Source organism: Gouania willdenowi, chromosome 12, assembly GCF_900634775.1.
Source record: "Gouania willdenowi chromosome 12, fGouWil2.1, whole genome shotgun sequence".
In the NCBI taxonomy this organism is placed as follows: Eukaryota; Metazoa; Chordata; class Actinopteri; order Blenniiformes; family Gobiesocidae; genus Gouania; species Gouania willdenowi.
Window position 1 is genome coordinate 21,333,082 of NC_041055.1, and position 144,179 is coordinate 21,477,260.

General features: G+C 38.2%; 7 protein-coding genes across 7 annotated transcripts; 5 read left to right on the top strand and 2 right to left on the bottom strand.

The window, feature by feature from the left end:
* The first annotated feature begins 682 nt into the window (after window positions 1-682).
* On the top strand, window positions 683-36,181 carry myo1hb (myosin IHb). The gene is made up of 33 exons (XM_028462070.1): window positions 683-767; window positions 25,479-25,526; window positions 27,736-27,897; window positions 28,043-28,158; window positions 28,963-29,161; window positions 29,249-29,329; window positions 29,417-29,596; window positions 29,682-29,780; window positions 30,258-30,371; window positions 30,462-30,533; window positions 30,619-30,738; window positions 30,812-30,879; window positions 30,982-31,087; window positions 31,194-31,274; window positions 31,360-31,451; window positions 31,559-31,653; window positions 31,744-31,790; window positions 31,970-32,050; window positions 32,145-32,250; window positions 32,341-32,458; window positions 32,545-32,658; window positions 32,747-32,823; window positions 33,708-33,776; window positions 33,849-33,933; window positions 34,005-34,167; window positions 34,269-34,352; window positions 34,440-34,533; window positions 34,631-34,686; window positions 34,758-34,893; window positions 34,975-35,045; window positions 35,662-35,759; window positions 35,852-35,951; window positions 36,023-36,181. The coding sequence occupies exons 2-33, from the start codon at window positions 25,497-25,499 to the stop codon at window positions 36,047-36,049; spliced, it is 3,141 nt and encodes a 1,046-aa protein (XP_028317871.1). The 5' UTR covers window positions 683-767; window positions 25,479-25,496; the 3' UTR covers window positions 36,050-36,181.
* On the bottom strand, window positions 9,086-19,846 carry LOC114473731 (synaptic vesicle 2-related protein-like). The gene is made up of 16 exons (XM_028463503.1): window positions 19,785-19,846; window positions 19,512-19,624; window positions 18,598-18,683; window positions 18,428-18,526; window positions 18,261-18,332; window positions 18,046-18,170; window positions 17,884-17,947; window positions 17,663-17,788; window positions 17,460-17,588; window positions 15,639-15,712; window positions 15,404-15,480; window positions 15,212-15,316; window positions 12,567-12,678; window positions 12,395-12,476; window positions 12,208-12,297; window positions 9,086-9,319 (listed from the first exon to the last, which is right to left on the bottom strand). Exons 1-16 carry the CDS (start codon window positions 19,844-19,846, stop codon window positions 9,086-9,088), a joined length of 1,650 nt encoding a protein of 549 aa, XP_028319304.1.
* A 1,697-nt stretch (window positions 36,182-37,878) lies between the features above and the next one.
* On the top strand, window positions 37,879-54,938 carry susd2 (sushi domain containing 2). The gene is made up of 16 exons (XM_028463545.1): window positions 37,879-38,009; window positions 38,128-38,326; window positions 39,181-39,332; window positions 40,260-40,427; window positions 40,519-40,693; window positions 40,782-40,983; window positions 44,934-45,019; window positions 45,097-45,365; window positions 46,421-46,555; window positions 46,636-46,791; window positions 50,186-50,434; window positions 50,557-50,740; window positions 51,981-52,075; window positions 52,146-52,325; window positions 54,138-54,234; window positions 54,376-54,938. Coding segments are annotated over exons 1-16 (2,409 nt in total). The 5' UTR covers window positions 37,879-37,948; the 3' UTR covers window positions 54,377-54,938.
* A 2,214-nt stretch (window positions 54,939-57,152) lies between these two features.
* Window positions 57,153-60,678, top strand: LOC114473304 (heat shock protein beta-1-like). Its single transcript, XM_028462846.1, has 3 exons — window positions 57,153-58,049; window positions 58,752-58,815; window positions 58,909-60,678. Exons 1-3 carry the CDS (start codon window positions 57,662-57,664, stop codon window positions 59,066-59,068), a joined length of 612 nt encoding a protein of 203 aa, XP_028318647.1. The 5' UTR covers window positions 57,153-57,661; the 3' UTR covers window positions 59,069-60,678.
* Window positions 60,679-62,164: 1,486 nt separating this feature from the next.
* Window positions 62,165-74,008, top strand: taok3b (TAO kinase 3b). Its single transcript, XM_028463094.1, has 8 exons — window positions 62,165-62,558; window positions 65,870-66,106; window positions 67,059-67,187; window positions 67,263-67,466; window positions 68,959-69,198; window positions 70,895-71,107; window positions 71,236-71,418; window positions 73,647-74,008. Exons 2-8 carry the CDS (start codon window positions 65,921-65,923, stop codon window positions 73,806-73,808), a joined length of 1,317 nt encoding a protein of 438 aa, XP_028318895.1. The 5' UTR covers window positions 62,165-62,558; window positions 65,870-65,920; the 3' UTR covers window positions 73,809-74,008.
* Window positions 74,009-80,780: 6,772 nt separating this feature from the next.
* Window positions 80,781-83,088, top strand: m17 (IL-6 subfamily cytokine M17). Its single transcript, XM_028463251.1, has 3 exons — window positions 80,781-80,848; window positions 81,136-81,284; window positions 82,397-83,088. Exons 1-3 carry the CDS (start codon window positions 80,794-80,796, stop codon window positions 82,874-82,876), a joined length of 684 nt encoding a protein of 227 aa, XP_028319052.1. The 5' UTR covers window positions 80,781-80,793; the 3' UTR covers window positions 82,877-83,088.
* A 5,641-nt stretch (window positions 83,089-88,729) lies between these two features.
* On the bottom strand, window positions 88,730-95,007 carry tescb (tescalcin b). The gene is made up of 8 exons (XM_028463012.1): window positions 94,784-95,007; window positions 91,613-91,682; window positions 91,353-91,433; window positions 90,718-90,869; window positions 90,559-90,620; window positions 89,427-89,534; window positions 89,023-89,070; window positions 88,730-88,935 (listed from the first exon to the last, which is right to left on the bottom strand). The coding sequence occupies exons 1-8, from the start codon at window positions 94,845-94,847 to the stop codon at window positions 88,861-88,863; spliced, it is 660 nt and encodes a 219-aa protein (XP_028318813.1). The 5' UTR covers window positions 94,848-95,007; the 3' UTR covers window positions 88,730-88,860.
* Window positions 95,008-144,179: the final 49,172 nt, after the last annotated feature.

The following is a 144,179-nucleotide window of genomic DNA, read 5'->3' on the forward strand; positions in this document are numbered from 1 at the left end:
ACACCAAAAACGCACACACTGAGAGAATTCTGTAATATAATACCAGCAATACGAAAAAATGACAACAAAAACAAAAAAGAAAAGATACACTGAATAATAAGAAGAACAGACAAACAACAAAATACACAAAAAACACACAAAATGATGTGTTGGTCCCACATCAGGAGGGAGATGACTGTGAATGAAAGAAAATTTAGAAATAAATATATTCAGGAGCCACTAAATGTTGTTTCATTCACTTATTTACAAAATGAGTTTTTAAAAAAGTGTTATCACTCATTCATTTTTCATCATTATGCTCTAAAGTTGTTTTTTCACAGAATTCTGAGCAAAATGTGGTAGTCCGTTACAAGGGGCTACTTTAGCTAAAACAGTGTGAGAAACACTGCTCTACGTCACTGAGCTAATTAGCATACAAAGGTGTCACCTGTAGCTTGACTAATTGACTAAGCCAGTCACCTGTGTTCAAGACAGCTGCTGTTTGTTCAAAGCTCAGGTTTTACAACCGCACAGAGTTCACCGTGTCACACTAAACAATGCTCGGCATGTGTTTCTCCACATCGCTCCGCATTAAATGCAACACCTACCGCCTACCAAACAGAGCAGAGATGAAGACGAACCTTGACGAGAGACTGGCAGACGTGCTATGAAAGTACCGACACCTTTAAAATACGTCGAAGAAGGAGTACAAGGACTACAGAGAAGCGCTAAGGATTGTGGGAAATGTAGGATTTTACTAGAAACTACAATGCAGTGGTGTGCTCCAGGTAAGCTCGATTATGTAATTTAAAGGCACATTTAAAACAGCTGTCAAAAATTCAGGTATGAGCACAAAAATATAAAGCACAAATTGCATCTAGACAGCATGGAGATGTTGGTAATTATTGGCACGCTTAGTGAAAAACTGATGTTTAAAGATGCTGTTTTTTCATGGCCGCGGCTATTCATACGGAAACGTATACCCCTCATTGGCCAGTGTAGGTGACGCGATAGGTGCACCATGTGACTTACAGTACTGTCAGTTTTATTTTAGCTCATATTTATTTTTAGCTTCCCTGCTAACCCTTTTATTTTAGCCCTAAACCAGGAAATACCCTAAAAAGTTTATTTTTTGTGTATGTATTTTTTAACCCTATTCCTAATCCTATCCCTAAACCAGGAAATAGCCTAAAATGTTAATATTTTTCATATATGTAGGTGGAATTTGCTGTGTTGAATATGTTAAAATGAAAATAATATTTATGACAAAGGTGAGATTCTAACCTGCAGAAGGGAGAATTCTTGAGTCAGACGCTTAGACCACTCAGCCACCCTGGCACAGTGAAAACACACTGTTATTAGTCCCTGGGTCTATTGATACGTACGTTTCCTTATGAATAGACAATTCATTCAAACATTGACTCCAATTGTTAGCATCAAATTGATGTAGATCAATAAATTCATAGATAAATTGCTGATATTTTCCAAACTACAATGACTTCCATTTTTTTATGTTTTTTAATGAACAATGGAAATGTATTTAGCAAGAATTTGCAATATGTTTACAAAACTTTCAAACATTTTGATGCACTGTCGCAAGTTTTGAGTCAATTGAGCAAAATTTATGGGAGAAATATTTACTGAATTTCCCCTCGGGGATTAATAAAGTATAATCAATTAATTCGTTTTACAGTTTTTAATGGTAAGTATGATTTCCTCAGAAGAAGAAATAAGAACACACAGGATAACAATAGGTTCCTGGGCCAGGCAGCTTATGCTGCCTGGCTAATGATTTACAACTTCTTTCTTCAGCATAACGTGGATGGCTGTTCATCATAGGAATGGGATCCACACAAGGTTCCTGCTGCTTAACAGAAGGTTTTCCTTGCCGCCATGATGAATTCATGTTGGGTGTGGGATACATATGTATGTGTATATACGTATATATGCATATGTGTGTATCCATAAAATGAAGAGTCCGTCCTTAAGACTGCTCTACTGTAAAGTGCCTTGAGATGCCATTGGTTATGATTTGGCGCTATACAAATAAAGATTGATTGATTGATTGATTGATTGATCTTCAGCTTTTGTAATACTTTTACATACATTTTACACTGTTTACATAATCATCATTCAAATATTTTGGAAATATAATCACATTCTTTTCCATCCATCCATTCATTTTCTTCTGCTTTGATCCGGGGCCGGGTCACGGAGGCAGCAGTCTCAGCAGAGATGCCCAGACCTCCCGATCCACGCACACCTCTTCCAGCCGATCAGGGGGGACCCCGAGGCGACACCAGGCCAGCTCAGAGGCATGGTCCCTCTATCTCGAAGGGTGCGCCCAGCCACCCTGCAAAGGAAACTCATTTCGACCGCCTATATCCGCGATCTTGTCCTTTCGGTCATTACCCAAATCTCATGACCATAGGTGAGGGTAGGAACGTAGATCGATCGGCAAATTGAGAGGTTTGCCCCCCGACTCAGCTCCCTCTTCACCACAACAGTCCGATACAGCGACCGCATCACTGCTGACGCCGCACCGATCAGTCTATCGATCTCAGGCTCCATCCGACCCTCACTCGTGAACAAGACGCCCGACAACCCAAGTTTTTGCCTCTGCAACCGCGCTTGGCCTGCCGGTACCTCTCGGCTGCCTCCAGAGTCCTAACAGCCAAAAAGGCCAGGTAGGTCTCCTTCTTCAGCTTGACGGCATCCCTTACTTCCGGGCGCCACCACCGGGTTCGGGGATTGCCGCCTCGACAGGCACCAGAGACTTCTACGGCCACAGCTGCGAACGGCCGCATCGACAATGGAGGTGGAGAACATGGTCCACTCGGACTTCATGTCTCCCACCTCCCTCGGGATCTGGGAGAAGATTCTTTTCCAATATAGCTTTTTTTTTTTCTTGATTGGTCAAAATAAATAAATATAAAGCATACCTAACTAGATGCATCATTCAAAGAAAATGTCTAGATTCCACTGAATGACTATTCATTTTGATAATAACCGTGCAATGATCAGTAAATGCAAAGGTTAAAATTTAAAGTCAAAATACATAATTATTATTGGATTGATATAGTGCTTTTTTTCAAGGAGACTCAAAGCGTTTCACAGAAATCATGATGCATTCATACCGGTGGCGGTAAGCTACGTTGTGTTGGCCACGGTTGCCATGGGGGGTTTTTTATGTTCAATGTTGAAAAGTAGACAACAGGTGAGATACAGCACATTAATGCCAAACTCTTTTTCTTCTCATGGCCCACATTTTACAGAAATATTAAACTATCCAAAACAAGAACTATAGTCCGTCTGTAGAAAAGGCTGTCTAAAGACTGGCATGCTGGCCCTTTAAGGGGCGGAGCCTAGCCCACCAGTGTGTAGGATGCAGGAAGAGAGAGAAAAGAAGGAGAAACGAGGAAGGAGACACATCAGAGTTTACAGTGCTTAGTTCTTAAGTACTTTAAGTTTAGTTCATTGTTTGTTTGTCAGTCACCTTACTGTGATGGTGTTCGTGCGTGAACTACAAGTAAGTTGTGTTTATTGCTATAAACCGAGTTTGTAGTGAAATGTAGCGTTTCCACTGTTAGTTGGTGCTATTCTCAGTTCACATGAACATTTAATGAGGAGCTACTTCTGCTGTTTTTATTTAAAGTGTGAATATTGCTGTACCAGTAAGTTTATTGCAGTAGTATCTGTATTCATTAGAGATTGACACATTATTATTTCTGTTTTAGAACCACACATTAGCATCGAAGTGTAAAGGACAAACTACAAATTCAAGTCTGCATTAAAACCCATCTAAATCAATTACGGACTGCCTTTTGAGTTCTGACCGGACTCACCACAGTGGTTTGACCTTATCCACCAGCATTATACATTCACTAGTTTTACAATGGTCCTTCGAGCTGGATAAGCAAATTGTTGTTTCAAGATGGAGCAGTCAGCAGTAACAGACACTATACCCAAAGGATTAACGTCAGTCCCTTCCTACCTGTCACATTATGACCTGAGTGGGCCAGGAGCTCAGAGGTAATTCCGAATACCAGTTGCAGATGAAAGGGTGGCACCAGTATATTTATCAATGTTGCAGCGTCCAACCACCACAAGAACTCCGTCACCACCTGTTAGTCAGAGCTTTGACACAGTAAACTTGAGGGATTTTGAGGAGCAAACACAGGAGTTTAGCCAGTCGATGGGGCAAGCCACCGGGGGGCAACAGACCAACCAGCTCTCTGAGTTTAGTGCTGCCCTAAAAGAGATACGCCAAGAGAATGCCGAGCTCCGCCAACAGTTCCAGAGTCTGATGGTTGCTTTACAGCCCCAGCTACCAGCACACCAGCCTCCACTCATGTCTCCTCTACCTCAAGGTGTGTACAGTGGTGGTTATGGACCCTACCACCCGCCACTCAATACTCCAACCCAACAACTGCAACAATATCCGACTCTCAGCTCGCAAGGATACCTGGTTCAGGATTTTTCTCAGTTTCCCAGCCATCAGGAGGCCTACCCTATAAGCCATACTATGCAGCCACGCCCCAGCAGAGTGCGCCTTCATATGCAGGTAGAGATCCTTCATTCTTCCAAGCGCTCAACTCTAACGTGCAGCAGAGAGAGACCACATATAGGGGACAAAAGGTGACATGGATCAAAGCAAACAATAAGTGCTGGCGTTGCGGACGTAATCACCAAGCTGCTAAATGCACACTTAAAGCTCCCTGCAAGACCTGTGGTAGGAGACATCTGCTCGTGCTGCACGAGGTGAATGAGAGAGGAGTGGACAAACAGGCTCTAACTCCTACAGAGAGCTGCCTGGTAAACACTGCCAACAAAGTGATGTACGTCGACCGCCCAGTCTACAACTGCAAGGTGTTGCTGAAGATCAGTAAAGTAATTCTGAGGAATGGTGAGAAGTCCTTGGAGACGTATGCTCTCTTAGATGATGGATCTGAATGGATGATACTGCTCCAGTCTGCCGCCAAACAGTTGGGTCTCAAAAGGAGTAAAGAGGTGTTGGCTCTTCGTACGGTACGACAAGAAGTGGAGAAGCTTCACGGGGCGGCTGTGTCTTTCACAATTTCTCCAGCAGCCAGTCCTGACAAGATGTACAGCATCCAGAATGCCTTCACTGCTGAGCAACTGAGTTTAGCAGAGCATTTCCATCCAGTTGCCTTGCTCCAACAGAAGTATAAACATTTGTCAGGTTTGCCCCTCCCACCTCTAGACACAGTTTGTCCCATGCTGCTGATTGGTGCAGACTATACGCACCTCATAACTCCTATAGAGCTAGTCCGACTAGGACCACCAGGTGGGCCCGCAGCTGTGAAGACGCTACTCGGATGGACGCTACAGGGACCAGCTCACGAACTCAAATCCAGCCCTCATGTAAGTCACTGCCTCTTCACATCTGCACCATCACCCACAGAGCTGTTCTCGTGTAGAAAAGTAATGGCAGATGGATGTGCTCCCTTACCGCAATGAGAAGTTGGCAGTTAGGTCACGACAAGACCAAGAGGCAGTCAAGCTCCTCCAAGACCAGACAGTGAGAGTTAATTTTAATGGCACTGACCGTTACGCTACACCTCTTCTGCAAGTTAAGAGCATGCCTACCCTCAAAGCCACTCCCGAAGCAGTGTTGCCACTCCTCAGAGGCACCGAGAAGCGCTTAGCCAAATCGCCGGAACAAGCTGCTGCCTATCAGAGCGAGATTCAGAAGCTTGTAGAAGGTGGTTATGCAGTGAAGTTGACAGAACAACAAGTGGAGAGCAGTGAAGAAGCTTGGTACATACCCCACCATATGGTCCAACATAATGAGAAGAACCGGGTGGTGTACAACTGCTCATTCCAGTACCAAAGTCACACCCTCAACCAGCTTCTCCTACCCGGTCCAACTCTCGGTCCTGCTTTGCTGGCGGTGCTATTACGCTTCAGAGAGCATGCTGTTGCCTTTAGCAGTGATATCCGTAGTATGTTTCACTAGGTGAGGCTCCTGCCTGTATATCGACCACTGCTGCGGTTTCTATGGCGGGACATGAAGCGAGACAGTTCCCCTGATGTGTATGAGTGGCAGGCACTTCCTTTTGGGACTACTTGCAGCCCTTGTTGTGTAACGTTTGCATTGCAGAAACATGTCACTGACCACAGTCATCCAGAAGAAGACGTGCGTGTTGAAATTAACAAGTCTTTCTATGTGGACAACTGTTTACAGAGCCTCACTTGTCCAGCAGCTGCCAAGATTCTTGTGGATAAACTGCGCCACCTTTTAGCTGATGGGGGATTCGAGCTGAGGCAGTGGGCAATCAACAACCCAAATGTCATCAACCATCTCCCTCCAGACCTCAGATCATCCAGCTGTGAGTTGTGGCTCATTCAAGGTCAGCCCGACATCCAGGAGCCAGCCCTCGGACTTCACTGGAACTGTAAGTCTGACACCCTCAACTACAAACACAGACATATTGACTGCTCAGTGGCTACAATGAGGAACATCTATAGAGTTTTAGCTAGCCAGTATGATCCTCTAGGCTACATAGTGCCTTATACCACCTGAGCCAAAGTCATTGTTCGCCATCTGTGGGAGAAGAAGAGGGATTGGGATGATCCCCAACTTCCAGAGGAGTTGTTAGAGACGTGGCAAGCATGGGAAGCGGAGCTGACACACATTTCCGAGATAACACTGCCCAGGTGCTACAGTCCCAGTCTTGACCAATCCACCTGCATGAGAGACATCCATGTGTTCTGTGATGCCTCTGAACAGGCATACGGATCAGTGGCTTATCTGAGGACAGAGAGTCCAGAGGGAGAAGTCGAGGTTGCCTTCCTTGCAGCACGCTCTTGTGTTGCCCCCAAGAAGCAGCAATCTGTCCCTCGGTTGGAGTTGTGCGCTGCTCTAAGCGGTGCCCAGCTCTACAAGGTTATCAGCACCAAGTTAACCCTTCCCATTCGCTGCAGCACCTTATGGTCTGACTCAGCCACTGTCTTGGCCTGGTTGGGCTCAAATTCATGCCGATATAAGGTCTTCGTGGGCACCCGTGTGGCGGAAATACAAGAGCTGACTGAAGCTGCCGCATGGAGGTATGTGCCCTCATGAGACAACCCAGCAGACGACATAACTCGTGGTCTGACCCTCCAAGACATTAGTCGGGGCAGTAGATGGACAGACGGGCCAGTGTTCCTGAAACAAGCTCCGAGTGACTGGCCTGGCCTGCCACCTCCACTTCAGAGCGATCCTGACGGTGAGCTGAAACGACTCGTTGTGCTAACCATGTCCAGTTCTAGTGTTCCAGATCCACTCCAGTACCAGAACTGGAACAGATTCCTAGAGGCCACAACATGTCAGCTTCACGGGGCGGCTGACTCCAACAACCCTCTCACCGCATGCTCATATGCTGCTGCTGAGCTAGAAGCCCTGCAACAAGCTCAACGAGAGTCATTCCCCGAGGAAGTCACCCAGTTGAAGACCGGCAAACCGATTGCTAAATCTAGTCGCCTTCTTCTACTTACACCTGAGTTTGATGAGAAGACTGGGCTCATCAGAGTAAGAGACCGTCTTCGCCGTAATCTTGACCTGACAGTAGATGAAGTGCACCCTATTGTTCTCGAGTCCAGACACGCTATTACACGACTCATCATACAGGACTGTGATGATAAGCTTCAACATCCCGGGCCAGAAAGGGTGTTTACAGAGATCAGAAGGAGATACTGGGTGCTACGTGGACGTGAAGCAGTACGCTGCCATCAAAGTTCCTGTGCTGAGTGTAAGAAGTGGAAGGGTCACCCCAACCCACCCAGGATGGCGGACCTACCTCCAGCCAGACTGCGCCTCTTCAAGCCGTCTTTTTATTCCACAGGCGTGGATTGTTTTGGCCCATACACCATCAAGATTGGGCGCAGGAATGAGAAGAGGTGGGGAATATTGTTTAAATGCTTAACCACAAGACCAGTCCACCTTTACCTGATCCCCAGTATGGACACTGATGCATTCCTAATGGCCTTGAGACGCTTTATAGCCAGGCGGGGGAAACCCAAAGAGATCCTCTGTGATCAGGGGACAAATTTCCGAGGACAACGCGAGCTGCAAGAAGCATTTCAAGCGCTTAATCCTGACCTCAAAGAGCAGCTTGCCAGCCAGTTCGCCAGAAGTGGAAGACTGAATCAGTCAATCTTCAAGTAGGAGACGTAGTCGTGGTTGTAAACAGCCAGCTGCCACGGGCCCTGTGGCCTGTGGGCAAAGTCTCTCAAGTTTTTCCTGGACCAGACACCCGGATCAGATCGGCTGAAGTGACTGTGAAAGGAAGTACTTACCTCCGACCAGTGGCAAGACTGGTCAGCCTACCTGCCCTACTTAAGGACGATTAATTACCTATTCTTTCAGCCTTTTTAGTTGTTTGTATTCACAGGTGAATACAGGGGCGGCTGTAGAAAAGGCTGTCTAAAGACTGGCATGCTGGCCCTTTAAGGGGCGGAGCCTAGCCCACCAGTGTGTAGGATGCAGGAAGAGAGAGAAAAGAAGGCGAAACGAGGAAGGAGACACATCAGAGTTTACAGTGCTTAGTTCTTAAGTACTTTAAGTTTAGTTCATAGTTTGTTTGTTTGTCATTCACCCTACTTTGATGGTGTTTGTGCGTGAACTACAAGTAAGTTGTGTTTATTGCTATAAACCGAGTTTGTAGTGAAATGTAGCGTTTTCACTGTTAGTTGGTGCTATTCTCAGTTCACATGAACATTTAATGAGGAGCTACTTCTGCTGTTGTTTATTTAAAGTGTGAATATTGCTGTACCAGTAAGTTTATTGCAGTAGTATCTGTATTCATTACAGATTGACACATTATTATTTCTGTTTTAGAACCACACATTAGCATCGAAGTGTAAAGGACAAACTACAAATTCAAGTCTGCATTAAAACCCATCTAAATCAACTACGGACTGCCTTTTGAGTTCTGACCGGACTCACCACAGTGGATTGACCTTATCCACCAGCATTATACATTCACTAGTTTTACACCGTCTGTGATGGTTTGATCCTTGTTGTAGTTCTTCACTGAGATAACTCAGTGTGACATACACAAATGGAAGAGTCCAAGAAGCAGTAAAACCCTTACAGTGCTTTTCACTTGTTCATTCTTCCTTGTTGATCTACAGGTATTTCTTGTTCATAGAGTGTTGTACCATTTGAATGAATGGCTGTCTTGATTGTCTGTCCTTCATCTTCCTGGTCCAGGTGTGATTCCCGCAGATTCTTTCCCAAAGTCTCAAATGGAAGATTCAAACAAGCAATGCCAGCCAGCAGAGAACAGCCACAGTAGAGGGAGATAGTTGGATACACTGAGGTCCTGAGCAACACCTGAACAGTCAGTGTGTGGAGTGAGGAATCTTTATTGTTCCAACTTTGGGCCTTACAACATTGACTGATATTTATTTGTTCTTGGCTGTCTTCCAACATATACAATATAAAGAATAAACATGAATTTAAACAACCAAAAATGTAATGGGCTGAAGCAGTAACTGCTTATCAGAGCCCATCCCTAAACACCGTTATGAAAAACAATAGAAACAAATCAATAACAGTGGTACAGTATTTATCAACTTAAGTTTCAATAGGTGCAAAACGTTTTGTTTCTTAAAGAATTTTTGAACATAGACATTAATTTAAAGTGGTCCTTAATATCATTCCAAACTTTAACACCTTAAACAGAAATGCGACTTTTTTGTTCAAAAAATATAAACATCTCTTAAATTACACTTCTTTGTTTAAAAAGTGATAGAATACCCAATGGAAGGCTTTTAATAATACATCCATTTTATGTCGCGCTTTTTTGGACACTCAATCGCTTTACAGAATTAAGGGATTATTCTTTCACTCCACACTTATTAGTGTTAAACTACTATTGTAGCCACAGCTGCCCTGGGGCAGACTGACAGAGGCGAGGCTGCCATAGTGCGCCATCGGGCCTTCCGACCACCACCAACACTCACTCACACTACATTCATACTATGCAATGCGGGTGAAGTGTCTTGCCCAAGGACACAATGACCGATACCACTAAAGTGACTTCCTCCACTGTGGCACTTAGAATTCTCAATGGTCTCCCATCCAACTACTAACCAGGCCCAGACCTGCTTAGCTTCCGAGATCTAATGAGATCGGGCAATGAAGGCTGGTATGGCAAAATTTGATTTCTTACTCAGAAAAACATTGCTAACACTTTTAACCTTACTATATCCATAATATTTATTTGATGTAAACATCACAGTTTACATCAGTCTTCTGTTAAAATCAGCAGCTTTAGTTACAGAGTAGCCCTTGTACAGTATGTACAATTTTCCCAAAATTCTGCGTCTTTTAATGTATTCCTAAAGAAGAAATTTTAGATTACATAAGACATTGGCCTTGATTTCCGTCACCTAGAGCGCTTTACTTTCAGCGGCTGCTTTCTCAGGCCACGTCCACACAGAGACGGGTTGTCGTTTACGCCTTGCGTCTACATGGCAATGTGGATTTGGAAGCCGAATACCATAACTTCTGAAAACAGGTCCCAGAGTGGGAAAGTTTATAAACAGTACTACGGGTAACTCCAGTCCTCGAGGACAAGATTCCTGAGACTTTTAGAGGTGTCCCTGCCCAAACACACCTGATGTGTTGTCATCAAGCTCTGAAGAAGCATGATAATGAGTCATTCATTTGATTCAAGTGTGTTGGAGCAGGGACGCATCCAAAAGTCCCAGGAATCCAGCACTCAAGGACTGGAGTTACCTACCCCTGGCGTATACGCTACTCTGCAAACAATGAACTCCCACAGCAACAACAGTAATAATGGCAACAAAGCAGAAGCTCTACCTTGTCATCGGTCCACAAGCAAATCTCCTGTTATGTCTTTGTTTCCATCTCTTTTCTCTTTTCATTTGTATGTCCTGTTTTTTTATGTAATACAAGTTTGAAAGTGTCTATTTGTATGGTTGCCGTACGGACAACCCCCAGTGCTATTGGTATGGTTATCGAAGTGTGTAAGTGTTAGGTTATAACCCATTATCACAACAATTTTTAGGGTTAGACTTAGGTTTAGTCCTAGTCACAGGACCTAAACTGACCAATGACTGACCTATCACGTGATCCTCGCATCCTCAGGTCTCTTCTTCTTCTTCCTCTGTATTTACGGCAGTGTGGACACCACAAGAAATATTACTGCCATTCACTGGTCTTTACTGTAACTACTAGATCCAGTGTCATACAGGAACTGCAGTACAACCTTAAAAATCATTTGATGGTTCTCTTTATGACCAAGTAAAGAAAAACATTTCAAAAAAAAAAAAAAACTCTACTCCCTAAAAATCAGCCAGGGTGTCACTTCACAGTCCAGTTGGACAACTGATGGTGAACCATGGCTGTCATCTGACTCAACAGCAGGTGTTGGCTTCAGCCTGCGGTGTCCAAGCAAAGCCTCACCTTTTAGCTGATCTTTTCAAATTCAAAATCTTACTTTGCAGAACACGCTCTTAGGTTTGACAGGCAGATGTGAACTGTAAACTTTTATGCACAATGGCATCAGGCGAGAATGTGGGATCTTCCCTGCTCGAGTCAGTATTCTTGAATGAATAAATTCAAAGTACAACCATTCCCCGACCGCCACCGCTCAATAAATCACCTGGCACTAGGCAGCGCACCTGAGCTACGCCCAGTCAGAAGGCTTCAGAAGCACAACCTGCACTCAGTGCAAACACAGAACCATAAAGCTGCCCTCCTTAACAAGGAAAACATCTCAGCAGCATAATTCCCATGCCACAGAGTCACAAATTGTGGTTTCAACAGCTTCCCTCAATCAAACGGATGACTGGAATAACTACATTCCAGTGGCTCAGGTGGTAGTGGGTTGTCTTCTGATCGAGAGGTTGCGGGTTTGATCCCAGTGCCTGACTATGTGTCGAAGTGTCCTTGGGCAAGACACTGAACCCTAAGTTGCTCCCAGAGGTCGACTAGCGCTTTGCATGGCAGTCCTGTCCCACTGGTGTGTGAATGTGAGTGTGATTGGGTGAATGAGCTGATATGTAAAGCGCTTTGAGACTGCTTCAGTGTGATGATAAGTGCTATATAAATCAAGTCCATTTACCATTTACATTTTTGTCTGCAAATATGAACTTTTTCATTTTATTTAGTTGGTAACCCTAGCACTCACTGTAAGATATTCAAAGATTTTAATAAGCACCCATCACTAAGATTAAAAGTCACTATCTTACCTGTGCAACAAAAGGCGAAACTAGGGCACCCACCCTGGACATTGCACTGCATATCCCCATTGCCGAGGCTCGGTTTTCCGTCGGGAAAACCTTAACAACAACAAAAAAAAAAAAAAGTCATTGGGCTTTGTCTAGTTTAAAGTACCTGGATATTTAGTGTAGTTATGGATTTAAAAATAATACATACTTCTGGTGTATAAACAAAAACCATTTGGAACCCTGCAGCTATAAAAGCTCTGGCAATGGAGATGAAAATTGTCAGAGCGATCCTTCAAAGCAGAAAGAGATGTGCTCAGATCTTTACAATGATTTATGACTCTATTGCTTTGAGATAATATAATATTACACAACAGTCTTACCTCCCAATACAGGCATATAAAGGCAGAAGGCTCAAGGAATACATGAAGAAACACAGTGCCATGGTTTTTTTTCTTCCAATCCTATCAACTGCCAGCACAACAATGAAAAGTCCTGAAAAAATTAGTTGGACAAAGTGCTGGTAAGTAAAGCTTGCAATGTAGAACTTAAGATTGAGAAATTATAGCTTTAAAATCTAGTATGTACTGTATGTGGAACATGTCCACGCACTCCTCCATGAACTGCCACCTTAATATGGTGGAGGTATTTGAGTACGTGAATGATCCTTGGGGCTTAATGCTCTTAGTCGGGTCAACCAAGACAAACAGGTCCCAGGTGACCACTAAGAGAGGTTCGAAAGCCACATGTGACATTACAAAAAGTGTACATTGTCTGGTAAGGCAAGCACCTGGTGGTCACAACCTCATGTACAAAAGGTACGTACAAATCCATGGCGGGAGCCTTAGTGATCTGATCCCTGGCTACAGAATCTAGTTCTAGGGACGTGGAATGTCACTTCACTGGGAGGGAAGGAGCCTGAGCTGGTGTGCAAGGTTGAAAAGTTTGCCATGAGTGAGGGGCGCCGGGCAGGGGTTGCCCCCAGTTCGGGGCTTGCATGTTGGAGTTTACCCCAGTGGACGAGAAGGTAGCCTCCCTCCACCTTTTGGAGAGGGATGGATTCTGACAGTCGTTTGTGCCTATTCGCCGAACATCAGCAGAGTATCTATCTTTCTTGGACTCTTCAGAGGGAGTATTGGAGAGTGCTCCTACTGGGGATTTATTCTTGTGCGGAACTTCAAGGCTCACATTGCCAATGACATTGAGACCTAGAGGGATGTACATATCAGGAATGCTCTCCCTCAAACTAAACCCAAGTGGCACATTTTTTATTTTCTTGAGATTGTCCATTGTAGATAACAAAAATCATGTTAAGCATAAGGGTATCCAGTATGTGCACTTGGTACCAGGACACCCTAGGCCACATTTCAATGTTCGACTTTGCGGTTGTGGTGTTGGACATGCGGCATCATGTCTTGGACACTTGGGTGAAGAGAAAGGCAGAGCTGTCAACTGATCACCAGCTGGTGGAAAGTTGGCTCTGATGTTGGGGGAGGGTGCCTGTCAGAGCTGGGAGACCCAAACATATTGTGAGACTCTGCTGGGAACCTCTAACAGAGTCTTCTGTCAGAGGGATTTTAAATTCCAACTTCCGGTAGAGCTTCAACCATATCTCAAGGGTGGCAAGGGTCATTGAGGACGAGTGGGTCATGTTCCCTGCTTTTATTGAGGCGGCCGATCGGGGCTGGGGCCGTAAGATGATTGGTGCCTGTCATAGCAGCAAAACCGGAACCCACTAATGGACATGAGCGGTGAGGGATCTCGTCAACTTAAAGGAGTCCTATCGGGCTTTTTTGGCTTATGGGATCCCCAGAAGCTGCAGACAGGCTAAATGGAGTGCAGCCACAATGGTCGCTGAGGCAAAAACCTGGGCAAGATTGGAGTTCAATGAGACCATGAAAAATGACTTCTGGTTGGCTTCAAAGATGTTCTGGACCATAATCTGGTATCTCAGGAGAGGCAATTAATGCACTGTCAACATTGTTTGATGTGGATGGTACACTACTGACCTCTACTCAGGACATTGTGGATTGGTGGAAGGCTTACTTAAAGACTTCCTCAATCCCACTGATAAGCCTTTCAGTAAGGAAGTAGGACCTGGGGACCCAGGAGTGAGCTTTCTTTTTTCTGGGGTTGAGGTAGATGAGGTGGATGAAGAGTTCCTCAGTGACAGGGCCCTGAGCGTGGATGAGATCCACCCCGGAGTTCCTTGGGGTCTAGAATGTTGTGGGGCTAACATGGTTGACATGACTGCAATATTGCATGGGCATTGGGGGCTGTGCCTCTGGACTGGCAGACCATGGTGGTGGTTTGTCTTTTTAAGGATGAAGGTAGGGTGTTACCTGAGAATCAATATCAGTTCTCAACTGTACCAATTTTAGGTACTTTTGTGACTTGTTTCCAGTGAGGGTTGAACCCCTCCAGGGCTGCCCTTTGTCACTAATTCTGTTCATAAATTTTATGGACAGTATTTCAAAGTGCAGCCTAGACTCTAGGAGTTCCAGTTTGGTGACCTCAGGGTTGAATCACTGCTTTTCGCAAATGATGTGGTCCTGATGGCTCCATCAGGCCATGACCTTCAGCTCTGGATCGATTTGCAGCTGAGTGTGAAGCAACCAGATGGTGTGCCTCTGAAATGCCTCCATGGTGAGGTACTCAGTACCCACCGGCAGGGACTATCCATTTCGTCTGGCCTTTTTTGTTATGTTGAAATGTGTGCTGTGCTTTATGGATTATAACTTGACACTTTCGAACTGGAAGTAATGATTACAAAACTATAACAATGGAAGGAAAGTTCTAGTTCATTGTTTAGTTACATTTTCCATTTTTGATTCATACATATTTACTGTTTGCAATTTCAGGAAGTTTATCAGTGGCTAGTGGTTTTTTGAGACTACTAAAAATTCCATAAAGGTCAGGCTCTAGTTGTATTTATCGCAGACCATCTATGGTGTACATATACTATCGCTTGATGCTCAGTCACAAGGATTAACAATACCAAACCTAATTTGCCAATAGAATCATTTACCTGGAAGTTCTGCTAATGATGTATATAAAATATCTTTGTAGTCAGCAGCTGTGGAATATTTACATTCGAGGCTACAGCGTGGTTCAATCTTGTCAGTTGTGGTTACTGTAAAGAATGAAAACAATTATTCACATTGTGAAAATTCACATTTCACTACCTTAACCTGCTTTCACAAAGAGGATGGTAACATACCCCAACAGGAATCTCCAGCCCGAAACAGCTCAGTTGTCAATAAGACAATGCCAAAATAAGAGAAGGTATTCGACAACCTACAATGATATCAGAGTGACTAATGATGTACAAGACTTAAAAAAACAAACATTAACACATTAATTCTACCGATGAGATGTCCATTTTGAGATGCATTAGGTATGAGTGCACAGACAAGTCAAGTGATCCCAAAATGAAAATCTTGTCTTGGACTTACCATATGAACCACAGCAGAATAGTTGTCTTCCAGTATTGTGAATTGAAAAGATTTTTTATCTTTCCATGCTCTATCTATGGAAAAAGACATCAAGCAATATCTAAGAGCCATCATAGAGACTCAACAGCCAATCACTTTTTAAAGAGTAACTAAACCCCAAACCCACTTTTTTCTGTTGAATACATACGTATTTGGGTATTAAGTATTTCTGTTTATTAATCCAAGTCCGACTCTTCACATTTTAGTAAAAGTATTTTAATTTTACGTATTTAGTAGTAAAATGTCAGATATACTGTACTTGCCTCTAAGGGTTGAATGCCGGCTATTGCAATTAAATTTTGCATTTGGCTGAAACGTATTCTTTAGATTCTCCAGCGTCATCAACTTTCACTGTTGGCCCGGCTCCTCCTATAACACCTGAGAGGAAGGAGGAGGGTTTCCTCCAATCACAGCCCTCAGTGAGCTTTGATTGACAGCCAATGAGGAAGTCCACTGTTAAGTGTGCGGTAAGGGTTGAACGACTTCATAATTTTAAAAGTTGACTTTATGTGCATACTAGTTTCGATATAGATTCGACATCAACTAGTCCAGAGCCAAAGCCGAGCCGAGTGGCAGCCGAGTGCCGGTGTTATGCCAAAATCCGTGACCCGAAAAAATCTTTGGCAACAGTTCCAACCCCTGCGGCTTCTCGGCGGACATTTACTCCCCCATAAACACGTTCGTAATTCTTCTCCAGTCTGCATTTACTTTTAAATAGTTCCTTAATAGCTACAAAGATGTTTATGCAGTTGACATAGCACTCTACTTCTCTACCGCATTGAAGCTGAACAATTACCGTAGACTCATGGTAGGCGAAGCAGTAGTGTTCCTGGGTTTACTTAGCTGCTATAGCATGTCCAGTGTCCCAGGGACTGGCGGTCTAACACCGCTAATGGAGCCTCCATCTTGCGCTGCTTATGTTTTCCAGATCTGCTTAATACAGACATGTTATCACGACAGCTAACGTTAGCATGTATATTTGCTGTTGTATCTGCCTACCAGCTGCAGTTTAAGCACAAACCACAAAGGAGCGAGAAATGCTCAACGTTGTGCTGCCTTGCCGTGCAGGGGTACGAGGACTCTCGTTTGCTGTTGTGCCGCCAAAGTCAGGTACTGCAACTAATCAAAGCCACGTGGACAGAGTCGCGAGACAACACTAAAGTCGAGTAGTCTGTTCAACCCCTAGTGTTGATTCTGTGCTTCTATAAATAGCAGATTCTGCGCTAATCAGAGAGTTCATCAAGCTATGTGTGTATTTACAGACACATGCTATGCTATGAGTGTACTCCCGTCTGTCTCTACGTGTGCATGGATATGTGTCAGTCTTATCGGTATGTGCGTGAGGTGATGGGAGAGCAGGGTTGTTTGCCCCTGAGTGGTGTCTGTAAGGCTGTATGTGAGCTTCACGTTGTGATTGTGTGCCTGTGGTTGCAGTGACACACTTCAGCTTATGAACTTGCTAAGTGTGTGTGTACAGACACATCATTGTGTGTATTATGTCTTTCTGCGCACAGCGGTGTGGGCTGACAGTGGGCGTGTCTTACTGCTACAGCAGTAACTCCCATAATCAAGGCATTTTTTTTCCTAGTGACAGATCAGAAAAAAACAGGGTTTTAGTTACTCTTTAAATATTTTAAGCTCAAGTTATGCAAGGACAACTTTTATACCACAACAACCGACATTACACAATTAGCAACTAAAGAAAAGCCGTCATTCCTGATAACAATGTAACAATCCATCAGTTGTTAATCGATCAATTGTTTTTACCACAAACTTTCTCACCTGCTCATATTCAACCATCCTTCCCTGAGGTAAAGACTTGTTGTTCTCCTTAGCAATGCGGGTTAGAGTCACAATTGCTTTTTCTCTCCTCCCTGACAGCACATCAAAACGAGGGCTTTCAGGCAGCCACTGTGGAAGACAGTTTGTCATGCAGTTAACCTTTGGTTTTCCAAACTTAAAAATATACATTTAGATATACTTACAGAGAAAAAGCAAAGAAAGAGTCCCATTGGTATTGTAGATAAGCCGATCAGCCATCTCCAACCCAAAGTGGGCATTACCAACAAAGCCAGGAGAACCTCGAACACACCACCAGCTGCCCAGAAGGCCTGATGCACACAAGGACATTACTGAGCAGGTCATGAGCAGCACATTTATATTATTACATTAGACACGTCACTCTCAGAAACACTAGTTACAGTACCAACAACATCATGATGGCGGTGCTTCTCCCCTTAACTGGAAGGAATTCCGAGTAAAGAGTTACCCTAAAAAAAAATTTAAGGTTAAAATATGAAGAAAAAAAAATTCTAAGCTGCCACTTTAAACAGCTCTTTGTAAGGCACGAAAGAAATATGTAACCTACGATTGACCAATTCCTCCAATGCCAACACCTACAAGGCCACGCAAAGCCAAGAGCCAGCCGTACACAGGACTAAAGGCACTCAAGATTCCGTAGAACAAAGTCCAAGACAAGCACATGGCAAGGCCCTAAGTCACAGAGAAATGTACAGGAAATCAAGTTCAGTACAATCAACTAAACATTTTAAGTTTTAATTTTTGAATGTGACTCTCACTTACTACTTTTCTGCCGTACTTGTCCGACACTTTTCCCCAAACAGGCGAACCAATCCCCATCCCAATGAAGACCACCTGATGAAGAGAAAAGAGGTTTTTTACTGCACGCACTTCCTAACCTACTCCAATCAAGCAGTTGAGAAAATGAGCAAAAAAAAAATGCTTTTTACCGATGTTATGAGTGCAACTTGATAAGCAGGAATCCTCCACTCACAGTGCAGGGCAGGGCCCACTATGACAGGAGTCATCATCACCATAGCATCTGATATCTGAGACAGGACAGATGATTAGTGTCCAAGCATCACATATAGGTTGTTTCTGTTTAAATTTGAGTTACTACCCATGCCAATCCAGTGAGAAGATACATTTTCCACTGAAACTTTCCAAAACCGATAACCTCCATAGCCTCGTTGATAGTGAAGGTTTCTATAGAAGATGGAAGTCGGTCAACAAATGGTAAGGTTAATGTGCACTCTCCACACATTTACCTGTAAAGAAAACATCTTGTTTTCATGTGTAAACTTTTGAAAATTTGCTTCAACCAACCTTCATTTGTCTAAATATACACAGTTAAGGAAGTAGGAACATGGCTGGAGTTGCATCAGCCAACTGTAAAAACCTAATTACAGTAGATACCTCATGGTCAATGACAAAGATTGACTTAACCGTGGGCTAAAAGATGTGCAATCAAAGTAAACAATGAATAAGTTTTAATAAGAAATACTTCATTATAAACATTTGTTCTAAAGTCAGTTTCAGGAGGGTTTTACAATGAGTTTTAAACCAACAACAATATAACTACACATCTAGAAAAGAGTTTGTCTCTGAAAAATTCACCGTTATGAAAGGCTACAATCAAATGTTAGCCTTTAGCTTCTATATCAGAGTTCTAACAGCTTAATAAAGGTGATAAAACATCAGTTTAAAATGTACATTTTGCAAATGTGTTTTTCTAGCATTCATCCATAGTCATGTTTTAATAATTTAACCTGTGCTATGATGACTTGGATGACCAACATCCTGTTGTTCACATTTTATTGTTGAATTTACACCACACTGATTATTTTCCAAATCACTTATTTATTCAACTACCAAACATATGATCGCGTACCATCCATTAAAAGCACTAAAAATGTGCGTCTATAAAACATTGTGATGTACATTCACTCTTTACACAGTCTTTCTCTTTACTGAGAATTAAAACGTTGGAAAGCAGAAGTTTGACTACTTTTTAAAACAGTTTGGAGCACAAACCTTCGGTCGTATTAGTGTCTGAGCTGGTTGCATATTGATCACCACCTGCTGCTATGGTGCAGATCTCATTGTCTGTGGCTTCATCAGCATGAGCAGCAGAATCTGCATCAGTCCTGAATTATTATAAGACAAAAACAAAAATGCTTTGTGAGACATGACATGAACAAAAACAAAGCTCATTAGTTTTTTTGTTTTTTCATCCTTTAGAAGTGAAATGTGAATGGTGTCTAAAATAAAAAAAACTAAAAAAAACATGTCAACAGTATTTGTTACCACTGCGCAGGATTCCTCCACCGCTTGTAGGTGCTTTGGGTTGAGTTTCTCCGCCCGTTCATTGCTGTTTGAGGTTGAAGTTGTGAGGCTCAACTGTTCTCAGCGACTCTAAAGTAACTCAAACCTGTTCATACACAAGTTGCTGGCCCCCAGGCCATGAGTTTAAGACTCATAGTATTTTTTACCTATTTTAGCTTTAGGGGAATGACGTGTGTATGTCCAGTGATGTGATTGGCTGCTGCCTGAACAGTTTACCTGGTGTTACAGATCACCCATGTGATGTTTAAAGGTTCTACTGCAGTGGTTCTCAACCTTTTTTAATATCAAGAATTTCTGGTGACTCCAAAGATATTTTTTTTCTAGAATTAGTTTTTGATGATGTTTGAGCTCAGAAAATTTTTTTTTTTTACTGCATTTTACTCACAAAGTGAAATGATAGAAATGCAGTTGTTTAAGATTGAGTTTTTTTAATAATAATAATAATAATAATAATAATAATAATAATAATAAAAAAAAATCCAAAATCATTGTTAATTTTTCAGGAATTTCAAGCGACCTCATTTAAACTCCAGGTGACGCCACATGGGGTCCCAACCTCAAGGTTGAAAAACACTGATTAAGTTGCTCCCGAATAGATTTATTTCTATAGTTTTTGTCACATCACACCTGGGGTGGGACCATGACTGGCACTTTGTTAATTTTTCCACTTTCTCTCTCAAGTACCCCCTGCATTGCCATCATGTACCCCCATCTGAGAAACACTGTTCTACTGGACACCAGATTATTAAACAACCTGGTATTTAACTTAGTTAATAGATTCATAGCTTTAAAGAATTGACTGTAGATTTAGGTTTTTCTGACAAATTTGAAAACCTGTTTAAACAATGAAACGTTGCAGTATTATTACAATACATAAGTGCACATATATGGTGCATTGGGTACCAAATAATGTTCTTTTGTCATAACCTTTAGCTCACAGCAGGTTGTGCTCTCACCTTGCTTCTGGATGCTTCTGCTGTCATCTGCACCAAAAGTTACCTTTACTTACCACAAAAACAATAATAGGACGTGATTAATTCCTTTTTTTTTTTTTTTTTTTTTTTGCCCCCTGCCGAGGTCTGGCCCGGGGGCTCGCCCTTGGGGGTTCCCTGTCCTGCGGTGGTGCCCTTTGGGTCCGGCGGGTCTGGCCGGCTGGCTGGGCCGGTCCTGGCAGGGGTCTTCCGGGGCGGGTGGTACGGGCCGTGCCCTGCCATACCTGCGGCTGTGAGCCGGGCTCTGCGGTGTGGCTGGGCCCATTGGTGGGTGGGGGGGAGGTGTTGTCTGGGGCGCATCGCGCGGGCGGCATTAAGGAAAGGCGATCTGGCGCGCTCTGGGGTGCTTGGTCGGTGTGCCTGGGGGCCGGCGGGGCGGCTTGCAGCATCCCTTTGGTGCCCTCGGCGACTATGGGCGTGGTTGTCGTCCCTGGGGGCGCTGCTCTCGGTGCTGCTGCCGTTCCGGGTCCTTCTGGCCTGGGGTCCGGACCCTGCTGGCTCTGGGCCCACCGGCGGGCCCCCGCCGGCTCCCCTGTCCGCGAGCCTCTGGCCGTCTGCTGGGCGGGGGCCTTGGCTAATCTGCTGGGGTCTCGGGCGGGGGGCTCTCTGGGCCCTTCCCTTGGTGGGTTGGGTTCTTGGGTGTGGGGGGGTGGGGGGGCTGGATGCTGGCGGGGGGCCTTGGGGTTTGGGATTGGGGGCGGTGGGGGGATGCGCTGGGTGCTCGGCTGCTTGGGGCTTCCTCGGATGTGTGTGTGGCGGGCGGTGGCTGCCTCTCGGCCTGGGATCTTGTGGGCATCTGGGGGGTTGCTCGGCCGCGGGGTGGTTGCCTGGGGCTCCCTGGCCCCCGCTCTTTCTGCTGGCCTGGCTGCATCTGCGGGCCAAGGGCAGTTCCTGGGTTTGCAGTAGCGGTTTTTTTGCACATGTACTGGTATACGATGCACTGGCACGCCTTGGGATGTGGGATTAAACTCATACTGGGCTTAACCTTAGACACGTTAATCCCAAATACCTGCTTTAAGTACTACCATTCACTCATTCCCTCTGTTCACAGCCACCACCATTATAGCTAAGCTTCACACTTGTCACCATACTGGCTGGATTACACAACATAATAAGCACAATATATTCTACAACCTCACATCTCACCCTCACTGCAAAACAATCTATTCTTCCCCACCTTTTCTATTTCCTACCTTGAGTCTCTCCTCCCTGCTCCCTTTCCCCTCCCCTTGCCCCTCCCCCTCCACTTAGGTGTAACACTGCTCTCCCTTTTTATATCCTCCCTATAATAAAAGATTTCTTACCCTTCCTTACGGAGGGCTGGTGATGGTCACAATTAAGCAATAAAATAAATCAATGTATTTTATTGCAATAACAAAATATGCATTGCTGTCTCATAATGATTGCACTTCCTGTGGTGTTGACCTTTGACAGCATGTGCAGACGAGTAAAAAAAAAAAGACGTGATTAATTCCTCATCGAGCTCTGTCATAATTTCATCTTAAACAATGACTCTGTATTATTTGCTGCTGTTGGAAACCTTTAGATGATCTTGGCCAACCTTTAACTGAAAGATAGAAATAATGTAGGACATTGTGAGGATATGCTGAGGGTGCTAAATGTTGAGACAGCCATAAATACAATCCAGCTGGAATATAAATGGAGAGAAACATTGAGTCCTCTCATCTGTAAGTGGTTCAGATCTGCACTGGACCTCAGCAGAAGACAAACACATGGATGTACAGGAGAGACTCAGAGGTAATTGGAAAAGTGGCTGAAGGTGATGTAACTGTAATATATCCTTTGTTTATTCTTTCTTGATGGAGAAACGTAATGATGATGATGAGTGTACAATTTATAACTTTTTTAGGGTTTCTTTTGATGCTTTTTTAAGATAACTAGTACAGTGTCCGTTAGAAGTATGTATTCATATAGTGGGAGCTTAAGTAGAGTTGTCAGTTATGACCAAATGAGTATGTGTTTGAAGGTTCAATGTACAAAGAGGTGTACATACTCTGTACTCTGTGGTGTTATAAAGGGGTTTATTTTCTGGTGCAAAGTAAAATAGCGTGTGCAATTTCCCTGGTTTAATTCTATGGGACATGCGCATGATAAATTATATTTTTTTTCTTCATTAATTTTAATATTTTTGTTGTTTGGTGTATTTTTCTGTAATGTATGTTTATTGGAGTCATTATGTGTATTTTTGTATATGTCTGTTGTTTTTTTGTGCTTTTTTGTAAAATAGTTTTTTGTTGCCATTGTAGTGTGATTCTGGAGTCATTTTGTGTATTTTTGTTGTTTTTTTTGGTGTAGTTTTGTTCATTTCTGTTGCTATTTTTTGTATAAATATTTAGTTTTTAGTTATTTTACTCATTTTCTGTTGTCGTTTGGTGATTTTTTTTTTGTAACATATACATTTTTTTGAGTCACTGTGTGTTTTTTGGAGCCTTTTTCCTGTATATTTACAGTTATTTTATCGGTTTTTGTTGTCATTTTTTGTGTTTCTGGAGTTATTTTGTATTTCCGGCAAAGGATGATTTTTTTATTATATGAAATTATTCATTAAATGGACTTTCAGTCCAAACAAATCCCATGTCGCACAGCTTTGAATCAATGAGCTCTGTCCCTTAGCACCAGAGATATTCGAGGCACACACACACACAGAGAGATTCCTTGTTTTAATAGATGGATTAGTATTTGTTTCAAAATAATTTAATCATTTGTTTTATATAAAAACATTTTTATGTCCATTTCATCCCATCCATTGATTGCCATCAATGACAAACAGAATAGTTTATAGAAATTAGGTATTGACAATTGGTTCCGCAGATAACTTTATGCTTATGTTCAATTGACAAAAACGTGCTGTAATCTGTCTTGTATCAGTAAGATTCTGCTTGACTGGAGAACAGACATTGCACAATAACCATTTTCTGTGTTAAACTATAAAACAAGCACTTGAATCCATCGTTTGATATCAAACCGAAAAAAAAAGCAACAAGAAGTCAGTGTTTGTGTCTGCTGGGTGCTTATTTTTAAATTAGTGGCTCTTATTAAGACTGTTATAAATCCTTCAGTACCTGCATAATGGATTACATTAGGTTAATGACTATTTATCTGGATGCTCTTCTGTCATGTCGTGTTTGGCTGATCTCGATGCAGTAATGTAAGATGCCTGTGTTGATGAGGACAGGAAGCAAAATTAAAGTTTAAACAGACGGAATAGGAGAGCAAAGTTACATTTCCTTTCAGCGTGTCACAACTGAACTCACAAGAAAAAAACGAAAGTGAAGTGATGACCATTTATTAATTGAATTTTGAACAACAACACATTTAGATATTTTTTTTTTTGTTCCCTATCTTAACTTTGATTGCATGTGCTTGGCAAGTTTTCTGTTGCAACAAATGTCCAGATAACATAATAAATAAGGTTTTATTTGGTTTTTTTTAATTGCAGAAACTTGCAAAAATAATTTGAAACAGCCATACATTTAAGAAAGTGTATTTGTCCGGTTGCCGTACAGACAACCCCTGGTGCTACTGGTATACGGTTCCTGAAGGTTTAGGTTATAACCCAATATCGAAACTTTTTTTACGGGTAGGGGTTAGGGTAAGGTTTAGTCTTAGTCACGTGACCTAAACTGGCGCTGCGTACGGATAGAATGTCGGTATATTGATATGAAAAGCCGCTGCCTCCATTTAAAGCTGCTAGCCAATTTTTTTGTTCAATAAAGTAATAGTGTATGCTTCATAGATCAATGAATCAAACATAATTTAATCCTAAAAGTGTTTTTACTTCATTGTGGTTTCTTGTGTTTTATAGGAGAAAAGGATGACACTGATTCACTTGACACTTGTTTTGTTCTAGTTTGTTCTTGATATCAGAACAAACTTCCGATGCACCTGCCTCCGTGACTCCACATCCCACAATGCAATGTGCAAAAAATGTCAACAAACGAGTGTGTAAAAGTGTCTTTTACATTTTCATTTTTTGAGCAAATGATCTTCAATTTATCAAACAATAAGGCTTTAACTGTGAATTTATCTGATAAATTGATGATTTTTTTTGTGTCTCGCAATTTTATACTAGATTTTCAGCTTTTGACAGTTCTCTTGTTTTCAAATCTGAAATCTGGTGTCACTATAGCAGAAACGGCTCAATTGCACTGATAAGCCACAGGAAATTACTTTGAGATGCATCTGTCTAATCAAAGATCAGTAATTTAACGCCTGTACTGTAATTTTGTGAAGAGGCGGAGAGGGTAAGAACCAGGTCTCTGTGTGGTTTATGTTACCACACACACACACACTTCCTTAAGCCCATGCTGTTGCTGCTCACACACAGGTGAAGGGCGTCCCATGAATGTTTAAGCAGTTTTCAGTGCATGGCCAGGTAGCTGCTTCATTAGGCAACAGTGCAGAGATGCATGCCCAGTACAGAGCTGCCATTCTCTCATTCGTCCAGGGTGCCATCACTGCTCCAAACCTACGGTATATTTAAAGTGAGGACCAGTGGACAACTAAACCAGAGACTGTAACATGGCTGAACTCTTTGACCTCTAAAGTTTTTGTCCCAGTCTGTGTCCTTGTGAGTTTTCCATCAGTGAAGCTACGAAGTGTGTGTGGTTTTTTTTTTTTGTGTGTGTTTGTGATTCATCAGGTTTACCCTGATCCAGTCATGGCACACATGGCTTTGGAAGAAAAGGAGGTAAGACACACACACACACACACACACACACACACACACACACACACACACACACACACACACACACACACACACAGCTGCGGCTTCCAAACTCATTTGCACCTTGGGTTCAATTCATATGATTCAATACTTATTTGTTTTTCTTTTTCTTACTTTAATTTCATTGTTTTAATTGAAAAAATATCATAAAATACATAAAACTCACTTAAGGCTATTTAATTTATTGCACAGACTTTCTCTGCTGCTTGTGTTTCATTTGAATATAATGATAGTAATTAAACATGAAACAGTAGATCTAATGCATTGGTTCCCAAACAGGGGTACGTGTTCCCCTTGGGGTACAGGAGCACATTGCAGGGGGTACTCTGCAATGTGGAATTTAACAATTAATTTGAAAATAATCAGGAAATGTTCCTAGTTTCTTTTTAGGCAGTTTTTTTGGACAAATTCACCATAAACTAATGGTACTGTCGCTTCATAAAATTTATTTTTATTTATTTATTCAGTTTATTTCCGACATGGTTGCATTCACAGAAATTTTGTTCTTTTTTTTTTTTTTTTTTTTGTACATGCCGAAAAATGCTATGTTTTCTTGTCATTTATTGAAACAGGTTTATTTAATACTGTAGAGGCCATTTCTGACAGTAAGAGACAACAATTACTATTGAAATAATCACAAAAGTTGTAGTTTAACTGAATTCCACTTTAAATACCACAGGACAAAAAAAAAGATTAGGAACCACTGATCTAATGTACATTTTATACAGATTCTCTGTAACAGTAATTTTTCCCAATGTGATGAATTTGGTAGTAATAAGGCATTTAAATTTTTTAAATTTTTTTTTTTAAATGGGCTGATTTTGAGTTTCAGGCCAAACAAGAATGTTAATGTTCAAAAAAAGTTATTATGAGCAAAATTCACTGCGTGCGTCACATGCTTTTTTGCGACTCTTTAGTCCCTTGTAGTCGGTGATCCGTTACTGAGGCTTGTGTGAAACAGAACCAGCAGAGGAGGCACAATACAATTGGCGGTCAGGTTTCTGTGAACACCTGGAGGCCCCTAAAAGTGTGTTGCCCCGGGCGATCCATAGTGTCAGTGAATAGCCCATGATAAGTGCTATCTCGTTCAGAGGCCTCACTGCCACTTTGTGGCTGCGTAACAGGATCCTGTTTGCTACTGGACGGACAGGGACAATGGAGCGTCCTCTCGGGTGCTCGTCTCTGTGTTAGATTGTCTCCTGAGCAAATAAAGTTAGCAGTTGTAAAGAAGTACTTGCTTTTTTAAAATTCACCTGTAACCTGAAATGACTTAATGATATTTCAAAGAAAGCTTACCAAAGTAAGTTATACATGTCCATAAAGGAACAATATTATTCAGTAAACTTATCCTTTAATGGCAATTAAGTCTAATACCAACTTCGTACGTGCGACTTTGTGTGTTTGCTGTGGCATTTGTCAAATTTCCTGAAGTTTGCATCCATGGTTCAATATATGTCATGTTAAGTAGTTGTTTGGAATGTTTAGTTTGTTTTAGTAGATCAATGGTTTGTTACACTGGAGAATGAGCTGTCAGTGTCAGTTACTGACATGGTGACAGGTCGTCTTGGCAGTGATGAGGGCCAAACTACTGAAGCGCATTGATGGAGCCTCTTGCACCATAATTAAAGTGCATGGCATTGCTGATTATTTTACTCAACAAAGTCAGACATGTATTTGGTTACAGATCATTAAGCTGTGATTATACATGGTTTGTGTGTGTAAATATATATATATATATATATATATATATATATATATACTGCTGCCAAGGTGATAAAGTGGGTGTTTTTGTCATTATCATTAGCTATAAATAGTACTTTGGCTTAAATTTGTTTTTTTTCTTCCATGAACAAGATTGATGACTTTTTAGAAAACAACAGCACAGATTAGATATTAGAGGCCTAAATTAGACCCATCATCAGGATGTGACCAAGGTCAGAAACATACCAAGCTGGATGTCACAGATTAAAGTAGGAAATGTACAAGGAAACATTCAGAATAAATCATCAGTTGCCAAAGATTATGACGTCTTCAGAAGTCATAACTTTGACAAAAAGAGATAACTGTGCCATTGAAAGGATATAGGTGGGACTTGGACTAAGACCTGAACCAGTGACTATTAGACCTGTTTTCTGTGTACTGTCACTATTGTGTTCCTGCCCGACCTCAGAGCTTGGAGGTGAGGTGTAACCAGATCCTGAGGAACATGGAGGCCTCCCTGACAGCTCGGGACCGTGTGGGCATCCAGGATTTTGTACTGCTGGACGCCTACACCAGCGAGAGCGCCGTCCTGGACAACCTGAGGAAACGCTTCCATGAAAACCTCATTTATGTGAGTATTTCCAATGTGGAAGAAAAGCGCTTTGGGTCCACCTATTTGTAGATTGAGCAGGCTGATCGTTGCCGTTTGATGTCATGATACAATGACTCCCTCATGCTGCAGAATGTTGCTTTACTTTTCTTTGCTTTCTCTGCAGACGTACATTGGGACTCTACTGGTGTCGGTCAACCCATACAAAGACCTGGACATTTTCAGCAGCAAGCAAATGGATACTTACATGGGAGTCAACTTTTTTGAACTGCCACCGCACATGTAAGATTTATTTATTTGGCCATTGTACACATTTGGTGGACTTGGACCAATTCTTAGTTGAATAATGGGACATTTAATACACATACAATTACACATCACTGGCCATCTGGCATACCGAGAATTGTCCTGGTGGGCCGGTCCGGTCTTTTTTTGAAGAGCGAGCGGAGGCAGACATGGTAACAGGTGGCTAAAAATTGGCAAAAACGTGACAATAAAGAAGTGAAAAGTGACTAAAGCAGTCAGCAGTGGGCACAAAATGGCCAAATAAAGAGGAACCAGGTGATATGTAATGGCAAAAGGGTAGCTTAAATGGACAAAATGTGAATTGTGAAAAGGGGCACAAATGTGGAACAAAAAGAGGCAAAATGTAAGGAAAAGGGAAACCATTGGTATATAATGGGCAAAAGTTAGCCTATTTGGATCAAGAAAGGACAAAAATTGAATACAAGTGTCCAAAAGAACTAGCAAAAATGGACCAAAAATAGAAAAAAAATTATATTTATCGGCAAAAGGAAGCTAAAGTTTGAAAAAAGTGTCTGAGCTTTTTGAAAAGGGAAGAAAATGGGAAGGAAGTTGCAAAATAATAACTACAATTAAGACCAAGAGCCACACGTTGAGCATTACTGATTTAATAACAACTTCTACATGGTGATACTGCTTATGTAGTGGGCTGGTCTGGACAGAAAATACCAGATACCATCCTTCTACACATTTTTTTCAAATCAATTTTGGACCCTGTATAAGTTGCAGTAATGTAACTATAATTATATTTTGCTCGTCATTGACAGAATCTTCTGTTTTCAGTTATGCGTTAGCAGACAACGTCTTCCGGACCATGCAGTCAGAGTTCAACAATCACTTCATCCTGATCTCAGGGGAGAGCGGGGCTGGAAAGACTGAGGCCTCCAAGAAAATCCTCCAGTTCTACGCAGTCAGTTGTCCCAGCACCAGACTCCTAAATAACATCCGGGACAGACTGCTTCTTTCTAATCCAGTGCTTGAGGTTAGTGACCCTTAGACTAAACATCATGTGTAAGACATCATAAATATTGGCTCAAACCATTAATAGGGCACAACTTTCCTGTTTTAGGCTTTTGGAAATGCCAAAACTTTGAAAAATGACAACTCAAGCCGCTTTGGGAAATACATGGACATCCAATTTGACCACCAGGTTTTGTTAAAATATCTTAAACATCACCAAAGTTGGAGTCAAAGATATATATCTTTACTATAGTCATTTCTGTGGTGTTATTTTCAGGGTGGTGCTGTTGGTGGACACATCCTCAGTTACCTGCTAGAGAAGTCTCGCGTGGTCCACCAAAATCACGGAGAGAGAAACTTCCACATCTTCTACCAGCTGGTTGAAGGAGGAGAGGAAGAACTTCTCCGTTGGCTCGGCCTGGAGAGAAACTGCAAGAACTACCGTTACCTGGTGCAGGTTCGATAACTTTACGACCTCTAGTTGCAAAACAAAACCAAAGCAAAGCAACAGTTTGCTCAGGCTGTATTTGTTTTGTTCTCAGGGTGATTGTGCCAAAGTGAGTTCTATCAATGATAAAAGTGAATGGAGGACTGTGAAGAAAGCTCTTTCAGTCATAGAGTTCAGTAAAAGTGATATTGAGGTGAGGTAGTAATGCGTTTCTATTGAAATGAAGCTTGTATATGTGACACAAAATGAGAAAAGCAGGAACTGGTCACTCTTATCTGAAAATGAAGGTTTTTGTCCTTTTTCTTAATTTCTCTCATGCCGACTTGTTCCTGGTTTTCTCATGTTGCATCACATATTCAATATCCTATTGTTTTTTACTGTATTATTCTATTTCTTCTATTTGGACTGATCAGCTGGTTGTTTATCTTCTCTGTCGCAGGCAGGACATATGGTTCTTTTAGTTTTTACAGTATAATTATATTTCTCTTTATAGCCTGACTTTGTTTTATTTTACATTTTTATCTTTATCATATGTTCTGTTTTCCTCACATTTCCTATTTTAATTTCTCACTTTATTTCCATATTTGTTTGTAAAGGACTTTCTAACCCTGTTTTTGAAAAGTGCAATAAACAGTAAATGATGATGATTATTATTATATTATTTTCACAGCACCTGTTTGGAATTATTGCAAGTGTTCTCCACTTGGGGAATATTGAGTTTGAAGCTGATGCCCAAGGATACGCCTTCCTTAACAGCAACCAGGAAATGCACTGGGTGTCAAAGGTGAAATATAAACTCACTACAGATTTGTTTTGGTTTTTTTGCTTTTGTCATTTACTGTCATACTCTATGAATCCTGCTTTTGCTGTGCAGTTGTTGGGAATTCCTAATCAAGTGCTACAACAGGGTTTAACCCACAGGAAGATTGAAGCCAAAGCAGAGGAGGTGATGTATCCCAATCGGACAATTTGAATTTGATATGTATGTAAAGATGATATGTTATGACTGATTAACAATTCAAATGTTGAAGGTTTTCAGCCCCTTCTCAGTGGAACACGCTGTTTATGCCAGAGATGCCCTTGCCAAAGCCATTTACGGCCGTACCTTTACCTGGCTGGTCAACAAAATCAATGAGTCTCTAGCAAACCAGGTGAGCAACAAATGTATCACTTCCTCACGTGATGTTTACGCTTTAATTGAATCTATTTATGTTATGTGTATAGGATACGTCTAGAAATACAGTGATTGGTCTCCTGGACATCTACGGGTTTGAGGTCTTCAACGTGAACAGGTGACGTGATTCAGAGTGAACTTTTAACAGAAATGTTATGAAATAAAAGAACTAAAACAAACTGTATCACTTGTGTTTTCTTTTTGTTTTGTTTTTTAACAGTTTTGAACAGTTTTGCATCAACTACTGTAATGAGAAGCTGCAGCAGCTTTTCATTCAGCTGACCCTGAAATCAGAGCAGGAGGAGTATGAGATGGAAGGAATCGAGGTAAGAACAGTTATTTTATTCACGTGTTTGAGATCTGACACACTAAGTATTATTAATTAATGACATATGTCATGAATTTGACCTTTTATTTGCATTGCGTTCGCAGTGGGAACCAGTGCCATACTTCAACAACAAGATTATTTGTGATCTTGTGGAAGAGAAATTCAGAGGAATCATTTCTTTGTTGGTAAAAAGAGAGATTTTTTTTTTTAATTAAAATATAAACAAGAATAATTACGAGATCTATTTTTGACACTCCCTTTCTTTTTTAGGATGAGGAATGTTTGCGTCCTGGAGAGGCCACAGATCTTACTTTCCTTGAAAAGATAGAGGAAAAGATTGGTGGCCACCCTCATTTTGTCACGTAAGTTCTAAATTTCCTCAGTGCATAAAACAAACATGTGATCGGTCAAATTGAGAAACAAAGCCTAGGGATCAAACCGACTCAACTCAACTCACAACTTCCCGCAGACACAAACTTGCCGACCAAAAGACGAGGAAAACTCTGGAACGTGGAGATTTCCGCCTCTTGCATTATGCTGGAGAGGTGACCTACTGTGTTGTTGGTAAGACATGTTATTAGTTTGTAGGCTAAGGGGTATTTAGAAAAAAGTCTGTTTTCCTTATTAAAAAACTCTCTTTTTTTCAACTTTTAGGATTCTTGGATAAAAACAATGATCTCCTGTATAGAAATGGAAAAGAGGTACTTTATTTACTCATGACTTGTATTTGTGCATTTTAAGGATTATTTGAAGTTCTGCCAGTCCACACATAATAAAAAAGAAATGCTCATTCCTACATTTTCAATGGTTTCTCAGATACTATTTTTTTTAATTAAAACATACATTATTAATTGCATTAATTTTTTCCTCTATTTTTTAGGTAATGCGGCAGTCTAAGAACGCCATCATAAAGCACTGTTTCCCTTCCAGTGAACCGGACAGCAAAAAGAGACCCGAGACTGTAAGAAATAATGCATATGACCACTTATTTTCTAATCTTTTCTCTATTTTCTAATTTTCCACATTCATATGTTTGTAATACTTGTTTTTTTTAGGTGATTACTCAGTTTAAGAGCAGTTTGGTGGGTCTGACTGATATCCTGATGTCTAAAGAGCCTTGGTATGTTCGCTGCATTAAACCCAACGAAAGCAAACAGCCAGGTCAATCTATGCTCTGTGAAATCTTCTCTTTACACGCCGTAGCCATGAGTTTGTTAAATTTTACTCTCAGTCTTGACTTTTCATCTGCAGGGAATTTTGACGATGTTCTGGTGAGACATCAGGTGAAATACTTAGGGCTGATGGAGCATCTTAGAGTCAGACGTGCTGGGTTTGCTTATCGACGTAAATATGAAATCTTTCTCCAAAGGTATGCTGTCAGGGTTCGTGTGATACATTGAAAGCGGATTACTTAGACCATCATTCTGGTCATGACATGTGGTGGACTCTCCTTAGGTATAAGCCTCTGTGTCCGGACACTTGGCCTAACTGGAGGGGCACAGCAGCAGAGGGTGTGCAGCGCCTCATCAAGCATCTTGGTTATAAGTCGGATGAGTACAAGATGGGAAGGTAAGCACATATATCATCTATAATCAGGTTTTTAATTGTTTTTTTGTATTGTTTTGTTTAAATCTTACTATATTGTGCTTATCTCAAGGACAAAAATTTTCATCCGCCATCCGAGAACTCTGTTCACTACTGAAGATGCCTTTCAGGTCTGCAAACACAAGCTCGGTGAGGAATGGTGCTATAACCCCAAAAGAATTTGTCTTAGTAAAATAATATTCTTTAGCAATGGATGACAATGTTTGTTTATAAGAAAGAGTATTGAAAAAATTTAAAAACCTACTGCATAAAGGGAACCTCCAGCGAAGTGTGTTTGACTGTAATGATTAGTAGTGATGCTAATATCAATGCTAATGGTAATGTATAAATATCTGAATGGGTTTGGCCTGGAATACATCTGTGAGAGGTTATAGTCAGGTATGAACTAGCGATGAACCTAGTGGAGCAGTTTTTAGTTGTTATGCTGCAAATCAGCCTCCAATATGAACATGTTAAAATATTTTCTTTTCTCTTATGACTAAGAGGGTCATTTTTTAAATCACGTTATTGTTAATTTATTGTTTTTATCGATGATTATAATCCTTGTTTAAAGTTTTCAGTTGAACTTTTTCATCCAGTGAAGCACATTGGAGTTGCTTTATGTGTGAAATGAGCTATACAAATACATTTTATTGCCTGATTCTAATGCTAATCTCATGCTAATGCCAATTCTAATACTACCACTAACATTACCAATCAACAGTCATCGTAATCATCATTATAATTGCTGCAGAGCCTATGCATCTGAATAGTCTGAATATTAGCAAGAAACATATCCACACAATAAATCAAGCATATAATCACATTAGCACCAACACTTGGCGAGTTTTTGGTGAATGGAATAAAAAGTGCTTGACTGATCTTTCCTCTTCTCGTGTTGGTCCTAAATCATCAAACGCTACCAAAGGGAAGCGTAGATTCAAGCCAAGTAAAGGACTTTACAAACTGCATTAATCTCAGGTTTTGTGTAATCATCAATGACCTTTTGAACATAATGTTTGTGTCTTTTGTAGCAACAAGGATTCAGGCTAAGTACAAAGGATACAGAGTAAAGGGTGACTTCCTGAAACAGAAGGAAGCTGGTGAGTGTTGCTATGACGAAGCTTCTGACTTATAAACCTTATCGATTTTAAAGTTTTGGCTTTATCAAATAGCCACTAGGATTGAGACATGCTGGAGAGGTTTGATGGCAAGAAAGGAGCGAGAGAAGAGGGCGTGGGCTGTCAAGGTCATCAAGAAGTGAGTCAAAGCAAAGGGAGGGATGTGTTGATGGCTGGACATTGATGCAACGCCCATTTATTTCACACCAGGTTCATTAAAGGTTTCATGACTCGATATCAGCCTGCCTGCATTGACAACAGCGAGTACTTGGCCTACGTGAGGCAGAACTACCTGACGCGGCTCAGCGACAACCTTCCCAAAACGGTCCTCGACAAAGACTCTTGGCTTACCCCACCTCCCATAATGCAGGAGGTCTGTGATTCACATGTTCAACAAGCTGCACAATTCTGCAAACATGGCTAAACTTAAATCATTATGAGTCATACATGTATTTTCTGTTGAATTTCTTTTAGGCTTCACAGATTCTGAAGAAAGTTTACATTCGTCACATGGTCCGGAAGTACATCAGAGGACTAACTCCACAAAGAAAAACACAAGTAACTGCCATACAACATTTTGTGTAGTTTGAAAAAGTATATGTCTCATGACATTGTGTTATATTTCAATCTTTACAATGATTTTAGCTTCTACTGAAAGTACAGACCAGCTCCTTGTTCAGAGGAAAGAAGGAAAACTACCCCTCCAGTGTTGGTAGACCTTTTGCAGACACCAGGATTTGTAAGACAAATGCAGCGTTGTTTCTGAATAATTTCTGAACAGTTGGAGAACTTGGAGCATTTCATATTCTTCATTTTCCTAATTGTTCTAAATGAAGGTTCCGAAGATATAAATATCAAAGTCCTCCAGATGATTCAACCAGAACAAATTAAGGTACCAAGTGAATATATGTTTTTGGAGCTAAAAATGTGTGAAAATCTGACATGAGAATACTTCCATCACAGTACAGCGTGCCAGTGGTAAAGTACGACAGGAACGGGTTCAGACCTCGTCCTCGCCAGCTGATCTTCACCCACAAAGCTGCGTACCTGGTTAAAGAAGCCAAGATTAGGCAGAGAATAGATTACAGCTTTTTCAAAGGTAAGAGGAAGATATTTAAATGAAGTACTGTATACACATTTTGCTGCACAGTTACAATTTGCTTTGCATCATTTCCTTAAGGCGTGTCAGTCAGCAACCTGAGTGACAACTTTTTCATCCTTCACGTTCGGTGTGAAGACCTCAAGCAAAAGGTAGAGCTGACAGAAAAGACACAATATTGACACACGTTTACAATTCAAAGGTCAATTTAAAGTTTAAGAACCTCAAATAAGACCCCTATCTTAACTTTTTATCAAATGTGGAGTAGACCTCCTCAGAGGGTGATTTCCCAACTTTAGGCCAATAACGCCTTACCTGGAAGAAATATTTACAATCTCATGCAGGCTACTCACTGTTGACCTGTATGTTATTCTAAATGGAGATTTTAAATATTACCTGCAAGCTCTATTTTAAGATCATATATAATTCTAGAGTTTTTAGAGGTACGGTGGCCATCATGTTTGCTCACCTTTGGAATAATTAAGTTGATGTTTAAATATATATACATTCCTGTAAAGCAAATATAGGAACTATTTGTTGAAAGCCTCTTTTTTAAATAAATAAGATAAACAATTAACTGCGAGCGATACAGTCAGTTGTGTGATCAAAGATCTCCCCAGGAGCAGCTGATGGACTGTATAATTTGGTCAGTGCGCGTGCTATGGTGTCTGGCCTTTACTGTGGCTTTTGTAAAGGGTGTAGATGGACCACACCCTAACAAGATGATACAACTTTAAAACTCTGAAAACACCTGCTCTGCTGTTCCAGGGTGATCTAGTTCTGCAGTGTGACTTCCTGTTTGAAGCCTTGACCAAGCTGAGCGTTATTACCAACAAGCAGAATTACATCAACGTGGTCCAGGGCAGGTATAGTCAAGTCTAATAAAGTGATATTTTCCATCATAAATGTAGTGATTAGAGTGAACAGTTTAACACAGTCATTGCTGTTTGTGGTGCAGCGTGCGTTTTGACATACAGCCCGGCAGAGAGGGCTTTGTCGACTTCAAAAGTGGCCAGGAGTCAGCAGTGTATAGAGCGAAAAACGGCCACCTGATGGTGGTATGTAGATCTCACACAATATGAAATAATGTACATTTGCATGATTAACTGACAAAAGTTGTGTTTTAAAGGAATCCACAAGAACAAAGTCAAGATGAAGATTCCAGGATTGTGGAATAAACGTGTTCCTCTGAGTCCTCAGAGCTGAAAAAATAGATTTTATAGTTTTTGCTGATTTATACTGTAATCTGCTGTAAACTTGTGCTTTATTAGAGCTGGGTATTTGTTCTATCTGTATTACAGCTAGATCGGTCGCTGGTACAGAGGCTGAGTCTGGAATTGTTCCAAGCTAGGATTTCTGCATTGTTGTAGTTTTTACTTTTCCACATTTGTGAGAATGATTTGTATATTCATGTTATCTGATAATATTTCAAAAGTATTGCCAAATCCTTTATTGATAGCGTAAGATATAAACCTCGCTATGAACTTCCCTCATGAGTCATGTGTATATTGTAAACATTATACCAAATCTTACAGAAAGCTTATATTACCACTGAAGGACATTAAAAGAAAAACTACCTTTTTAGGGACAATCATCCTGTAGGTCCGTGAGGGTTCTCAGTCAACCAGGTCATCTTTCATCTTTCATCACATTCAGCCTTGACACACACATGAAATCAGGGTTTTCTACCAATAATAATGTCATATACAAATTAGCAAATTTCCTCTTTAAGTGATCCTTTCATAACACATAAGGGCTGCGTCCAAATTGTCCCTCCTATCTCCTTTACTATCCGCTGTTCCTTCACCCCCGGAAGTGTTTAAGTGGTGGCCATGATAAAGAGCGTCCGAGTTCTCTTTAAGCTCAGGAAAAGAGGCTCAATGCTTTCTTTTTTTTCATCTCCTTTAGCCTAGGAAACACTGATGCTTGCTTCATCAAAGGAGACTAGCTAATGCTGACCCACAATTCCTTGCGGCAACAACATATAAAGGGACATGCACACCTGAGCGCTGACAAGTAACGGAGATCATGCAAGTTACCAATGCAATAGTATGTCTTGAACAACTTTAAATAAGCTAAAACCCATATCTTAGTATATGTAAGACATATTATCAGATTATAAGTGACATAAAACAGACACACTGTGGTTCAAGAACAAGAAATCAGAGACATTTTTAGCCACATTATGTTTGATTCATCATAATTCATATTTGTGAGTGGAGTTACATTCTCAATGTAACAATCTTTTTCTTTTTCTTTGATTTACATTCGAACCATGTGCTTTTTGAGATGATATCAGCGGAAAGTGTTATAAATGTGCTTTTAGTCCATTTTCGGAAATTTGTAGTTTTTTCACTACGGCTGACGTCACTTACTTTCGCGGCCATCAGATTATTACGTCTGACTGTCAAAGCAAACGTGATGGCTGATCCTAACACCTTTCCTCAATCCCGTTACGTCATACACGAGGTTAAGGAAAAGTGGATAGGAAAGGAGATAGGAGGGAATATTCGGATGCAGCCTAGGATTCATTAACACTCTGTAAAACAAAAGTTCAAAAAATAATTTGGTGGTTAAATAATAGCCTTTAGTATGACTGTTATTAGTGATGTGATGATGCCTCTGTTTTATGATCTGCAGGAATAGTTTGACAAAAAGTTGTCTGTCACCAAAGTGCGGGTAAAAAAAACCAATTGGAATCAAGCACAAATATTGCTAATCATCAATATCATTCATCATGACAATGATGAGCAAAATAAACCTTGTTTGCTATACTTTCATTTGGATAAGCTGCTTTTTTATTCTGAAATAAAGAAATAACTAATCACGATGAGTTAATTCATGTCCGATGTACAATCCAAAACATAATGAGGATTTCTAAAACCACTTCACGGAAAACACTCCTTTCATTAGGATCCTTATCTTGTAGTCCTGGCTGATGATTAAACAGATGTTGGAAACCTCATGCAATCAAGGTTCAAGGTTTGAAAAGCACATTTATCTAGTGAGCCAAGAAATTGTCACAACAGCCTTGGCTCCCAGGGACGCTGCAGCAATGCAAACGCTGTCTACTGCCATACTTGTCCTTCTAATTTCATGTATCTGCAGGACTTGGGGTGAGTAATAACAATATTATCTAAATAATACTAAATATTTAAAATGTGTATACTGGACAAAAAGCTCTTTGAAGGACTTTAGGAACAATTTTGTTTGTTTTTGGGGTTTTTTTCACAGGTCGGTCCTGTGAGGGACAGTGTGGGGTGAAACTGGATTTGTGTTCATGTCACACTACGTGTGTTTCCCTGGAGAACTGTTGCACGGACTATAAACAGTACTGTGTGGATTTCCTCCCTTTCTCTGGGTCCATGTTTGGAGGGACTGATTTTGTTGTCCTCAATACAACTTTTAATACCAATTCTTCTATTGTGTGCAGGTAAGATTTACTCTTCCATATTTATATTTATTGACCGGTTGTTTGGTTAGCCGATGGAGAAAAAACACCTTCATCTATCAAATCTAACCACCCAATCTTTCAAGTAATTAATAGTTTTGTCAATATTCAAAGATAAGCCTATTACTATTGATCAGGGTTGGGGTCAATTACATTTTTCAGTTACAATTATGTTTTCAATTTCCCATATTTAATTAAGAAGTGACCAACATTTTTTCAATTTATAATTATTTTTTTTTATCCTCAGAAAGTAAAGTACAATTATGTTCTTAATTACTAAAGTTAAATTACAATTAATCACAATTATTGAGCCTGAAATAAAAGTTACTTTTCCTCTTGAGTTAGCTTTCTGTTAGCATCTCTAATGATAAAATCAGCTGTAAAATGCACTAAAAACAGATATTTATCATCTGTTGTCTTTCCTATCTATTGGTTACCTTGTTAAGTTTCCTAATCAATGAAAATATAGCTTTTAATGTTTTTGGTGTGGGTCAGTATACCCCTTGATTTCAAGTTTTTTTTTTTTTTTTAAATGGTAAAATGTGGGAAAGCTTGATATGAAACATATTTTAATAATTGTTAACTACATAGATAATGTACATAGAACTGGTTTCGCATTTTTGCGTTAAAACATAATTGTAATTGTCATACAAATTCTATAAAAATCGTCAAAGTCAATGATCTAAACTCAGTTACAACAAAAAAATATTTTTGAAATTACAATTACGTCATAATTGTAACTGATTATCAATGACAATAATAATCAACCCCAACCCTGCTATTGATGATGCTGTGCAGTTTGGGTGCAATCATGGCAGTTGTACTTTCTACGGCAGGTTTATCGACAAAACGGATACTTTTGGCTATGTTGATGACAACAGCAGAGGCCATTGCATCTCTCCACTGCTTTACCAAACAGGATGGGTTCCTGTGATCATCTCTTCAGACAATGGCACAACATTTAACCAAGTCGGCTCTTGGCTTTCAGGTACTGAATCAACAAAGTGAGCGCTGTATTTGAACTTTTGAGAAAAAGCCAAACGTGGCAAAAAAACAAAGCACCATGTCTGACTTACAGTAGTTTCTGAATGATGACTTACAAGTAATAGCAAAACAAGCCCCCAGAGTCTAGAATTGGACAGAGCAGGTTAATGGCAATGTTTTACTAAGCTTTGATTGAATGTAGGCATCACACTGGACATATATAAGTTTATGCATTAGAGAAAACACAGCTGAGTAGAGATGGATGAGGATCCCTAGGACAGGGATGGGCAACACTATCACATCGGGGCCACAAAAATGTGATTGCATCTGATCTGAGGGCCAAATTAATAGTTAGAATTAGACTTTGACTATCTTTATTGTCATTCAAACTTGAACTTTACAGTACAAAGAGTTTAAAAATTGATGTCAGCATTCAGAATAATGATTTATCGGAGCATTATTCATATGTTTTGTCAGTTTTTAGTCATTTTGTGTGTTTTTGTGTGTTCTCTTTTGTTGTTGATTTGTGCGTTTTTGGGGTCACGTTCTTTTTTTTCTGTATTTTGCTGTCAGTTTGTGTAATTTTGTGAACAGTTTGTGTGTCTTTGGAGCTGTCCTGTAATGCGTTGTTTTTTGGGGCATTTTTTATAGTCATTTTGTTTGCTTAAGTGGATGTTGCTTCTGTCTTTGTTGTCATTTTGTGTTTACTGAGTCATGTTGTGTATTTTAGGAATATTTTGTGTGTTTTTGTGTATGTTGGTCATATTTTTTAAACTTCTTGAAATATAATTTTGGGGGATTTGTTTTGAGGGGGGACCTGGTTGCCTATGTCTGCCCTAGGAAGTCTGGCCACACCTTGAGGAAATGGCTTTAATTTGTGTTTTTTCATTTATTTATTTAATTTCCACTCTTCTGTTTTATGACGCCATAGTTCATACAGGAAAGTTGGACTTGAAGTTTAAGGCACTTCTGGTTAACTCCACCAAATGGCAATACTATGGCACTCCAAATGTTAGTGGGACTCTCAACATGGTGTGGACAACGTCTTTCGTCCAAGCAGAGAAGGTCAACATTGAGCTCTGGGGTTACAGGGAGACAGGTTGGTATAATAAATGTTGAAATATTGTATAGCTTGAAGGTGTAATGAATATAAAAAGAAAAAGGGCTCATATAAAAGAGTTTATCTGCAGGTGAGCCCTATTCAGGAAACTGGCAGGGTGAATTCACCTATCTGTACTCACTGGCAAGGGATTATCCCAACAATGGCACGTTCAGTTTTTTGCCCAAACCAGCAGAGAACGGCTTCTCGTTGTGGGAGCTCGGCGCACTGCGTGTCAGCCCAAGTTTGTACCCCGATGGCACGTGGTATGCACAAAGTTTTTTTTTCCTGGTGTCAGTTAAAAAGGGAATGCAGATTGATCTTTCAGTTGTAAAGCATACGTTTCCTCTTTAGGAACGTCCAAGCCACTTGGACTGAGGACCACGCGCTGGCTTGGCATTTAGAGGAGAAGTTCAGGAAGAACTCAGCAACTTGGGCCCTGGACAAATGTCTAGCATGGGATAAACTGGAGGACAGGCTCCCAAACTTTCTTGATGAAATCATAGACTGTCCCTGCACGTTGGCTCAAGCGAGAGCAGACACTGGAAGATTTCATGTAAGATTTTCAGGTTGGCTGCATCACCCGTAAGCAAACAAAAGAAGTCTGATTTAACGTATCTAGTCATGCAACAATGGAAATACAATCAAAATATCCAACCAAACAAAGAAACCAATAAACGCTGCTAATAATAGCATACCTCAATATAGTATTTCTCAGGGGTACTTGAGAGAGAGAGAGAGTTAAATTAACAAATGAAAGCATTAAGAATATGAGCTTTTATGTTCATTTTTTTAGTTAAAAATGATAATTATACTAAATATTAACAGCAACTCCCAAATAAGAGAAAAATCTACTGAATAATAAACAAAAAAACTCACGCACTAAAAGAGAAAGATACCGACTATAACCAGCAAAACAAAGACACACTAAATGAGACAAAAATACATAAGATCACTACAAAATACACAAAAATAACAGAGAAACAACCAAACGCCACCAAAAACACACAAAGAAAGAATAATTGAAATAGATAATACCAACAACACACAAAAATGACAACAAAAACATACAAAATAAGAGAAAAATATACAACATACAACAATATACAACAACAAAACACACAAAATGATGATATAAATGATCTTGATTAGAACATGAACAGGAAATACAAAAGTCAGGCTTGGTTCCACATCAGGAGGGAGATGAACGGAAATGATTAAAAACTATAGGAATAAATATGGATTCAAAAGTAAGAGAAAGGGAGTATTAGAGCCAAAAAATGTTTGAGAACCATGTCTTAATACATTAATCTGGAGCTACAGTGTGTCTGACTGAAGACCATAAAGCCCTCTTTAAATCCTTAGTTACTAGAGGTGGGACGATGCACTGAGTTCAGGATATGATTTAATAGACAATAATGGGCTCGCCTTAACAATACAACATAACCATGCTTTTATTTGACTTCAAGTCTTGGTTTCCTTGCATATTTACTTGAAGTATGACCTTTTCAACTCAACAGGCATGTGAAAAAAAATAAAAAACAAACCATAGCGATGTCTTGTTGCATGATATATCATCCCACCTTTTTTTTTATTTACCCGTATTTTTCGGACTATAAGGCCCACCGGTTTGTTATTATTAATATTATTATTATTAAGACGCATTAAGCGAAATAAAATAGTCAGATAAGTCAAACTTTATTCAACTCATTAACAATAACTCTCAACATTGTTCAGGTTTAACACATAAAATACAGAACAATACACTCACTTTTTCAGTTCAGTATGTTGAAGCACAGTAGTTAATTTCATTTATAAGGCGCACCCGATTATAAGGCGCACTGTCGATTTTTGAGAAAATGAAAGGATTTTAAGTGCGCCTTATAGTCCGAAAAATACGGTAATTTTTTTTTTGTCGTTTCTCTTATTTTTTTATTTTCAAAAAAATGTTTCCCTCATTTATTAACATCCAGATTTGAAATCAGATTAGACTTATAATAAAGCTGATGAAAATAATTAAAAGTACAGCGACTGTAGTTGTTTTTAATGTTCAATAATAAAGGTGGGGCGATGTATTGTGAGACAAGATAATGCAACATTAAAATGCCACAAGAAGTACTGACAAGGATACGAGTGGTATCTCAAAGGTGGGGGTTATGAACTACACACATCTTGTCATGGCTTATATCATGATACCATTATCGTGAACTCAATGCGTCATCCCACCCCTACTCATTAGTGATCAGTTCAAGGTCAAGACATTATCCTCCTGTACGATTTATAATCCCACAACCTGCAACCTTCTTATTTTTAGTTAGATTTGACCAGTTGTCTTTTTTTCTTTTTCAATTTTACAATATGGGTTGAGCAAAATCATTAACGCTCTTTAGTGCCTGCTTTGTAATACGTGTAGAGTCTATTAATCTGTCCACAGACCATCTGTGTTTATCTTCAGATTAAGATGAATGATCCTCATTAGAACATTAATTGAAAATACAAAGGTCAGTCTTGGTTCCACACCATGCAGGAAATGACAGTATAAGTGATAGAAATAAATCTAAATACTGCTTCATTCCACTTATTTACAAAATAAGATCATTTAAAATGTGTGTTTTCACCCATTCATTCCATCATTATGCTCTGAAGATGTTTTTTTACAGACTCAAGAAGAAGTACAAGTAAAAAGTAGCTATAATAATAATGCTCAAAGTAAAAGCTACTTGTTACTTTCACCCCCCCCATGTTTATTTTTTGGTAATAAATCATGCCGTAATTCCCTTGCATACAGTAAATAAATAAATAAAATAAACTTCATTGGAACGTCATTTATTTTCCACAAAGGCATCGCTATAAAATAAAAGGTTTGTCAAAATGTACAATTAATTATTTTTTTTTAAATAAAAATAACACCAATGAATTCAATTCAAAATAATAACAAAAAATGATCAGGCTCTAAGTATAGCTACAGTAAATGTATGAACTCTGAAACTGAGAAAAGAACTGCCATTTAATGCTCTTTTGGCGTTTTGCATTACATTTAATCTGGTTGGTCGACTAATAATAATAATTTACTCAGTAACGGTTGGGTGTAGAAATGTAATGAATTACTTGACTTCTTTTAAAACATACTTAAGTACAAGAAAAATTACTGATTTAAAAATATGCTGCACAAGTACCCATAAAATAACTCAATTACAGTAACGTGAGTACTTCCATTACTTTCACCTCTGCAAAGGGGGTGTTTGGATTCAAAGGTTAGAGAAAGGAGGAACTGCTATAAGGAATAAACAAATGTGATTCATTCAAGGTAACGCTTCTATTTTGGGACAGTGGTTCCCAAATGTGGGTACGTGATGATGGCACTATCGGGGGTCCTTGAGAGAGACGGAGAGAAACAACTCTATTCAGGAGGCACTAAATCAGTGTTTTTCAACCTTGGTGTCAGGACCCCATGTGAGGTCACCAGAAATTTCTTTATTAAAACACCACACATTCTTAAACAACTATTTCTATACTTTCACTTTGTTAAATATAGATCTAGATCAACTAAAATGCAGTAAAAAAAAAAAAAAAAAACATTTCCAGAAATTCTTGTTATCAAAATGGGGTCATGATTTAAAAAAGGTTGGGAACCACTGTATTAAATACTATTTCTTTCCACTTATTTACCAAATGACAGTCTTTTAAATGTGTTATCACTCATTCATGCCATCATTATGCTGTATAGTTGTTTTTAAATAATAGTTTTCTAAGGGGGGTACTTGGATTCAGAAATAAGAAAAAGGGGTATTTGAGTCAAAGAAGTTTGAGAAACACTGCTATAGGGCAGTGGTTCCCAAACGGGGTACGTGTACCCCTAGGGCACAGGAGCACATTGCCGGCGGTATTCGGAAAGATTTAACAATTAATCTAAAAATAATTGGTCAATGTTCCAAGTTATTTTTTTGACAAATTCACCCAAAACTATCAGTATTATTGCTCAATAAAAAGGTGTTTTATTATAATTTATTTACACAGAAATATTTTACTGTAAAGGCCTTTTTTTTTTTAATCAAACTTCTGACAATAGGAGACAATAATTAGCTACAATTTACAGAGGAAACTATATTTATTTACTGTTGAAGCAATCACATAAAAGTGCATGGCATTTTTTTTTACATTTTTTAAAAAATAAATTCTTCTTTAAATTTCACTCATTGTTTTTATTTGTAGATGAAGTCTTAGGAAACCAATGTTGGAGACACAGTTAGGTGTTTAGGAGAGCCTGCTTTTCCATGAATTAGAAAGCATATGAAATTATGGAGAGGGTACTTAAGAGGGGTTCTAAACATGATTTGACAAAAATGCAATTGTGGTACGTGGGATAAAAGAAGATTGGGAACCACTGCATTAAAAGGCCTGAAAGAAGCATGAGCTGCTTTTGTTGGAGATTCTAAAGCTGATTACTTTTATGATACCAGGATTCCGGCACTAAGCATATTTGACAGGTTGTAACTCTGTCCTCAGACGGACTATGGCTGTGACATAGAGAAAGGGAGTGTGTGCACATACCATCCTGGGAGTGTTCACTGTGTGAGGGCCATCCAAGCCAGGTGAATTACACCATTTCCTGTCGCTTTTCATGTTTTTGCACCTCGTGGTTTTCACTCACCTGTTGTGTTCTAAACAGTCCTCAGTACGGAGCAGGACAGCAGTGTTGTTATGACAGCAGGGGGGCTCAGGTCCTGACGGGAGACTCCATTGGAGGCAGCACTCCAGACCGAGCTCATGACTGGGGTTCTCCTCCCTATAAGAACCCACCTCGAGTCCCCGGACAGTCCCACTGGGTTTATGACGTGCTGAGCTTCTATTACTGCTGTCTCTGGTCTGATAACTGCCACTACTACTTCAAACATCGCCCTTCCAGTGACTGCAGGCTCTATCAGTCTCCTGGCTCAGGTTGGAAAAACATCAACATTGGATTGTGTGTTTAATGCAGAGGTGGCAAAAGTACTAGTCTTCAGTACTCAGTAAAAATAACTGAAGTTGCTCCCTAACTTGAGTACAAGCTACTGAATGTACTTAAATAAAAAAGTTAAAATTAATGAATAAAACAGGGTTTTTAAACCAGCAATTACATATCTCATGTACATAAAAATGTACATGATACATGTTACCCTTTATCAATACCTGGAGAATTTAGCACTCATCGTAGATGAAATTTGTCGATAAAATGTTTCAAGCTTCTTCTCCAGCTTCACGTTTGTTGTGACGTCATCTTTGAAGGTCTTAAAATAACGAGCTAATTTTTCAAATGTAAGGAGTAAAAGTACAGATATTTGTAAAAAAAAAAAAAGTATGGAGTAAATGTAAAAAGTCGCCAAAAAATAAACACTAAAGTAAAAGAACAGATACCAAAAAAAAACCCCTCACTTAAAGCTGATATCCGGAGTTTCTGAAAAACATCTCAATGTCCCGCCCTAAACAGCCTCACTTCCTCCCACGGCCTCCGCCAATCTACCAGAAGCCATGCCTCTACTTTTCTGCACGCGCATCACGGAACATACAGTAACAAGGTTCCATCAGGTCACATTGATGTAGGTCTATGGGTCAGGTAAGAGCCAAAATCATATTTACATGTTTGCTGTTGTGACGCGTGGCCGTGTTTCCGTGCACACTTTGATTGACAGTCTCAAAAACAGGAAATTGAAGCCTATTGGCTGGGTGATCACTGCGACTGTTTCCATTTGTCTAGGGGTCTATAGGAAGAAGGAGGGTCTTGTATACATTAATGTATATAAATGACCACCAGCAGCAGTAGACCATAGTAAAAGACTAGATTGGTATTTTTTCGCATTTCAAAAGAATCATACATAAACATAGATTTCTCAGAAACTCCTGATATCAGCTTTAAGTGCAGTAACAAAGTATTTGTACTTTGTTACTTGTCACCTCTGGTTTAATGTGAATGTCGATGATTGAATCACACATTTTTGTTTTAATGTTTTGATCAGCTGTTGTGTTTGGAGATCCTCACTTCATTACATTTGATGGCGTCGCCTATTCTTTCAACGGCAAGGGGGAATACGATTTAGTGCACACTGATTCTCGAGAGCTCACAATCCAAGGACGGACAGAGCCAGTAAATGGTGAATAACAAGGAACTACTAAACTCCATTTCAACTATAAAATGCAGAATGTAAAGCTTTTCACCCATTATTTGATTTAGGTACAATAAAAGCAACACAGCTAACAGCTGTTGCCATGAGAGAGGCGTCCTCGGATGTTATCGAGGTGCGTCTGGACAGAAGCCGCGGTGGCCTCGAGGTGCTGCAAAATCAAAAAGTGCTTCCTTTCTCTGAGCAGAGCTGGATGGATTTAAATGGTGAGACAGTGACTTTCCTAAATTCCTTCAAAGCAATAAAATGTCATACTGCTTTGGAAACACATGCCGTGTGTAGAATAAGTGTTCTTATCGTGTCTTATAGCAGTGGTTCTCAACTGGTCTCACCCTGCGACCCAATTTTTACTACCGTCATTAAATCGTGACCCACTTATTAATTCATAGAATCTCTTTTTTTAAAAAACATAAATCTATATATTTGCCTGTGCAACAAGCATTAAACAACAGGCCTGTCAAAATAAAAGTTTATTTAAAATAAAAGACAAGTCCAACCCACCCTGAGAGACTTTAAGTATTTATTTATTTTTGACCAGCTGTCCACGACCCACCCAATACAGGTCCGCGACCCACTTTTGAGTCCCAACCCACCAGTTGAGAATCTCTGTTTTATGGTATTCCTATAATAAAAATAGATGGTACTATGTATTAATTTGAAAAAGAAGGCCTCATTAGTTTTTACCTTCACTATGTTGCAAAGCCTATAAAATGATGTTAAAAAACAATTTATTTTTTTTGGCATGATCCCAGAATGCATCACTCTATTTAAAAACACTGTTATGTAGTTATTTGTGCAAATATTCTGTTATTACTGTTTTCTTTTTTGTTATTAAAATATTGTTAATTTTTGAGTTACTTCAATATATTTTTTTAAACTGTTATTTCACGTGATTTGTCTTCAGGTAACTATTTAATTTGGGTTTAAAAAAAATGATAAAAGGAGAGACACCAAAAAACCTGCCTTCAGATTTAATTTTTAATTGTCACAGATCATTATTAATTATCAGACTACTTAAAATTATTTTTGGGAGTCTTTTGCTATTTGCTGCACTTAACATGTCTGTAACTTTTAAATCATTCATGCGTTTTTTTTTTTTTTTTTTTTTGAAGCAGGTCTTTTGAAATGAGAATATGAATTCAATTTTATGTATTCAATAAATAAATAAAAATACCTATCAATTCAGAAAAACCTAAAAATATTTCCTCTAAAAAAAAAAAAAAGTTATTTAATCAATTCAGAAAAACCTAAAAATGTCAAAAAAAAAAAAAAAAAAGCAGAAAAACAAAGCTTTTATTATTGTTTTGATCTCATCACTTCAGAAAAACCAAAACTTTTTTCTTCAGTGAATGCAATAAGCTTCTGTCATGGGAGAACTTACATACCTGTGTGTGCGTATATATATATATATATATATATATATATATATATATATATATATATCAATCTGATATCAGCATGAATCATACATACTTTTATGACTTATTTTGTAGTGTGGAATGTTAGAAAAGGCTTGATCAAGTGATGTTACTCAGAGAACAATAGTCAACAGTTATTTGTACTGTCAGTATATGGTGGGAACAACTGAGGGCCGGGACAAAAACAACAAAAAATTATATATTATACTTATATCAAAGATTTTAAATGCAGTCCAATAAAATCCGAATTCGTTTTCTGGCTGCTATCAGACCAATATCAGATATCAATATTGGATCATGACACTATATAAGTCCCAGCGACCCTGAAAAAAGGAACAAGTGGGTCAGAAGTGTTTTTTTACGATTTCTAGTGTCAGGTTAAAACCAATACCCTGAAGCACATGTGTGTGTGAGAGAGTGCATGTACAATGTGCTCAGACTTTGAGACACAAATTGCACTTGCATGTATGTGAGAGAACATGCAAATGTATACAGGTAAAAGCCAGTGAATTAGAATATTTAAAAAAACTTGATTTATTTCAGTAATTGCATTCAAAAGGTGTAACTTGTACATTATATTTATTCATTGCACACAGACTGATGCATTCAAATGTTTATTTCATTTAATTTTGATGATTTGAAGTGGCAACAAATGAAAATCCAAAATTCCGTGTGTCACAAAATTAGAATATTACTTAAGGCTGATACAAAAAAGGGATTTTTAGAAATGTTGGCCAACTGAAAAGTATGAAAATGAAAAATATGAGCATGTACAATACTCAGCTGTCCAAAAGGCGACCATCGACACATTGCACAAGGAGGGAAAGACACAAAAGGTTATTGCTGAAGAGGCTGGCTGTTCTCAGAGCTCTGTGTCCAAACACATTAATGGAGAGGCAAAGGGAAGGAACAACTGTGGTCAGAAAAAGTGTACAAGCAATAGGGATCACCGCGCCCTGGTCAGGATTGTGAAAAAAAACCCATTCAAGAATGTGGGGGAGATTCACAAGGAGTGGACAGCTGCTGGAGTCAGTGCTTCAAGATCCACCACCAAGAGACGCTTGAAAGACATGGGTTTCAACTGCCGCATACCTCGTGTCAAGCCACTGTTGACCAAGAAACAGCGCGAAAAGCGTCTCACCTGGGCTAAGGAAAAAAAGAGCTGGACTGCTGCTGAGTGGTCCAAAGTCATGTTTTCTGACGAAAGCAAATTTTGCATTTCCTTTGGAAATTGAGGTCCCAGAGTCTGGAGGAGGACAGGAGAGGCACAGGATCCACGTTGCCTGAAGTCTAGTGTAAAGTTTCCACCATCAGTGATGGTTTGGGGTGCCATGTCATCTGCTGGTGTCGGCCCACTCTGTTTCCTGAGATCCAGGGTCAACGCAGCCGTATACCAGCAAGTTTTAGAGCACTTCATGCTTCCTGCTGCTGACCTGCTCTATGGAGATGGAGATTTCAAGTTCCAACAGGACTTGGCGCCTGCACACAGCGCAAAATCTACCCGTGCCTGGTTTACGGACCATGGTATTTCTGTTCTAAATTGGCCAGCCAACTCCCCTGACCTTAGCCCCATAGAAAATCTGTGGGGTATTGTGAAAAGGAAGATGCAGAATGCCAGACCCAAAAACGCAGAGGAGTTGAAGGCCACTATCAGGGCAACCTGGGCTCTCATAACACCCGAGCAGTGCCAGAAACTCATGGACTCCATGCCACGCCACATTAACGCAGTAATTGAGGCAAAAGGCGCTCCAACCAAGTATTGAGTATTGTACATGCTCATATTTTTCATTTTCATACTTTTCAGTTGGCCAACATTTCTAAAAATCCCTTTTTTGTATCAGCCTTAAGTAATATTCTAATTTTGTGACACACGGAATTTTGGATTTTCATTTGTTGCCACTTCAAATCATCAAAATTAAATGAAATAAACATTTGAATGCATCAGTCTGTGTGCAATGAATAAATATAATGTACAAGTTACACCTTTTGAATGCAATTACTGAAATAAATCAAGTTTTTCTAAATATTCTAATTCACTGGCTTTTACCTGTATGTGTCCATGTGACACACGCGCTAACAAGTTTAGCTTAGCACGGAGCTGAAAAAGTGACATCATTATTTGTCCTGTTTGTTGTTCAATGTGTTTCCTTTGACATTTTCTGCTTCTCTAACTCTTCTGTAGGCGTGTTTGTGTTTTCTCCTACATCTACAAACGTGACCGTCATGTTCCCCAGCGGTGCTGGGGTGGAAGTACGACAGACAGAACAAACCATGACAGCTACAGTTCTCCTGTCTGAGGAGTTTAAGGGCAACACAATGGGCCTTTTGGGAGTTTTTAATGGGAACCCCGATGATGATCTCCTTCTAAGAAATGGTGAAGTTGTTCGAAACAACAGCAATCCAGAGGAAGTGTTTAGCTTTGGTGCAAATTGTAAGAAACCGTTAAATTCTCAGTTTTCATTTGCTGGTTTTGTCATTTTACTAAAATAATGCATTTTAATCTGGAAACTTTAGTTAACAGACATAATGTTATGTTTTTTCTCTGTGTTACAGGGGCTATTCGCAATGCTTCCACCTTGTTCACGTATGATACAGAGTACTTACTGGAAAACTATTATCACTCCCCTAAGCACGACCACATGTTTATTCCAGTGTTCTTCACTCCTGAGAGTGCAGATGATCCTTTGGCTACTGAAGCAGCAAATATCTGCTCTGGAGAAGGCTCTCAGTTTTGTAGGTATGGGAAATAATTTAAATGAAGCGAATGTGTAAGAAAAAACATAGTAAGAGAGTGGACCAACAACTTATATAACATATAAACTTCAGTTGATAAAGTATTGGAAAAATGATGTATAACATTATGAGCCACACTAAAGGAAACTAACAGTATAACACTGGTTGTCTGGTGAATAAGACCTGAAAAGTTGTAAAATATTACCAATAAATACAAAATATGTGACATTTTTCATGGATTTTCAACAGTTTTCATTAAAAAAAATAACAATTTATCTGCTTTACGTCATATATTATGATATTATGAACAGCACTACTTCTTTACTTCTTTAACTGTTATGTTCCTGGGTATTTTGTAATTTGGGAAAAAATAATTAACAATAAAATAAACAAAACTAAGCTGTATTTTGTTTGGCTTTTGAGAACAATTTCTGATATTTTTGTGTTTGGCCTCACTATTAGTGCTGTATTGTCATTATTCTCTAGTTCAGACATAGTCAACTGGTGGCCTGGGGGCCACATGTGGCCCTTGGTTTAATTTTGCTTGGCCCCAAAAAACAAAACTGTATGTCATGTAGTTGGAAGTTATTTGAAGCCTCACATAGCACACAAAACTCCAGAAACAAAAAGTACAAAAAAATCACTGATAAAACACACAAAATGACAGCAAAGACACTAAACAAGCACCTAAACACACAAATGACTATAATAATAACATATAAAAAAGGACTTCAACGACACATAATTGCACAAAATGACAACAATAACACAATATTAATTAAAAAAAATACACAATTACTGGAAAACATTCAAACAAAAATTCACAATATTGAAAAGAAAATTGACAAAATGAATTCAAAAACACACAAAATGTCTAAAAACAAACAAAAAAAACGACCAAGGACGTCACACAAAAAGACTGTATTAATGCTCAGATTAGTCATTATTTTAAATGCTGACATGAATATTGATAATGTGGCCCTTGGACCAAACAATCACATTTTTTGTGGCCCCGCTGTGATAGAAGTTGCCCACTTCTGCTCTAGTTAATTCCTCTAAAGTTTTCAGGACAAAACAAAAGACCCTCTGGTGGGATAGATTTGGCCCACGAGCCATATATTTGACATTGTCAGAAAAATGTCAGGCAGTAACTCACAAACAATGACTGTAAGGCTGTAATAGACTCTATGTCCAGTATCTTCATCTCTATTGATGAGTTTGATGTTGTTTATTTTCTCCTGTAGGTATGACATCTTGGTAGGTCGTAGTCCAACACTGGGAAATGTCACTAAAAGGTCATTCCAGCATCATATTTCTCTCGTAAAAGACTTGAAGCCAGGTAAGAATTTAATAGAAATAACTATTTACAACTGGGTTGTCGCAGTGCTTTACTCTGAAATGTTTTGCAGTAACGTCCTGTGGGTTTCTTCCTCCACCAATCAACGGAGAGAAAAATGGAACCGTCTACCTTGAAGGAGCCCAGCTGCGGTTTTCTTGTGAGAGCGGTTACTCTCTAGAAGGATCAGCCGAGCGGATCTGCCTGAGCAGCGGCCAGTGGTCTGGACAAAACACGAAATGCTCCACTCCCAGTACGATTAATACTATTTTTAACTCATCTTCATTTGTTCTAAAAACCCCAACAACAGTATTTGAGGTTTATTTTCCATAAGTCGCCTGTTTTCCAGAGTTTTAGCCCTGTGAAAAGTGACTTTCTGAGCAGTTCTAAATGCGGTCTGTTTTGGAGCCCATTATGGATATGCATGAGTAGAAAATGTCTGTAGACATTGACTCCAAACAACAGCTGATCACTAGCGATTGTCTTTTGCTATCCACACACTCTTGTTATTGTTTTGAGCCAAAAAACTGCACATTACAGTAGAACACATGGATATTTAAGCAGCTATTGTGATTGTGAGTCAGACAAACACTGTTTCAGGGTGTGTTGGCAGCAGCAGCAGCAGAGTCAATCAGCTGTTTCAGCTGCTTCACTAACCGACGCTGCTACATCGCTTTCTTGTCATCCTCTCCACATCTTATTACAGCAATAGTTCATTCAAGGTGATAGTCCACTGTTTGGTCCGACCGCTGCGTCGCATTGGGTCACAAACACGTCAGATCATCTCAAAGGTGAAACGTGGCAGTATAACGGTTACTAAAAATGGAACTGATTGTAACTGCTCCCTGAGTCCTATGACCATTGCTCCCCAGGAAGGGGTTAAATGCAGAGAACACATTTTGTGTATGTAGCTTTACATATACGACAATGAAGTACAACGTATATTCTATATTAAACTGCAGTGTTTGTTTTAGCTGTGAGGTACTGTAGTTTGAGAGGGAGGAGCTCACATTCTAATAGGGTAGGAGGAGCCTGGCTTGTCAGGAGGAGGAGTTTCCGCTAGGTGACGTCACCTACCGAGAAAAATCCAACTCGCCCGTTTGAAGCTGACTTTTTACAAAATGTAGAATAACAAGGGGGGGAGGAAACGGAGCTTTTTCAACTTTGGCCCTCTGAATGAGGCTAAATGGATGTATATCACTGTAGCAAAACTATTATAAAGTGATTTTTTCATAACACTACCCCGTTAAATGAAATGATCAAACAAATCAGCGTCAGCCAGTGCATTCGTGTTTGACTTTGCATGAGCGTGATAGAGGTATGTACAGTAAAACAACTTTACACTGGGTCTGTGTTCTGAATGAAAACTTGGTTTTCCACATTTTTCAGAAAACACTTTGTGCATTAATGTGCTTTGGACTAAACTCCTTTGTTGATTGATGAACAAACACCTTTTCCTTTTCTTGCCAAGAAAAAAACTTTATCATGTCCAGCAAAAATCACTCCTTTATCTGCTCATCCTTTCTTTCTTTGGCTACTTGACTTTTCTTCCTCATGCATGTAATATTGTCACACCAACCAGAGGTAAGTACTGTAGGTGTGCAGGCTAACGTAGATTGCTGATGGAGAGTGATAAGGTAAAATGTTTTGAGGCTGTGTTTTTGACATTTTTATCTCGTTGAAGTCATAGTTTTTTGACTAAAATGTAAATGTAGTCATCGGCACTATTTCAGCTATAGTCTAGTTTTAGTCGACGATATCTTTTCACGTGCATTTCAAAAAGAAAATGTCATCTAATTTTTGCTACGTGAAAAAAAAAATTGTCTATGAAAAATAATGATTGGACATTTCTGCGCAAAGGTTTTTTTTTTTTTTTTAAAAAAAAAAAAAAAACCTTATTTATTTCATGTGTTTTTCCTTGGTGTTTTCAATTATGATTTGTGAATGCCAAAAAAAAAAAAAAGGAAAAGAACGGCACACATTTCTACAATGAATTAAACTTAATAAATCAATTTAAAATACACAGGCTTAATTCATCTGCTTAAACCTGCTTGTTTTATTTCAGGTAATATAGCAGGAATTGTTGCCGGCTCAGTCATTGGAGCTCTGGTGCTGATTGTCATCATAACAGTGATTGTGCTCCAGGTCAAAAAGAAGAAATGGTGCAGTACTTTTCGCCCTGATAATTAATACATTGCATAGAAATGTATTGTATTGTTTTGATGTTATTGTGTTTTTTTTGTTGTGTGAGAGATACACAGGGTACAAATCTGCTTTCTCACTTTCTCACTTTGTAATTTTAGATGGTGAGAAGTGAAGCCCTTTTACCAGGATACTGGGTGTGATGCATTCAACATGATCTCATCACCGTGAATGATTGCCGATTGGTCACATTTTCCGACACAAGTATCCAACAAGATGTGGTGGTAACATTAATTCAAGTTTTGATAAAAAATAATTTCACATTTTCAACAAAGGTCCTGTATTTAAGTCAGATTACATGCAGAGTAATGTACTTAAAGTGCTTTAAATTCTTTGTAAATTGTTCCTATTGGTCAGTGTAAGTTTCCAATATTAAATTTCCTTTGCTAAAGTAGCAGTTGTGCGAATAAGTGGGAGAAATTCTGTGCTTACCTGTTCTTTTCAAGCTTTTATAGTATTTTATATTGTATCCTTCACCAGTCAACCATTGTAGACTCCCCAAGTAGTGAATAATATAATAATAGATAGTAGTAAATGTAGTTCCAATGAAGCGATACATGCATTCAGTTTACACTCTGTTCAGAAAGTAAGCATATGATCTCTTGACATGTTGCATAAGCTAACTTTTGATGACTTGAATTTGAATAAAAATTTAATATTCTTATTTTGATCTTCATTTTAATCATGTAATACATTTTCTATATACCTGGACATGGAAAGTGTCCAGGTATAAGTGGAGCAACTTTTGGTTGTTGTTTTTTACCTCTGTTTTAGGATAAAAAGTTTGTAGCATTCTGAATGAAGTGATGACTGCATTTTTAATTTTAATTCCACAGCAGGACTAGTGAGAAACTCATTTGTCTAACAAACTTCCTTCAAAGCCCTAAAAATGTTGTTTTGAACGTTAAACAGAGCTTCACGGGGCCAAGGGGGCCCAAAGTTGGATCCAAGCACCACCCTTACACCGCGTTAACACACATGCACAAACAACACACGTCATACATCTCATTCATAACATGTATATACAGTAAATCTGTGTACAGAATGTATATAATATAGCAGTTTAGCCAGTAGTAACCTTTTAGTAATCATCATTTGAATGTGCTTATTATCACCCACCACAAAGTGTGAAGGTGGATATAGGTTTGTCCTCGCTCCGTCCGATATACGATAGCCAACTTTGGTGTGTGGCCTCAGGGTATCAATACCTTAATGGAGTTCGAAAATAAGAAGCGCGCAAATATTATTGCCCTTGTGCTGTTTTTTTTTACTCTGTTCGAGGTATCTTCACAAGGGCCAGCTTTTCTTAGAAACCGTTTAAGATAGTTAGTAATTTCATATTCTGATGCAATATTTTTTTGTGTATACATCTAAGTTCTTAGATTAAGGACGTTTAGGAAAAGGTTGTGAGTTATAATGGCAACCAATCTGGCGGAGGATGTTGATGATTGTATCTTCTTGTTATCATCATACTTGTACATTATCAACATCTCATTTGCTATAGTAAATGCATACATTCTACCTTCTTTGTTATTAATATTATGACTGAGTTATAAAACCTCTGAAACGATATCAAGAACCCACCAGAGAAAAAGGTATTATTAACTCATTAAGTGATCAAGGACACTTTAACTCAATCCTAGATGGCACTCCTGGCTAATGTTAATATTAATAATAACTATTAATATGATCATTTTTTTAAAAACGTTGTCCTCCTACGCATAAAATAAACCAACAACTGGAAGTTATTTTTTCAAGCTTAAATATCTCCGAAAAAATGTGCAGATTGACATTAAAGATACAATAATTAAACGTTTAGTTGAGCTTTTGTCTTTCTGGTAACCAACTCTCCAACTGCGTTCCCATTGGCCATGACCCGGTGAACAAGGAACGCACACACACACACACACACACACACGCTACATACCACATAACCATGTTCCCATGTGCATAGACGACCAACAATAAGTAGAGTTAGAGAGAAATCAAACATTGGTTAGTTGGTCTTTACAGGAGTGGAGTTCAAAGTTACATTTTTATCAGTTCAACTTGACCATTTCTAAATGTATAAACTCCAGTCAGCGTTTTTCCAATTACAATTATGTTTTATCCTAAAAGAAGTCCATTACAATTATCTTCTCAATTACTAAAGTTAAATTACAACAATTACTGAGCCTTTATTAAATAACCTAATAAAAGTTAACTTTCCTCTGTTAGCTTTCTGTTAGCATCTCTCATGATATCAGGTCCTAAATCAGCTGTAAAATACACTATAAACAAATATCTATCATCTAATTTATTTCCTATCTATTGGTTACCTTGTTAGGCTTCATAAAATCAATGAAAATATAGGTTTTAATATTTTTGGTGTGGGTGTCTCAGCCTTTTTTCTATCAGTAAACCCCTTGATTTCAATTTCTTTTTTTAAATGGTAAAATGTGGGAAACCTTGATATGAATCATATTTTAATAACTGTCAACTACATATGTGTAGAACTGTACATAGAACTGTAACATGGTTTCCCAGTTTTGCATTAAATTACAAGTGACAATTTTTGTAGAATTTTCATGGCAATTACAATTACAAATTTAATTATCTAAACGCAATCGCAATTTAACAACGCCAGGATTTTAATTAAATGCCAATTACACGATTACAATTATAATTGACCCCAATCCCGACTCTAGTATTACATGATAATGAATAACAGCCTCTCTGATTGTTAATACATTTTGTTCGCTCGGTTCATAACATGCACCACCCATCACACGTAATGGTGTAAATTCCTCACCGCCTCTCGACTCCATCACTTCACCCATGTCTTTCCTTTGTAATAAACTCTTGTTTTCCCCAAGTGCTGTAGATTATTTTTATCTGGTGTTTAGCTTAGTCAGTCTCTTGTTATGGAATGGAGAGTTACTGTGTTGTTTACTGGGAGAATCGGGATGACTGGGCCGTTCCCTTGACTAACACAAAGCTGTGATTTGGATGGACAAAGAGCACCGGAATGTGACCTGAATGCCGATGCTGCAGCTGAATCAAGTGTCTGCTCTGCTTCCACAGTCACTGACCAACGACTTGTCACTGACACGCAAAGGATATAAATACTTGATGTAATTAGGGATTACGCCTTTCTGTCCTCGGGGCAGTGGTCAAGTTTTTAAGTTTTCAATGCTGGGGTCATCACAAATCAATCTGAACTAATCTCATAAATCAGTCTGTGTTACGTAAGTGTTGAGATGAATCAGCACGGTATATAAAGCAGCACAGGGGGAAAGGCAGTGTTTTCCATCAGTGCTCCTGCTCATTTGTGTTCAAACTCACAGCTGCCTTTTGTCAATCAATCTTGGCTGCTTTGTCTGGGTGGAGCTACAGACTTTTGAAGACATGGAAGAACAAAAATTGTTACCCCGTCCCATTTTTCGCCGAGATGTGAACTGGGATCCATTCCCAAACTGGACACAGCCGAGCCGTATCTTCTCGCAGGATTTCGGCCTTCCTCCGTTTCTGGAGCCCAACGATCTAGACTGGTTGGACTGGGCAAAGAGGAGACTGGAATCCTTCTCCTGGCCAAATTTTACACAAACCTCTCTGTTGCCTCCGTTTACCAGTAAACATCATGAGACGCTGGACCAAAATACCGTGAGACGACTGACCAGCGGAGTGTCAGAGATCCGAACTGGGCAGAACAGCTGGAAGATAAACCTGGACGTCAAACACTTCTCGCCTGAGGAGATCACAGTCACCACCAAGGATGGCTACTTGCAAATTTCTGGTACAAAAGATTTTCTATTTTAAGCTATAAAGTCAGTTAAGACTTTTGCATTTAGAGATGTTTAATATTAGCTTTTTGCCGTAATTCGAAAAGCCGATATTGTCCAACACTTAATTTCTGATATTAACATATATACATAGACCCTTCCCACTGAGCTAATTTTAGGTCATATTATATATACATTATTTCTGTGGATATAACATGTCAAGCCTATAATGTGATGCCCCACTCCACATATAAAACATAATGATAATAATCATTATTACTTAATGTCGGTAATGGGAAAAGTGCCATGATTATTATCAATATCCTGTCTCAAACAACTGCAGATATCAATTTCTCAATATCGGTGGAAAGACCGATACTGATGTCAACCGATGTTCCATTTTATGGCAAATATCGTCCGATAATGTGTTCTAAGGTTTTTAAGGAAATTTACTTTGACAGTTGACAGTAGAAACCTGTCAAGACATCAGTCTTCTTCACAGGTGTCTGCTGATCGCGTTGATGTGTCCTTGACTTCCACATAGTTGAAGTTGTCTGAATAAGTAAACGCGTAACATATCATTTGAAAAGAAGACAATAATTAACTTGCTGGAATTATCGTCCGATGATATTGCCCATTTCTAATATCGCCCATCTCTAATTGTTGTATTATTTTGCTTTGCATGTTTGTGTTGAATCAGTTTTTGTCTTTTAAAGGAACGCATGAAGAAAGGCTGGATGAACATGGACTGGTTTCCAGGTGCTTCAGTCGAAAATACAAGTAGGTAGAAGAACGTAGGAAAGACTTTAGGTTTTAAGTTAAACATTAGACTTTCTGGTGAGGTTTCTAACAACCTCTCTTTGTTTGTCCAAGGTTGCCTCAGGGAGTGGATTTACAACACATCAGCTCATCGTTGTCTCAAGATGGCATGTTGTCCATCGAGGCTCCCGTCCCTGGGACACACATCAACAGCTCAAGCAGCGAGATGATGGTTCCAGTTCAAATCAGAAAAGAACAAGACATTGAAATGTGAAAAACTTTCTAATATTTTAACAGTGTTGAAACAAAGTCACTGGGGATTTTCTGAAAGCCTTATTTTTCTGGCAGAAGGTTTAGATGTTTGTTATCCACATCACTTGAGGGTGATAGAAAGTTGTTTTGGATTTTCTCCATGTTGCAAACTAAATATCCTGCTTTTCTCAAAATACCATTTTCCCGCTTTTTCACAAGGCTGTGCTAAACAAATGCCACCTTTGTAAATAGGTTTGTGTGCTGCTTATACATATCATGCAAAAACAATTTAGTAAATTGATTATATTAATGAATAATCTGTTTATATATGTATATATATATATATACAGTATATTGTTTTGTTATTAGATACATTTTCCTGCATAAGCTTTGTAACAAAAAAAAAAAAAAAAGAAAAAGCTTTTTCGGGTCCCCCACCTTGACTACATTTATTAAAAGTTAACTTTAATGTATTCAAAAAAATTAATCATGAATAGAAATAGAGGAGAAAATAAACAGAAATAAAAACCACAACAAACAAGGATGGATTATTTGAATGAAACCGACAAGTCTGACATGGTCGCTTAAATGGTCAACAGTGACATCTAGCGGTTTAATATAGATATTACCGTAGGATTGTGAGAATTGTTCTAGAAAGATTCCTTACCTATTTACTATAAGATGTTAATTCAAGAATTACAAAAATTCTATAAAATGGGCCTCATTTTAATTACATTATCATATATTTAATTTTATCATATTAACTAAATTGAAACAAGTCAACAGATTTTTGCACAGTGACAATTAGGCCACACAACAGAACAGAGAGGATCCTGCAGCTAAATGTAGTTTCATTTGAGAAACACATTATAACCTAACCACATGACTTGAACTACACTAGCTTAAAACCGCTTTGAGTTAGTACGCCTGTCAAACTAAATGCATTTCAGATAAATTATCGAAACCAGTCCAGAATGGCATCCCTGGAAATTATAACCAACATGTGTTCGGGGATATATTTATAGCATGTGAAGTATTTGTGTATTTTACTCTTTTGTTTACCCTGTTTAAGAGACCTAGGCACTTTAAGTTATTTATTGAGTTTTGTAATACTAATTTAACACAGGATTATAATGAATATATATAATATTAATGTTGTTGAAATATTACTCAAATGAGGTGTAGTTCATAACTAAATTGTAGTATTTTATTCTAATGACACAGTGCAATTAATAGATCTGATCTGTCATTGAACAAGCAACATTTGCTTATTGGATCATGGTGATGATTTATGTCCTGACCTAAAGGAAAGTAAAGTTGTTAGATTTTCATCTTTTTGACAATGGGAAGCCTGAAATTCACTAATTAGGCCGAAAATTGTTCTGGGGTAAAATATGACCATTTTCTGGCATATGTTTCTCTCCTTAAAGATCTGCTCTTGTGTGCCTTGTAGCCCCTCATACAGTAACTTGGTCTTCTACAATTGAATCAAATTCTGTAAGAAATATTTCTACATTTACTTAGTTTCATATCTATAGATATGTATGTGGGGACGCACGAGCGACCGAGAGTGCATCCGAGTGAATGTGTGTGCTGAATGTGGGTGAAGCAAATAAAACCCTTGAAACCATCTGATGACTCCCCCGAGTGTGGCTATCCGCCCCCAACCCAACGCCTGTTACAATATACATTTGTGGTGACTAGTTTTCCTCTTTGAACAATATCACAAATGTTTGACTTCCCAAATATCGATGATAGGCTGTCCAATGTGGCGTAGAAAACAACAAAATGTGAAAGAAGAATGCTAATAAAGCTAGTAGAGTAGTTGTTAGATACACAGCTGAGCTGTAGTTTGAAGTAAGTTGTGGCAACTTTGCTTATTACGCTGTTTCAAAAAGTTGCTAAGGCTAACTCGCAATTTTTTACTATCTGCTCATTGTTTTAGTTTGTTACCTGTTTGCCATGTATTGCGGGTTGCTAATGAATTATAATTAGTTGATAAGGTATGCGCAGGTGTTGCTATAGCGATTTAATCAGCACAGTAGCCGACTAAGCTAACTATGGCTATCGAGCAGCTTTAGCATTAATAGCAGCTCACTGTACACTGTGATGGAGACTCAAATGTTTTTGTCGCCCTCTAGCGGCTCTCATTAATAAGCACACAAATTGAAATAAAACAAAATACCAATAGCTTGTTCTCTATGTATTATGTATTCTCTTGACCAAAAGACGTTTTTAAAAACGTAGGGCTGTGTTACGTCCTTTTGAATGTCCAAATAAAATGCGCACAGTTTTGTCATAATTGCTAATTAGCTACAGCTGAGCCAATAATGAGTTTTGAAGCTCGAATGCCTTATTTTGGCGTTTATATTTGATTAAAACTATATCATTGTAAATTGTAACCTTTTGCAAGGCCATGTTGTTAATTAGCCAATTTACGTATTTCATTATTGATGCGGAATTAGGAGGAGGCGAGTTGTACGTACATCACCGTCCAACGCTGATACACGTTTTTACACGTTTCTTTTCTTTTTTCTTTTTTTCTTTAGCTCTTCTACTAATGGACGTTATTCTTATCCTCTTATCAATGATGTCATTTTTTTAAAGATGTGATTCGTCGCTGAATTCCTTCAGCCCTGTAGAGATGTAGTATTCTGGTGTCTCTTTAAAGGAAGGGGGAGTAGAAGAGGAAAAGAAATGAATAGAAGGCACCAGAAACTATACCTACCATGACCAAGTGCGTTGTAAATGTAGGAGAGACATCACAGAAGAACACTAACGGATTATTAAGCGACATTTCTGAAGGAAAACCATGTTCGGATGTGCCTTATTTGCCTCGATTCTTCTCCACCGTTCTACTACTGGCGACCATGGGAGCCCGGGAAAACATTTTTTCCTCCCTGATATTTTGTGCATTTTGAAACGGAAAAGAAGATTGGCTTTGCAAACAACGAGCCCGGTGGCGTCTTTTCCCCACTGTCGGGGTTAAAGCTTTGCAATATTTCATCCGAATCCAGCGGGGCTTTTTCGGTGCCCCCTCTTCGTGAAGAGGAGGACGACCGGAGGGGGGGCGGGTGGGGGGTGGGAAAGAGAAAATAAAAAAACAAAATAAAAAAAAAACAAAAAAAAGAAAAAAAAACCCTCTGACTACGTCTTCGGTGGAATTATTTGACAATGCCCTTTTCTCACTTAGGAAGGACTTGGAAACACTAACAGGGGACCGGGAAGGATAGCTTTAAGGCTGGATGTTGTGTGTGCTGCGTTCAGGGGGATTCGGTGCTACCAGCTCTAGCATCAGCAGCATCAGCATCAGCATCAGCATCAGCAGCCTGGGCCTGGTGGGAAGAAGCACCCCCAGCCAGCTCAACTATTATCTGCTCCTTTTTACTCCCCCCCTGCAGGACCATGCTGGTGTGAGGGATGAGGCTGTGCACAGGGACGCCAGGCCAGAGCTGCGGCCTACTTCTGACAACATCTGTGAACACATTTCCACCATCAAATCAGCATCTTTGGTACGCAGCTCCCTCGCTTCACCGTTTGCATAAAATACGTGTGCGTGCGTGCATGCGTGCGTTCTGTAGTGAATGTGTGCGTGCGTGTGAGCGAGGGTGAGGAGGGAGGGAAGGAGAGAGAGAGATAGGGAGGGAGGGAGGGAGGGGGTGTCTGTGTTCTCAGCTGTACATCTGTAGTCATGGCAACCACATCCTGTTAATGGCTGTCATTTTTTTTTCTTTCCTTCCCCATCCTCAGCTTCCCTCACTGGCTCTGCCTTTATGTGTGTGTATGCAAAGGATTTATTTTCCATCTATGTAAATCTGTGACGATATGTATGAAAAATACATATTATGCCCATCTCTCAGTCGTGTTAGCTTCACATGTAGCAGGTAATTCCATGCTAGAGCAGATTTATCCAATGATTGACTCATCAATGATCGTCTTTGTAGAGCTGGGTGATATATATCGAGATTGAAGATAAATCGAGTTTTCTATTTTGGGGATATAAGAAATTACAATATCACCAACCTTTCTGAAACTGTGAGCCACTTCATAGGTACTGAATAGTCCAAAGGGCTACCAGTTATAAAAAGCCACACCACGGACTTTGTGACCTAAAGAGTTGACCCATATGAGTTATTTTAAATGATTGCTCAGGCCAATATACAGTGCTTGACAGTATCAATGCTCCTAGCACGGCTGCCCTCTTCAAATACCGACAATGTAAGTTCGGAGAAACAAATCGTCTTTGGCCAGGTCATGTGACCTGGAGAATGTCTGGAGAACGTATCACTTTACGGCAGTCACTTGACCCACAGGCTCTGATATACTTATTGGGCTATAAGGCTTTTGCTAGTGTTTTCCGCCTGTTCGATTCCTGGTCATGGCCGAGGCAAGCAAAAAGTTTAAAACTGCTTCTGAGGAGGCTAAAAAGACGCCGTCGAGATCCGGATCCCTCCGCCGACCCGCCTTCAGCCCGGTGCCGGACACCGCCCCGCGCACGTGGGGGTCGCCACTTCCCCGTCTGCCACGCCAACCGACAATGGCAACGAGGCCTGGGAGTAGGGGTGGGCGCCATCGACGCGGCAAGGAGGGCCGAGCGCCGGGCCTCCGGCGGCGGGGAGAGGAGGGCGGCGGCTACTTCTCCAGCCCAGCCCCGCTTGGCACCCAGCCTGACCAACCCAGCCCTTAGAGCCAATCCTTATCCCAAAGTTACAGGTCAAATACTGTCTGCTTACAAAATCAAAAGACAAGGGAGGCTGGCCCCATTGACTGACTGTTGATTTTAGCGACAGTGCTGCAGCGCTTGTGGTCACTAGGGGCGCTTGACGTGAAAGTTACAGGACTAGCGCCCCTAGTCGCCACAAGTTACACAGTGTCCCTTTAAATACTTCATTTTCACTGTTTCATACTAAGGCTAGCAGTAACTTAAAAAGGTAGGAAATGTTGAGGTTTCAATATGAAACACCTTCTTTTTCCTAAATTATGCAATTGTTTCATTTTCATTGGATTTTATAGAAAATCCACCTTGCGTTTTTAAAAATATCTCTTATATTATATCATATTATAACATACCACTGACCTAACACCAGATCTGCAACACTTAAAAAACATTTGTCACAATGTTTCAGTGGCAATAAACATTTAAAGATGGTTAATTTAATACTAAAACTTTATCAGCAGTCCTAACCCAGGCCTTCCTCTAAACAAGCCACACTACAGAACTCACTCACATGTGCTGTCTTTTAGAGGAGAAAAAAAACTAAAGTGGCACATATTGTGCAGCTGTTTGTTAATAAATGAGCCTGTGCTGCATCATCAAATTTAACCCAGAATTGTCTTTCTGGTCAAATTTTATTTAAAATAAAATGATCAAGATTTATGTCGTGTATCGCTATTTTGAGAAAAAATATTGAGATATGAGTTTTGGTCCATATTGCCCAGCCCTATGTCTGTGTACTATCAACAATCTACTCATTTGGCTTTTAGATATAGATCCTTCAAATCTTGCCACATTACAGATTCAGGAAATTGTTGCATTCCTTCTTCCATCAAATGTCTGAATCTGCAATTTTCAAGGAAACTCATACACGAAATGTCATTTGTTAATCCATCAGGAGTGGTGATCAAGAGGTTTTTGTGAAAAAATGCACTTTTCTCCAAAAAAATCATATTAGATTGATTATGGTGCTGCATGTGATAGGTATTTGTATAGGTTTCAGAGTAGTAAATATACAGTGACTAATCGAATTGTTACAAAAAAGCAGAAACAATGTGGTCTAACAGTAAATTATCCACAAAGCAGTAGTCCAAGTGTTATCATATATTGTAGCATGTAGTCAGCAGATCCTGAGTGTGCAAAAATCACAAACTTTCTCCTAAGTTTGGGTCGCCTTGTAATTAATCAAACCACAAGAATTGGTAGCAGAGCAGCTGCATCCAAGTCCAAGTGTATTTCCTTGTGTCGGATGAAGCGGTGTAAAGTACTGGTGTGACCAATCTGAAAATAAGAAAAGCTACTTCGCATCATACCAAGTGTAAAATTAGTTTAGGGAAAATAGTTGAAATTTTGGTAACATTTTACTTGAAGGTTGACATTACGCTGTCTTCATTATGACACGGCACCTGTCGTCAGCATGAATAAGGTGTTGTGAAGACTGTCATTAGGTGTCATACCATTACTCTATCCCCGCTAGATCCCTCCACCAAACACGCCTTTATTAATATTGGAAAAATCGCAATGAATGCACAATAGAGGTCCGATCCAGATGTAACTCAGTGGAGTAATTGAGGAACCAACTTAACATAACTGAGTCAGATTTCATTAAGATCAGTCAATTACAAACTGAGGTATGAGTTTTTCAAATTTTGCCAATAATGAGAATGGGGTTTTTCAAACTGACCTAGAATCAGTATATAATTGTACCACATCCCATCCAAGAATGTAATGGAATCTTTTATGGTGTAAAAATGTACTTTTGACGTAGTCCTGCTAACAACAAACAAATAAATAGACAATGGGGGTACCTCTAACAAAGTACGGTACACAAATGCAAGGAGAAACAAATTTGGTTGTTCTGTTGTCCTGTTGTTCTACAGCGTAGTTTCAACAAAATTGGGATAAATTAGTGGAAAATGCGAGCCAGACCTTCTCGTACATCTGCAAAAATGGTTAAAAATTCACACAAACGTACTTCAAAACCATGTTTAGTAGTTAAAGCGACTGTATATTTCCATCCTATAGCCCTAAAGTTCATGTCTGTACCGAGGCATGATAAGACTATCAGTATCCTTTGACTGAACTTGCTCTCTGTGTTTTTTTATGCAGGGCATCAGGTAGATCCAGGAGCATGAGCAGGACTTTGAGCTGCGGGTGCAGATGTCTGGGTATAAGCGCATGCGGCGACAGCACCAGAAGCAGCTGATCGCCCTCGAGAACAGGCTAAAGGCCGAGATGGATGAGCACAGGCTGCGGCTGCAGAAGGAGCTGGAAACGCAAGCAAACAACACTTACATTGAACTGGAAAGACTAGCCAAGCGTCATGCTGCTCAAACTGAAAAAGAGGTAGAGCCTCAGCTGCAGCTGTTACTTTAACCCCACTATTATCCTTGGGGTCAATTTGATTATTTCATGACTTTTCCTAATTTGATGGTTACAAATGATTAAGCATAAAATTATCATGATAGTTTTATGCATAACACATATTGCGTGCATTGGTGTTCCTCTGTTTTAGCTGTGTAAAACTTGTCTACCTGTGTGTGACCCATGTGTGACCTTACATTCCCAATGAGGTTTTGGAACAGCTCTTTCACAGTAAAAGTGACTTAGAGGAGAATGTGTCTATGACAGAGGACTTTATAGTGAATATATGTGACAAAAAATATGAAATATGGTAAAAAAAAAAGAATTAAAAAAATAAATACATAAATAAGAATATGAAATAAATAAATATGTTAGAAATGTGTTACAAAAAAGGAGATAAATGTAAGTAAATTCCACGACAGTTATGAATGTGCACCCCAAATTAGAAAAGATTTGGATAAAAAATTTTCAAGATACACTAACTCTAAAAATGAAAGTTTGACCTGATGGGGGTGCCGCAGAAATGGTCATATCCCTACAACCAATAGGGTGCATAGGAACTCTTGTGGTCATTAATGTTGTCACTAAATTTGAGAAGATTTGGATTAAAACTATTCATGATAAATTAATTGTAGTTTACAAGTTTGGTGAGAACAGGTCATAGTTTCATTATCAAGTGGTTATGTATGGTATGTATTCAACAAATAAAACAAAGTGCCTGACACAAAAATTTGGTCGACAATTTTCTGAAAATAATATTCTGGAGGCAAATATCACTGGGGTTAGATTAACCCCGAGGGTAAAATGTGTTAGTAATATTTTAGGATAATACGTGGGTTGAATAAATTACTGGTCGACTAAAGGAAGGAGGGATGTTTTTAATCAACCCATTCAGCAAAAATGCTGGAACCTCATTTTTGTATTTTTTTGGCAGATGAAGTCTGTGGCATCTGAGGAACGCAGGATCCAGCAACAGATTGTTGCTCAGCAAAAGAAGGAGTTGACTTCTTTCTTAGACAACCAGAAAAAGGAGTACAGGCTTTGTAAAGAGAAGATCAAAGATGTAAGCATGAATGAAATGAAAAAGTACAGTATCCACATATCTTTCTCATTGCGTGTATTCTGTGTTGTGTCCCAGGAGATGAATGAGGACCTTTGTACAGCTAAAGAGGAGAAGCAGGAGCGTCTGTCCAGGCACAAAGAAACAATACAGCACTCTCAGGCCGAGGACGAGGCTCACCTGCTGGCCCAGCAGAGGCTGGTCTACGACCGAAGCTGTCGAGCCCTCAAACGCCGAAGTCTGATCAGGAGGCATGAGTTTGAACAGGAACAACTCAGAGAGGTTACGGGATTCTCTTGAATATCATTTAACAGTGTGGAACCATAACCATGCATTTATCAACATGTTACGTGTTCAGGAAATCTTAGAGAGAAAAAATTAAAACATATTTGGGAGATATTTACTTATTTTGTTGGTTTATTTAACAGGGACAGTGTACATTAATATCCATACAGATAATGTACCAGATTTAGCCAGAAGGCTATTTTTCATCTGTAGTCCCTGGACAGAATGTTCAAATGTCACCCTAAAAGAATACTAATTACAGGAAATATACAATAAAATATACAGTGAAAAATGTAACTTCATAATAACATATCACACTTCCATTTGCATATTTAAAAAACAGTATTTGATAGATAACTGGAAACTTCTCGCAATAGTTTTAAATTTATGGAATAAAATGGTGGACTGGTTGAAAGCAATTTGAGAGATTGAGAGACCAATATCCCATAGGAAAAGTTTGTTGCTGAAAATAACTCCATTGTGAAGTTGTGCATAATATGCAAAATCCATAAAAACATTTCCCCTTTCATTTATTTCAAGTTTAAAAAAACAGTTCATCCCGACATTTCTGCAATTTTCGGAGACCTGCCATTGTGCTACTGACAAAAATCCCATATTGGTTTGGTTCTACTATTTAAAGCTGCAGTTTGCAGAATCCTCTCTCCGCTCCGTTTTGAAACCAAAACCGAAACAACCTCCTTTACCTGTGTCTTTTGTGAACGCTCTTTGTGACTCTTTTTCTCAATATAGACTAATGACAAGTGTATGGACTTTATCTTGTGTCATTGGAGATACTCTGGTGTTTTAGAGACTCTAACATGAATACACGTATCACTCTGTAGTTACTGTACTGTCTACTGCCCTGCCAGAGATCACACAGAGGCGGCTGTGATCCCAAAGGGAAAGCGATCCATTCCTCTTCAGTGTTTGTGGCTTTAAACTGTTGCTTCTCCACCACGTTCTGCCTGTTTCTGCTTGATTGCCGTGTAACTGTTGTCTAACGCTGTCATGGAGACTTCTGCTTGGACGTCCGTCATTTCAGTTTTACTACCGAGGGTACCTGAACGTGTTTGAGTTTAGATGAGCAGCCAGTAGTAATGCCAAAAACAGCTGATGGAGCGCACATGTTTGTAGAAAGATCTCTGTTTTGCTGACATGCAGATTCTGGGAGCGTTATGCTCCTGGATTTCTAAATGTTATTTTACGGGGCCAAGAGAAGGAGATGAGATTCACTGTCCACTCAGAACACTTTGATTAAAATATGCTCAAAGATGATTATGGATTTTGACCAAAGTATGCCCAAAAAATAGTTACATATTGCAGCTTTAAACAGGAAGTTGTTCCCTCAGTCAAAAAACAAAACAAAAAAAACAATCAAAGACAAAAAGAAAAGTAGATTAGATATAAACTAGTGCAACTTGTCTTGGGTGTATCATGTCTGGCACTCTTTTCGGTTTCAGATAAGATCACTCCACTCTTCCTCTTCCAGGAGCTAAACAAGAAGCGGACCCAGAAGGAGATGGAGCACTCCATGATGATCAGGCAGGACGAGTCCACTCAGGACATGGAGCACAGACAGCTGCACATGCTGCAGAAGCTCCGTGTGGAGCTTATTCGGCTACAGCACCAGACTGAGCTGGAAAACCAGGAAGAGTACAACTGTCGGCGACAGAGGGAACTGCACAGAAAACACACTCTGGAGCGGCGACAGCAGCCCAGAAGCCTCAAGGTGCTCTGGAAGTTTCCTTATGAACTGATAGAGGTTAAACACAAACGGCCTGGATTACAAATCTGTGTGTTAGATACCATGCAGTTATCATCATTACTGGGTCATTCCATGTCATTTCAACAAATTTTCAGGATATCCCAAGCACTGTGGTGTAAAAAAAAACTCAGATCGGATGAATACTTTTTGAGATATGGACAATTTAGTGAAGGGGTTATGTGTTGATTTTCATGTGTCCAGCCTCCAAAAATCTCAGGAACTACGCCACAAAGGAAACTAAAATTTGGTACAGTAATACCCTTTCACCTACTCTCTTAGAATATCCCAGAATATCTGCTATACATCCTATCTGGTGGACATGTCAGTATCTCAAAAATGGCCTCACCTCCCTATAATTTGATCAGCTTTGAGCTATGTACATAGACTGTTCAGATCACTAATGATTAGTCAGATATATGCATTGGTTATTGGGTAACAGTCTCTTAAAATCAGAAAAATTGTTTTTTTTATGATATTCATTGGCCCATAACTGCATGTGGGTATGAAAGATTACTCTTTTTTGGAATATGAAACAATTCTTCTTTATGCGACTTCTTCATTTTTATTTTGTTAATTAGTTTTTCTCTAGTAACACGATTGGGTATGGTTATTGGGTAATGAATTGGTAAAAATTTCCGAATTTTTGTGTTGGCCATTTGTTGATATGACATGGAATGACCCTACAATGGGGTGCCGATTGTAAAGTTGCACATGCTAAAATAAACAGGAACTTTTTGCAAATTTAGCAACAAACCACGTTTAAAAAAAGTTTGGGATTTTTTTTTTTTAATGTTAGTTTTGACCAGATTTACAGCAATTTTTGTGAATTTTTTGATAATTACTTGACTCGTAAAAATATGATGTCAATGTTCAATCTAAATCATAAATATTAAATCTAAATTTTAAATATAAATGTTACTTTTAAATATAAATGTTATATTTGTCCATCTAAATGCTGAATGTTAAATCTAAATTTAAATGTTACATTTAAATCTAAATGTTAAATCTAAATCTAAATCCAATCCAATCCAATCCACTTTATTTATATAGAACAATTAAACAACAAAATGTTTCTAAAGTGCTGCACATAAGATCATAAAAACAATAAAAACCAAAACAATGCAAATGAGCTCCACCACGAAATGAGTATAAAAAAATAAATAGAAATAAAAACACATTTGGTAAAATGGTAAATCCGAATGATAAATGTTAATCTAAATCTAGATTTACTTAAACATTTAGATTTAAGCCTCACAACCCTGAAAGAAGGAGCATTCGGGTCAGAAAATGGATAGATGGATTTAGATTTAACATTAATATTTAAATGTAACACTTAGATTCAACATTTAGATTTAGATTAAACATTTATATTTAATATTTAACATTTAGATTTAGATTTAACATTGACATTATATTTTAATGAGAGAAAAATTATCACACATTTCACAAATATTGCTGTAAATCTGGTCAAAAGTAACAAAACAATTCACATTGTGTTTTTTAAATGTGGTTTGTTGTTAAATGTTTAGCATGCACAACTTTACAATTGGCACCCCATACCCTACGGTTAAAAACACTTTTTCACTTTTTAATTTGAGTGAATATATTTGGTATTCGTGTTTTGTGTGTGACACTCATTTCTCCCTTTGACAATCTGCAGACAATAGAGATGCAGATCAAGAAACAATTTCAGGACACCTGCAAAGTGCAGAACAAACAGTACAAAGCCCTGAGGAATCACCAGCTGGAAGTGTCTCCTAAAGGTGACCACAAGGCCATCCTGAAAAGCCTCAAAGAGGAGCAGACACGAAAGCTGGCTATACTGGCTGAGCAGTACGAACTCAGCATCAACGAGATGATGGCGTCACAGGCCGTAAGAAAACTGTGGACTAGTGTCCCAATAACGCACACATGTATTTATATGTTCCCAGAGTGTATTCTACTAGCTCGTTAGGAAGTCATCTTTAAAAATGGATTGGTAATGTTTGCAATTCTGTTTAGATGCGATTAGAAGCAGAACATGACACTGAGTGCCAAGCTCTGAAGCAGCAGCTGAAACAAGAGATGGAGCTTCTGGACGCCTACCAGAGAAAAACCAAGTCACAGATGGAGACCCAACATGATAGAGAGCAGCAGAAACTTGAGCAGAAGGTCTCCATACGGAGAGCACACCTTGAACAGAAGGTACATTTGATAAAGAAGCAAGTGTAAAACATCCAAAAAGTAACGAGCGCGGCGCACTTGGCCACACCGTATTTTGTCGTAATATTCTTGAAGATGCGTTAGGCAGATTGATCAGTTTTCTCTCCATGACAAGAGAGAAACTATTTTTAAATGCTGATACCAACAATCTGTGAACACATACTCCTTTCTGAATGGGAAATTAAATACACTAAAAGAAGAGCACAAACCTCCGCTAAGCGCCAAATCTTTTTCCAAGTTTCACTTGACATCCATGCAGTGATGGCGCTACACTGGGGCTAGGGGGCACTATAGCCCCATCATTAATTTGTGTAGTCCCAGTTAAGCCCCTTGAGGGTTTTATTTAATATTTTATTATTAATGTCTTGGGTTAAAAAAACTTGAAAATGTTCACAAGTAGCCGTTCTGTTCCAATCCAATCCCTGTTTTATACCCCATTCATTGATTGACTAATGCTATAGTGTGTGTGTGTGTGTGTGAGGGGATGGGAGTGTTTTTCACACATCATTTTAGGGTTAGCTAGCAGTCCATTGCAGTGGATTATTTTGTAATTCAGAAAAAAGAGGGCCAGTTGAACATGAAGACCAAGAGCAAGTCTCCCTTAGCTTTTTGGATGTATTGTCTGATTATTGGCAGGTTAATGGCTGTCAGGTGTTGAATAGGTCACTTTTGCACATGATTTATTTATTTTTTTGCCATTGCCTTGTGGTCACTTGTATTATGCTTACCTGTGTTGTTAGATATTCTTAGACCAAATTCAGTTAAGACTATATTTATATCTAACTTGCTGTGTTGCATAGCCTCTAAGAAAAAAAACCCTCCTTATAAAAGTAATAATATTGAAAAAATAATCAATCTCAGCACCCCCACATATCAATCCCTCACCCCTTTAGCACCGGGAATGAAAAAAATCCTGGTGCCGTGCCTGCGTCCATGTAATAGTTCCAAAGGAACCATCAAAAACGATCAGCGGAACTCCTCTAACGAAGACTGGCAGTCGACAGTCGGGAGATAAAATATTTCCTGAAAAACCTTGTCTGAATAAAGGCGGACATACACTGCGTGATTTTTTTAATCGTTGTACTCAGGTCCAGCTCAAATTGTGCGACTCAATTGCAGATTCCGATTGTTCGCGTGTCACGATTCATATTCTCACACTATACGAACCAACACTCTGACACGACCTGACTGCTCACGCTGTTCGTCCATACACGACACATCGGGGTCTTGTTTCTGGAAATGCAACGTACAATTTAGAAGAAAAAGAAGAACTTTAAAGTGTCGCCATTAAAACAGAAGAAGAAGAAGAAGAAGAAGAAGAAGAAGAACCAGGAAGTGGAGGGACACTCGCGAATCTCATCAAAAAAAGGGGTTTCAAAAAGAAAAGGCGGCGATGCCGTGGATCAGGAACTTGCCGGACAGACGTGGGCAGTACGGTCCGTCAATTCTATAGTGGTCCTACAGTGTTTGTGCATGCGCAGTGAGAGTTTGAGGTAAGTCGGTTTGTGGCACTGCTTCAACAGTGCGATACCCTCACGAGGAGCGACCAGGATTTCAAACATGTTTGATTTTCTTGCGGCCACAAGATTGCTGATCGGGAGCTGGTTGTGAGGTGTTAATCGCTTCTCGTGACCCCATGTATACTAAATGGTGCACGACACTCGATTTAGCCGAGTGAAAAATTGGCTCAAAATGGGCCAAAAATCTCACAGTGTATGCCCGCCTTAAACAAAACCTCCACCTAACAGGTCTAAATGTCTATGGGCATCCCCATTGTTTTTCAAAAAATTGCCATGAAATGCGCAATCTGGATCCAATCTGGATACAAATTGGTGGAATCATTTGGAAACCAACTCGACATAACTGAGTCAAATTACGGATTGGTTAGTTATAAACTGAGATATGAATTTCTTAAATCTGGCAAATGATGAGAGATGAGGATTTTTCCATTTTTGAAACTGATCCGGATGCCCTCCAAAATGTAATGGAATATTCTATGGCGTAAAGTATGTCAGATTAAAATTTGGTCAACATCTGTTTTGCCTTTTTTGCCATAATCTGACTAACAGACGAGCTGATTCTCAACAGTCATTAGTCCATCCATCCATCCATCCATCCATCCATCCATCCATCCATCCATCCATCCATCCATCCATCCATTTTCCATTTACTATCACCAAAAACAGTGATGATTACATTTTGCCTCACAGATCGAAGAGGAGCTGGCCGCACTTCAAAAGGAGCGCACAGAGAAGATCAAGCACTTGTTGGAGCGACAGGACAGAGAAATGAACACCTTTGACACAGAAAGCAGAGTCCTTGGCTTTGGAAGCCTGGGATCAATGGACTTCCCCAAAGAGGACAACAGATGAAAGTGGATTTATCTTTGGCGGACCACATATCTGTGCCCTTTCCACGTCCCACAGTGAAAAAACTGGATCACTTTCTCGCTTACTTTCCTTCTCTTCGAAAATGTGTCTTTTAATCGAGGTGTCACGTGCAATGAGAGCTTCTTTTTGTGAACCTTAAACGGAGGAAAATAAAAAACACAAAGAATCGACTTCACATCAGTGGATAAAAAAAAGAAACCAAGTCAGTGTAACTCAAAACGCCTCATGTTCACAATAACAGACTCCTTCCCTTTTTTCTCCAGGCCATCTTTTGGTATGAATTGAATAAATCAGGAAATTTTAGTAAAATGGGCACTTTGATATGTTTGAGTTAAAAACCCCTCATTTTCATATGACGCTTACGGTGTGTGTTACATGGAGGGACATTGTGGAATGTGAGCTACGGACTCTTCCCGTGGTATTAAGCTGCTTTTTCTTTCCGTTGTTAGGTTTCATTTTTTTTTAGATTTATTCCTTTCAATAAAATATCCGAATGTGAATATTACTGTATGGGGTCACTGGATAGTCAAAGATGATTAATTTCCATTCGTCATACTTCCATATTGTGCTTATACAGACAGTGTACTGTGGTCCTTCACTTTACAAGGCAGCCGCTCTGATCACTTCTTTTATCGGATACACACACACACACACACACACACACACATATATATATATATATATAGACTATTTGGCATCAGCTTGATCATTCTGCTTATCTCACAAATTCAAGATCCCACTTTTGGTAAAAACTGCTTAATATTGCATGCACTTTAAGGACAAATTCAGGTTGTGAAGTAAAGCATGAATCTGTCAGAGATTTTAGCTGTTTGTAAATAAAAGTGGTCATAGCAGTTTTCTTTTGCCCTTTCCGTCTGTTGAAGCCTATAAATACTGGACATTAGCACCATGCTTGTAATGATAATTTCACAATGGCCTTTCTTTGAGTTGTGCCTGAAGCAGTTTACGTGTTTGTTAATATAACTATATTTTATTCACTGAGGCCGGCACCGTTTTATTTCTTTGGTTTCATCAAAAAAAAAAAAAAAACTTGTAATTTTTTTGTTTGTTTTTTGTTCACTAATCAAAGTTCTTGTAAAGGAAAATGGTGAGAATTGTGCTGTCTAATTTTTGATATGAATATTTGTACATGAGAATATAGTTAGAATATACAGAGACACTGGACTATTATTGATAACAGAGCTCAAAGGTTTGGCTTGGTTTCTGTTCTTTGTCCTATACAAGTAGCTCCGTATATTGTTCAGTCAAAATGACGCTAGACTTTCAGATTGTATACTTGCTGGAGTGTTGAACCACAGACTTCTTTTATTATCTGTACGTCAATCTTTAACAGTTCATCAGCTCCTAATAAGCAAAAGTAACAAAGTATGAATCTGCGAATTGAGTGGAATTTTTTTTGAGTCTGATGCCAGGATGGAGGTCTTTTTAAAATCCATGTTCATTATGATCATTGAACAGGATGCACAAATGTTCCATTCGAAACCGAATGGAAAGATAACTGCTTGGTGCTTGATTTCTAACACCACTTTTAGCCTTGTAGTTTTTCATTGTGGCGTAACGGTTAATTTTTATGAAATCATAAACTATAGGATTATTTAAAAAAAAAAAACAAAAAAAAAAAAAACCACCTGAAAGGACAAAGATTATGTTTAGAGTGCCCCATGCAGTGAAACATACCAATAGGAATATTTTGCCATGGGTTGGGGGTTTCGAATCTGTTTATTGTGATGGATTGAATGCATCCTTGTTGTTTAGATGTATTTCTTCCTCTTGGAGCTGTAATTTGTACTAATGTCATATTCCTACAGGGCGGGAAAAACTTCTCCTTACACAGAGGAACTCAAAGACCTTCAGTTCCTGATTGATTAGCAATGGAACGCTGTTTTTTTTTACATGTTGACCAGTAAAATTTGGATTTAACCACATTTATCCAGTGTGCCCCCGAGGTCCAATGGCTCCCCTAGATTTTTGAACCTTTTACAATTTCATGAACTTTATGAAATTTAGTGCAAAATGTTTCTAATATGCAGTACGGCCTTTTGTGTGGTCGAACTGAAGCCTTGTGGACACGTGGTTTCCTGAAAAGTAAAAGGAGGTGCTGCTGGGGTGCTAGAGAATGCGTTGCCTGGGGGCTTCAGAACAATGAGGAATCCTACAGTTTGTGTGGATTTTGCATTAATAGAAAGATGTATTTAGTTAGAATAAAAATGGACTTTCTTAAAGAACTTAGTCGCCATTTCCTGTGCAGGTCAAAAACAAAATAAAATCTGTTGGACGAAAAACACACCTTTCAACACTGTACGTCATTTGCATTTCTCAAGACCCCTTAGCAAAAAGAAGTATGCTTGAACTTAATTTTATTAAGTATGCTTGAGTATAGCAAGTATACTATGGACCATGTACTTGTAGCGTACTAGAAATTGTACTAATTTATCACTTCTTCGGACTAACTTGGAACATTTTAAGTTTATAAAAGTATACTTTATAAGGTCATTTTAAGTTTACAAAAGTACACTGTCAAGTACACTCATCTATATACTACTAGTGTACTAAGTATATACTTATAGTCCACATTTTTAGTTTATTAACGTACACTTTATAAGGTCATTTTAAGTTTACAAAGGTACACTTTCAAGTATACAACAAGTATACTCATTTATATACTACTAGTGTACTAAGTATATACTTCTAGTCCACATTTTAGTTTATTAACGTACACTTTATAAGGTAATTTTAAGTTTACAAAAGTACACTTTCAAGTATACAACAAGTATACTCATTTATATACTACTAGTGTACTAAGTATATACTTATAGTCCACATTTTTAGTTTATTAACGTACACTTTATAAGGTCATTTTAAGTTTACAAAGGTACACTTTCAAGTATACAACAAGTATACTCATTTATATACTACTAGTGTACTAAGTATATACTTATAGTCCACATTTTAGTTTATTAAAGTATACTTTACAAGGTCATTTTAAGTTTACAAAAGTACACTTTCAAGTACACTACCTCAGTTTTAGTACAAAATAAGTATACTTGTAGTACAAGTATAAGCTTTGTGTTAAAGTACAAGTGTAAGTCTAAGTATGAATGTACGTAGACTATTCTTTATACTTTTCAATATAAGCTAAGTATACTTCACTATACTTTTCTTAAGTACAGTACATAAAATATAGTATATAAAAAGTACACTTCAAGTATACTGCCTCAGTTTTAGTATAAGTATACTTGAATAAACTACTTTTTGCTAAGGGGAGTGTTGGTTTTCGTTTCCTTGTGAACTTGTTTCATGTGTTGATTGACGCTATTTAAACACATCGGTGTTGTATGTGCTGGCAGGAATCCTACTTTGGTCCCGCCGCACCAAAAACCACTTCATGACACCTGGGGTTACTGGGAATCCCCCAATGTATGGTTGGTAGTGGTTAGGCTTTACCTAAAGCTGCGGATGTGGTTGTGGTACACCGAGTTCCCCTTGTCTTTTTGATTATTCAAAGAATTTAACAACTATTCAAGTAACACCCAAATTAACCCTTAATGGCAAACATGGACAAAAAGCTCATCGTTTAATATTTGACCATGTACAGGTTGTTCAAAGCACATTAAAATGTCTGGAAAGCATTATTTATAATGCTAGAATTCTGCTCTCAGAAAGATGACAATTAATCACACAGACTTTAAAAGATGATTAAAATGACTATTTATTATTACACGTCAAATCTTGAAACCACAACAGATTAGTATCCATTTCAATGTATAGAATTTGGATTTATTATATTTGATCTTGTTTGAGTTTGTGGCAGAAGTAGCATTAGTGACGGATGAATGTGGATGCAGGAGAAAGAGTTTAATTCTTTGAAGTGTATTAATATTACAGGAAAAAAGCAATCAGTTAACATATATAACTTTAAAAGCAGCAATTTCCTTTGGTGTTGTCTAGTTGAGCGGTTCTCAAGTACCCCTTTCTCTAACTTTTGTCTGACTAACACATTTGGGTCGGAATTCTGTGAAAAAACAACTATAGAGCATAATGATGGAATGGATGAGTGATAACACACGGTAGGGCAGTGGTTCCCAACCTTTTTTGGATCGTGACCCCATTTTTTTCAAGAATTTCTGGCGACTCCAAAGACATTTTTTTTTTCTAGAATTAGTTCTTGATCATGTTTCAGCTCAGATTTACAGCATTTTAGTTTAACTAGATTCACAAAGTGAAAGAATAAAAATGCAGTTGTTTAAGATTGTGTTGTTTTATTTTTTATTTTTTTTTAAAGAATAATTCATTTCAAATTTAAATTTTTTTGTTTTTCAGAAATTTCAGGTGACCCCATTTAAAATACAGGCGACCCCACATGGGATCCCGACCCCAAGGTTGAAAAACTCTGATTTAGTGGCTACTGAATAGATTTTTTTCTGTAGTTTTTAACTTTTTATAATTTCCGGCCATCAAACGCCTGGGGTGGGACCAACACTGACACTGTATTTGTGAATTTTCCACACTCTGTCTTTCAAGTACCCCCTGTAGTGCCATCACGTACATGTACCCCTATTTGAGAAAAAAAGTATCACACTATCCCACCTCAAAGACAAGACAAGAATGAAAGAAAGGAAGAAAAAAGGAGAGGGTAAACAATGGCATATTTTAGTTTTAACATAAAACGAAGTACCATTCCTCCATGCTGTAATCTAACGTAACTTTGTTGATCATGTGAGGCAAAACCTCAGAATTACCACATTACACAGTGACTTCATGCACATGTCATCAGTTATCTGATGTGTTGCAATAAAAAAGAAATATGCAAGAGAAAATGGCCACTTTTGCCTTTTCTACACTGATTTAGTCAAACCTGATGATATGTCACAATGTTTCTATTCCAATGGCGTGCAACATTAACACATCACCCACTTCAGCACGGCAGACCCGGCCCACTTTACGCACATGGATCAGTTTTTGATTGAGAAACACTTTTCCTGTTTCCACTGAATGTGGTCACTTTGAAAAATGTACACTAAAAAACTGCAATACTGAGAACAGAATGTGTAAAGCCAAACATCATAGGTATAGAAAAATACTATAAAAATACACAGGTTTGAGATTCACATTTATTCAATAGATCCTTTATGAATAAAATGATTTAAACCACCTTTAAACAGAGGTGTAAACAGTATTGATACATTCTACTCAAGCAGAAGTACTGTTACTTGATTGAACTTGTACTCAAGTACAAGGAAGTCATACATAAAATACTCAAGTACAAGTAAAAAGTAGCTCAAAGTAAATAGTTCTCAAAGTAATAGTTACTAGTTACTTTCATCCCCTCATTTATTGTAAATAAATCTTGCCACGGTTCCCTTGCATACAGTAAATCTCATGTATAAACTTAAAAAGGAAGAGACCAAATCTTGCACAATTGGAACTTAATTTATTTTCCACAAATGCATCTGTATAAAATAACTCAATAGCTAAATGTATGAACTCTAAAACTAAAAAAATAACCGCTATTCAATGCTGTGTTGTTTGGTCATTTCATTTTTTGTAGTTTCATCATGTTTGTTGATCATTTAAAAAAAAAATAAAAAATAGTTTACTCATTAACGGATGGGTGTAGAAATGTAACGCATTACTTTACTTCTCTTAAAACATACTTAAGTACAAGTAAAAATTACAAAAGTACAATTCCCCATAAAAGCAACTCAATTACAGTGACGTGAGTATTTGTAATCCATTACTTTCACATCTGCCTTTAAAGGTGCAGTCCGCGACTCTCAGATCCCTCCCTCCCCCTTGCCTCCAAACTTTCCAAAGTCCCTCCCTCAGAGGAGCTAACAAGCTAACGTTAGCCAGATAGCAACGTCATAGTAATATAACATGCTCTGTTAAAAGCATATTACTGCAGCGCTTCTCTCTCTCTATGTGCACACCTCTATGTGCACACACCTCTGCAGCACCAACAACACAGTGTCACTTACAGCAGCCACACGGAGGCTGCTGCGCGCACACGAACAACACATGCACTACAGAGTTCTAGTGTAACAATTACAAATCAAACATAATGTAAATCAAGCAGCAGTAATTACCTTTCAAGCAGAAAAGTCACCAATTCCATCTTCTACTCCTCCAGACCATACACTGTATAAAAGATGGCCCTCTAGCTCCGGGAAAGGGGCGGGGCCTGTGAGCAACAGCTGTCAGACAGTCCATCAAACACAATCCTGGCTCTGATTGGTTCTTTTTGCTCGGTCGCAGTGCATTCTGGCAATTTGCCAAAGGCTGTCCTTACATAGTGACAGCTATAGCAAATATGACAAAAAGTCACTTTTATAAGAGTTGCAGACTGCACCTTTAAATTACTTTTGTTGTTGAATTATCAGATCATCTTGAGGTCTGTTGAAAAACTAAGAATTATGACAGAGAAATATTCCTGTTTTCTTGTTTTTGCTGTTTTTAAAAAAGAAAAAAAAGAACAGAAAGAAATAGTCATCTTTTCACATTTTACCTTTCCTCCACAAAGTTCTCCACCTTCTCCTCAGTGGTCTGTAGAGGGCAGTAGAAAACAAAATGGTGAACTGTGTCAAAGTTTTCATGACCTCAGACCTTCAATAATTCTCCCGCGTGTCTGACACATTTATCTGAAGCAGTGAAAAGGTGAAAATGATGTTTCCCATGAAACAGTAAGTTTTATTAATATGTTTACATGAAAATAATCCATGTCCCATCATGCCAGTGCACTGAGCAGACATGTCAAGACATCGACCGTGCATGACCTGAGAAATAATGCACATTTGACAAAGGAGGAAATTCTGGGAAATTCAGTGGCCTCACAAGCGTCACGTCATTTCCCCCTGTGACACATGCGTGGTTTCTGTCTTCAAAAAAGTTTTTAAGGAGCGTGATTATGACGAGTTCACACAATTGGCCGGTGGCGCTCGAGAGGAGAATGAATGGTCATGTAAAGAATATGCCTTTTCAACTGTTTCTGGAGGCCACAACAAGTAAGTATATATTATGATCATTACAAATGAACAATTACACTTAATAGATTTAGAATTTTAAATGAAATGATGAGTTTTCTGCATCTTTTGATGAATTGATAAACAACTAGGCTGTAATTCTGGTTATTTGAGCTATTAAAGCTGCCGTTTTCACACGTGCAGGATATCTAGTAGAGAATGTGCTTCACCCCGTCTTTCTTTGGACTTCGGTTGTGGTTTGACTGAAGTTCCCCTCAGGAAGGGTTGATGTGTGGAAACCAACACTGACCAGTTCCTTTCCTTTACAGCGTTCATTTCTCTCTCGCTGCTCATGGCTGTCGATTCTACAAAAACTGTGGCAGTGAGAAGAAACCAAGCGTGTGGGAACGCTCTGCAGCAGACGTTGAAGATCACAAAGCTGCTACAGAAGGAGTCCATTGATCTAACAAACATATATGTGAGTGAAGGGCAGGGTTGGGGTCAATTAATTACAATTGTAATTTATACAATTTATTTAAAAGTTTTTTTTTAATGTAATACTGTTGTAATCATAATTGTATTGTAATTGTGTTCAGGTAATTGACTTTGTAATTATAATTGGCATTAAAATTCCTTAAAAACGGTCATTTACAATGCAATACATGGCTTACACATACGCAGTTAACTATTATTAAAATATGGTTTTATATCAACTTTTCCCACTACCTGTCACTTCTCCTGAAGATCATTTTACCATTTAAAAAAATATATAAATTTAGGTTTATACTGACAGAAAAAAGGCTCAGACACACACATAAAAGTTATTAATACCAATATTTTCATTGATTAGGAAGCCTAACTCGATGACCAATAGATGAGAAATAAATTAAATATTTTTTTAGTGTATTTTACAGCTGATTTAAGACAAAAACTGACCAGTTGTCTGAAGAGATGGTAACTGAAAGCTAAGACAAGAGGAAGTATAAGTGAGTTATGAGATTATTTATTCAAAGCTCAGTAATTGTGATTAAAAATAATAATTTAATTTAGTAATTGAGAACGTATTTGTAATTGACTTTCAGGGGAAAATAATAATTGTAATTGTAAAAAAAATGCCAGTCACCTTCATTTGAATTGAGTTGTAATTTTGTAATTGAACATGGTAATTGAAAACATAATTGTAATATGTAACTTCTCCACTTGTCACCAGACTGGCTGAACTGATTACGCAACACAAAATAAGCACAATAAGCACAAATATAACATCACATTGCACCATCACCTTTAAACATTCAACTGTTCCCCAATCCTTCCATTTTTCTACCCTGACTCCCTCTTCCCTGTTCCCTTCCCCCTCACCCAGGTAATAACACTGCCCTCTCTTTTTAGATTCTCCCTGTAATACAGTATTTCTGGTGATGGTCACAATTATGCAACAAAATACATGTATTTATTTAAATGCAACAACAAAACATGCATTGTTGTCGTGAAAAGATTGAGATGAAGGTGTAAAGTTGCACAAAGTGGATTTGTGTGGATAGTTTTTAGCCATTTTTGTCTCTAATTAGGCTTTTTTTTTTTGTTTTGCAGAAAGCTTCCCAAGGTGAAATATCTGAGCTCTTCTGCACAGGGGTGGTCAACGACATCCCAGATCCCAACATTATAGGGCTGGAGACCTCAGAAAGGTTACAGGACGCCTACATGAAGCTCCAAGCCTTCTTCCCACATTTTGCACGCGTCTACGAGCAGCAAACGGACCTCCAGCCACCTTCCAGCCCACTGCTGTCCGCCCTCACCAGGGTCAGCATACGCAGCAGAGACTTGGCTTTCCCCATGAGGAGCTTTTATCAGAACCTCTTCCCAAACCTGCCACCGCTGGAACCAGAGGTTGGATCCACAGAACTACCTCCACCTCAAAACGTCTTCCAGCAGAAGGTCTACGGCTGCGTGGTGCTGAAGACCTACAAGGAGTTTCTGTCAAATGTGAGCAGAGAGCTGAGGACTATGAAGGGCAAAGTGTGCAGGAGGAGGAGGAGGATGATGCAGATAAATGCGATGGTCAGTCTCTAGAAGCACTTTACTGACAGACAGCAGGATGATGATCAAGGTGTCAGGTACACCAGAGGAAAGACATATATTTATGATATTTAATATTTATTTATAATATGTTCACAGTCAGTCATATGTTTTCATGTAAAAGTCTGTTATGTGAGAGCCTGTGTGTGTTGCCGGGGTAAATATATTTTCTATTGTACACAGTTATTAAAAACTTTTCTGCTCTACTTTATTGAATTATTGCTTTTATTCATTTGATCTGTGACTCTATAGAACAGGGGCCACCAACATTTATCAAACTGTGAGCTACTTCATAGGTACTGAATAGTCTGAAGGGCTATGGTTAAGGGACTTTAAGGGACTTCTTATATACGAGAATTGAGGGTAAGATAATAAGGAAGGCGAGCAGTAATTTCAAAACTTAACACTTTATTTCTCCTAATTTATGCAATTGTTTCATTTCCATTACATTTCATCAAAAACGTCCATCTTCCATTTTAACAGCTACTAACAAACAACTTTTAACTAATCGTATAACATGTAACATTTGCAAAATGGAACAATTTTTTAAGTTATATTTTACAAAAACCCACCTTGCGTTTTTAAAAATACATTTCACGTACAAAACTGCCAAACTTAAAAACATTGGTCACAATGTTTCAGTGAAAAATAAACATATACTGTAACTATGGTAATTTAATACTAAAACTCTACTCAATAATAACTACATCACATCTGTATTTATCTTTGTGAGTTTAAATCCTGGAAAGTAAATCATATTTTAGATGGAGCTCATCGGTGACTGGAGCTCCTGAGGGCACCTCACATGGTCCGTGCGGGCTACATAGTGCCCATGGGCAACATGTTGGTGACCCCTGCTCTAGAAAAAATAGTTTACACTTTATATGCCAAACAAGGGTTCCTTAAAACAAAAGTTTCTCAAATGCTGTCCACAGAGGTTAAATAAAAAATCAGGAAGCTGCTGAGACGCTGACAGTGTGATATCAGCTCACAGTGACGCATGTCTTTGGCACAAGGCTGCATCTGATAGGAAAGATTTCATGAAACTGACGGGCCCGTCTCGTCAGTCACAAGGTTGTTGTGTGTTTAGGAGTCAGAAGACTGTACTGGCTCGTAAAGCACCGTTTGCACACTTGTTTTCTTCCCATAGACAGAGATGGAGCTGCATTTAGGGTGGACTATAGGGAAAACCCCTGGAAAAATCCAGTTTTTAGTTCTGCATTCAAATTTGTCATCAGTAGAGCCCTAAATCACACGAAAAATTGATACTTTTTTTTTCTCCTCTGAACAAAACAAGAAGAATTGATGAAAGTGAAAGTTGCAGAGGATGCATTTTGTGCGATAAATCCAGTTCTCCAACACAGAGGGAACCTCAGGTCAAGTTCTTATATTTTCACTACCTCGTTCATCCACTTCACTATGCAGTGTAACCTGATAAATATGTTCATTTCTCCCTTCCATATTTGTTTGCTGAATATCTGCTGCATACATATTTTCTTTGTTGTTTATTAAATAATACTAGTACAGTGCCTGTCAGAAGTATGTATTTATATAGTGGGAGCTTAAGTAGAGTTGTCAATTAAGGGCAAACGCGTATGTGTTTGAAGGTTGGATATACAAAGAGGTGTATATACTCTGTACTCTCGAGTGTTATAAAACGTAAAGTAAAATAGCATAATATGCGATTTCCCTGGTTTAATCCTATGCGACATGCGCATGATAAATTGATAATTAAAGTACACCAATGTTTGCTGGACTTAAAGGTGCAGTCTGCACCTCTTATAAGAGCGGCTTTTTGTCATATTTGCTAAAGCTGTCACTGTGTAAAGACAGCTTTACATGAAACTAGTTTGTGTGAAAAAAAAAAAAAAAAAACAGTCCCCCCTGCTGCTCCTGCTGTCTTTGGCAGATTGCCAGAATGCACCATGACCGAGCAAAAAGAACCACAGTGTCACTTTCAGCAGCCTCCGTGTGGCTGCTGTAAGTGACACTGCGTTGTTCTGTTGCTGAGGTGTGTGCACATAGATAGACAGAAGCGCTGCAGTAATATGCTTTTTACAGTGCACTTTTTACAGTGCGGAAGTACCACGACACGATCAAAATTGGGAGCCGTAATCTCAAAATAAAATGAAAATAAATGTTTTGCAACCCCAAATAAATCCATAATTATGGATGCACATTATGTGCAAGCTGGTAAAAAGGTTTCAGCTCAATCAGACACCGCGTCGGGGAAATATGTGCTCCGTACGCACACACGCACGCACTCAGACGTTCCTTGCTTTTATAGAGAGATTTGCATTGTATTGGTTATTTGTTTTCATAATGGGAAAGCTAAGTAATGCACATTACATTTTCAAATACTGTATTGATACTTAAAAGCAAGATTGTAGATTATATTTATTGCTCAATCATTGCTTGAAAGCTGGTCACTGGTGCTGCTGCGTCAGGTGTTTTTTTTTTTCCCTCCTCAGTTGCAGAGAAGTGTGTTGTTGCCATGTGGAGCAAGCTAGCTAGATGAGTTAGCTTAGCTCATCGTAGCGAAACACAATTTGAATGACACAACAAGAGTGCAGTGTTAATTATGACAGCAATTTTGATTTAGTTTTAGATAAAGTCATTTGACTAAAATGCAACTATGGTTTAGTCAAAATTTCACTATTAGAACTATTTCAGTTTTTGCTAACTAAATTACATTAAGATTTTAGACTAAGACTAAATGTGTTACTGATGACTAAATTAAAGCATATTGGTAATTGGCCTTTGGGAAGCAGCCTGAGGCCGATTGTTCCTTCAAAATAAGAGCCACTGTCAGCTGTTAAACATGTGGAGGGTGAGTTTCGTTACTGTGAACTTCGACAGAAAATTATCGCACATGCATAGTTGAATTGTCAATTTTGTCTGTTCGTGAATGTGAAAGTATTACGTCATAAATCATAAGATGAGAAAAAAAAAAAAAAACAAAAAAAAACTTTAAGTTGGAATACATGTTTTGACCATGGGAGGGCAGTATAAGACAGACTAGGTGATGTGGTCCATATGATGTAATCTGAATAAAGTCTACTCCTGACACTTTTAATATTGGCTGTTATATATTATTATAGTTCATTATAGATATCCAACCCTGGTTATATTTTCAGTTGTCTTTGTTGAATTAATATAACACGTTCTATCCCAGTGCAATACTTTTACATAAGAGGTATTCAGTCATTTCAGACAATTTGTAACTGTGCAATACACTTATTCTCGTTGTTGTCACTGTTTATTTATTGATTATTTATCATCTTTGTGGCTCCTTTTTATTTGTCTCTATATCTTCTGCCACAAGATTGTCTTTATACCTTATGTATGACAATAAAAGCATTCTATTCTATTCTATGCTATTCTATATAGACTCACTGAGGAATGTTGTTGCTGTGCAGCTGTGCAGGTAGATTTTGTAAAATAATTACAGTATAATAATAACTTTTGAAAGATAGCCTTCTAATAGATGATCTACAGTTTTATAAATAAAGCAAATAAAAAAATCACAATTATATATACTGTATATATATACTGTATATATATATATATATATATATTAAAAAAAATCCTAATTTACAGTACTTTTTTGATTATTGTAAGAAGATGAGGAAAACCAATTATATCTGTTCATTTCAGCATGGATCGCCACAAAACATTAGATTAAATGCTGGGTTGGCCTGGATTATGGCTAAATTCAACATGTTTGTGTCAGGTTCTGTTTAGTTTTCGTTCACTTTAGCCCTCGTGGTCGTCTTTTTGTTTTTCTACAAGTCTTTGTTGGTTCTATTTAGTTTCCATTCTAGTTCTTGTTTCATGTGTAAACTCTTGTATGGAAAGCCGATTGAGCATATATTAGATATCTTTGATATCAAAACTCAGTTACCTATACTAGTGAGGTCTTTGACTGCACTGGTTTACTAGTAGAACACTAAAACATGTACCTGTACTAGTATACTAGTAGAGAGGAAACATCCCTCCATGTTGACTAGTAAGGTGCTAAATATCCACTAGTTAACTAGTAACATGTATTTTGTGTTTACTAGTTAACTAGTAAACAACTAGTGTACAACTAGTATGACTCGTGAAAACAATGCAAGTGCAACTAGTGGACATATGTTATCTTACTAGTTAACTAGTGAACATTTAGAGCCTCATTTGTTCACTAGTATGACTCATAAAGCCATTTCTAGTATAACTAGTGAACCTTTTTGCTTTTACTAGTTAACTATCCATCCATCCATTTTCATACCCGCTTATTCCCGTTTAACAGGGTCACGGGGGTCTGCTGGTGCCAATATCCGGCTCTCATAGGGCGCTTGGCGGGGGTACACCCTGGACAGGGTGCCAGTCCATCACAGGGCAACACAGACACAGACAACCATTCACTCTCATTCACTCCTATGGCCAATCAACCTTAAAGTCATGTTTTTGGATTGTGGGAGGAAGCCAGAGTACCCGGAGGAAACCCACGCAGCACGGGGAGAACATGCAAACTCCACACAGAAAGGACCCAAGTCCACCCCAGGGCTTGAACCCAGGACCTTCCGTGGGGCGGACGTGCTAACCACTAATCCACCGTGCGCCCTACTAGTTAACTAGTAAGGTTAAAAATAGTCAAACTAGTTAAACTAGTGGACATCTTGGCTGTAAATAGTTAACTAGTAAACATTTTGAGGCTCACTAGTTAACTAGTAAACACAAAATACATGTTACTAGTTAACTAGTGGATATTTAGCATTTTACTAGTTAACATGTAGGGATGTTTCCTCTCTACTAGTTTACTAGTACATGTCTCAGTGTTATACTAGTAAACTAGTGCAGTCAAAGACCTCACTAGTATAAGCTTTGACATCAAAGATATCTAATTTATGCTCAAACAGCTTTCCAGGTATTCCTGTTTGTGTCTCCTCCTCCCAGTGATGTCATGTGTTTGGGCTGTTTTACATCCAGGTGTGGGCTGTTACCAATCAAGCTCGGACACAGAATGGCTGCTGGTTCATTGTCATTCTGTTTGTGTGCTGCTGTGTTTTGTCTCCTGCTCTCCTCAGGTTTTTGTTTGTTTCTGTCATTAAACCTGGGCTGTTTCTATGAACCGTATGCCAGCCTCATTCTCTCTCTGTGCTTGGGTCCTACACCACACCAGCTCCAAAACGTGACAGTTTAAAGGATTAAATGTGTGTTTGTTTCAGAATGAACTATCAACTCATCTCAGGAGTGGGTGAAAAATAAGGATGTATGGAACTAATATTTAAACAGTGACAGAAGACAAGAAAGGAAATATTCTTCATACTTGACACAGAAGATTCTGGGCTGATGAAAAGTTAAACTCCCTTCCTCCGTCCTGGGTAAGTTTGGATCTTAACTTTGCATTTGAGATGATCACAATTTCCTCAGCATTAAATATGGAGATAAAGGAATTATAGGATAGCTAAAAGTAATTTCTTTAGGAAGTGTTTTTCACACTTTTTACTACAATGTGTTTCTACCTCCAAATGGCTGTATAAAAAGGCAATTGTAAATGATTAAAAACAACTTTAATACAGGTAATTAGTTATATTTTCTATTACTTTCCAGTTTGTTTGACTAAAAATCAGAAAGAGAACTCAAGTCTGTCACACTGGAGTCAGTTATTGTGCAAAATGCATGCATCAATTGTCATATTTGTGAAGAAAGACAAAGACTCTAAAATTAAACATTTATTTCCCTGAAAATTTGACAGGTTTTAATAGTAGAACCATTTTGAGAATGACACAAACGTTCATGTCATTTTCCGGTGACTTGCAAAAAACATAGTATATTTGTCATTATTGCATACAACTTCTTCAATACATCCAGAGTGTTTACATTTGCATAGCGAGTCATTGATAAGGTAAATTAGGTGCCATTTCAGTGCAATCAGAAAGCTTAATTATTGCTCATCATTCCAATGATGTAGTGTTAAAAAAAAAAAACAAAACTCACTTGCATAGAGTCGTGGCCATGTTCAAGAAACGAATGTTCATTTTTGCTTCGATGTCAAAGCCTTTGAGCAACTGCAAAAGAGTTTAATAATCGATCATGAATCTGTTACTTAATAAAACGGCAGCTAAAATGCTTCTTCTGAGCATTCCTGCACCAACCTTAAAAAAATGCTCGAACGTGATGCCTTCGTAGAACTCATCAGGTTCCTGAGCAGTTACAAACAAGCAGGTATTGTAAACTACGAGTAGTACAGTAGTATGAAGAAAGTGTCTTTGTACGGTTGCCGTACGGACAACCCCCGGTGCTACTGGTACGTTTACTGAAGTACAATTACGTAGCGTCTTAGGGTTAGTTTATAATCCTATATCGCAACAATTTTTAGGGTTAGGTTTAGTCTTAGTCATGTGACCTAAACTGGCCAATGACTGAGCTATTACATGACCTAAACTGGCCAATGAGGGGGCACTGCATACTGATAGAATGTCGGTATATTGATACGGCAACCGTACTAATAGCCACTGCCTGGTATATACACCAAGCTGAATGGTGATGACTGACTTACCATGTGACCCATTGAAATACTGGCCACTTCCAGCATGGCTGCATCAGCGATGCACTTTGCCGTTTCCTTTTCCAGCGCTCCACTGCGGGACAGCAGCTCCTCCACCACCTGCACAAGTAGCGTTGCGTAAATAAACCAGTGCAGCAGCTGCAGTGATTGATTGCCATGCGTAACATTCATTGATCAGAAGTTGTATCTTCTTCCCGTACCCCTTCAGACATTTAGCCTGAAGCCATGTACCCCATACATTGCACACTTAAAAGAAATATACAATGTAGCCCTACAGTGGCATGTTTTTATTCTTTGTCTCAAACTTCATGAAAGAATCAACAAAACAAAAACATTGAATACATGCGTTATAATCACTATGAAAAACAAACATGAAATAGGTTTAAAACAAATTGTACATATGTATCCTTCAGCTAAGTGGCAGGATGTAGCATTGACCCTCCTTTTTCTTCACTTACCCCCTATGACAACTTGCGTGTCCCGGCAGTACCCGTACCCCACTTTAAGAACCTAGGTTTTATCCTATATGTGATTATTATTTTTTTTTTTAGAAATGCATATAAAATATATAATAGAAAATGCTGAAATTGTAATGAGGCATTATAAACCTGTTTTAAAAGGTTTTTTAATAATATATTGCTATTAAGTATAAGAATAACAATTTTACCTGGGACAGCAATAATATATATGTATTTAATAGTATAAACAATAAATAAGCAATAAACATAATAAAAGGTATATATCGTGATGGAGTATATTATGAATTTAAATACTGCCACGTTACATTTTGTGTTATTTAAAATTCAGCTGATGAAATTTGTATAGTAGTGTCTCTTAAATTGTTAAATGATGTTATGTACATGCATATGTATGTATATAGGTTTGATGTGCATGTATAAAACATAGTATTGTAAAATAGTGGCATTAGTTTCCTAATTATTTTTTGTGATATTTAGAGAGCCGTGTTTTGCTTGTTGTGATGGGCTAAGTGTGTATAACTTGCTTCAACCTACACCATTTCAAATGATAAGTTGGACAATTGAGTGTTCTGTTTTTTTTTTTTTTTTTTCATTTTCTTAAAAAACTTCCCAAATAAATAAATTTTAAAAAAAAACATTCTTACATGTCTGTATTCTTCCAGAGTTATGGTCCCATCGTTGTCTGTGTCATGCATATTAAATAAAACTGAGGAGAAAAAGCACACAGTGATCACATTATACCCACCACATGTTTGACCATAGATCTAAAACATGTGATCGCGTGTTCCTGCTTTAAGACACACATCTCAGCTTCTCCCTCCTGACGTGTTCTCGCTGCTCCTCAGTCATGTGCAGAGATGGAGGCCTGAAATGTGACATGACCACCAGGAAGTCCTTGAAACTGATCTCCTGGACAGTCCCCTGCACCGTCCTCTCACCGTTCTGATGGAAGTTTCTGAGACAAAAAAATCATATAAAACAGCAGGTTCTATATCGTTGTTAAAAATGTGTACACATGAAAAAACTAATCTAAATGTAAATGTTTAAAATTTTGATGTACATTCAATATTTACATTTAACATTCAACATTTACATTTAACATTCAACATTTACATTTAGATTTGCATTTAAAACTTGGATTTACATTTAACATTCAGATATTTACATTCAACATTCAACATTGACATTTAAATTTACATTTAACATTTACATTTAAATTTAACATTTAGATCTAACTTTTACATGTAGAGTTGATACGGGACATGCTGTTTTACATTAATTTGTCTCAAATGAAAGAAAAATAATCTAAATGTAAGGACAATGAACTAAATGTTCAAAATATGTCAGCTATGAAACTGTTTATACATTCGGTACCCCATACTGATCGGGACTTGTGAACAAAAAGAAGCAACTATCTTGATATATCTTACTTCCTTACCTTGTGTCAAAAAAAGCCTCGATGATTTGTGCGCGGATGGGATTACACGCAAGATCTGGGATTTCATTGAAGTGCTCTCTCCTGTGCAATACATTAAAGGGTTTTAGGTAGTGACATTTAGATGTAATTACAGTGTAGCAACAACACCATTAACGCTAACATTGGACCTGTTGAACTGGTTTCCTGCTCTAAAGAAAGCAAGGCCATATTTTTGATGGTGGGCCAATCAAACGCTTGAAAACCAACAGTCTAATGCTCACCGTAGAGTTTCCTCGTTGTGGCTCAGCTGTTTAAATCTTTTGCGTAGAACTCCAATCTGCTCAAGCGAAACTGAAAGTAGTAGTAAAGATACATAAGAGGTAATTAAGTATTTGCAGCGTTACCTAAATGTTTTTTAAAGGTTCCACTTTGCATGATCACAGCATTTGTAGAACATGTCTTGCCTTTGGTTTGCCTACATTTCAGTTCCTTTGTTCCTGATTTTCTATCAGTAAAACCTTATAGTCTCCTCTGAACAACCTTTCCCACTAAGGGAAACTTACACTTACACTTTAAATTATTTACGTCAGCTTCAACAAACAAGCTGGCATGTGTTAGAGTTATCAATGAGTTTCATTTGATATTTGTGAATAGCTTTCTCACAATTATTGTCTGTTAATTTTTCCCACGGTCGTATATCTTTATATTTGACCTTTGTTAGCTTTAAGGAAACATAAGTAGAAGCCTTTAGGGTCTACATTAGGGCTGTTAACTACCTTAAACAACAGCAGTCTGAGAACGCTAACCTCCACCAAGCACCAAATATCCTCTATCAGGTATTATCTAGATCAATGATCCTGATCACGGTACCAGGATCATTCACACTTTAAAGGCTTGGAACAAATGTCTAATAATGATACAGTAGACAGACATAGTACAGAAATTTGCAATGAAATTCACAAACCAGTCCTGATGAAACTCGGTGGGATAATTTGTATCGGAAATATTCGATGCAGGTTGATATAATCTGATACTTATCGTTTGATGATATTGGACTAATATCCAATATTTACATCTGATAGGAACACGTCTATTGGATTTACATGAAGACTCTTTTCATATACACTACTTTTATAAAGACAAGGTGATTAAAGTACTGGGGATACGTTTTTAAAGAAAAGTTTGACTTCAGTTCACCTTAACAGGTGAACGCTGACTTTAGATACATACATATAAAGATTTAATTAAGTTAGATAAAGAATACTCTAAATATTGATGTAGGGTATGCATGGTTTTGATTAGAGTTTGTTGTGGTGTTTTTTGCACATTATTAGTTCAATGCTTCTACAGTACTTCACACCTCATTCGTCATCTAAATGTTTCATTTTAACGACGGTTGATTTATGTCTTTACTTTGAACATGTAAATATTGTAATAGAATAATAGTTACCAAAAAAAAATGAAAAAAAAATGAATTACAACAGCAGAAATAGACCGTTGATTTGATCCACAAACTCTTAAACCTCTCAATTTACATGTGCAAAAACATCCCAATTTTGAGCAGCATTTATTGCTAAATAATCACAAGCAAGTCTCATTGATTGATGGCAGTGGTGATCCGTACGGTTGCCGTCTCAATATACCGACGTTCTATCCGTACGCAGCGCCCCTCATTGGCCATTTTAGGTCAGGTAATAGGTCAATCATTGGCCAGTAACTAAGACTAAACCTAACCGTAAATCTAACCCTAAAAATTGTTGCAATACAGGGTTATAACCTAACCGTAAACCTCAACCTAACCCTAACCCTAAGACGCTACGCATGTGTACTTCAGTAAACGTACCAATACCACCGGGGGGTTGTCCGTACGGCAACCGTACGAATAGGCCACATATTTATTAGGAGTGTAAATATTAATCAATATTTTAGTCAAATCAATCTAAAGTATAAGCATCGCTATCCATCACCATTTTGCCTTCCGCTTATATTTTTTTAGCTAAAACACCGAACATTAGTTGGTGAGAAAAAAACGTTTTCTTGAGAATGTTTTTCATGTAAATGCCTTAAAGGTGTGAGATTTGCAAGCAATTTCTGCCACCACCAGGTGGCATATCACTGAGTAAAAGCGACACTTCGGCCATACCCGGTCCTGACCACTGAATGTACAGGTGACAATATTCTCTGCTACATCCCGCAAATGTTTTCGGCGGGCCCATGCAGGCCGGTGTATATTGTCAGCTTTACATGTGTGATGCGTCCATGAGTGAAGATGTTTAAGCAGTTGTTTGTTAGTTGTAAACCTCACGGGTAGTGCACCGTTTATCTGTTTGATGGATATTTGTTACCAGAGATGGAACTGCTCTGCTGTAAATAGGTCTATACTCACCAAACCGGTGGAAAATAGGTACTACAGGTTGGCCGGGCCAGCAATATTTATTAATGTATATATAACTGTATTATCTAATAAAAATCACTCACATTTTTATTTTAGGTATCTAAGACATATTTAAAGGTAGGGTAGGCGATTTTCGAAAGCCAGCGTGATTTTGAATGTAGCCTCCCCGATGGCTCTGAATTGACCCCCCTCGCCCCTCCCCCTCTGTGCTCCGTCTCACTCACATGCATGTGCACAGCTGCTGCAGAAGAGGAGCCCAGCTCATCACTTGAATTGTGTAGAAACTTCATTGTCTCATGTCTTATTCAGCAGTAAGTAAACAATAAACTTTACCATTATATATGTTAAAAAAAATGTGACCAAAAACTCTGTTTTAACTCTGTCAGCGGTGACGCGCTTTCATTGTCAGCTCGCGCATGTGAGGAGTCGAGAACGGGTTCTTTTTTTTCCATTGGTCAAAGTTATTACAGATTTACAGCTGCTACAGTTGACAGATTTTCTTAGTTCCTTTTTCAGGGCACATAAGATCTTAATTTCTGTCAGGACATAAAGAAAATTTCAACCAAAAACTTAAAAAGTGTATCTGGAGAAAATCGCCGACACTAGCTTTAAAAGTTGAAAATTGTACATACTGCACCTTTAAACAGCCAGGCAATACAATTCTCAAAATGTATCAATATTGCATTTTTAGTCTTTAATCAGATTATTGTCTGAGATCAACTGCAGGCCGCTAAATCGAATCAAATCAAAAAAGTATCGTGGCAGACTTTTTGACTGAATTGTTGTTCTGATGATCGTTATCGCAACAGAATTTAAAAGGGTGATATACAGCCCTAATATTTATCTCCTATCTTTATGCACACAGACATGTCTGATCACGTTAATGTGGTGTGTTTGCTCAACACTTTGAAAAGTTAACCCTTAAAACTTTGAGGGGACCTGATTACAGTACAGGATGAAGAGACGGTTCAATGAGACTTCCTGTTGCAGTGCACGGAAACATCCGCAGCGACAGACACACCGACACACCGACACAGACACAGACAATAACACTCACAGCCAGTTCTGTCTGTCAGATCGCTGTGTTCTGGGTGATCGGCTGCAGACATCAGTGCCCCCATCTCTGTCTACAGGATCTGATCCGATCTGATCGGTGATCTCAGTGATCCAATAGGATCTCCTCTGTGTGTGCGTGTGCGCGCGTGTGTGTGTGTGTATGTGTGTGTGTGTGTGTCATCCTCCGCAAACAGAGAAAAAGCGCGTGCCACTTCCGCAACTGCAGTAAACCGTCCTGATGACGACAGAAACCTGACACAACCCAACCCTATGTGTATGTGTGTCAATTATTCATAGTCACCCGAACTCAGCTTTTTTAAAAGCGACACGACTTTGTCTTCACGTTCCACAAATGTATTTAAATGAATCAGGCTGGGATGATGCCAAACGTCAAAAAGAAAAAAAAATCACTTTTCTCAGGTTTCACTTGAAAAAGAGTTTGCATTAATATGTTCATTCTGGTATTTCCCAGCATTGTTAAAAAGTGATCTATAGACTTTTTGTTGGAAATGATAGGGTTGGTAGAAGTAGCTATTAAATAGGATTGGGGACAGATGTGATAAGATAGTTGAATCAAGGGCTCGCGAAAAAAATCCAGTTGGATAAATAACCATAGTTACAAAACCTTTTCAACTCAATAGGAAAAAAAAAGAAAAAGAAAAGAAAACAAGCCATAACAGAGTAGTGTGTGTTGTAGATCAGAATCAGAATCAGAATCAGAATTATATTAACCCCAGGGGGGAATTGCTTTTGTTACAGCCACAAGAGAAAAAAATACAAATAACAGAATAAAAACTATAGTAGCCCGTTTCTGCCTCTGAAAAAAATTTAAAAAATCACCAAGTAAAGTCATAATTATGAGTTAGAAAGTCACAATTATGAGAAACAGTCATACTTTTTAGTTAGTAAAGTCATAATTATGAGAAAGAAAGTCATAAATATGAGATAGGAAGTCATAATTATGAGAAAGAAAGTCATAATTATGAGCTAGTAAAGTCATAATTATGAGATAGAAACATTTTTGGTGCATCCATCTGTACCCATGGCACTGACCAGGAATCTCCACTTGTTCAATAAACCATGCTCTACTTCAGCCACATCAGTTTTATCCTTTCGACTCCAGAGCCTCTTTTTGCTTAGTATCTTTTCAAAGGTGTGTTTACTCAGCATATTTCTATGTGAATTTGCAAACAAAGTATTTCATCATTTGTAAAGCCCAGTCTAAAGTAGTCTTTGAAAGTCTTATCAGCCATCTCTGTGTGTCAGCTCACTGTAAATGTGTTTAAGTATCTCATTTCATAATTATGACTTTTTTTCTCATAATTATGACTTTAGTAACTCATAATTATGATTTTACTAACTCATAATTATGACTTTCTATCTCATAATTATGACTTTCCTTGGTGATTTTTTTTTTTTAGTGGCGGACACAGGCTTCCATAAAAAACGTTTACCAAAGACTAAAGAAAGAATAAATGTTAAATAATTGTATCATGATTCAGGGTCATATTTCTATTGGTCCAAACAATAGATGGAAAAAGCTGTTCACACATTATTAAGGTTTCATTGTCACAGCTATACCATCAGCTCTTCTAGAAACCCTCATTTGCAGAAATGAATATCTGTTCATGAATTTATTATTGCAACATCAGCAACAGGCATCCTTCACACATTTTGGCATCTATCAGGAATAAGTACAGTAAATTATGTTGGGACTCGGGAGGATAAAAAAAACAACTCTACTCATAAATAAAGGTGATGTTTACTTTATGGGCTCTGACAGCCACTCCTTCATGACTGTATCAGTTCAGACATGCTTCGATTACGTTGACATATTAGACCCATTAAAACAACTGCACCATTTTGTACCCAGGGGACACCAGATGTCTAGTAAAATACATGTTGTAACTGTCATATTCATGAACATATGAACTAAAGTATGTAATGCTAACTTATTTTTATGCTTGTTATAGCTTGGTTTATACATTTTTTCAATAACTTTTTTTTGTTTAATAGTGATACTTCAATAATATCAACACTAAGATGAATAAACCATAGGTTTTTAAATTATTGATGTTTACTAAAATTACAAAGGTGTGTAATATTTATATTAACCACAAGGTGTCAGGTTTGATCAATGGTAATACGAACCTTGAACATAAAAAAAAAAAAGATAATTTTTTCACCTCATCTTTTTACATCTGTGTCAAACATCATCCATTTATTGTGTTTGTTGTACGTTAAAGACACGCATCAGTCCAGTCAAAGTGTTTACCCTCTAAGCTTAAGGTTATCCTTTTCTCACCATTCTTTCCTATTAATACATTGTTCTGAAATAAACCCACTGATTAATTCTCACAACATATTTTTTTAATAAACTTTTTTCAGCAGCATCGTCAGTTATCACTGTCATTCTCACTAATGAGTCATCAGACAGCAGCTGGAAAATATCAACATAAATGGTCTCCTTGAGAAAAACAGGCTATTAGAGAATATTCTGAATGCAATTCCACACAATAATAGTTTCATGTGTAACAAAACAAAACAAAACAAAGCCCCCAAAACAAAACAGTATTTATCATAAATATTATTATATCTACCTATCATTACATCTTTTAACTGTGGCCAATAATAGGACATTTATTTGATTCTTTAACACTTCATAATTAAAGGCAGGGTAGGTAATTTTCAAAAGCAAGAAAATTTCAACCAAAAACTTAAAATTCTTGAGAAATTTGCATCTTACCGTGGTTAGGACATTTGGATAAATAGAACCTCAAAGCAACAACTGCAGCCATCTGTGAGTAAAGCTGTGACAGTTAAGATCTGCCTGGCAAACGTGTTAAATAACTGCATAAAAACAGCCACTGCTTTCTGTTCCTAGCAAATCACATTGCATGTGCTAAATCAGTGGTGCCCAACCCTGATCCTCAAGGGCCCCCATCCAGCATGTTTTAGATGTTTCCCTCTTCTAACGCACCTGATTGGAATGAGCAGGATCGTTATCAGGCTTCTGCAGAGCTTGACGATGAGTTAATAATTTGAATCACTCCAATGGTCCATTATTTTTCTTCTTCTTTTTAACAAAAATGGCGGTTCATGGAGCCTCCCAATAGTTCCCGGGAGTGAGCAGTTGACTATTGCACCGCAATGGAGCGAGAGTGGAGTAGACACTTTGTGATGCACTTCTGAACGATAAGACGTTTAAATAATCATATTGGATATTATAATTATCGGCATATCTAAACCTATTAAAGTGTGCATTGAAGCATGTTATTGGATTATTACATTATATGTGTTACCATTATAAACACGTAAATATGATGGTGTGCTGTGTAAATATTGTAAATCAATGCAGTTTTTGACAACAAATTACCAAAAATCCCAGTTTTGTCTCTCGGAATCAATGGATTAGAATCTTCCGAGGAATTATTTGAGTTTACATGAATCACGTGACGGTCAAGCATTTCGAACTTCCGTTGTCGCGTGACGAATGAATACTCTATGAATGATAATGACGAGACGCCCACCATCCTTATTTCCTCTAATTTCCAAATTCATGAGAACATAGTCATGTGATATATCGTTTCAAAGGTAATTCAACATAGAATATGATTATGCCTCGCACGATTTGATCAGTGGCCCGGGGGCCCACCCCCCTTTTTTCTCAGCAATTTCCATTAAAGTCGTTTTCTCATTTATTTGTGAGTCAAATATTGCGACAGTTGGTGGTACCAAATCACTGACACATACCAATATATGAATGGGGCCCATTACTCCGTATACATTTCAAATGACTACTCCTTCATTAATGCTTGTTGAATCAGGCTGTAATTTGACATGGATATTCTATGAGTGGATATCAAGAGCCTTTCTGACACCTTTTTTAGTCTTTGGAATCGAGTCATTTGACTGAATTCTCAGGATTGTGGTATACGTGCTATTCGGCGCAGAGACATTCAGCAGGCCCTGCCGTCGTTCATGAGAACTTGTTTCTCAAACTCTGCCTATTTTACTTCCACAATGAAATCTTCTCCTTCTCTTGGTTTAATTGTTGAATCTTCTCAACAAAAATAATTGTTTGCATTGAAAAATCCCATTTTCCCCAATACTTGACACAGTAGTATAGCTTTCGACAATAAGGTGACATTTTGGGCATTTATAAATTTCATCCATGCAGGAGAATGGGTGAGTCAAAGAGCACATATTCAATCATGTCTGAGTATACAAAACAAAAACATATTTTCTTTTTATTATCACTCTGTCCTTGAAATGATTGCAAACATAAAATTGCCTCGCTTGTTGTGTGCGGCCGGCAACAGTCACTGGAAGTGCTAAATTTGATTGCTGAAAATGGATTTAAATAAAAGTGAAGAGGCAGAGAGGAAATAAGGAGGCGTTCAGATAAAACAGGGTGTACAAGCGTGGCCAAGGAGAGAGGGTTAGGGCATCTCTACCTGCTTTGCATTCTGAGGGAGAAGAAGCTGACAGTGCTGCCTCAGGCTCTCAGACAACAGATGCTCAGAAAGAAGAAACGTCCTGAGGGTGCAGGGACGTGTCTCGCTCCCAACGCCATCTTCTGTCTTTTCACCTGTCTGACCCCCCCCACCCCCCCTTCACCACACATACGCACACTGGAGATTGTCATATTAAAATGATCCTGTGCATAAACAAATCAGGTACGGCTCAATTTTGATGGACTCAGTTATTTGTTTTGCTTTCCTTGGAAAAAAACTATTCACAGGGAATATTTCTTAGCTGTTTCATACCAATGAAAATGGTCGTCCTCAAACAAAACATTTCATTCTGGATATTCACACTCACTTTGTGTGGAAACTTTATAGCTTTAAACAAACATTTTGTTTTCTTCTGTTCTTCAGATTATAGTTCCTTTACTAAATAAAAGTTTCAAATGTTTAAGTGAAACAATCCTAAAATAGTAAATTAAAAACGAAAACAATTAATTTAAAGTTCACTCATGCTCTAATGCACATAAACAAAATGACTCCAAAATCCCATAAAACCACCACAAATACATTCGAAGAACAGATGAAAAAAACAAAACACAAAAATAGAAAAAAATGACAAAATGACTCCAAAAACAAAAAACACAGAAAACATACACATTTACTCCAAAAACACACAACAAACAAACAAAATGGCTCCAAAATCACAGGAAACAACAGCAAACCACACACATTTAAAGAAAAACACCTACTTTTCTTCCTTTTTCAATGCCCAGATTGGTCTTTTTTCTAAATGCTGACATGATAAACACAAATATTCCTCCCTATTCCTATAACATACAGTACATTCCTCAATGTTCTTCTATCTTGTCTTATTGCTATATATATAGGACTAGAACAAATACATGAACTTCTACGATGGTTTAGATCCAGTTTTTATGACGTACACCAGGAAAAATTTATTTTCTAATTCCCATTTACTTGTCTTCCTTCTTCCTGATGCTCACTAGTTCTGGGCTTTCCTCTTTTCAAATTCAGAATTTGATTATTCCCATTTAAAAAATGTAAAAGTATGTTTTATTAATCAGAAGATGTAAAGTGAAAATGTTTCTAAAAACCTGATAAAAATGTAGATTTGGAATTATGGTTAAAGGCAACTTCCAGAAATCGATAATGCATGAGAGTAATGTCATATATTGATTAATAATTGATACCATGTTAAATCAGTTCTCGGCATTGAGTCGTGAGCGCATATTCAGCAATAAAGTGTCACCATCTGGATTATGTTTCATGCTTATTTTCTGTGGTTTTGTGGTGCAGAGTTCACTTTCTTTTTGCAGTAAATTGAATTAGTTGGTCATGAGTTTAAGTCCCAGTGGGTCTTTATTTCTGTTGGGTTTTTATTTGTTTCTGTAATTCATGTTTTACTTATAGTTCAGTAAGATGGTTTGTTTGGAGCAGACACACTGTAGGCAACTGGCAGCTCGGGGGCCACGTGCGGCCCTCAGTCTAAATTTATAATTCAGGAAGTAGGAAGTTCTATGAAGCCCAACGTAATACACAGAAAACAACAGCAAAATGCATAAAATGTCAACTAAAGGACACAAAAATGATTACAAAGACACACTAAACAACCAGTTAAACACACAATGACTATAAAAACAACAACATATACAAAAGAATAGAAGTTGCCCATTTCTGGTTGAAAGCATGAATCATTTTGTCTGTTGGTTATGATCTGTTTCTATGAACAGTATAGAATACCAATGCACTGTGAGAGGGAATATGCAAACTGCACTGAGAAAGACTAAGGCAGTGAGGCTTCATTGCTCACCTCTGGACCAAAAAAGATTGTATATTTAATTTATTCATCTTTCAAAGCAAGCCGCCAGTTATAAAACCAGGACATCCCAAACAGAGAAATCTGTGTCGGGAATAATTACTGTATCTCAGGAGAGGAACATACATCACCATCTGTCCTCTGATTTTGACCATATGAAGAAAAGAAGAAAAAAAAATCAATCAGGATTGTTTTGCAGCTTTGGTGTTTCACTTTGAGGATAAATGACAAAGCTTGTGTTGTTGTTTTATTACTTATTCAGAAGTAAATCATGAATATCACACAAAAGGGTGGAGAGATGTAGATTACTTGTTGTTCGTCCTTGGCTTGTCAAAGGGGGAGGGATCCAGAGGCGTGCACTGATCTTGAGTCAGAGTCAGCTACAAAGATTAACTAAGGTACCAGAATGTTTCTATCAAGCTGAATGATTCTATTCACAAGATGATGTGTTACAAATAGAAACATTAACCACAAACTTTTAATATGCATTTAATAGCAATATTAAGAGGAACGCTGACTGTATTTTTACTAAACAAGTCTCTCCATCTAATGCAGATGAATGGTCCACTGTCTAACAGGAGATGGGTGGGATGCAATCCCTTAAATGTCTAATCTGGAGTGTCTTCCCTGTTCGTCATGGCTGAGAACACCTGCAAACAGAACTTGGCATTTTCATTATCAGAGCCACAGTGGATAAGCAGGTCCATCAGAGATTATAATAACCTAAAGTGTCGACGGGCCAGTAATACATTTTTAAAATCCAGATTCCAGTGTTTAACCATCACAAGACCAACACACAGAGACAATTACACATTTAACCAAATTATTTGAATCTACATGTTTTTCAAAAAGCAGCAGTACCATAAAGGTGAGGTTCTTAACCTTTTCAGCCCGTGACCCCCAAAATAAAGGTTCCAGAGACCCCCACTGTACCTGAAGGTGGTTGAACACAGACATGAACATTGACGAACCGTCATGTAGAGACAGGACCATCTATAAGGGGGAATAAAGGGGAGAGCTTCTTTTTGGGGCTCATCCATAAAGTCAGCAAAATTATGGTCCATTGTTATATGAATCTGTGATAACCACATATATTTATTTATCTGAATAATATTCACTGTTATTCAGGAAGTGTAATATTATTTGCGCCATAGTATATAGTCATCTAAAAAAAAAAAAAAAAATATGAAATCCTTGTTTTAATTAGAAATAAAATGTTTACAAAAAAAAAAAAAAAAAAAAAAACTTGAAAAAAGTGGTGAAATGAGATTTTGAAAAGCACAGAAATTGGTTAAAAGTTGCAAAATTAGAGTGGCCAAAAACAGAAAAACAAATAGTGGTAAAAAAAGGTCAATATTGGCTTAAAAGCGGTAGAAAAGGGAGGATTGTTAAGGTAATTTAATTTAAAAGTAGGAACGATTAGTTTAAACTGGCCAAAAATGGGTATGTGGTTAAATGGGCAAAAAATAAGCATGAAATATGGTGAATAGAGGTTAATAATGACAATAATGGGTTAAAATGTGGTGAAAAATGGTGAAAAGGGTCTATAAGTTCCAGAAATGTTTTGAAACTGGAAAGAATGTGCAGTAAAGACATTGAAATATGATGTAGAAGTGGCAGAAATAGGAGTAATGTAGCAAAAATGCATTAAAAGGAGCAAAAGAAAAAGTGATAAAAAATAGGTTAAAATATAGCAAATTTGGTGTGGTTGCAGAAAAAGGGTTAAAATCGGCAAAAATAGATTCAAATTTGTTAAAGAAAATTGTAGTTTATTGACGATATTTGGCGACCTCATCCCAGTTTCTCACAATTCCAATTAGGTTCCTGACCCCAAGGTTGAGAACCCCTGCCATAGAGAATCTACTCGAACATGCAATATACTTTGGAAAGATTACTAAAGTTACATTGGAAACATTGGAGAGCAGCTAAATATCATAACAGGAAATTTACAGTCAGACAGTTTCACAACAACATTAGAAACAGGGAAAAGAAAGACTGCCAAATGGAGAAAAGGACAAGTGATAAGCTAATGTAGAAGATGATGGATGAAAAAAAAAAAAAAAAAAAGGAACGGGAACCCGCAGACACAAAGGGACAGGAAACAACATGGAGTATAAACACACCAAAAAGCAGAAAAATGAAAAATGATGAGGCAATAATACAAGAAAACAAGAGAGAAAATAGGAAGAGAGGGAACAAGAAAGGAAAAATAACAGGAAAGCAGACACAGAGGAACAATGACTGATGACAGTGCACTAAACAGAAGGAAAACAAGTATTTTATTATTTGATTTCTCGGTTTCCATCCGGCACAGCATAAGGCTCTCCCAATACGAACTATAGATCCTTTCATTAGTGCTGAATGTTTCCGTCTCCTTTATGATCTTTTCCATCTTGTAAATTGTTAAAAAGATCGTTTCCTGTTCCATGTAAAGAGAGCCTCTTTATAAAAGAGAGGAACACAGAGTAAAAAGCTATTCTCAGTCTCCCTCCCGTTCTATCAACGTCATGTGACCACAGGTGAGCCATGGATGAGGACAGGCTCGTAAATTGAGTTCTGCTTTACGTTGCAGCACTCTGCTCACCGCCTGCTTCTCATACAGAGACTGAATAGATGATCAGCCTCACATTGTACCTCTACCATTGCTCTGCATCACATTAGCCCTGGGCTGATCCTCCTTATCTGTAGTTATATTCAGGATTCTAAAGTCTTGTTGAATTCACTTCTCACCAGAGGTGTAAAGAGTACTGATACATCCTACTCAAGTAGAAGTAGTACTTACTTGTTTGAAATTGTACCCAAGTAAAAAAAGTAGCTCAATTAAATAGTACTCACAGTAAAAGTTAATAGTTACTTTCACGAAACACATATTTTTGGTGATGCATCTTACCACGGGTCCCTTGCATACAGTAAACATCTCACGTATAACCCTAAAAAAGAAGAGGCCAAATCTACCACAATCGAAATTTATTTATCTGCATAAAACAAAAGTACACTGGTGTTATTTTTAAAAATAGAATAACACCAATGAATTCAATTCAAAATAAATTCCGAGGCTCCAAGTACAGTATACATACGTTTGTGAACTCTAAAACTGAGAAAATAACCTCCATTCAATGCTATTTTGGCGCTGTGCATTACGTTTAACCTGATTGGTCGGCTGTGATGTAGAGTAAAGGTTGGGTGTAGAAATGTAACAAAAAATGACTGATTTAGAAATATTCTCAAAAAAAAAAAAAAATACAAGTACCCATAAAAGCAACTCAAATACAGTCATGTGAGTACTTGTAATCCATTGCTTTCACTTCTGCTTCAGACGACGAAGATTTCAAACTCTGTCCTTTTACTGTAAAAATGGCCAATTACAACAAAAAATTTGCACATCTAGAGAATTGTACTCCTTCATTTGGTAAGGTCATCACAGATGTATTGTTTGAGTGTGTTAGCATGTGCTAATTTACAACACCTGTGATTTCAGTCCTTCAAGTTATTCCTAGAGAAAACATACACACACAATGAACAACAAATGTATTTATCACACAAGAATATAAAGAAATAAAGGGGATTACCAGATAGATTTTATAGCGTTTTGAACTGTTGCTAGATTTAAGGTAAACATTGATTATTTCACTCATTCTAATCTGAAGCATTTCTAAGCAAATGATAGCATACCTTGTAAAGAAACATGTTTGTTAAAATTCACTTTAATTTAAGTTGTATATGAAAGATTTGCTTATATACTATAATATTACATAATGCTAGGGAGAGGGGGAAATAAAATAGTGTCTCTTCTTCAGGATAATATAGTGTATCTGTCTTTCCTAACTCTCCAGATGAATTGCCTGTTTGGCTTCTATCTCTATTTAAGTGTTTATTTGTGACGGGCATGTTGGCCGTTTTCCTAAACAGACACTTTAGAGCCACAGACAGAAGCTGAGCCTGCGCCGCTAACCTCTGAACAGTCACATCTTATTTGTCACTATAATTAAAAGCACAGCGATATGTAATATTTACATCCCTATAATACAAGCAGCACATTACCCAGGATTTGCATAAACTCATTGGGAATAATAATGTGATAAAGGTCATGTGGGAGTGCTGTTTTATTACCAGCAACAAATATCTGGACTTAAAGTCCATTTCTCTGCGTTTGTGAACTCTAGACACTAAATACCAACCAATCAGCTGATTTACTAAGGCATGAATACCAAAAAAAGTCACACATTAACCTCATATATATAATCATGTGATTATTTAGCTCCAAATTACAATAATACAGAATGTATTATGTTTAAATGTCAAAGCAAGGCACAATGAGTATTTTGACTAAATCATCACAAAGGCTGATGTGTTTTCCTCTGAGTCGTGGCAACCTCACATTTAAATATATATCTCAGTGTACACAGCATGTGATATGCATATGATTCAATATCAAAGGGAAGGACAGATGGTCAAACTTTAAGAAAGAGAATACTGAGTAGATGTGGGACATCACAGCGGTAACTATAGATGATGATGATGATGATGATGATGATGATGATGATGATGATAGAGCAAAAGAAAAAAGAAAAAACCCAGTGATTCTAAATTTGTCAGCCCATTGACACAAATCATTGGTCTGTATTTATTTCAGTCTTTTTTTTAAATTATTTTTATATATATATATAAAACTATTTGAATACTAATTGAGTTTAAATGATACCCTTTGACTTTTAAAAGTATTTAGGATCTGTTCCAAGTAGCTAGGGATTTAGAAATGTTTATAGAACGTGGTTATTATGGGCGGGGAACGATATACAGTATATATAACTACATATATATATATATATATATATATATATATATATATATATATATATATATATATATATATATATATATAACTATACATATATATATACTACATATACTACTATATAGTATTGACGTGATGACGTCATCACTGTAGAGGTAGGACCATTGTTCCAATGTTCTAATGTTCTAACTGATGACATCATTACTGTAGTGGCTTGGACTGATGACATCATCACTGAGTCCGTTGACTCAGGAGGTGGGGCGTCCAAACAAATCCAACATTGCACACCCTTGAACCAAGCAGCAGCCATGTTGAAACTCTCAGGTCAGTCTGATCCTATCTGAGGATCAGACCTATTTTGAGGAACACACCACACACACACACACACACACACACACACACACACACACACACACACGCACGCACGCACGCACGCACGCACGCACGCACACACACACACACACACACACACACACACACACACACACAGACAGACACAGATTTAATAGAGATGAACACTATCAAAACATTAAAGATTTCTGGAATAACATTATAAACGCTGTTAGGTTGGAAATATTAACAGACTGAGCTTGTTTACGTTTATATCCCTCTCAACCTATGCCCCCCCCCCCTTTGAAAAGGCTTATTGAGGCAACATGAACCTTAAATGTCAGCTGGTCATCAATAATGATCTGCCAGTGAGGAATCTGCACCTTGCAAAATCATTATGCATCACTTTGAGCAGATGCGCTTAAATATTGGCATAAATACTGGGCGACACATGCAGCTTTTAACTCTCCAGGTGAAGATGGAACAAACTTACTGACTATTTTTAAGGAGCGGGATGGACAGAAAGTGAAGGTAAGACACAGACAGGCACAAACCTAACTGAGGCTGAGAAAAGATTATGAATCAAGAACCAAACACACAGAAACAAGAAGTTGGTAAATCACTGAAATCATCAGCGAGATAAAAAAAAATAATAATAATTGGAAAACAGGAACTCACAGAGGCCATCTGAACTGAGGCAGGCATTTAAAAATAATGCAAATACTCACGCATGGGATCAGATAGGCAAACAACATACTCAAAATGCAGACAAAAGCAACTCAACCACACCATGACCAGAAAAATACAAGAGTGAAGGACAAGTGTGAGAGCAATGAATAAACAGAAAGAGACAGAGTGAAGAGGTGGTGTCAGGCAACTGTAACAGACAATATACTCAAAACATAGCACTGGTGTGGACAAGCATGTATGATTTATTGGTGAGTAAGTAACTCTTGTTTGCTACAACACAAAAATATCAATGATGCACTTACACAGCGAGTGTTTCACTCAAGATGAAATCTTTAAAAACAAAAATGTGGCCACATTTATAACTGCAAATCAATTTAAAATTTGGAGTTTGAGCAGAAGATGTTGGAAACATGACCATAGCATGCAAAGCATTTCTGATCCTTCCAAATCAGATCTTCCAATATTGGAGAAACAGAATTTACAAAGGCTTATCAAGAATAAATTAAAGGACCCACGTTATGCTAAATCGACTTTTCTGTGCTTTAAACATCATAAAGTTCTATATGGGCTTCATACACATGCCCAAAGTGTTTATTTCATTGATTCCATCAATCGTTAGTTAGAGGGTGATTCGTTCCAAACACCTCGCTTCAATTTGATGACACGTTCCCACTTTGATGACGAATTTCACGCGACACTGAGCTGGAGAAGCCGCGCCTCCAGGAAGCTCTCTGCCGTGATTGACATGTAAACAGACACACCCACAAAGGTGAGCATTTCAGCGTCCTTCACGCAGTGCTATGTATGTATTTTCTACAGTTTATGTACTGGCGAACGCCCCGCCCCCACGCTCTGTCTCGTGCATAAAGCAGCATGAGCTCGACTACGGAGTGGGTGGGAGGAGGGCGGGCCGTCCTCTGGCCCGATGTCACCATGCGGGGAGGAGAGAGACACGCCCACTCATGAATATGCATAAGTAAGCCGCAAATCAGCCTGTTTGTGTAGAGTTGCTCAGAAAGTGACTTTTCAGAGGCTAAAACGCTGGAAAACAGGCGAGTTTGGGAAAATAAACCTCAAATACTGTTTTTGGGGTTCTTAGAACAAATGGAAATGGGTGAAAAATGGCATGATATGGGACCTTTAAATGGTCCATGGATTTTAAAAAAAACACTGCAATTTCAACATTTTTATTCCCAAGTTTGCTCATCCACGTATAGATGATTTATATGTACGGTCACTATATATCTTATATAACATGACATATAAATGCTCTTTAAAATTCTTTAATTTTGTGCCAAAGTTTTGTGTAATTTAGGGCAATTTTGTGGCGTTCTTGGTAAGAAATGACAGGATTTTAGAAGACTGGCGCGTTCTTTCAATAAATCCTGTGGAGTGTCATTAAATTTGTGAATTTAAAGGGACTGGGATATCTATATCTCAATAATTTGGTAGTTTACACAATGATAAATTTTATTTTTTGGGGTAATTTTGCCTTACTTCTATGGGATGATTTGAATGCTCTAAAGCATTGGTTCTCAACTGGTCTCACCCTGGGACCCACATTTTACCACGATCATTAAATCGCGACCCAATTTTTTTTTAATTCAACCAACCAAATTTCCTTTTTCTTAAATAGTTGTTGAAAACACACAGGCATAATCTTTTTAAAAACATAAATCTATACACTTTCCTGTGCAACATGCATTTCACAGCGTGCCTGTCAAAAGGCACGTTTGGTCTATCATGAGAGTAAGTCATTTATGAATTAAAATGTCATTTATTTTGAGCATTTATTTATTTTTGATAAGCTGTCCGCGACCCACCCAGTACAGGTCTGCGACCCACTTTTGGTTCCGACCCACCAGTTGAGAATTGCTGCTCTAAAGAAACGGATCTGGCACATGTGCAGTTTGTGCACGGACTGTGCTAGTTAATCATTCTGTATGTGTCTGAAATGATAACATATTTTACAAATAGCTACTGTGCTGCTTACATTATTCCACAGGACTAACAAAAACCTGTTGGCTTATAAAGACTATAACACTGATTAAAATGACTCCTTAAGGTCTGTTTGAGTAAAAAACTGATCATTGGAGCTAATTCTGCACTCATTCAGTATCATTTCCACAAGATACTTTTTTACACTCTGTCGCTTCACGACTGCTTCCAACTGGTCTGAAAATCCCTGCTTGGCGTCAACTATCCTCACTCTTACATGCTCTGATTACATTTTAAGGTCCAGCAATTTTATTCATCCCATGGCGCCGAAAGCCTGCTAAGTTTTGAACAGAAATGGCTTCAGATTCCCAGCAGCACAAAGAACTGAGCCAGTCACTGAACCACCTCCCCTTGTGTTCACTGCTGCTCTCTCTTTGTTTTTCATTTTTGTACGTAACACCGTCGTCTAGCTACCCTACTCTTTTATAAGTATACATCATTGTGGATTTTTTAAGTTATTGATATCTATTTCAAAGCCAACAAATGTATCAATTTACTTCTGTCAGACTGCATTAGCAAATGAGCAAATGGTTTCTACTATATGCATACTGTAAATAAAAGAAATTGAATTATAGGTTAATCAAATATAATTCATCTAGGTCAGTGGTTCCCAAACTTTTCAGAGTCCCGTACCCCTTCAAACATTTAACCTGTGGCCATGTACCCCCTGCTCCTGCACACTTAAAAATATAATATATTAATGTCATATACAAGGTAGCCCTGCAGCACAAATCTGGCCCTTTAGACCATCAAATTTGGTTACCCTTTGCAAAAAGTAGTATACTTGAAGTTCATTTTATTAAGTATCCTTGAGTATAAGTATACCAAGTATACTATGGACCATGTACTTGTGGCGTACTAGAAAGTATAGCAATTTAATACTTCTTTGGACTAAATTGGAACATTTAAAGTTTATAAAAGTATACATAAGTATACTTTATAAGGTCATTTTAGGTTCACAAAAGTACACTTTCAAGTATACTCATTCATATACTACTAGTGTACTAAGTATATACTTCTAGTCCACATTTTAGTTTATTAAAGTATACTTTATACTTTCAGTACTGCCTCGGTTTTAGTATAAGTGTATGTCTAAGTATTAATGTACTTAGTCTTAGACTATTTTTTATATTTTTCAGTACAAGATAAGTATACTTCTCATAAGTATATAAATCATAGCGTATAAAAAGTACACTACAAGTATTCTGCCTCAGTAATAAAGTATACTTGTAGTACACTTGAATAAACTACTGTTTGCTAAGTTAAAAAGTCATTATTGTCCGGATTACCAAATAATTCGGTTGTAGATAAATCAGCTAGGATCTCAGATATCTAAATACACAAATTCAATGTACATTCCACAATATTTGGAGAATCGCAATTTTCCCGTGCTTTTTTCCCCCATGACTGCAGTCATTTTAAATTTAAAATTGTAAAAAAAATACTTTGTGTAAAGTACAAACTTGGGTACATTAATCAATGTTTTTTTCATTTCTATTTATGTACCCCCATGACAATTTGCGTACCACTAGGGGTACCCGTACCCCACTTTGGGAACCTAGGACCTAGGTAAACATAAATTTGTTTTTTAAGGCAACAAGTTTTCTTTTTCTTTTTTTTAATGTAAAGTCAATCAATTATTTTTTTTTTTACAGATGGTCTGACTCAACACAATGTTTTTGTTGTGATTAATATTCTTTAGTTTCTTGCCCAGTTAATAAATGACGTAAAAGTCGTCTACTGTCTGTCAGGTGGAATGCGCATCTGTAAACAAATTGAAAAATACAATTGTTGAACTTCATTGTTTTACATTACAAACAAAAATGTATGTGTTTGATGTGTTGCAAAATGATCGTTCAATATCATTGTGATAGATTGTTAAAGGTTCTGTTGTGTTTATGATCACAGACGATCGGGACGCATTGGCTGCACCTGTGATCTTCTGCCCCAGCTGACTGCAATCAGTGAGCTGAGAGGCTATATAATGGGGTCGCAGTTCATGTGTTCAGATGTGTGTGTGTGTGTGTTGTCAGAGAGTCAACACCATTAGTTGGTTTTCTGTCCTGTTGTATTGAGTGACTTGAGCGTTGTTATGGCAATTTTTATATTCATCATCATATTGTCAAATGTATGTTCATGTGTACAATTTGTCATGTTTTAATACATGATGACTCCATTACTCTTTGCACTTTTGAACAGCTGAATCGTGTTAGATTAAACAGTACAGATCGTATTGTACTCAGTGCAACACAGAGTCTCTGCTGAAGGCCAAAACTCAAACTCACATGCAGATATACACGCACACACACACTATCAAGGATAGATAAGAGTGGCGCCCAATCTTCCTCATAATATACACATCTTCATCATCCTCAAATGTTTCCACTGTTGGGCATCTGACTCCCTCCTTCTCCTCACCTCAGGGTGGAACTTTTTCTGTTATCTGTATAAAAGCTTAAGCTGTGAAACTGTTAGTTAGAGCGGGTCTTGCCTTTTTGTTCTGCCACAAGCCTTTTGCCTTTCATTCTTTCAGGATGGAAGCTTCTTTTTTACTCCTTTTTATTTTATTTTATAATAAATCTTTTTTATAAAATCATCAATGCCTCGCCTGGACTCCATCATTCAACCAGAGCAATAAATCATGTCTCCAAATGAGGTCAACCGCAAATTTGCCGTGACAGCGTGATTAAGAATTCTTTTTGGCCAATTTCCCCCCCCCGTCTAGTGACTTCACTTTTGGTTTTGAGTCCAATTAAATCCATTTGTTTGTCAGTCATTTTGGTAGAATTAGTGGGCGGCTGTGGGGAGAATTATTCTCACTGCTACCTTATGAAGACCAAAGGGCCAAGGCAGTATTTTGTTAGCTTCCCAACCTGCGACTCCTGTCTTTAGGTTTGGTTTGTGCACAGACTTTTTTTTTCTCATCCATCAATAAAAATTTGTGGCACAACTCTTTAAAATACACCAAAAGGTGAAATTCAAATTCTAATACGGGCAAAACATCAGAAATAAATGAATAAAAAGGCATAAATTCAAGGTTAATGTTGGACGAGACACAGGAAAGAGTTTAGACGAGCCTGCAGACACAAATAAAGAATGTATAACATGAGCTAAGGGGTACGTGAGGCTATAACGTTCTGTCAAAATGTTTCTATTTTTTTTTTTTTTTTTTTTTTTTTGCACACATGCTGGTATACGAAGAACAGTCTATTCTTCCCCACCTTTTCTATTTCCTGCCTTGAGTCTCACCTCCCTGCTCCCTTCCCCCTCCCCCACCACTTAGGTGTAACACTGCTCTCCCTTTTTATATTCTCCCTATGATAAAAGATTTCTTACCCTTCCTTAGGGAGGGCTGGTGATGGTCACAATTAAGCAATAAAATAAATCAATGCATTTTATTGCAATAACAAAATATGCATTGCTGTCTCATAATGATTGCACTTCCTGTGGTGTTGACCTTTGACAGCATGTGCAGACAAGAAAAAAAAAAAAAAAAAAATGTTTCTATTTTTGAGGATATTGTTCACGGGCTCGTGGGTGTCCCTTATTTTCTATTCTGAAAATTGCACTGTATGTGTCCCCTAAGGTAAAATGAGTTTGACACCCCTGCTATGAAAGGTTGTTTACATGTTACACACAGCTCAACACAAGCCAGAACCAGGACAACCAGACAAACTTGATCCATATAATCACAAGAATGCTGGATACCAAGGTTGCTCATTCCCAGTGTGTTAACAACGTGTGGTCTGTGGGTATTTTGTGCATTTATCAAGTGTTTGGGTTCTTTTTTAGTAAGAGTTTTGTGTTGCTTCAAGTTTTATTTCTGGACTTCTTATCTGTGTTTAGGTCAGAGTTTCTTCTTGTCTCCTGCATGTGTGTGTATGTTCAACTGTTCCTCTGTTCTGTCACAGGTGTGGACCATTCCCCTGATTACCCTCCCTCGATTTTTAAAGAGTGTTTGAACACCCTGTGGCTTCTGGTGCATTGTCTTTGAATGGAAACTGTTCTTATGCCCACATCATTTCTCATGTCTGTTTTTATGAATTGTTCTTTTTTTGTGTTCTCTTGATTTTATTTGACTTTACTTTACTATAATGCATCTTGTTGGATTAAGGAGTTTGTGCTTTTGTCAGAGTTTCTTTATCCGCAATTGAGTTTGTGTTGTACTTGTTGTCGGAATTGGTTTATTATCACAAACTCTTGCCTGCATCGTCCTCCTCATACAATTCATCATATTTTGAATGAAAAACAAACACTAATTGGATTTCCTTTACCAAAATACAAACAATACAACGAACTTTCCTATTTCTTGCTGTGAAGAAAAGCATGAAAAATAGTATTTGCATTGTGACTCAGTAAAAAGAAACTCTTGAAATGAAAACATTAGCTGTTTAGCTGGCAGACATCCTCTCATCAAACCAAAGTACCAAAGCTCTTTGCATCTGCTGTGCTTTGCCCTGTGGGGAGGAGGAGACTTGTTTCAGAGGGAGCTCATCGTCCACATGCCTCAGGGCGAGAAGTCGGCACAATCGTTCGCAAAGGGTCCTAAACACAATTACCCATCGCTCATCTGCAGTATTTACAGTAAGTCGCTCCCACAACATCCACTTGAAAGCTGGTGATGGGATGGATGGATAATCAGCCAATATTAATAATAGCCAACAGATTTCTAAACCCATTTATCAACCTGCAGAATTGATCACAGTTCAAGCTGTGAGGCAAAGAGCACAAATCAGGAGGAAAATGTTTTTACCTCCGCCAAGGTGGTAATAGTTTCACTGTCCTTTGTGTTCGTCTGTTAGCAGGATTACATCATAGGTACCAAAGAGATTTTGACACAATTTTAACCAAAGGTAATAACAATGGCTTGGATTTAAATATCGCTTTTTTTGATAAGGCTCAAAGCGTGTTACAGAAATCATTATTCAATCACATCAGTCATACAAGTTCTGGTAAGTGACATTGTGGCCAACGCTGGCCTGAGGCAGACTGACAGAAGCAAGGCTGCCATTTTCACACACAATTCATACCCATTCATTCATATGAGAGAGGGATATTTAGGGACATTATTTGCACATTACACGTAGCAACACAAAGTCGCATCACTCAGCGCTGCACACCCGATCCCAGACACATTGATTACTGATACAGGTCAGAGGGGTGGAGGGCCTGGCGGAAGAGGAGGAGCAAAGAGGATAAAGCCAGGGGTTGCCAGGACGACGGTCTCTTTTTGTTTCCGGATCCCGTGGGTGAAGGAATACACTGGGCCAGCGTTGGTGGTCTCTTTCTCGCTTTGCCCAAGGACACAACAGCAATTGCTGGGATAAAGTGGGATTTAAATCCACAACCCTTCGATTGTTGGACAACCGACTCGTACCACTGAGCCACGGCCACCATGGAAGATTTCATTAAATTTTGGACGGGATCTGGACCGATTAAACTGATTCTGGATCCGTTCTAAAGATCAAAAAAGTCCCATCTCTCCTCATTGGCTGTATTTCAAAATAGCATATTTTGGTTTGTTATTTACAGTCTTTATGATATTTGACTTTATGTCGGGTTCATTCTGGATCGGATCAGGATTGCGCATTATTTGTGATCGTGATTTTCTTCTTTTTTTAATGTGGGTGTCCATACATTTGGATCTACTGTATTGTTGTTATTGGTAATAGAAATTTCTTCCAAGCATTTGAAGTGTGAATGATCATGGTACCATGGACAGCATCAATGATGCAGATAATAACTGTGGATATCTGCAGAATATTTGGTGGAGGTTTGGCTTTCTGGGTGCTCTTGTTAATCCATACAATTTAAAGAAGTAAACAGTACCAAATAATGAAGTCATACTGTCAGGGTGACATTAATTGAAAAAAGTAAAGGAAAAGGAATGGGTGTATGTTCAAGCCTACTGACCAACAGTTGGGTTGCCAGATGAATAGTATTTATCTTTGATATTGTCCCAATCATTCCTGTCACTATTGGTATTACCTTCTTACATTCCAGAGTCTGCTTACTTTGAAACCCATCGCCAGGGATAGTCACGTCTATTATCTGACAATATTCTGTTTCTTTGTTTAGTATCAATAGGTCAGGTTGTCTTGCCTCAATAACCTTATGTTTGTATGTTGAAATCCCTAAACTCTACATTTCTGTTCTCTGCCATGTGGTCGTACCAGTATGCTGTACTGGGCAGGTTATACAGTATGTCCTACATACGCACCAGTGGACTGTGACTTGATCACACTTGATTCAGTGTATTTCTTTAAACCGTGCATCTTCTATGCTCATCAGTCCCCTCTCTCCTTTCTCTTATTCCACGTACGTTCTATCTACATCAGTCCTTGGGTACATTACTCGATACATTGTTAATAAACTTCCGGCCCAAGTATTGATGGCCTTCAGCCAGATCTAGAAGTATGTGGTTTATGCGAGGTCGATGAAGATGTTGAGCATATTATCACGCAGTCTGGTGTGTATGAAAGGGAGAGATGAAGTACAGTGGCCATGGAGACTCCTGGGAGAAGGGAGGAAACAAGAGAATGCCTTAAGGCTCTATTGAACTTCTTGAAGGTAACAGAATTGGGGAAAAGAATATTATTTTTCATTTTATTCATGTATTTATCTTGTGTTAAACCCTTGCAATAATTAGGGCTTCTCCAAGGTACTAATGCGTGGTGGTACGCCAAGCAACCAAGAAACAACAAATGATATTGATGACCTTAAATACATTTCTTGAACTGAACTTCTATTTCTGCACTTTTGTTAACCTCTACTTATTTTTTTCCATGTTTGATGTCATCTGCTTCTCGTAGCCCCAGGTAAAAACAGCAGTTGATAAAGTTTTTAATCTTTATGATTCAACTCAAGTACAGCATCACTGAGAAGTCCAAAAGTAACTAATGTGCTCAACATATCTTTGCAGTGCTTATAGTTGAGGTCAGTGTTTGGTCACCTATGCTGGCGTTTCCTCACGTCATCTCGATCATGTCGCTGTAGCACTGAAATACAAACAGACGTGTGTGCCACCATAGGTTGTAATAAATGTCTAATAGGAATGAATCTCGTGGCTACAGCCCTTGTTTCATCTCTTTTTGGTTGAATGCACAGGTGAAACTGGCTCCCACTGTTATTGAAAAGACAGATCATGAAGGATTAAGTGGATTTCAGCACTCCTTGGGGTGCAGGCACAATCTATGGTCACACTGAGAATTCATTCTGTCAAAAAAAAAAAAAAAAAAGGCTTTCCTTTGACTTTGAGCTCCCTGTTGTCTGTATTTGACTTCAGAAAATACATAAATTCATGTAAGCCTGCATTAACATGGATCAACATGATCCAAGGTCAACAGTAGGTAAACATGGGTGTATATTGTGCCTTACCTGCCTGCAAATAAAGAGCTTGTACTTGTGGTTTTAAAAGACTGAAAAAGAAAAGTCGCCAAAATATAAACAGTTGTTTTATTGTCTTGAGCATCCTTTTATTTCCTGCATTCATTTTTGATTGTGACCTGAAGTCATCTGAGAATTCCCAAAAGCAGACACGGGAAGCTTCAAAAGCATTTTGTCCATCAGGGGAGTTGCAGCAGGTTTCATTCTTGTCGTCCTGTTGCTCTTTTATTGTTTGTATTCCTTTGGGCAGATGAAGCACTCATGGGGGAAAACAGCTTTTTGTAGTTTGTGCTGACACTGGTTCAACAGGAGAGAAGTATATATTTTTTCCATTGTGTAATGTGGGTGCAGATGTTGCAGATGTGATTTAACGCTAAAATATGTGAGCCTTTGCAAAAGAGCAGCACTTTCTTTGGCATCTTTATTACGTGATAGAGCTCTACAATGGGATCGGTGCTCATTAAAACACAAATAATACAGTGCAGAGTCAAGGCTCTTTTCACTGTGATGAAATTCCCAGACTGGCTTTAGTCTGGGAATTGGATTTTCTATAAGATGCTTACTTCCAATTGAAGGCTGAGAAGAATTTCTTCATCCCTCGTGCCGAGCACCGCGGAATCAATGCATTCTTATTTGTGACCTGTGTACGGGCTTTTCCTCCTCTTTTTTTTTTTTTTTTAATTCACTTTCCTGCACAGTGTGAGAGGCTCTACGTTAGATTCAAGGCTTCAGAATGAAGGATGGGCTCTCGAGCAACTGTATTATGTTATCTCAGGCTCAGTCTATCCCCTGCTACCTGCTTAGCACTCCAAAAAACACCTGTTGGGTTGAGATAGCTGCTGTGCTGCAGTCAAGGTCAGAGGATTAGGATGCCACGCGCCCATGTTAAGAACATGAGGTGAGGCCTATATTTGATGTGCATTTCACACACAATTCAGCTTTTTTTTAATGTAATTTCTCACATGACCCACTCAAACGATGAACTATGACGAATTGGGATCCAATGGTGTTTTTTTTTTTTTTTTTTTTTACTTTCTAGTAAAGTGGCCATCCATCACTCATATCAATTCTGCTCGGCAGGAAGTGAGCATTTAAATGATAAATTTCCGCGAGGCTCCTTGGCAGGTATGACTGCTTTTGTTGTGCTGTATTTATCCAGAATATCTCTTTTGTGCAGGAGAAGGCTGAGGATAACTGAAGGCAAAAGTGGGGCTGAAAGTAAAAGAAAACAAAATATTTAACTCCCGACTATGTCTAAAAGAGCCATTCAAATATGTAAGCATACAAAATTATTGGAGATTTTTTCATTTAAAAATGTGAGATACTAAATTATCGCCCTATATTGTTGTTGCAACACCTGCATTGATGTTCCTGACCAATAAGAACCCTGCCTTAAAGGGTACCTGTAGTGAAAATATACATTGAAATGTGTTTTAATGTATTACCAATAAACAAAATATGATGCACTGTTGGATTCATGATAGCTGTTGCTAGGCAACAGTGTTCAGTTGGTCTACAGTTTCTGAACATTGACTGTAAAAAATACAGCCATCTTGCAAATTTCACATCATTTGAAGCCAGAGTCTGCGAAGTAGGGTCCTGCAGGAAGAGCCCTGGTAACATTCCCCGTTCATTTAGTGTACTACCCAATGGCTGTCAATCATTATAACATATGATGTCAAATCCCGTATTTCAACCTCAAATAACTTATTTAAAACAAACATCACAGAAAAATAAGCACTTGAACACAATGTAGGGTGATTGTGGCTATATGATGAGCTGTCAAGAGAACTTACCTGTTTGTTAGGGCCCCTTCAGGTGCTATTACTCGGCGCATCCTCTCGCCCATGAACGGATATCATGCAGCTTTCATTGGCATTGCTAGCCATATTTGTACACAGCCTTGTTTCTGCTGGTAATAACAGCTCTGTCCGTTAGGATAATTCTGCATTCTGAGTCGCCGCAGGGCCGCATACAAGAAGCAGGTAGTTGGTGAGTAAGGTGACATTTATTCCTTTCCGAACATACAACCTGGATGATCCACTTTTATCACTGAAGGAGAGGTGACACACGACTGCTTAGCGCCTAGAGCCAACAGAAAAACTACAATTCCAACAATGTAAACAGACCTGTTGCGCCTCAACCTCCCATAATGCACCATTTATTTAAAGCAACAGGCCTGCCCAATAAACGAAAGTGCGTCATATCCTGTCCAAAATGGCGACTTTCCATAGTTCATGCCAAAAGATATAAAAAATCCTTTTAATGTGTGTTTTTTTTTTTATGTATATATATATAAAAAGGTGCACATATTTGGTTTATTGGTAATACATTTTTGTTATATATATTTTCACTAAAGGTACCTTTAACACAACACTGACCTGAGACACGTTCACGAGCAATAACTTGTGCATCCTAAAACTACAAATTTAATTTGAGGTGACATTCCAAGACTTCACTAACAATTGTTATTTGTGCATTTTAGAAATTCAGGTCCTAATTATTTGTTGGGGTTATTATCATTTAATCACACTCTGTGATGATGGAAGTAGATCCTTAATAGGTTGGTAGTGAGGTAATCAATCACAATGTGTCAAGCAACATGATTTTACTCGTGGCGTCCAAAACTTAAATGGAGATCGTGACCCCCTCGTACCGTTGAAAAATGATTTACATGACAACGCCGTGCTGCCAGAATTACCCTATTAAACAGTGTAATTAAAACCACATTTTTTTCTTATTAAAAAAAGGAGTAAATCAAGCTTTATCCAATTATTATTGGGTACATGTCTTTCTTTTGATCTACCTGTGACTATTTCCTTCATTCTGTATGAGTATTTCATCATTATCTTATACCTATTAAAACTTACAATGACTGTATTTATCTATACACGGTGATTTATGCTTCAAGTGATTGATCAGACTTATTGATTGTTGATTTTCCATTAGATTAACGGATTAATTTGGAACAATATGAAAAGTATACGGTTGGGATTCTTGCTTTGATAATAACTCTTTAAGTTGTGGCTCTCCTGGAGTTTTTTAAATGTTAGGATCCAAACAACATTTTTCACTTGGCAAAACATTGTTAGAAAATGTGTTGGCTATACAAAGACTATTTGTTAGTATCTTAGTTCCTTCAAATAAATGTAAACCCTCAGAGCAATGTCAAAAAGTCATTTTCTTGGAAATGAATGGAACTCTGTGGAAGATGTCCAGCTGACATAAGTCTACAGCTCATATCTTCAGGTGTGTTATCTACGGGCAGCAGCTAGCTTTAAAGTTTATTCTTAGTGACTTTCTGTCACATCAAAGTGACATAAATAGGAGGGAAACATGGTCAGTGAGTTATTGATCAAACAGGTTATCAGTCTTATTTACTGCCCTGTATAAACTGTGAGAGAAAGGGATTTCAATTTTGGGGAGCGCCATGTTCTCTAAACTACAGAAGCCCGGGGCCATGCTTTCATACATTTAATTTCCTCTGTTTTCCTGATAATTATCTCGAGATCTCAAGATAACAAGAGTGTTTTCCAGTGATAGCTACAGTAATTGAATTTGTTTTCCCAAAATAACTTGATAATTGTGTCCTCAACTGCAGCACTGCATTGTTTATTGATAACTTTTAAAGTATTTACTCCTGTGATTTCAATTTTTAGTTTATTTGCCATACTTTTGATTTGTATGTATTATTAACCACAATATGATTTGATGTAATCCTGCAATTGGATTGTTTTGTTTTAATTGTTTGATAGCTTTGTTTGTCTATATGTAAATTCAAATTTTGCTTCTCATACATCTGTATGAATTGTTAACGTCTTTAAAAAAAAAAAGAAACAAGACACTTTTAAAAAAAAACAAGTTCGGTTGAACTACAGGAACGTGAGAATCCGGTCAAATGACTCGGTTCCACCAAGTAAAAAAAATGGGGCCCCCGGCACTCCCGTGGCACATGAAGTAATGTGTCAATGATTCGGTACCACCAACTGTAGCAATATTTGACTCACAAATAAATGAGAAAACGACTTTAATGAAAATTGCTGAAAGCGGGCCCCTATTTGAATTGTGCGAGGCATAATTGTAATCTACGTTGAATTACCTTTGAAACAATATATCACATGACTATGTTCCCATAAATTTGGAAATTACGGGAAATGAGGGATGGGCCCCCGTGACACGTACGGGGTAATGGGCTCTATTTATATATTGGTTTGTGCCAATGATTCGGTATCACCAAACGTCGTAATATTTAACTGTCAAATAAATGAGAAATTGACTTTTGTTTTTTTTTTTTTTTTTTTTCTTTTTGGGCCCCAAATCAAAAATTAGCCTGAGCGTCGATGCGTACACATCCATAAGTTATACCTACCAAATTTCAGCCTGATCCGTCCACGAATAATAGAGGAGTAGTGATTTTAACTACAGTGTACACAACAACAAGAACAACGACAACAAAGTGAGTGGTGTTTTGAGTCCGGGAGCCAAGCCTGAAAAAAATTCTTTATAACAGCAAAATTTTAATTGAAAACAAAACACAAAAATATGATGGTCAGCTATTTACATCATTCAAAAGTATTTCATGAGATGTCCTTGAACACACCCCCGACCCCAACAAGTCATTGTGTCTCTTTACCTTTGAACTTGGTAGAAGCACTATTATATTTTGAAGCCGGGATAGCGCGACCATGCTTTCCTGATGCTTGGATGGCGTTACTGCAGTGCCGATAAAGCTGAAGCCTTGCTAACCGTCTTTTTACAGTATGCACAGTCACACACTAATATGTATTTCATCTGTAATAGCAAGGCATAATGCTATGTCGTGTGTCAGGCCTTGATTGAAAAGATATCTGATGCAGTGATCTATATGCTCCTGCTCTTCTGAAATTGTTACACTGAATGATGTTTCCTGCAATAATTTATTATACTACACTATTGTATAAATTATCTCAGGAAAACTAAGAATGATTAAATCGTTATCACGGGAAAATGGAGAAAATAACTTATATGAAAGCATGGCCCTTTAGGGCTTCCATACTAAACAGTATAAAGCTCTCCAATGGTTTTAATATTCTATAAACTGTGAATATCTCACGCATCATTTCTCTTAATGTGCTGATTTCAGTGCGATAAACACAGATCCACAGAAGCATAAATTGATTTTTTTGAAAAAGCTAAATTTCATAGCCATTATTATCTGGAGTGCTGCTTGAGCCAAAGCAATTTTCTTTATGTGGGATGGGTGGGGTTCCCCTCCAGCAAAGGGAAATCACTTCAATGGAGACTATTTTCTGCATGAAAGCCAACACTAAAGGGGAATAGTACATTAGCACAAGTGTGAGATAACTCTGTGCCTTCTACAATTAAATGTATAATACTCTTGATACTGCAACCTCTGTTATTTGGAGTCATTTAAGTGTTTTTCTCTCAGCTAATCTGCTGCTAATCTGTAGATATCTGTCCTTTTGCTTTTCCATTCGATGGAATGAGAGCAATTAGGGAAAAATTGGGAATGCCAAATTGTGCTCAAAAACGTCTGCAAATTTGGTTTTTAAATGGTTGACGCATTTAATTATGCCTGGTGTGTTCAATACATGCTCGCGGGGGTTACGTTCTAAAAATAACACGCAATAGGCGAAATCCGAGAAGTAGCCAGCTTTATTTTTTTTTAATTATTATAAATGTTTTAAGGCTGTAAAACCCCTCTCCACACAGTTTATATACACCCTTCTCAGACAGATGTCAACATTGTGGGTTTTGTTGGGCTTTAATTAAAAATCAATTAAAATGAAATTGGGGCTTTAAGCCTTTATTGGTTATGTATATGTTGTTAGACGTTGATTGAAATTTGTCCTCTGCAATTTAACCCATCCCTGGGGAGCAGTCGGCAGCCATTTTGCGGCACAGTTCGGGGTTAAGGGACTTGTTCAACATCCCACAGTGATGGCCCAGGTGAGGCTTGAATCGGGAACCCTCTGATTACAAGGCCAGCGTCCTTAACCACTAGGCCACCACAGAAAACTTGCAGATATACAGCACTTCAGAGTGCCCAGGATCAAAAATTGTCCTGCTTCATATGCGCGTTTGAAGTGAAGCACCGCCCACCAGCGACACATCCAACTCAGTGAGTTTCACTGCCTGCTGAAGTGAGGAGCTGAGCTCCTTTTTCTCCTCTCATAAACATAAACCACCAGTGAAAAAAGCCGGCGTGATTAGCGGCTAATGTTATCCTAGCTCAGTGCCGACTTTCAAAGATGAAAACTACAGAGTGAACTTTTACCTGCTACTACCACCTCCTCGCTGATTCTCCTCCTCACCAAATCATTTCTAGTCCGGTCCCGATTATAAAGGCCGTGTCATACAGCTCCAGGTGGTCACACACAGCTTCTACTCCATGGTTGAATGGGTGAACACACCGGTGTCCGTGTTGACAGCCTGACGTCATTGTCAACAAATGACGCGCGAAAGATTTCACATCTGGGCCGCTTCCATCCATTGACTTTGTATGTAATCTGGACGTAAGGACATTTCATGACGCATCTGGTGTGATCGCAGCAGCCAATCAGGACGCAGAACACAATGCGAGGGTTCTCCCTTAGCCAATCAGGACGCAGAACACAATGCGAGGGTTCTCCCTTAGCCAATCAGGACACAGAACACAATGCGCGTTCATACGCTGTAAAAAAAATTCTGCGAAACACACAGGCCGCGAAAGGTGAACCAAGTTATAGCGAGGAACTACTGTACTTGTTAAATACATTCAATATAATGTAAGAAAACACACGTTTAATATTCCAACATTCCATATCACAGCTGACAGTCCGTCTCATATTTGTGTTTAAACAGCAGTCAGATATTCTAACTTATGAAACCATATTGGCCTTCATTTTTTTTTCTTCACTGTACCTCCAGATGGATGATGGCAACATTTCGGATCCCCGACAACTACACAGGATAATTGTAAACCATCTGGAGAGAAGGAAGCGATATTTCATCAAAATTGAGGCCTTGACTTCAACAAATCAGCCCTACCTGTACACATGACGGATGGATAGAGGAAAAAGGCTGTGACCCCCCACACATACACACAGCACACACACTCCCACCCACTCCCTGTCAAGAGGATAACCACACAGTTATGGAGGAAGCCTGAAATTTACACAGACAGGTTTAGATTGAAGCATCAGGTGATTTAAAGGGAGGAGAAAACAATGACTGATTCCATCTAGTCTTCCTTTTGGTGTTTTTTTTGGTGTTTTTTTCAATACTTTCAATCCGTCTAACATGAGTGGATACATTCACCATCGTATCTTATCTGCTAGACCAGTTGTTCTGTTACTTTTGAATGCATGTACCCCCTTTTGTCCAACGACAACATTTTGCTCAGAATTCTGTGAAAAATCAACTATAGAGCATAATGATGGAATAAATGAGTGATAACACACATTTTAAAGAATCTCATTTTGTAAATAAGTGGAATGAAACAGTATTTAGTGGTTCCTGAATATTTATTTCTATAGTTTTTATCATTCACGGTCATCTTCCTCCTGATGTAGAACCAAGACTGACCTTTGTATTTTCAGTTCATGTTCTAATCAAGATTATTTCTAGCATCATTTTATGTTTTTTTTGTCATTTTGTGCATTTTATTGTCATTTGTCTGTTCTTTTTGTGTGTTTTTGTTGTCATTTTTGTGTTGTTGTTGTTACTTGAATTATTCTCTTTCAGTGTGTGCCTTGTTGGTGTCTTTTGGTTGTTTCTTATGTCGTTTGGTATGTTTCTCTGTTATTTTTGTGTATTTTGTAGTGGTCTTGTCGTGTATTTTTCTCTCAATTATTGTGTCTTTGTTGTCGTTTTGAGTTGCTGGTAATATTTAGTGTGATTATGATCTTAAACTAAAAATAAACATTTTCAAATCTCAAATTTTGAATGCTTCCATTTGTTAATGTTTTTCTCTCTCACACTCAAGTATCCCTGTAGTGTATTTGTGTACCTATAGGGGGACACGTACCCTCATTTGAAAAACACTGAGAAAGTTATGCAGTGTTCCCTCAAACTTTACCGTTTTCCTGTCTGGCCTTTAAAAAACTGGACGGTGTGGCCACCCTACGAGTCTCTCACCACATTGAGTGAATTCATCAAACACACAAATAGTGGCTTAACAACATACTGTATATACAGTAGTACTATGAATGACAATTGGCAGAAGAGGTCAACTGGTCATAGATCAGTGTGTACAGATATAGCACCTAAGCTAAAGCTCCTACCATATCTTTTGCACAGCTTGACCACTTTTTAATTCTCGCCATTTCCAGCTGTTGTCTGCAACACATCTGCCAGCTTAGGGATTTGAAAGTCACTCCTCACTTCACTGCAGCACCCACAACCGACATTCAGCCACTCTTTACCACACTTTCAGACAACCACAAATGTAATTCAGAATCTGAATCTTTATTTATTACAGTCACAGATGGTGTCCTCTTGGTTCAAGCTATCTTCCAACACTTAATTCTCTAAAAAGCCAAATCTTCTTCCGACTGAATCACCCTTCTTATGGCCATTCTACAGAAGTTATACTATGGGTAAACGATGTGAACGGAAACAGAAAAATGCCACATTTATGTTCTAAAAAAATAATAAAGTAAATTCTGAATTATGTCTATACATTTACAATAAAATCATACTATAGCAACTTGTTAAGAAAAAGGCATAAATTGGGACAATGTGCACATTCTTGACTTTGACACTTTTGTTTTAAATTTTCCAAAATTGTTTTACAACAAGTCCTACAATTATGAAATGGCTCATCAATCTAGTCAAACATTAAACAGGTAGGGCAATCCTTTCTTAAAGCTGCTATCTGGAGTTTCTGAGAGGACGTCTTGATGTCCCGCCCTAAACAGCCTCACTTCCTTTCACTGCCTCTCCCATTCTACCAAAGCCACGCCTCTGCTTTTCTGCCAGCGCATCGCTGAACATAACAAGGTCGCATTGATATAGGTCTATGGGTCAGGTAAGAGCCAAAATCATATCTAATCTTTTTGCTGTTGTGCAGCTCGGCCTTGTTTCTGTCCACAGTTCCGCATTCACTTTGATTGACAGTCTCACAAACACAATGAAGTCGAAGCCTATTGGCTGGGTGATCACTGTGATCATTTCCATTTGAATGGGGGTCTATAGGACGAAGGAGGGACTTATTTCTCCGAAACTCCAGATTTCAGCTTTAACACTAAGAGGTATTACAAAAACATTTACATATTCCAGAATCTTATGAACACATTTAAACATCAATAAAAAAAATATATAATGCAACAATGGACATTTCAGACAAAGACAGCGGTTTGCAAAATAAGAAAAAACCTGGATCACACGTGTCAGTAGCATGTGTGTCTATCGTTTTCTGCCAGAAGTGCCTGTAGCGGTCGTGTTGTGACCAGATCATTGATGCGTCTCGGCAAACAGTGCATTTTGGAGCTCCTGGTGAGTTGTGGGTGGGTGATTTCGCTGACGTACCCATCCATCCAGAGCCTCCCAAAGATGTTGGATGAGGTTCATATCGGGCGAGTGAGGAGGTCAGTCTATCATTGTGATGTTGTTGGTGGTCAGGCAATCCTCTTTGTGTGTGGACGAGTGTTATCATGTATGAAGATCACATGACGCTTGATCTCTACTTTCTTGTGGGAGTCGTGCCATCTTCCCTTTATTTTTTTTTACCATGGTTTTTTATAGCCAGTGGTTCAAGTGAGAACATGTTCTGATCCCATGGTTAATCAAGGAGTGCCTGAAGCATCGGACATTCAGTTTTATTCTGGAGAAATGGCTACTACTCCACACTTGTGGATTCATTTCTTTTTTTTAAATATATTTTCACGTCTTTCGAAAATGCAGGAAATTTGTGCCTGTTTTTTAAGGCTTCTTAGAATCTCAGACGAGCCTCCGATTGTCATGGTGGGTTTGGATGAAGGAGTCAGTAATAAGAGGGATTAATTTAAGTATTTGGCACAGAGCACAAAAACCAGCTGGATGAGAAGCTTGTGTGGTCTCAAGTAAGTCCGTTGTTTGAAGAGAGCGGTTGTAAATTCAAAGGGCCTCGACCAGTGTTTTTCAACCTTGGGGTCACCTGAAATGTCTAGTAAAAAAACATTTTTAATATTTAATTTAATATATATACAAAACACATCAGACAATGTTAAACTGTATTCTGTACTTTTTCTTTCTCAAATATAAACATAAAATGCAGTGTAAAGAAAATAAAAGAAAAAAATCAATTAAATAAATTACAGTATGAAAATATCTGAGCTGGCATATCTTGTCACTTTGTGCACAAATCCTAGTTACTCTGTATTCATAACACAGTTTAACAAACAATCATTGTAGAAAAAAAACAACAACAAGCAATGCATTGTCATTGGTTACAATTATAATTTATCACAGCTACACCAAGAAACCAAACTCTTTTTTTTAATAAACTAAATCATTGGTTTTCAACCTTTTTTGGATGGTGACCCCATTTCGATATCACAATTTTCTGATGACCCCAAAGACATTCTTTATTTTAGAATTATTTTTTGATCACATTTGATACAGTGTTACAAATACAGAATTAGTGACAAATTTTGCCATCTCAGATATTTTCAGACTGCATTTTATTTGAACGAGCATTATATTTGTGAAAATTTTGTTTAAGAATGTGTTTTAATTTTAGAAATAATTCCACAATAGTAGGAATTTAATAATAAAAAATGATTTTAATCTGTAATGTATTTCTTTTTATTAATTACTAGACATTTCAGGCGACGCCATTTAAATTCCTGGCGGAAAAAGGTAAAAAAAAACATTAAACTATTGTATTGTATTTGGTCCAACCGCTGCATCACATTGGGTCACAAACACGTTAGATCACGTCAAAGGCGATACAAGGCGGTGTAACGGATACTAAAAATGAAACTGCTTTGGGTGCTACTCCGTGGCTGACCACTGCTCCTCAGGGAGGGGTTAAATGCAGATACACATGTTGTGTATGCAGCTTTATATATATGACAATAAGTACAATGTATATTCTATATTAAACCACATTGTTTTACCTATGAGGTAGTTTGAGTGGGAGGAGCTTACATTCTTATAGGGTAGAAGGAGCCTGGATTGTCAGGAGGAGTTTCCGCGATGTGATGTCACATGCAACAAAAATCCAACTCGCCCGTTTGGTGGAGCTGACTTTTTACAAAATGTGGAATAACAAGGGAGGCAGGAAACGGAACTTTATCAACTTTGGCCCTTTGAAAGAGGCTAAAGGAATGTATATCACTGTAGCAAAACCATTATAAAGTGATTTTATTTTTATATAATACTGCCCCTTTAACCAATTAATAACCCAAAGTTTCTTCACTCATTACAACAGAACACAGGCTAAAGCAAACATTCCCTAGTTATCCACTTGATTGCAACACACAGGCTCCAAGATTGCACAAGCACTTTCTTCCCTGAGTGTGGGATGTCCCAGCTCATATGCATAGTGGAGATTAATATGGCTGCCGCGTTGAAGATCGAGCATTTTATGCAAACTGCTTTAATAGCCCTGATATATCTAAATCAGGCAGCTGCTGTCTGCACATAAATCTTCTCACTTCCTGTGATGCCACAGCTTAATTGGCAGGGTTGTATTTGGGAAAAATAATCACCAGCGTGTTTGAATAATAAACACAGGGCTGTTTTTCTTTTTTTTTCTTTTTTGCATTCCTCACAGGTGGACTGGCTATGTGACTGAGGGAATCATTTGGGGATTTACATCGTCAAGCTAAATGTATGATAAGCATGAAGACAAGAAGAAGAAACCAGGCAGAAAAAATAATGAAAAGAAGGAAAGACGTGAAGAATGTGCGCAGAAAAAGAGATACAGATGTAATGGATTGGATTGAAAGGAGTTGTTATTCATAGAATTGCATGCTTGGATTAGAAAAGGTTTATAGCCAACGTAGCATTCTCAAAGCCTGAAATTGCCACTTAAACCAATGACAGGGCAATGAAATCAAGTCTGATTGGGGGAAAAAGAAGGGGAACTAATAAAAACTGTTCAAAGTGCAAAAGTACAGGAATAAGGTGTAAAAAAAAAAAAAAAAAAAAACACAATTATTTCAACATATACATATATATATATATATATATATATATATATATATATATATATATATATATATATATATATTTTTTTTTTCAATCATTAATTATTAAAGGCTTTTAAAGATTTTTTACTTCACTTGGAAAATCTAAAAAAAAACAACCTTAAGTTTTTATTTATAAGAATTTACACTATATACTGTATTATGTCATTAAATGCATACTATATTATACATATTGGGATTATTGTGCATTCTGCTCAGCCTTAAAAGAAGTAACTGCCTTAATGGTTTTGGCAATTGTTGTTTGTTTTTTGTAATGTGTGAAAGTAAAAATAAAAAAAGTAATTTGCTATTTGCACCATTAATCAGATATGTTTAGTGCAGTTGGCTTGCTCCAAGGTTGAACTGGACACAATTAAATGTAGATCAGTGGAAAACTTCACCGTTAATTAGGTTACTGCATTGAATAACATTAAAACGTGTATTTAAACTGTCGGCTTTGAGATCAATTTATAATAGAGAATGATGAACACAAAACTTGAAAATCTCACTTTTCTCTTCGTTCCTTTAACACACAACAGCTGCTCCTGCAGAGGGTTTGTTCACAGCTCTGATCACCCAGCTTTAAACAATAATGGAAACCTATCATAGGAAAGCTGAATTTCAGTGCAAAGAAAAACCATTTGATTTTATCTCCTTTGAATATGTGTCATTCTTACTGAAGGGTGATTCAAGAGTTCTGTTTTTAGTCACTTATAGACCTCCAAAATATTCTGGAGAATTCATGGATAGGTTTGCTCAGCTGTTGTCAGTTGTATGCACTGAATACAACTTGTTAATAATAACAGGTGACTTAAATATTCATGTAGACAATAACATAAACAATACTGCCAAAAAACTCTATGCATTAATGGACACTTTTCGTCTTATACAACATGTGACTGGTCCGACACACACTCAAGGTCACACTTTGGATCTGATTATCTCTAAAGGTGTTGATATCTCTGCTGTTGATGTAAGAGACTTAGCTCTATCTGATCATTTCTGTATTTTATTTAGAGACTGTAACATCTGTTCCCTCTACTTCTGTATTTTAAGAAAAGTTAAATAAACGACAACGATGACACAAACCTTCAGTGCTGAGACGGTTCATAATCTCTTGGATGAGTTTAATCCAAAAGTCTGTAATGTCATTGATGTGGAGGCTTCAATCAAAACTAAGAAAAAAAACAAACACAGAAAACACCTTGGAGGATGATTGAGATAATGCAGAATTTGAAATCTGACTGTAGAAGAGCTGAGCGTAAATAGAGATCAACAAAACAACAAATTCATCTAGAACTATACAAAATAAGTCTGCGTAAATTCAATGATGGCTTCTTCAAAGCGAGGCAGCAATACTTATCTGAAATGTCAACAACTCTCGCACATTTTTTTCTGTAATTGAAAAGCTCACATCCCCCCAGATCAGATAACCCCTGAATTACTGTCAGCTGGAAAATGCAATGAATTTGTTTATTTCAATGAAATAATACAATCAGTAAGGCCAAACATAAGAACAAACCAGCAAAATAACAAAAAGCTTAAACAGTTTTAACTACTGAGGGATGAGTCAACTACAATGTTCGAGTTTATTACAGTAAACCCAAAAACAATAGAGGAAACTGTGAAGCAAACTCTGGATGCCTCTACCCTGTCCAGGGTGTACCCCCTCCTAGCTCATTCTATTGGATCTAAGTGCTGCATTTGACTCTGTGAACCATACAATTTTGTTGCACAGATTCCAGACGTGGGTTGGACTAAATGAAAAAGTAATGCAATGGTTTAAGTCATACTTGGAAGAGCAAAGTTATTTTGTAAGCATTGGAAACTTTGAATCTGACAGATTACCAATGTCCTGTGGGGTTCCTCAGGTCTCTGTTCTTGGACCCCTTCTGTTTAGCCTTTATATGCTTCCTTTAGGACAAATTTTATAAAAATGTGAGGTCTATTATTGGAGCTCCGCAGATGACACACAACAATATCTATCACTGAACCCAGATGACTATGGTCCCATTGAGGTGTTGTGTGACTGTTTAGAAAAAGTGAACTGCTGGATGAGTGAAAACTTCCTTCAACTAAACCATGACAAGACGGAGGTGATTGTCTTTGGTAACAAGGAAAAAAGGACTGCTATCAGCAAGTATCTTGAGTCTCGATCTTTAAAAGCTAAAGACCAAGTCAAAAACCTTGGTGTTCTGATTGACTCAGATCTTACATTCAGCAGTCAAATCAAATCTATCACAAAACAGCTTCTACCACCTAAAGAACATCTCCAGAGTGAAAGGTTTAATGACTCAGAAAGATCAGGAGAAACTGGTCCATGCTTTTGTCTCCAGCAGACTGGACTATTATAATGGTCTTCTGACAGGAATCCCCCAAAAGAGCATCAAACAGCTACAGCTGGTTCAGAACGCTGCAGCTCGGGTCTTAACCAAAACAAAAACATCAGAACACATTACTCCAGTTTTAAAGTCTTCACTCTGGTCAGCCTCAGAATAGACTTTAAAGTTCTGCTGCTGGTGTATAAATCTATTAATGGGTTTGGTCCAGAATACATCAGTGAGATGTTAGTCAGGTATGAACCCAGCAGGTCTCTCAGATCTATGGACACAGATAGTGGAGCCCAGAGCTCACAGTGAACATGGTGATGCTGCGTTTAGTTGTTATGCTGCAAAGAAGTGGAACAAACTGCCAGCAGAGCTGAAGTCAGCATCCAATGTGAACATTTTTAGATCAAAGTTAAAGGCACTTTTTTTCTCTACTGCGTATAATTGAGAGGGAGATTTTTGGTCATGTTGTTGATGTAATGTGTTTGTTGATGATTTTAAAAAAAAATAGCTGCCAGTTTCAATGTTCTTATTGATTTTAAGCTGTTGAATGTTTTCTGTTGCACTTTTTGATCATGTAAAGCACATTGAGTTGCCTTGTGTATGAATTGTGCCATACAAATACATTTGCCTTGCCTTAGGTAAAGTTAGGATAGGGAACTATAGGGTTAGGGTTAGGGTTAGGGAAACAAATTAATTCAGCTTTTCATCTTATTCATGCTAATGACAGGTGTCCTGTCATAATAATGACAGCTTAATGTCAGCCTTGATGTATAAAACTTCAAGTAAAGTGTTATCAAATATTCTAAGTGAATAATAGAACTTGACTTTTTACCTCCCCTAAAAAAATGTTTCAGCTCTGGCCCCTTGAGATTAAACTAGGTCGCATTTGACCCCCAAAGTAAAATAAGTTTTTAAAACCGCTGGTTTAAACCGTTGTGAGGAAGATTAGTTTTACCCTTCTAATGATGTGTTAATGGGTTTTTGTTTTTTAACTTTGTTTCCAACTGTGACCTGGCAAAAGGTATAGCCTTTTAAAGGAACAGGTAGAAGGGGTTAGAAATAAAACAAACAAAAAAACAAGATTGTTGTAATATGGCCCTTTCTGAATTTAATTAACCTTTTGTAAAAGCTGATTTTTAGCTGCAAAGTAAATATATGAAATACAAAGTTAGCTGAATCTTCCATCCAAAAACAATTCTCAGCTTTGGTTCAACATGCTCTAATTGTCTTCCGGACCAGTGTACAAATGTTACTCTGTCAAGCATAAATACACTTCGATTACCTTCACTAACTGAGATCGTGGCAGAGCTATGGAAGCTCTCCACTGGCCTCCTTTCACAATCTGCTCTCATCCACAGCCTTGTTTTTTAGAGATAGCACATCCACATGAGAGCAGGCACAATAAGCTGATCAAAGGTCTGGGTGGAGTTGAATAAACACCAAACTCAATAATATTGAATTTGTTTAACAAACTCTGTCTCAGTGAAAGAAAATCCACAACCACAGTGTACCCAAACCTGATTAAACATGCACTAAAACCACAAGTGAATTCAAATTGAAATATTTTTCACCACACAGGTTTTTCTATTAAAGACGAAGTAGTTGGCATCTCATTAACACTGCTTGCCTGGTGATGTCAACACACAAACCCCAGCAAAAACGGCTTTGATCTTTCCCCCTAACAGTGAGATATTTAATGAACAAAGGAGAAAACGTCCTGTAGCATCAACACTTTGCAATAGTGCAACTTGCGACGGAGGAACAGTTTAAAGCTCCGAGGAGGAATAAAACATGTTTATTCATAGTGATTAGGAAAACATCCAATGTACAAGATTGGAGTGCCAATCCAAAGTGTTGCTTACTGTTGCATCCATGCATGCTAAAACAGAAACATTGCGCCGCAAGCTTGAAGGAGAAGGCAGAAAACTAGCAATGCATGAAAGCTTCAATGAAAATCAAAGCTCTAGTTGCTGAACATGAAACAGCCACCTCCCTCCAGCAGGAATCTTCCTATTTGTGTTGTGCAGCTCAAGGTCTCATCTTACAGAAGCGTATTGCATTCACTTGGAAAAAACAAAACTGTTTTTTTCTGAATAATTTTTTTAGGTTTGATTTTTTTGGCTATTCTTTTTCAGTTTTTTGGGCAAATTCTTTTTCTGTTTTTAGAGTAATTGTTTTTCCTGTTTTTCGGAGTAACTATTTTCTGTTTTCCGGGCTAATCTTTTCTGTTTTTCAAAATATTTTTTTTCTTCTGCTTTCTGTCTGTACACGATAACTTGAAATGTTATGAACGTATTTTGATGAAATTTTCAGGAAATGTTGATAATGGATCAAGGAACCGATGATTACATTTTGGTGATGTTCTGGCTACCAAAGGAGAATATATATATATATATCCTATTCATTTTCCTATCCACACTGTGAAACTCCTGTTAATGTCAATATGAATACATACCTCGGACTGGCACTGTACTAGTCTCATTCAAAGCCAAATCAAACCTATTTTGTTGGTAATGCAGAGAGTCACCTGAGAGTTCTGTGGCTGCTTTTTGCCCTGTTGGGATTTCCCCTTTTCTCTTTCACGGTGGTAATTGAAACTGCAGGTGCCTGGCTCAGTGCACAGGGACTTCATTAGTAAAGACAGAGATTTCACACAACCTATTTTCAGAACACATTTTGAGTTCTGCTGGGTTATTTTTTGACAGCCCTTTGCCTGTTTTTGACATTAAACGGAAGAGTATTAAATTTATTGCAGAGGCATGTTGATGTCAGGAGAGCGTCCAGAACTCAAGGTAACAAGGTCAAGGTCAGTAAAGCTGATAAGTCATCTATAAGACAAGTTTTTACTTTCAAAGAAAGCTTTTTTCTTGTCCATGAAAGATTAATTCATAATGAACTGTTTTTGTTTGTGTTTTTTCACACAAACATCATGAGGATCGTGAAATTGTCCAGTCAAGCTGAGAAGGACGGCTGTAAATCAAAACAGAAAAAGAAAAAAATTCCCGCTGTTAAATTGATGCACACAAGCGCGGGAGATTAGTTTGGAAACCACTCTGCAGCGAGCCGACTGTCCGCTCACTGTAAGCAACTCGACAGGCATGAGCAGAATATTAATTGTCACACAGATGGCAGTCAGTTTCTTTGCTGTAAATCTTAAGAATTAATTAAGAAAAAAAAAAAACAGGGATTTGCATTATTTCAAAGTTAAAGGATATGTCTTATTTAAAAATTTAAAAAAAACAAGAAGAAAAAAATAACAAACAAAAAAACCAAGACCTACGATGACCATCTACTTGTCCAAAATGTAAAACATGCAAAAATGTAAATGACATAAATTTGTCTTTCTGGTTATGGAATCCCCTGTTTTTATATCGTCTGAGAAAGTCTAACCTCTTCATAAAGTCATTAAGTGTAAATGGCCTTCATTACTGAAAATCTGATGAGAAACATTTATTTACCTCCACCAACATGATCACGTTTTCACCAGCGAATACTTCCGACTCCAAAGTAATTGACAGATTTTGACAAATTTTGAACCAATGATAAAACCTTACACCATATCTCTCATCATTGGCAAAATTTTAAAAAAAATTAATATCTTGGTTCGTAGTTGATCGATCTTTATGAATTGTGACTCCGTTATGTCGGGTTGGTTCCTCAAATAATCCATCAAGTTTCTTCCGGATTGGATCCGAACTGCACATTTCATCATGATTCTTTTAAATGAATAGGGGGGGTGCCCATACATTTGGACCTACATATAATCAAGATCATTGATCCAGATAACTGAATATCTGGTTTAGGTTTAGTTTGGAGACAGACACACACACACACACACACACACACACACACACACACACACACACACACACACACACACTCACACACACACTAGTTTAAGCTATTTTCACCCAAGTCCAACATGAAACATGACAACCAACCAATAACTATCCCGCCTGATTTATTTACACTAGTTCACTAATAAACATGATTCCTTGGGAAATGCAGCATGTTCACTGGAGAGTGCATTGGTGTGTACATGTTAGTAAGTAACACAACCATGGTTTACTGTGCGTCTGAAGCGACAACCATGTAGGTCCACGCACAGCGACCCTCTGCACCACAGCGTCTCTAGACTCCACACGGGCTGCCTCATATCCAGCTGTTTCTCTCTCTCACACACACTTCACTCTACATTTTCTTTCAATGGCTGTTCATATTGACTATTGTTTTATTGAAATTATTTCCCAGTACTAAAAAGGTTAAGTGGGGCCTTTTTTTCCATCTCCGTTGTGTTTTCTGTCAATATTCACTGGAGCTGATGAATTGCATTGCGTCCACGGCCTTAATTTATTTGCATTTTCTCCTTAATGAGATCCGCCTACTTTACATATTCATCAGAGGGAAATGCGCTAAATAGATTGTGGGCAAATTGTGAAGCGCTGAACACGCGCAATCCTGATTCCCTTGGGTTTGTACCCCTTATTAGCACTTGGAGTGACGTTTGCACTCGTTTCAATACCCCTAAACCTTTAGTGAATCCACCCCTCAGACGTGTGTTTGCGGCATAATTGACCAATGATTTAGAAAGCTCCGCCCCTCCTGAAGCTGTTTGTTAATTTGGGAGAAAGTTGAGCCTTAGATTAACTTGTGGAGTGTGAAATCTACTGTTTCTAGAGTCAAGACATCACCTGTTTGTCAGGAATTGAAATCTGTGACTTGCTTGGTAGAGCGCTGATTATAAAGCTGCATCTCGCTGGAGTCGGACCGATGTTTTAATGAGTCTGGAGAATGCAACAGGCACAGACGTTGTGGGGAGGAAGAGTTTGATTCATTCCAAATCTAAATACATAATTTGCATTTCAAAAGGAAGCAATCCTTTTAATTTAGAGGAGTGTCTTGGGTACATGGATTACAGGAATCAGTCCAGAGGATGACAGTTGTGGGAAATAATCATGATGATTATTGATCTCACATATTTTCTTTTTTCTTCCATTGAGAAAACCTGCTTGGTTGCTTCTTAGCCACTGACTTATCAGACAAAACAAACAAAATAAGCTTTATGTACACTTAATTAAGAGTCATTCCATATACATATAGCTTTATGATGTTATGTTAGTGTTATCTTTTTTGCAGATTTTTATTCATATAAAACACTTTGAGTTGCCATGTGTATGAAATTTTCAACAAAAATATAGTTGAATTGCCTTGGCTTAGTGACTTTCCCACATGTACACACAGATACATGAAATGTTTAGGATTGAATAATGAAGTGCTGGATTAGATGGCTGTGCTGTTATGGTTCAGAATCTGTACTCTCCCTTTTGGGACTCTTTGGAATTCTCTCCGACACAACCGTGCAAATGTTTTCACAATGAAGAAGCACCTACGTCATTAATTTATCTTTAATTAAAAAAAAAAAGGGACAAATGTGTTCCTACGAAGGATCTAATTTCTGGTAGGGAGTTTCAAGTACTTGGTGTAACAAGCTTGCAAATGGATAAATATCACATTGAAACAGGTGGTTACAGTTGAAATTTCCTGGTATGAAGACGGTGGAACAGTCTTACCATTTCAAACAAATATTATATGAAAAAATAAAACAAAAAATGAAGTATCATTCTTAATGTAAATTATTCTTGTCATGTCCTAAAATAAAGCTAAGCTAAATTATGAAACAGTTCAGTAATGGTTTTGGAAGCACGACAACCCGTTAGAAAAGTGTCAAGGACATAGCTGGCTATTAGTCTGTCTGTCTCTGTGTGAGTGACCTCACTGACATGCAGGTTATTCTGCGTTGCACCTGCATGCTGTCACCTCCCTTGTTGTGGCGGTGTTGGATGAATGAGACGGAGTCAAGTTTTAGGGTTGCTGGTCAGATGCAGACACAGGGTTTATTTGGTCGATGGGTTTTGGGGAACAAAAAGAGACCTTGGCAAATGCTATCAGTTTAAGTCGGTATCTGGCCTGCTTAGGGCAATCTGACCAGAAGTGACCAGGAGGGATTCTGTAATCACATATCATCCATGATTGCAGTCCCTCTTTTCAGCCTGACTGTGCAGATGTCATTTTGTGACATCTGTAGTTACATCCACCTAACTCTGTCTGTATCCCTTCATCTTTGTATCAGATGAATCCATTGTGTAACCCACATGGATTAATAATGTGAAAGGTTAATATTGCCGCTCAAAGCTTTTTCATCTCCATTGTAAACACTTTTTTTTTTTTTCTTTTTGTCATTTTTGCAAAACTTTTGTGCATTGCACAGTGGGATGTGGAGTCCCGTAAAAGTATGCATAGAAATGTTTTTAACTTTGTGATTTCTTGTGTTTGTCAGACAAATAAGACAGTGATTTGCTTGACACCACTTTTGTTGTAGTTTATTCCCAGTATTCCCGGTGATATCTCATCACTCCGTGTGACATTCAGTGTCGATCAGATTCGGATATTTCCGTGTAAATCCCAAAATAAACATCTGCCATTGTTTTGCTACAACTTCCAGTCCATGAAAACTAACCAACAAATGTGCTGGGAAGTCAAGTTGTCCAAGTTTTGGGGGGCAAACACAATAAATCATTGTAAGAATGAAGTAAAAACACTTCTAAGCGTCTCCACATCCCACAATGCAATGCTCAACAGTGTTGACAGTGAAGATCAAAACAAACCTTTGAGCTGCAATTTCAACCTTTGAAGTAAATGATCTTCAATATATTGATCTTTGAGGCCTAGACTATGTCTTAATCTGATGAAACATTTTGTGCTCCAGCAGCTTTAAGAACTTTAAAGTGTTGGATTCTGTCTGGGTTCCTGACAGAAAAGAGGCCACTGCCATCGGGAATCACATACCCTGAAACCGTGAATAGTCAAAAAGACTAAAGTGGATGGTCCAAGCAGAAAAGTTTCATTGGCATTACACCAGTTTGCATTTTTACAGCCTTACAGACAAGAAGTCTGAAAGCCTCATGTACACAAAAAGCTTTGGTTTCCATGGTTTTCCTTTTCACATGGCTAGTCTGTCTCTGGTCCACTAATGTTCTTACTTTGGACAAAAACCACATTACTGAAGATAAAATGAGCGAAGTTATCAAGAAACATGAATGCGAGTCTTTGAAGGGCAGCAGAGTATAGACGATGATGAAGAGAGATTGAAAAGAGCCACTACGTGCATCAACTCATGCATCTATAAAGAAAGTTGAGATTAATCTAATGGTTACACATCAACGTGTTTCTGGAGGGAAGCCAAACAATGACCTGCTTGATTTTCTAATTAAATCTCATCTTCCAAAGACAAGAGATGTTAAAACAAAGACAGCTTCAGAAGATAAAGGAGATGGAAAGTCTGCAAGAATTTTTGCAAGTTTGCAAATCCAACCGGTGCTTCTTCGCTCAGGCTTACTTGCAATTTTCCCTTCAATTAAACACAAACACATTATGCTGTCAATCATGTCCATACATTGAAGAATCAAATACACAAAGAAAGTTCTTGAAGTTTGATAAAATAAAATAACAAATCAAAGCACAAAGCTACAAACTCTTTTTAAGACAGGGGTGTTTTTTTATCTTTGTATTTTCATATCTAATCTGTTAAAGCCTTTCATAAAGAAATAGTTGAATGTGTGTCCTTTAAAATAAGTTCTTGCTTTCTTGTCCTTGATGGGATCTGCATCAGAAGGTTGTGATAACTGGTTATGTTCAGAGTGGCTAAATTAGCTCTGAGGAATGTCCTTGTCAGAGAGGTTACTAGTTTTAAAAAAAATATTACGCTACAATTAGCGAGGAAGCCTTAAAATGTGATAACTCAGTGTTTTATAACTTAACACCAACAGTAGTTTTAGAAGAACAGAACAATGTCACTTTGAAAATATGGCTTTTTAAAAGCAAGTCATTTGAACAAATCCCTTGTTTTTGTTCTTTTATAGGGATTTATGGGGACGAATGATACGACTAAACTGATGGGCTTGGCTTTGATCACTTAGACGTCAGCACACGGTATGAAAAATGTTCAAAAAACAAAGACATCTTTTTCCCCTGTGAATTCAGTCTCTTGGCTTCATCTCAGTACACACTTGGAAGAAAGAAGCCGACTTCTAACACTCCTCCTCATTCTCTAACGCAGTGTATCTGAAAGCCTTGGTGCAGAAAGATCTGTTTGCTTTTTTATTTCTCACTGCCCCGACTCACCTGATGCACTCCACATGTCATCAACTACTACTGCTGAAGCTTAACAAACCATTTTTTTTGAATCACACACAAGATGGTGAAAACATGATGGGTTAAAGTGCCCTGGAATTTGGATTCATACATGATAGACATGATGATTTGCTGCAATTATTTCAAATTATTTGTATTTTGCAAAATAGTTGAAATTGAAAATTAAACTCAAAGCAGTGTATTGTACAATGTGTTTCCAAAATAAGAGCAATAGAAAAACGTTTTACTTAATCTCAATGTGTTTGGGGGTTTAGTTTTTATATTAGATTTAGGATTTATTATATTTTGACTTAATTTCAGCATGCTGGTCATTTCGTGGGTTGGGGTTTGGTTGACTCGCTCTTTTAAGTCAATTTTAAATTATTTGGTGTATTTTCTGCAAGTTGATAAGTTGAGTTCATGTGGTGCATTAGACAGTTTAGTGTGACTATGAAACCAGTTCATAGTTATTAGGGGGCCAAGCCCGCGGGGCCAGGGGACGGGTATGTAAGCATACGCGGTTCCTAGGACCAGCGGTGCTCGGAACCCTATTGTAGGATTTTTATGAACATTTATTATGTTTCCCCCGGTAAAAGTAGTGCTGCAGGCTAAACCGAGCAAGGTAGGGCGATGCCCTTTGGGGGGGTGGGTCCAGACCCCCCCGCATACCTTGGACGCAAAAACTCACATTGGTCGACCAGCAGGTGGCGCTATAACCAAGGTCAATGCGTTTTGGCCTAAAACTTCCACACCATTTGTTGCACATTCAAAAACTTACTATCCACAGATTTCTTGAATAGCACTGAATTACCTGGGCTAGGCCACGCCCATTTCCGCCTGACTTTTGTTGGAGCAAAATTGCAAAAACTGGAAAACCTACTTTTTTTAACTCCTCCTTGGGGTTTTGTCCAATCAGCGTGAAACTTGGCACGTAGAGTCTTCAGTTTGACTTGATCTAAAGTTATCTAAATAATTTTGTTCGGGCAAAACATGTGCAAATTATTAACGAGTAAATTTTTCTAGCTAGCTATGAAAAAGCGAACTGGTACATATCTCAGTCAAAATAAATGCTAACAACACCAAATCTGAGATCCTTGGTTGGCATCTGACTGTGGGGGTACGTGGTAAATTTGAATAATGTGGGTCACGAGGGGGCGCTGTAAATAAGAAATATTTATATCTCTTAAATGGCAACACCAATTTTTACCACATTTGGTGGGTATGACTTGAGTCATTCCTGAGGTCATATCTCAAGCTGATTAGGTTCTACTCCTCCCTCCTGTTTTCACTCAGGTGTGCCCTATCTCCTGATTGCCTTCTCTGTACTATAGAAGCTCTGCATGACTGCGAAATCCTTGTTAGTTTTACGTCTTTGGTTTGCACTTGATTTGTTTGATTTTTATTTCTATTTAATGGACTTTAGTGTGATAACAATCCTGCTTGTGCTTATTGAAAGTGATTCAGAAGAAAGAAGAAAAAAAGAGCGATTTATGACGTTTACAAGGAGACTCACAAAGGAATGGCCTGAAACTCTGAACCTTTTGTTATGAAGGAAAGATGCTCATGACAAAAGCCATCTTGTGTGTGACTGACACCATTTTTCCATACATCTGTCAGGGCTTAATGGACACTTGGGATTAAAGATTTCTTTCACAATCAAACTCACTTTGCAAAGACATTTCAGTCTCTTTCAATTTGAAGGACACCCTCTGAGTTGTTGGGTTTTATCGAGCATTCTGACAGCAATAGAATAATAACTAGAAACACCCTTGGAGAGTGCGAACCTCCACCAGGCAGCTCATTTCCACCCATATTGTGATTTCCACCCTATGTTGTAGTCCTACACTTATTTTATACACACTATTAAGGGGCGTCAAATGCCCTTAGCGACCCACAGTTCTCCTGTTCTTGTCTCCCATGTTATTTGTTACTTTTCTTCCATGTTCTCTTCCATGTACTTTTTTCAACTTCTGTTTTGTTCAAAGCAATCTTGGGAATTTACATATCTATTTTTTTAAAAATCCGTATATTTCTAACCCAATATTCCATGTAGATATCATATCAATAAACATGTAAATGTAAAGCTGATAGCCATTGTCCATTGACACGTTTGTATAGCTTTTGTACTTATTACTTTATAAAATTATTAATATCAACATTGAAACCAAACTTTGTTCCCATTTGCACTTTTGTGATATTTGCAAATTCAAAGTCAGTTTTTCTAAGACCTTTTGGAATCAGCCAAAGAATTTTAGATCTAATTGTAGCTTCTTCGTAGTTTTGTAGAAACTTTGTAGTTTTACGACAGCTGGCAACCAAGGCAAGGAGGTGAGGGCCAGGTATATTTTATTCTTCTTTTTTTAATTGGAACTCTGATGACATCATCAGCGAAGCGTGTTCTGAGAGAACATATGACATCATTAACAAGAAGTTCCACACTGTGAATAGGAAAATGAATGGGATATATATACAGTATATTTTTTTATTTTTTTTTATTTTGGTAGCCAGAACATCACCAAAATGTAATCACCCATTTATCAATTTTTCATCCAAATCCGTTGATAACTTTTCAAGACAGACAGATAAATTAAGGGTAAAACATAACCTTACCGCTTTGCACTTTGCAGAGGTAATAATAATCAGTTCCCCAGGTTTCACCAGCCTTTGTCAGTGCCACCCTGTCAGGTTTTCCTTGTACACGAAGCTGAAAGTGACATATTTATTAGCATTTGCTAATTCAACAACGTAGTTTGTATTATAGTAGGCCAGGGTATCAGGCATTTCTTTCCATCTTTTGTGTGGTTTGACATTTTAAAAACCATGTTTCCATTTCACAAACGTGTACTAACGATTATACACCTTAAGTTTGATTCACCTTCACAGCGTTTTCAAGGAGAGGCCACACTATCCTGTCTGTTGACCCCATACAAAACCTTCCTGACCTGAAGCCAACCAGTAAAATCCAGCCATCTGTTATAAAATAACCCTCTGTTATGAAGACAAGGCTAATTTAATACAAAATGAAATCAGTACGAAATCAATTGAGACCAAAGTCACAGTGTCCCTATAATAGGTTGGCATTTTTACTTCAATTTCTTGATGATGTTAGAAAATAAAGTTGTATTCACTGCTTTTGGACCAACCTGCAGGTCCAAAGATATCCTGCAGTTTGATTTACGCCCTGTGCCCTCTGCACCTATATCTCCTTACAGCCATTGTGATCAAGTTGATCGACTGCAGTCCAGGAATTGCTGACATACTGTACCTGTGGGATTATCAAACACATAGTCGTAATATCGCCTCCAGTACAGCAAAGACTGAAGGATGTGTGGAGAAAACAGCTTTATTGCACCAGAGGCACCCTTGCTGAGAACTGTAAGATTGGTCACAGAAATTGTATCGATCTGATTTTTTTTTGAAGAGGTGTTGTGAGCAGACTGGTAATGTGTCAAAATAAATGCTCCTTTTTCTGCTCATGCTTTTATGCAACTCACATTTACATGTTATACCATTATGCTGTGAGTGAGATGAGAGCCATGGCAGAGGGGCGGAGATTTAATTAAGGAGTGATGCAATAGTGATCAGTCAGCGTTAATCTCTGTCAATGGCTTATTGTGGCTAAAAAACGTATTCCTCTGATTGTGAAAACTATAGGAACATTTTACAAAAAGGTTCTATATAACTGAGCTTAAGGTATGCATATGTTTTTAACAAATATGGGACTTCTAATACCAGGGCTGGGGTCAATTATATTTGTAATCGTGTAATTGATAATTAATCACAATTATGATGTAGTTGTAAGTGTAATTAACAAAATCTGTTGCCATTATGGTTGAAATGAAATTCTAACTGAGTTTAGATAATTGATTTTGCAATGAAAATTCTATAAAAGATGTAAATTGTAATTTAATGCAAAACTGGGGAACCATGTTACAGTTCTATGTACAGTTCTACACATCTGTATTGAACAATTATTAAAATGTGTTTCATATTACACTTTCTCACATTTTACCATGAATGTATTTTATTTTTATCGAGGGGTATACCGACACGAAAAAAGATCAGACCCCCACACCAAAAATATCAAAACTTATTAAAAACAATAGATAGGAAAGAAATTAGATGATAGATATTTGTCTTTAATGTATTTTACAGCTGATTAATAACACATTATCATAAGAGATGCTAACAGAAAGCTAACAAAAGAGGAAGGCCTTCATTTTTATTAGTTATGTTTTTTTTTCCCAGGCTCAGTTATTGAGGTTAATTATGATTGAAGTTTAATAATTGAGAACGTAATTGTAATTAACTTTCTGAGGACAAAAATACTTGTAATTTAATTGTAATTGGAAAAAATGCAGGTCACTGTAATTGTAATTGAATTGTAATGGAACATAGATTGTAATTAAAAGTGAAAAATGTAATTGACCCCAGCCCTGTCTAATACACAGTGTAGGCTGACCTTGTCAGAAACAGCGTTGGTCCTCACCCAGTTTCCCACCTGGCCTGCAGTGTAATGGAACGGGAGATTTGGAGGATGAGCCAGTGCGACCAGCTAATGCAGACAATGACTGATTGTCTGGTGAATGTTACCAAACATAATGCATTACCCCAACATAATTGACTTCAGTGCAAGACAAGATTCCCCCAGGAGCTCACAGTAAAGCCCCCAAGGTCACAATTTTGGACACCGGTGGTATCAATATGTAGGTGGACAAAAAAATCGATCATCCTTGACCTTGTTTACAGCAGCACAATGAAAGAACAGCGGGTCCTAGACTATTTTGCTCGTTGAATATGAATATACGTTGCAAGCTTCCCCCTTTTATAAATAACAGGTGATTTTGTTTGCAATTTTCTCGCCAAATTATATTTGCAGAAAATTCAATCAAGCCTTACTTGACAGCTGGGAGATTTTAAAAAAGAAACTGTGAAATAAGAAAATAAATGAAATGTCTTCCTTCGGTGTAATTATTCCGTCAGGAATAGTCGGTGAAGGCCACACCTGTCATTTAACCAGTCCCTGCTGACTGAGTTTGGCTTTAGTCTGTGGCCAAATGACAGTATATTCAGTGTCATCACCCGTCAAGCATCTGTCAGTTGGCCCGGCCTCATACGCTGATTGATGTCCCCCCCCGTCCCCGTCCCCGTCCCCTCCCCCTCCCCCCAAAGACTGGTGAACAGAGCCATCCAGCCACTGTGTCAGTATCTGTGCTT

Coding starts and splice junctions, on each gene's coding strand:
- m17 (XM_028463251.1), top strand. CDS start 80,794: ATGAATGGTCATGTAAAGAATATGCCTTTTCAACTGTTTCTGGAGGCC. Junction 80,849..81,135: donor GTTTCTGGAGGCCACAACAA/GTAAGTATATAT, acceptor TTTCCTTTACAG/CGTTCATTTCTCTCTCGCTG. Junction 81,285..82,396: donor TTGATCTAACAAACATATAT/GTGAGTGAAGGG, acceptor TTTGTTTTGCAG/AAAGCTTCCCAAGGTGAAAT.
- LOC114473731 (XM_028463503.1), bottom strand. CDS start 19,846: ATGAACGGGCGGAGAAACTCAACCCAAAGCACCTACAAGCGGTGGAGG. Junction 18,684..19,511: donor AGACACTAATACGACCGAAG/GTTTGTGCTCCA, acceptor CATCTTCTATAG/AAACCTTCACTATCAACGAG. Junction 9,320..12,207: donor TTTCGCCTTTTGTTGCACAG/GTAAGATAGTGA, acceptor CTGACTGTTCAG/GTGTTGCTCAGGACCTCAGT.
- LOC114473304 (XM_028462846.1), top strand. CDS start 57,662: ATGGAAGAACAAAAATTGTTACCCCGTCCCATTTTTCGCCGAGATGTG. Junction 58,050..58,751: donor TGGCTACTTGCAAATTTCTG/GTACAAAAGATT, acceptor TGTCTTTTAAAG/GAACGCATGAAGAAAGGCTG. Junction 58,816..58,908: donor TGCTTCAGTCGAAAATACAA/GTAGGTAGAAGA, acceptor TGTTTGTCCAAG/GTTGCCTCAGGGAGTGGATT.
- tescb (XM_028463012.1), bottom strand. CDS start 94,847: ATGGGGGCACTGATGTCTGCAGCCGATCACCCAGAACACAGCGATCTG. Junction 90,621..90,717: donor CAGGAGGGAGAAGCTGAGAT/GTGTGTCTTAAA, acceptor TTTTCTCCTCAG/TTTTATTTAATATGCATGAC. Junction 89,071..89,426: donor GTATTTCAATGGGTCACATG/GTAAGTCAGTCA, acceptor GTAACTGCTCAG/GAACCTGATGAGTTCTACGA.
- susd2 (XM_028463545.1), top strand. CDS start 37,949: ATGCAAACGCTGTCTACTGCCATACTTGTCCTTCTAATTTCATGTATC. Junction 40,428..40,518: donor CTGGGGTTACAGGGAGACAG/GTTGGTATAATA, acceptor GTTTATCTGCAG/GTGAGCCCTATTCAGGAAAC. Junction 40,984..44,933: donor CAGACACTGGAAGATTTCAT/GTAAGATTTTCA, acceptor CTCTGTCCTCAG/ACGGACTATGGCTGTGACAT.
- taok3b (XM_028463094.1), top strand. CDS start 65,921: ATGTCTGGGTATAAGCGCATGCGGCGACAGCACCAGAAGCAGCTGATC. Junction 67,467..68,958: donor AACAGGAACAACTCAGAGAG/GTTACGGGATTC, acceptor TTCCTCTTCCAG/GAGCTAAACAAGAAGCGGAC. Junction 69,199..70,894: donor AGCAGCCCAGAAGCCTCAAG/GTGCTCTGGAAG, acceptor GACAATCTGCAG/ACAATAGAGATGCAGATCAA.
- myo1hb (XM_028462070.1), top strand. CDS start 25,497: ATGGCACACATGGCTTTGGAAGAAAAGGAG. Junction 28,159..28,962: donor TTTGAACTGCCACCGCACAT/GTAAGATTTATT, acceptor TTCTGTTTTCAG/TTATGCGTTAGCAGACAACG. Junction 32,459..32,544: donor TATGAAATCTTTCTCCAAAG/GTATGCTGTCAG, acceptor GACTCTCCTTAG/GTATAAGCCTCTGTGTCCGG.